The 144,179-nt window shown below is 39.8% G+C and overlaps 3 protein-coding genes across 3 annotated transcripts; 2 read left to right on the top strand and 1 right to left on the bottom strand.

Annotated features, from left to right (window-relative positions):
• Positions 1 to 13,335: 13,335 nt before the first annotated feature.
• Positions 13,336 to 25,512, bottom strand: LOC306945558 (albumin; the record flags this gene model as incomplete). Its single annotated transcript, XM_079534297.1, has 14 exons — positions 13,336 to 13,386; positions 14,408 to 14,540; positions 15,096 to 15,319; positions 15,849 to 15,987; positions 16,133 to 16,230; positions 17,056 to 17,188; positions 17,730 to 17,944; positions 18,844 to 18,973; positions 20,243 to 20,340; positions 21,049 to 21,181; positions 21,903 to 22,117; positions 23,005 to 23,137; positions 23,913 to 23,973; positions 25,428 to 25,512. The coding sequence occupies 14 exons, from the start codon at positions 25,510 to 25,512 to the stop codon at positions 13,336 to 13,338; spliced, it is 1,848 nt and encodes a 615-aa protein (XP_079390423.1).
• A 44,508-nt stretch (positions 25,513 to 70,020) lies between these two features.
• Positions 70,021 to 133,904, top strand: ANKRD17 (ankyrin repeat domain 17; the record flags this gene model as incomplete). The annotated part of the gene is made up of 34 exons (XM_079534530.1): positions 70,021 to 70,053; positions 90,270 to 90,423; positions 91,028 to 91,184; positions 93,012 to 93,159; positions 93,451 to 93,598; positions 94,748 to 94,981; positions 96,862 to 96,956; positions 101,472 to 101,709; positions 102,182 to 102,373; positions 102,760 to 102,869; positions 103,612 to 103,699; positions 104,614 to 104,741; positions 105,048 to 105,191; positions 105,693 to 105,795; positions 107,309 to 108,064; positions 114,476 to 114,624; positions 115,767 to 115,878; positions 116,062 to 116,207; positions 117,588 to 117,730; positions 118,440 to 118,653; positions 119,519 to 119,694; positions 120,475 to 120,637; positions 121,200 to 121,295; positions 122,250 to 122,366; positions 123,172 to 123,343; positions 124,130 to 124,577; positions 125,559 to 125,714; positions 125,827 to 125,976; positions 126,380 to 128,028; positions 129,729 to 129,926; positions 130,779 to 131,027; positions 132,390 to 132,565; positions 132,874 to 133,038; positions 133,845 to 133,904. 34 exons carry the CDS (start codon positions 70,021 to 70,023, stop codon positions 133,902 to 133,904), a joined length of 7,467 nt encoding a protein of 2,488 aa, XP_079390656.1.
• A 2,367-nt stretch (positions 133,905 to 136,271) lies between these two features.
• On the top strand, positions 136,272 to 141,327 carry COX18 (cytochrome c oxidase assembly factor COX18; the record flags this gene model as incomplete). The annotated part of the gene is made up of 6 exons (XM_079534995.1): positions 136,272 to 136,565; positions 137,124 to 137,224; positions 137,846 to 138,009; positions 139,080 to 139,192; positions 140,186 to 140,293; positions 141,100 to 141,327. 6 exons carry the CDS (start codon positions 136,272 to 136,274, stop codon positions 141,271 to 141,273), a joined length of 954 nt encoding a protein of 317 aa, XP_079391121.1. The 3' UTR covers positions 141,274 to 141,327.
• Between the last annotated feature and the right edge of the window lie 2,852 nt (positions 141,328 to 144,179).

Raw genomic sequence — 144,179 nt, 5'->3', positions numbered from 1 at the left:
CTAATTATTTCAGGAAGCCGCACTTGGCTGCTGAAGCGCTTAAACTCAGTGTCTCCTCTGCCCCTCACCATGTTTAGTGAAACAGTCAAATGCTTTTCACTTGTATTTGAAAATATTTGCTAGTATGAGGATGGCAATCTACAGTGAACATTCTCTTATCTGCAGAAGGGAAATGTACATATAGTATTTAACTAGAACAAATGAAAGAATTATGAGTTCTTGTTTTTCAACCTTGCTGACTGAATCAGTCTTAGACCTGTGGAGACGACAGCTGTTTCCAGGCCTTCTTACAAACTGTCTTGCAGTTTCAAGGGAGAGCTAAAAGCAGCTGACTGCTGCTAGGGTGTGTGGAGTTGTGAATTTCCATCAGCTGGTTGTGGCTGTGTGGGGGGGAGAAGCATTCTCAAGAGACTGCTAAAATTTCTAAGTATTTCTTATGCTGTAAAGTTTTTGGTCTTTATGTTGTCACAACCAAAGAGGGGACCTGGTTCTTCCTCATTGTTCCTCTTTGGTTTTTGTTAGCTTTAGAGAAAGGTTCCTGTGGTTTTGGTTGGTTCACGATACAATTGAGTCATTGATTAGCAATCCCTAATTAAGCTACTGAAAAGCAAGTGTGTTGAGACACTTAATTTTTGCTTTTACTAGTGAGAACAGAATTTGTGAATTTAACTTTCACTTGGGTTAGCTACTTCATGATTATATCAATTCTCAGTCTTGGAAGTCAACCTTGGTGCTTTCTGGTAATGTAAGTAATGCGTGTGAAGGATTAAATTATATTCTTGCATTAGGCACTTGGAGAGTAGTAGTCTTACAAAATCCTGAAAATTCATTCTGAAATGAATGATATCTATAGGAAGCTCATATACCTGGAAGAACTGAGCTTCTCAAGTAGTGAGATAGTTTGTCTTTACAAAATCCTAAATTGCTTTGATATTTGGAATTCTTTTCCTTGTAAATAATTTCCAGTAGTGAAGTGCTGTCTAGTGTTCATACTGAAACTTTCTAAATTCTTTTGAATTCATATTTTTAAAATTCATATTTTTAAAATGTAATGTCAAGAAAAGGAAGCTGACTAGGTTTTATCTGATTAAATTTTCTGGAATGGGTCTTGTTTGGATATTGAGCTTTACAGCCCGCAGAAAATAAGCTAAAGCAACAGTTATGAAATGGAATTTTTTATTCCCCTCACCACTTCATTTTCAGTGCTTGTGTCTGTTGTACATCCAAATCTGCAAAGGCCTTGTCTATTCTTTAGGTAATTAGTTTCTTGGCCCAGGGATCCTAGGTCTGTGTTTCAATCATGAAGTCTCCCCTACTCAAACTTATTGCTCCACTGAGTGGTAAGATTGCCATGTCCTGTGTTCAGTGAGGCTTTATATATTCTTTATCTCGTGTGCTATTTTATTTATTTCAAGAAAAGGGAAGAAAACATTAAAAACAATAATTAGAGAATGGAACTTGGCCACTCAAGTGGTCAACACCTGGCTGCTGTAATATTTCGCTGCCTTCTGTCAATGGCTACATCAAACAACATGAACAAATAAATACGTGCAAGTTCGTGTGTGTGTACGTGCATACACATTAAAAAAAAAAGTATCTATTTCTTCTAACTCTTCATCAAAGTTGAAAAAGTGAGGTGGTCACAAATTTCCCTTGGTAAACCTCATTGGTAGGGAGTTTAATTCTCTAATTTTAAGTAAAAAGAATCCAGATGGTGTAGACATTGGGTAACGTGTGAGGAAACAGCCTGTGTAGTCTACAGGGCATGTGATACTGTAAATGTTTTGATGAAGTTGTGGGTCTTTGTTGATCAAGAGATACACACGATGAGATGCAGCTTGGGCTCATTTATCTGCTGGGCATGTCTGTACACAACAGTAGCACAGTTGCTGTTAGGATAGTTAGTTGCAGCTGTTTTGCCCTACCAACAGTACATGATGACTTTTTGGAAACGGAGGATAATTCCTTGCTTCGAAGGGCAAGTATTTGTAATGGTTGGATTTAAAAAGGGTGAAAATATAGTTTTATACACACAGAACTGTAAACAAAGAAAAATGGGTTCACTTCTGTAGTTTTTTTTGTTTTTTTATTGAAAACCGTAATCCTTTTCCCTCCCCATCCTGTAGTAATGAGTTTGTGGTTGAACACATAGAATTTTCAGTTGAAAGTCAAAACCAATTCAGCTTTTAATCCATACTATTCTGTTAGTTAGCTGCAGATTCACTAAGGAAATGTGATCCCTAAAACATGTTTGAGTTTTTCCTGCAAACATTTAGCTCAAAACTTCACAGCAGTTTTCTATCCTTTCACTGTCTTGACGCACATGCATGAATAGCATTCAAAGTGGTCTGAACTGGCATTGCGTCAGCTCTTCTTGCTAAAGCATACTGAATTTACTTTGAGTACCATGGCACTATTGGCCAAACCCAAACTAATTCACATGAGAAAGCATGTTGCCACCTGAGGATTGCCAAAGAAGACAGGTTTCATAATTGTTTTTTAGGGTCTACTTTGAAGCTCACTGAAGAGGGTGAAAGGTTTTCCAGCAAGATGACTTGTGATGGCGTGACAGCTAACGCTCACTGCTGTATCTGTACCTCAAACATTAAGGCATCCATGGGTCACTTGGAACACGGAACTTTTTTACTTGTATATTCAGTACACCTTTTCTGTTGCACATAGCAAACTTGGAAGCAGAACAGGGAGGAAACCCAAGTTATTAACTTCATTGCTGCAAATGATTTAATAGATTATTTGGCAGTACTAAGAATTCTTATGATAAAGAATTACTTTTTTCAGTCCATGAATGTGGCTAATTGTATCAATCATTTTTGAACTTGTTTCTCCTGTATGACTTCCTGAGTTGAAATGTTTTGGCAAAAGTACATGTCATTTGCCTAGCTAAGAGGATTCTGTTCAAATTCCCTTAATTTTAGGGAATGAAAATATTCATACATAATATCTAGCTCTTCCACGTTTTTAGTCACACTTAGGTGTTTTGTGTGGTCCCTTTTCTAGATATGATTTGGCAGTTTCCCCTTGAGAAGCATTCACCCTGTGGGTGTATCAGCAAGTCAGCACAGGAGACAGGATAACCTTGCAGTGTGGGTGTAAGCATGCCCAAGCCACGCACACCTACTTCCTGCCATAAGTTGGCAAAGGTCTTTTCTGTCCTTTGGTTCTTTTGAGTCACTTGGCTGGGAATGAAACAACTTTCCTCACCGCTTTTCTTGGCAGTGCTTCTCTCTATGCCCTTTGTCTCTGAACTTGTGTGGACAGCACACATTTTGCTGTGTGTTGTCAGAGTGGTGTGTTGGTGGAAGGTGCACTGGGTGCTTCAGTGGTCCCGATGTTTGGAATCAATTGACATGTTTCAGGAGCACTTGTTTATGTGTCTGTCTGTACTGGAGTTCTCTTAGCATGTCTACACATGAGAAGGCTTACCTTTTCTTCTGTTTCTTTGACCCCAGAAAATTTTGTGGTGTACTTAAAAGCAAAACAAGAAGGAACAAAGCCCGTAAACAAGAAGACAAATTAATACATTCACAAGTATTATATATTCATCAGCTTCAGCTTTTCCCTTTTTTGCTGCAACACTGACAGGATGTTTAAGGAAGACTTGTTGCCTTCCAGTATAACTCTAAGCCATCCAATATCACGTGACTCCCAGAGTGATAGAACCACCTAGTTTTCTCAAAGAGGTTTAGTCAGTAGCTGTTATGGTCACCTCATTGTCCTAACACTTGTGATATTATTTTTACATGGTCAAGTATTTATCAGCAACCTATACTGGAGGGAATTATTTAATGAGCTTCTGAGGAGAGGTCTGGGTTTCATCCATATCGGGGGTGGTTCCCTCAGCTTCAGTTCTGTGAAGCTGTGCTGTTCTCCCAGGGATGCCGCAAGCAGCAAGAGGAAAAAACAACCATACTATCTTTGCTGCCTGCACTGTTCCTACTTTCTCCACACAGCAGATTATCAACCTTTTACTTGAATCTTTTAAGGTATAGGATTTCAAGTTTCTGTCTAAAATGACCTTTGATCAGCTCTGTGATACAGTGACTGAGTAGTGCTCTGCCAATTTTACTATTCCCTTAATTCTTCCCTTCCATGTCATACTAGGAACATGTCAACAATAAAATACACATTTTCTAGAGAATGCAAAAGAAATAATCAAGTAAATACATGATTTAACAATCACCTCAGAGAGCATCTCTTTAATAGCAATATTTTCTGATAGCAAAAAGGGGATAGAGAATTGATGCATCTGTTGAACTATATTGATCTATTTATTCGTGAGTTCAAGTTATGGTTCTACTTCACGGGGTAGTGTTGGTGTCAGTTTAGATTTATCAGTATAACCAAATGCTTGCTTTTCACTGCAGGACACTTCTTTCCACACTATAACCAGTTAATCTTACTGGATCTAACTTTGTTTTGTTAGAGGATCAGGTTGAGGAGAGGCTCTTTCACTTTTTCATACTGCAGCAAAGGTTTGGGGCTCAATTTGTTATTACACTAAGGAGGAGAGGAGAAGCAATTATTGCTAATGGGTGGATTGTGGTTGTCAGGGTAGGGAACAACAGCCCAGTGTTTAGTGTGAAAGATTTAGATGTGTGCTATTTCTGTTGAGAATGCTGACTATCTGTTTGTTAGCAGCACAAATGTTTTGTACTGGAAAGCAAAGCCTATATGCTAGCCAAGTATGAGAGCATAAGACAAACCTCCAACATCTGGAAGGGAAGAGGTGACGGTTTGATGGCTGGGCTAGATGATCCTACTGGCTTTTTCCAACCTTCATGATTCCATGATTCTGAGTAAGATATTCTTCAAGTTAACGTCCTGTTCTTTCACCACCTCCCCCCCATTCTTTCCTTGATTTCCTAAGCTCCTACTTTTAAATGTTTTCCACATTCCACAGAGACTGGCTACAGCTGACCACAACAGAGTACAAAGGGTGACATTTACAACTTGTCCTTGTCTTTATCTGGCACCTGTAGGCGTGATGGTCTAGCCAAGTGAAACACCGATGCTGAATGTCAAAACACACTATCTTAACAGCACACAGTCTCTGTTATCTTAATACAACATAAACTTTGGTTGCAGTGACCTGCTTACACAGCATTTTTGTCTATAGTGGGGAACTTGCTTGCAGGTAACAAAGCAAAAGGCAGTTCAGAGAAGGCAACAACTAATTCTTGTAGGCCGTTTTGCAAAAGACATTGCTCCCCAGATATTGAGTCTTGTGCAGCTCATTCTGGACCTACTAAAGTTTTAAGTTTTGGAGTATGAATTCTCTATCAACTCATCTCAGTGTGTGACTTTGCCTATCTGAGGTTCTTTTTCTGGTTGAGTCATCTTATTACTGTTTTGGTTGTTGGTTTTTTTTTGCTTTTGTTTTTAATATGGCATGGCATTTAGCTAGCATAGCGCTTTGCCAGAGAAGACCCATTAGTATCTGGCATAGTAGATAAAGCCAAGGCAGGATGTTCAAGGTATCTTACATAGCATTAGATGCCACATTCTAGGCAGCTAAATCATAGCTGTAGGTCCTGCAGCTCTGAAGGACGAGACAAACAGATCAGTATAGAATGCCCTAGACTTCTAGGCACTTCATATATTTGCATCTGCTAATGGCCCAAATTAATTGTGGAAGTCATTGTTCGAGTCTGTATGGTTTTCAGCCCCAAATGAGAATCAGCATTTCATATTTAATAAGATATTTCTAAACATATAAAGAAACATATAATACAAATGAAGATTGCCAAAGATTTCAAGTTTACAGTGGAGATCCTTGCTCACTTTTCTCCTCTCTGTGCCTTCTTAAATGCAAGGACTCTAGAGAGTTAATTTTCCTGAGAAAATAAAATAAAGGAAGGTAGAGAAAGGAAAAACCTAACAAAATACAGGTGTTTTTACTAAAATACTGAAAGCTGAAGGTATGCAAGCTGTTTCTGAAGAATGTACTTCTAAATTTTTCTGAATGAAAAATTAATCTTATTTGACAAAGGTGGGTAAAAGACTCCAAGGTCTGAAATGTCTAGGCAGCTTTTCCTAACTAAGTACCAATATTTCTTAAAAATATTCTATTTGGACTGACAAAATAGTACTAGTTCAGTGCAATGCGAACAATGTTCTTGCTCTTCTGGGCACAAGGTTTTGTTGTTCTGGTCTTCCGTTATCGGTACACTGAGCTCTGGACTTTAGTACTGTCAATTGAAAATTTCCCTGGGATTTTGAAAATCGCAAAAAACTGGTTTGTTTCAGGGTCAGCCTTACACTGCAGTCAGTCACTGCACTGTATGGTACGATTCATGAACTTTTCTTACTGATACCTCCTGTGCAAGAAAATTGTTGGGTATACAAGAACAGATGTAATGACAAGAAAGAACATTGGAATGATGGGGCCGTATAGGAAGGCTTATGCACAATTCTGTGAATTCAGTTTCTTGTCAAGTATGTATATGTATACAAATCTACAGCTTGTTTAACGTCAGGGAGAGACAGTTTTTCAGTGACTGCTATTTGTCAGTCTGGGCTGGCTGAAAATATAAACTTAATTTCAGTGGTATTCAGTTCATACTTGTGGCTTAGAACATTCTTACTGTCTCCTACTGGGTTGCAGTTTATGAACATGCCAGTGTAGCTCCATGTCCTTAAGGCCTTCCCTGGGTCCACTGAGCTCTCTGGTGACCCCCCTCACACACACACTGTGTGTATTTGTCTGGTAATATTCAAGCCCACCTCAATATATTTCTAATTCAGCTGTAGAAAATAATTGGTTAAGGTCAGCAAGTACTATCTGTAGACATTGACTTTTCTATTTACACATCACCCACATACCTGTTTCAGCCACTAGTGTCAAGTAAACTGACACATCCACTGTCTATTAGGAGAACCTGGGCTTTTCATTTTGTATTTCTTGAAAACGAAGCAACTAGATTAGACTCTTGTTCCATTTAATAGAAATTACCAACGTAAGATTTCAGTAAGAGAAAGGATTCGTTGGAAGCTTTCAATTTGTCCCTCTTGGAAATCAGTGTGTTCTAAAAGACAGACCTTTGTTTGCAGGGATGTGTGTCTAGATGTAAATTTGAACTACTTTATCTAGCAGTCATATAAAAATATATGACACATAAAATGGCATTATTAGAAATTCTTAGCTGAGGAGTTTCAGAGAAAAATGACTAGTAGAATAATATTTGTTGATATTGTTGATTTCTTTAACCTGTTAATTTTTTACTTCAGAGGGCGTTTTGGCTTAGAAACAGTGAATGTTACACTCAAAATAAGCTTTCTTACTTTTCGCTGTGATCTGTTTCATTCTGTTTCATTTTTTAAGAGATATCAGACTCTTTGAAGTAGTACTGTTTCCTCCTGTTAAGAAATAAATAGATAAAAAGCTAAAATAGATAAAGCGTTTAGTTCATATAGTATATTGTATATATTTTGGTTGAAAATAAGGCTATTTTACTTCATATTCATTATAAAATTATCCAAAAGAATCACCAGTTATTGACACAGTTGCAAATCTTCTAAGGTCAAAAAGGAGCAATGCCACTTCATGATTTTGTGTAGACCATGACAGGGGGCTTGGAAACAGAGAAGGTTGGAAGCAATAAAATATTTTACATGCTGTTATCAACAATCAATAGAATCGTAGAATCGTTAAGATTGGAAAAGACCTCTGAGATAATCCTGTCCTATGCCAAGCCATCCCCACCATGCCCACTGACCATGTCTTTTGACACTGCACCTCGAGTGCTGTGTTCAATTTTGGGCTCCTCACTACAGGAAAGACGTTGAGGCCCTGGAGCGTGTCCAGAGAAGAGCAGCGAAACTGGTGGGGTCTGGAGCACAAGTCTTATGAGGAGCAGCTGAGGGAGCTGGGATTGTTCAGTCTGGAGAAGAGGAGGCTCAGTAGAGGCCTCTACAACTTCCTGAAGGGAGGTTGTGGTGGAGAGGGATTTGGCCTCTTCTCCCGGGCAACAAGCAGGACACGGGGTAATGGCCGCAAGTTGTATCAGAGGAGGTTTAGATTAGACATAAGGAAGAACTTTTTCTCTCAGAGAGTGGTCAGGCACTGGAATGGCTGCCCAGGGAAGTGGTGGAGTCGCTGTCCCTGGCAGTGTTCAAGAGGCATCTGGATGACATGCTGTGTGATATGGTTTAGTGCTTGTGGTGGCAATGATGATGAGGGGACAGTTGGACTAGATGATCTTGCAGGTCGTTTCCAACCTTGTGATTCTATGATTCTGTGTCCCTCAGTGCCTCATCTCCATGTGTCTTGAGCACCTCCAGGGATGGTGACCACACCACTCCCCTGGGCAGCCTGTGCCAGTAATTCAGTTAATCACACAAATGTACATTTCCATTAGCCATGAATGACGCTTCTAAACTGCAGTCACTTTTGCTGAAAGGAAATGTGACAAAGTTACATACTGGGTTTATGATTTTGACCAGAGTACTTTGAAAGCAACTTGCAAATTCAGATTTTTGCTTTGCCCTGGTACATGGGTCCGTTAAGATCTGGCTTACAAATCTGCCTTTAAAATATAACTTGGTGTGACCTTTGAACTGTGTGTATTTTCACACTAGTACTAGTGACGCGTAGTTTTATGCTGGATGAAATCCAGTTTACTAGTCCTGGTTGCAGAAAAAACATTCTCAGGTCTTTGGAAAAAGACGAAGCATGAGTTAGTAACTATCAAAGAAAATAAATAAAGTCACTTAGCATTGATTACCTATATACTTATTCATATTTACCCAAAAAGTACATTCGAAGTAGAAAAGTCAAGCACTATCCTTAATAAGAGGTAACTAGGGCAAAAAGATTATAAAGATTTGTATCAAAGATATTAGTGGACCTGAAGATGTCAGTGGAATTTCTTGTGTACCATCAAAAGCACCTACACTTTGCACATTTTTGGTGTAATGCTGTCATAAATGTTTTCTGACATGTATATAAGAGCATGAAAACAGTAGGGTGATTAAAAGAAATTTTTTGAAAATTAGAAGTGTGCACTGGTCCAAAGCTACTGCCCATTGCAAAGCCTTGGATACACTCTACTGCATTTTTAATAGGGCTGAGTAATGCAAGATCAGCATCGTAAGCTGCTGTGGAGGGTTAGAAGAACATTCTTGCTTCTTGATCATTTATCTGTTTTCCTTGTCATGACCTTGATAAAAGTTTTCTCAAAAATCAATATGATTTAGAATGCTCAAGGGCAAGTTGAGGCATGCATTAAAGGACTTTCCAAATATTAAGGCTGGAGCCCACGGTCTTCCAAGAGAAACTCCAGAATCACAATACTAATGCTAGTTCTCAAACACTGAGACTGAATGCAGAGCAGCTGGGGCTAAGAGGAGGAGGGCATTCCATCAACCTCAGATGAACTGTGAGAAATCAAGCCCCAACAGGGAAATGCCTTGGCCAGATATGACAACATCTTATAGAGTGCCTTTAAAAGGTGAGTGCCAGTATGCAGTGTAATAAAAGACAGCTGTCAATTTATGATTTAGAGTGTGGTATAGGTGTGGACAGGAGGAAGTGGCTGAATAATTCAGAGATGAAGAAAATGAGGAGGTTTTGGGGAGCTGGGAGCCTGATGAATGCAAGGGACATGTGGTCAGCTGAAGGAATTAAAGACTGAAGGAGAAGGCAGAAGGAAATGGATATAGTCTTTTATCTTAGAACAGAAGGTGAAAGACTCTTTCTTCACCAGAAGAGTATAATTTCCAACTTCTGGATCTTCTTGTTTCTGAAATCTTTAGAAAACTTCTTGAAAATCATCTTTGTACTGCAATGGTAGGTTGTCTTAGCATGTGAAATTTAAACATTGTAAATAATTCAGAGAAGGTTTCTGTTAATTATTGTTAATGGATGATGATCTCTAAAGTTTTCCATGTAAAGAATGCACGTTTTTGCTATCAGGTTTTCTTGAAAGAAAACTTGATTTGAAGAAATAGTCATTATGAGTATTAGAGGTTGAATGGTCATAGCTTTACTAACCTTTATAGATGGTGTATGAAAAAGAGATGGGCTATAAAGAAGTGAAAGTAGTGAAATTAAGAATTAGCTTGTGTTTTACTGAGGTTTTACAGTACATCACAAGCTACAACTATGTATCACTTTACTATACTGTGCTATAACAGGAAGATTAAGCAAATAGGGCATAGGAACAGGAGCAGACAGCAAGATGTGTAATTCCCTAATTCCCTGTATTACTTGTTTCTGCAGAGGTCATGTTCTTTTAGATTCTTGTGTATTACCACAGTATTATGTTGTTTTCTGGTACTCCATTTCCTTGGGAAGGCTTTTTTTTTTTTTTTTTTTTTTTTTAAATAAATAAATAAATCTAGACAGACATAACAGACATTAGCCTCTCCAGGGCACATCAAGTATACATCAGCAAAACTGCATGAGAATTGTTACATTTTTTAAATTTCAAGAGGTGGATGTTCACAATGGTGCTCAGGCTGATACGGTGTAATATTGCGAACTCAGTGTCCGTAGACAAGGAGATAGGCCTTCCAAAACTCTGTTATGGCCTACATGTTGGTGTGTTTATTTGCTTTTGGTTTTTTTTGTTTGTTTTCTATTGAGTATTCAGGAATACTTGTGTAGTTTTCAAGGAGGAGGAATATCAGAGTAACAAGGCTTCTGAGATAACCTAACACAAAAAAAAAGGGTGTCTGACCACCCTTCAGAAAGGGTGGTCAGGCACTGGAATGGACTGCCCAGGGAGGTGGTGGAGTCACCGACACTGGGGGTGTTCAAGGAAAGGCTGGATGTTGTGTTGAGGAACGTGGTTTAGTGGGAGCTATTGGTAATAGGTGAACGGTTGGACTGGATGATCTTTTATGTCTTTTCCAACCTTGGTGATTCTGTGATTCTATGAAAATCTGCTGCATAAAAATGAGTCACAGATGTTGTGTTGAGAGTTACGATAATAGTTGGCCCTTCTGAAACTTGAAGTCATAGTTTGGTTCCAGAAACCTAAATGTGTTCCAGGTGATCAAGGAGGTTTCTCAACCTCTTTATGAGACACTTAGGCCATTGAAGAATATTTTTGCATCAGTCTGGTCTTAGAGCTGCATCTGTGCTTGATTTCTCTGCCTTCTACACTCAGACAGGGAAGAAGATAGACAAAAATACATCACTTCTGGGAAACCACAAAAGTGCAAAAGAATTATTATGTAAGCTCAGTTTCATTATATTCCACGAATAAAGGAAAATTACTCAGCATGGGAGCAAAAGCTGTTAAGAAATAATTTTTAAGCCACATCAACACATCTGTGTTACTCTATCTCTATAAACTGACAGATACTTTAACATACAGAAGAGAAATTGATGAATTCCCATAACTTGTCCTACTACAGGCAGAGGTCAACCCATCCTTTCATATATTTTTTTTTACGTGTTTAACTTTGTTATCTTGACACAGCTCTTTTCAGCATTGATAAACACACCTGGGAAATCACATATACAAATGCTGTATCTCTCTGGAGCCAGCAAAATTGCTGGAGCATTAACTAAAAAAAACATTCTTCATTACTAAATCTTATAGATTTATTAAGTTGCTTTGTTTTTGAAATGATTGTAGTAGCTGAAAAGACCTATTAGATATAGCTGTGAGCTAACCAGCACATATAAGAACAGGTTGTGATATGGTCAGAGTTTTGGCAAAGACTGGCAATCTATTGAGAAGTCTCTTGATAGTCTCATGGAGCTAGAGCTGATTTCTTTGCTTCAGAATCCTAGCTGGATTCTTTTTTGTACAAGCTTATCTTGGTCTAATTAACTACAGCTATGCTGTCCTAGAGCAGGCTCCTCTCAATTGCAGTGAAAGACTCAGATTTTTGGATGGTGAATTAGATAACAAGAATGGCCTTTATAATGACTGTGCTCCCTTACACCAGAGAATGATGAAGGGAAAAAGCACTTAACTGCTGCTGGTGAATGATTCTTGCTCAGATTTTCTATCCATCTCTTTAGATGTTTATGAATACCCTGAGGTCATATAAATTATTCAAAAACAATGCATAACTATGACTGATTCATTGAAAGTCCAAGCCTTTTAGTCATATCTAGATTCATGGATTCTTCCTTGTACATTTTCAACTCCATATCTCTGTTTCATGCTGAGTGTACTTCTGTGGTTCTGGAGAAGACTGCTGGTTCATGAACTAGAGTCACGAAATTTCAAGGCCAAGGTAACTGTCTGTACGCAATGCTTTATTATGTGAGGGATCAAAGCAAAAACAATCCCACCATCCCACATTTAAGTGTAGAAGATTTGGGGTTTTTTTTGGGGTATTTGTGGACTGAAACTAATTATGTGATAGAAAATCATGGTGCTTTAGTGACATGGAAGTTCTCTGTTAGGAACTTCCTGCAGTGAAGGACGTTATTTTGATTGTTGGCTTCTCAAAAGGCATCTCTAAAGTCAAAATCTGTTTTGAAAAGAATTGAAGGCATAAACAGAAGTGTCTAAAAGTAGCTAACTCTGCAGCTCTTTGCAAGCAAAGAGATGCTTGATATATATGCATTATTTTATTTTATTTTTTTCAAGTGAACACTGCTAACCATCTTAGAGTGAACTGTGCTTTTGAACATTGTCTTACTGTGTAATAACCACTGAAGTGAAAAGTAAAATGTTCCTGTAATTGAGTCAGAGAATTAAGGTCTACTAAATATCACACCAGCTTTCATACTATTAGATTTGTGTGATGTGAGTACTTTACAAGAGAAAACAATAGAACGCCTGTCCATATATACAGCTGTAGCAACCATCTTGTGTAAGGAGTACTGTCATTCTTTGCCTTTGGGCAGTTACCACCAGACTGAGACTAATGCAGATTTAAAAAGCTTTTATTTATTATTCTATTTTTATTTTTTTTTTTTTGCATGTAATAGAATTGAAAAGTTTCTGGAAAAGCATATTGTTTGACAAAACACTGAAGATTTACGAAACCATGATTCAATAACAAGGGAAAAAAGGTAATGGGCAGGAGAAGCATTTTATCTTTGTATTTTTCTCACTGGCAACCTAGATGGGATTTGGGGGGGAGAGAAGGGAAGAAAAGGAAGAAAAAAGAAGGGTTATTTTGTAAACCAGTAGCATTCTAGTAATATTTCAACTCCTCATATGCTATATAACAATAGATTGTAGGCCACCCACTGAAAAAGCATGATGGTGAAATGGAAGCTAGATACGTTTTTTTTGTTTGATTGTTTTGTTTTGTTTTGTTTTGTTCTGTTTTTTTAATTTGAAGCAGTTAAATAGGTGAAAGGATGGGGAGAAAGAGATAGATACTGTTACCTACCGTGTCTTAAACACCAATTCCTAACGTCGCTCTGCTCTGGACTATTAGGTTGGCACCCTAAAAAAAAGGAGGACCAACAGTTGTGAAAGAGAAACAAAGGCAGCATCATTGGTAGCATTTGGAGTGGAAACTTCTATGAACTTCAACCCAAGTCTGAGCTTTGGCTCAAAGGATAATTCTCATGATATTTTCTAGCCTCAGAAGCCGTGCACTCTTGTATGATGGATATTTTTCAATCTTGTGAAGGTAGAAAATACTCTTTTAGAGTGAATTACAAAGTAGTTTCTTTCAAGATCTAATATATTTGCCTATGCAATACTTTGGTTATAGGTGAAAAATAGTTGGTTCAATAAGTAGTTAAAGATACCAGTAGTACAGATCTGTTAATGCTTCCAGTGACAAAGATTGCTCTCTGGAAACTGACATTTATACTTCCTGCAAATGCTTTGAGCTTACTCAACAATATGGCTACAGATAGGCTTCTCCTGTAGTTACTACAGGGAAGAGTAAACAATGAATGAACAGCTGTGTTTGTGGTTCATGTAGCAGAAAAAAACGGAGTGATTGTTCATAGAACATAATCAGCTGGATTCCCCCTACCACTATGTCTGTTTTTTCTAGATATCTCTGATAACTGACCCAGATGCATTCTTCACTGGCAATCATTAGCGTTCTATCAGTGTCTGTTGCACAAAAGGCAGTTTACGCATGCTAGAGATATGGTTTAAACTCTACACAAACATAATTTTCAACTGTGGCTTGTAGGTAACATGCTCTTTCAAAGAAGTCTCTCAACAACCTTATCTAATCCAGAAGTTTGCTCTGCTTTAAGAGGAGGACTGGACTAAATTACTTCCAAACAACATTTCCAAATGAAATTATTCAAGGACTATAACCTGTGACCATTATCTGTTCTGTTAAGATGTATTCTAAGTTCTGCAGGCAAATTTATTGTGAGAGCATACAGACAACCAAACACTGTAGGCTGCAGAATCCCATACTGGATGGTTTCCTAATGAGTTTTCAGTTCCCTGTATACTTTTTTAATTTTTATTTTTTGAAAGGACAAAGGAAGTACCTCTTCTCCAAAGCATGTATTGATGTCTGACTGCTTGCAGCACTTGTCAACCATGGCAGTGAAACCATCAGCAATTGTCTTTATTTGTTCTTCTGTCATCTGGGGCTTGCGTTTAATGAGGTTGACAAGCAATCTGAAAATAAAACCACAATATACAGTTAATGCTGCCTGTTGACATTTTTATTTTTTTTTTAACTGGAGTTTTAAAAAATGTCATTCCATGCAAATATATCTCATTTAAGGGGCTTTTTGCCATGCCTAGGGTAGCTTGTGCCTGTTTTTTGTCTCCAAACTCTCAGTCTAACACCACCATCTGCTGCTTTTTCTTTTTCCTTTTTCCTTTTTTTTTTTTTTTTTTTCAAATACAGATGGGAAAGAACTTACTGGAATGATCTGTATACTGCCTTAACTAAGTACATCCTAAGACTTGCACTGGTAATGGGCTTACACAAAACTGGTCATCTAAGACCCTAATTTCATTTGAAGAAAATACCTTATTTTGCCTCTTCTCATCTACATGATGTTGTGCACTGACACAGTCAGTACAAACACACAGTTTCATCTGGTTTTCTTTACCACCAGTGAATTCCCAGTTAGGCAAAAAGTGAGTGTTTTTGCAGCATACTTGTGCCCCTGCTAACATGTTACACCTTAAAATATCTTCTACAAGGTATTTCCTTTAGCTTACTTCATCTGGCCTAATTCTCGTTCTTCAGCAGGAGCGCTGCACAGTTTTTCATCAAAGCTGAACATATCAGGATTAAATGGTGGAGGAACATATTTGGTATCTACTCCCATGGCAGTGAAACATGGTCTCCTGTTAGAATAGGACTCGCTGCAGCAGTGTGAAACGTTGTCATTTATCGGTGTGGTCTCCTGTTTCCTGCACATATCATTAATCACCATGCTCAGCTGAAAACGAAAGAAGTGCAAACATGTTAAGCATTCTATAATAATATAGAATTCTTCTGTGTGAAGAATTGTGTGATGTTTGTTTGTGTCAAAACAGGATGCCTAGAAGTGGAAGATCGCCAAACTAAACTCCCACTCAGAAATGGCATGGTCTTAAAGTCTGAAATGAAATGTGTGTTTCTTGAGTCAGGGATTTCTTAATCTGTAGTCTGGCCGTTTGGTTACAACTGTTAAGCACAGTTTTCTTTTAAGAGACTCTTCAGCTTTTCCAAACATGAGTTCCTACGGACTCAATCAACTGAATTTTGCTTTCCAAGTTCAGCTAAAATTTTCAAAGCTTCCAGTCTGAGGGAGCTATTTAGGTTCTCACATTCATTAAAAATGAGTGAGTTTTCAATTCTGTTACGTAGATAATTAGCTTCGGGGCTATGAAAATTAAGTGTCAGCTTACTACCTCACCAGAATTCAATGGTTTTGAGAACAGAAGAAATCTCAAAGAGAAATAAGGAAAATAAACAAGTGTACTCACATAACCCTCAGAACAAGCCATGCGTCTGTCTTCAGAAAGCTGGCAGCACTTAGTACCGATATCTGTCATTTTCTTTCCAATTTTAAGCAAGGCTTCAGTGGGTGCTTGAGGCATTTTCTTAGTGTAGCGGATCAGGATGCTGAAAAAGCACAACAGAATGACTATTCACTCACATCTGAAGAATGTTCTACTGAACTAGACCTGAAAAGTCTGAATACATACTCCCAATGCAGCCAGAATAATAATTGTTTACATGGAAGAAGTACTTATCAGAAAGTACTTACGACTTGAAGAAGTCTCGCTCGCCATGGGCACTGAGAAGATCACAGTTCTTCTTCACAACATCCTGCGTTTCTTTGATATGTTGGTCCAGTTGTTCTTTCTGTAAACAAGTATATGTTTATCAGTAACAGTAGAGAACATCCTGGTAACAATTGTACAGATAGCGTTTTCGGTCTCTTCTAAAGCTTGCTAGCTCTAAAATACCTGTTACGCAAAGTCAAAGTCCATTTGTTTTGAGTTCCTCTGGAGTAAGGGGCCTTGATTCACATAGGAGAATTCAGTTCTAACAGAAATGTAATTAAAATGGCAGGAAGATTTTTGAAATTTAATTATCCATTGGATCTGCTTCTTAGAGAATATTTGTCTCATCTCCTCTGTTAGGGATTTGTCGTCTATATTCTTAAAATCAAGTGACTATTTCTAAAATACAGGGCAATCAGCTGTGAGAGGGAACATCTTCTTTCTGTAGCTGGGCCAAAGCTCCCAGTGAATCAAATTCTGCTGTGATTTGCAGATGATTAAATTCAAGGTCAGGAGACCAAAACTTAGGATTTTCTATGTGAGCTGACCATGCAAGTTTCTATCATAATCAGTGACTAGCTACTCAGTATAAACAGGAGAACAGATTAATTTAGCTAACTAGCTATTAATTAACTTATTTAGGACAAGCAGTACCACTTTTGAGAGTCAGAGGCATCAGGAAATTGAGTGAAACTAGTCTGAAGTTTTGAGGGTGACCAGTGGAGTTCTGAGATCACTTTATAATGTTGTCATGGGATCTGGACTATTTGTGTCCCATCAGAATACTAGCTTCTCCTGGGGATTAGTCTCTCAAAATGCTTTCTGTCTGCTCTTTTATTAAATTGCTTCATTATAGGTATCATGCAAGCATTTTAATTACATGCAGACAAAACACTGCACTTACAGCATTTGCGTAGCACTCAGCAGGGTTGTCAGATTTGCAGCACTTTTCCAGGAGTGATTCAAATCCTTTGGCAACTCTTAGAATCAGCTGTGTGGAGAACTCAGGGTGTCTTCGTGCGTATTCATAAACAAATCTGAAAGACACATGAGCTGACAGCATTAGAGCTCCTGAATATCATGGTGCTTTCCACAAGTACAACATAGTAATCAACAATGACAGTCCCTCAGATGAGATCATGTAAGGTGAACACTTCCTTTTCATATAATGTTTTGGACCACTCTGTTGACTGCCAACAGGACAAATGTAAGAGGAATAGAATAGCTTTCCTAGGACAGAATGCTTCTTAAACAGATAATGCATGTGGACCTGAACAGAAACTCTGAATAAAGGAAAAGCAATGATCAGTTCAGCCTTGATAAGTAGTGCAGTGCTGAAGAGGAACAGTCACAAAGCATGAATGAGAAACTAGGATTGAAGTTACATCTGTCCCACTGGATTTCCATATGGTAATCGTAACCTCTTTTCTCCATGCACACTTGAAACACCCAAGAGGACAGGTTTTTGTTGTGTTGTTTTGTTTTTTTTTCCCTCATGGTGCAAAAGGTCCAGAAATGAGAACAAATAATTTAGAAGAATGTTCAGGTACAAGCATGTGTAAAGTTGGGACTACTTACTCTGACAAGAATGCATCATGGCCTGCTTCAAAACTTTTACACAATTCCTTATCTTGTATGTATTTTTCAGCTAATGAGGGAAGATCTGCAGGTTTCTCATCAAATTCTGCATCCATAATACACTGGCCTCGTTCAATAATAGACTTCTCACAGCAGCCTTTGATTTTACTTGAGAAAACATCTTGTTTAGAGCACATATTGTTCATGACCTCTGCCTGTAAAATTAAAACATAGCCTCAGGCAAGCTATGAAGTAATAAAGACATATTAATTCAACTCTTCTCTCTTTCAGACTCCTCTCTTTTCATTCAGGTTACTTATTTACTGCGCAGTTTCCTAAACAAATGCTGTCTCCATAGGAGACTAAATAATTGGAGGGACTGGCATTTTCCTGTGTATGTAGAACGTGTTGTTCTCAGGCGCGAGGGAGAATAAGGTTCCCTCTCTGATCTTAGAACCTTTGAGAAGACAATCTCTGGAAAGGCAGTGAAAGCCACTGAGACTGTCACAAGGGTGACTGACTGATCTCTTCAATCCTGTCACATGGGCAGGTCTGACAGAAGACAAAACATTAAAAGCTCTAGGATTTCATGGAGCCAGCCCAGGACACAAACTGGTTGTAGGTTTAAGAAATGTGTCTAATTTCCAGCTGGGCTGGCAGTATTTAGGTAACGCTACTACTGCAGTTTTGCAAATTCTCCTGATTGAGCTGTCCTGCAGAATTTGTTGCAATACAGGAAAGCTGGATTAATGGCAGTATACACATCAGAGCTGCGAAGAATTTCTGGCCTTTTTGCCTCTGATTTCTTTTGCTCTGTTTACAATGGAATTGGAGTAAATGTCATCAAACAAGTCCCATAGTAAATGTTTTTATTTTAACCAAATACCTGTGCTACCGTGTCTGCAACCAGTCCTTGTCCTCGTGATCATAAAGAGCTAGACTTAGAAGTGGTATAGAATCTGTTTCCATTAATAGCCATCCAGCTGTATTCTAGTGGCTGAGGAACCTTTTGGCAGTGTTGAATACAAGCTGCTTGGACTCCGAATAGCTGCTGAAATTTTCTTCCTATTGTTTTTCATGTATTTAAGTACTTTCTGAAGAATATTGAGCTTACCATGTCATCCATGCACTCCACCATGTCCCCTGCACAGCACTCTTTATCGATCTCCTTAGACTCATGTACAAGTTTAGAAACTTCTGAGAATGGAGCCTTGGGGTATTTTTGGCTTAGGCGAGCAAGTTTTCTAGATAGAAAAGATGAATACACTTGACTCAAAGCTCCACATTGAACAGGAAGTTGCAAATCACAAATATAATACTGTAGATCAGCAGTGCTCTCACCTAGATTTAATTGTCCAGAAAACAAGGCTTTGTAATTTGTACTTCTGATCTGATCTGTCTATGTAAGAATCGATCTCTGCTGTTTCCTATCTATTTTGAATGGCTGTAAAACATCTCTATATTACTAAGCAGAGACTTACAATCAACTGAACTTTTAAATAAAAGTTGGCTACATGTAGTCAAGGTTGTCCTAGAAAATTTTATCACAGAATTGCAGAAGTTGGAAGGGACCTCAAGAAGTGATTGAGTCCAACCTCCCTGCTAAAGCAGGTACTCTATAATAGGTCAAACAGGTAGGCGTCCAGCTGGCTCTTGAATATCTCCTCATAAGGAGATTTCACAACCTCTCAGCAACCTGTTCCTGTGCTCTGTCGCCTTCAGAGGTTCTTCTCCATGTTATTCATGTGGAACTTCCTATGTTCAAGTTTTAGGCTCTTACTCCTTGTTCTATTATTACACACCACTGAGAAGAGCCTGGCCTCATCAGTTTGCTTCCCACCTCCCTTTAGATAATTACAAACATTTTACATATCAGATTTTAGTATGTTGTCCACGGAGTTAAAGAAGTTCTCTGTAGTAAAGCAGGTGATTCATTTTTTAACTGCAAAAGTCTTTCTTAATCTTAAAAATGTGCTGTAGCCAAGAACTGTGATTCTGCCAAATTTGACTGCTCTCAGCTTAGTTTCTTATGTGCCTATTGCTAAAAGCTACAGACATCAGAACGGTTGTAAACTTGGCAAAAAATGTAGGTTAAACACACTGGAATCTCTGGTTCTGAGTGATACTTTCTCACATAACTCCACATCTTTTGTATTGATTCTAGGAACGATTTCATTTCTTTGTAATTTGTGTGGCTGACCTTTTTTTTACTACTTCTCACCATCCACTTGGAATACACAGGTTCTACTCTGCATCAACTCTTTATACAGAAACCTTATTTGAACTAGATTTTACTTCTAAAAGTTGAAAAAGAAATCACTGGAGGTGTAGACTGGAAAGACTGACTTTCTGACCTCAACAGTTCTCAGCCAAAGTAAGCAAGAAAGTACCATGACTACAATTTTCAAAGTAAGTATATAGAAGCAAAATATATATGCTGGTATTTTCCTTTTGAGTCATTGCAGACTTAAGTCAACAAGCCCTCTTTTTGTAAAACACTGATTGGAACTTACTGTGCTTGGAAAACTCTATCTCCGAACTTCTTGAAGATTCCACAAGAATATTGGTGCTTTATGCTTATTTTCTTGGCTTTTTCTCTCATGACATTTTCCTGTAGTAACAGGAGGCACAGTGTCACATTAGGCTGACATTTAATGGAATGAGAAAAAGGCAAATCTAAAAGTTCCATTTCAGAAACACAAAAGATTCTTGTCCAGTTAGCTCTTATAGAAAGCCAAGCAAACTGGGGATTCTTCAGGCAACTCTAACTATGCAGTCCAGCATCTAGCTTCACAGACATATTTACTATGTCTTAAGACATAATACAATTCACATAATCATAGAATCATAGAATGGTTTAAGTGGGAAGGGACCTTTAAGGTCACCTCGTTCTACCCCGCACCCCGCTATAGATCATGTGGAAGTCACTGGGGGGGAGTTTTGAGACAGACAAAGGGAAAATTTGACTCATGCTAAATATGAAATCTCGTCTACAGTTCTCTAAAAAGCAAAGCTATACGGAAGTAATCTGATCATAATCTTAGGGTTAACGTATGATTAACCCTTCTCTACAAGTACTTCATACAAAAATTTGCATAAGCAGGAACATTCAACCTGTTTCTCACTCTTTCTCTTTCAATTGCTTGTGCAAGGAATAAGGGAGGAATCTCTCATACAACTTTCTGTTGAGAGTAGAAATTGCATGCTGAGAGAGATCTGTTCTTCTCTAGATCCTCTTTGGTTAGCACGCCTTCTGTCTACACTTCACCTTTACGTAGCAGCTACTTTGCTTTCACACACAGTGAAAAATATGACCTACCTTGGTGTCCAGGCAAGCACCAACATCACTCTCTTGGCAACAGCTTTGAAGTGCATGTTCGTAATCAGCAGCCAAACTAAGGATTGTAGGGGCAAACATGTAGGGGTTTCTTCTTGCAACAGAATAGATGAAACTATAAGAAGAAGGAAAACATAAGTTATGTACTTCAGTGGCAACAGTAAATGGATTTGAATCTTTTATGGCTTCTATAACTTTTGTTTCTAGTTGAGAAATTTAATGTACTTTTCTATTGTACTCTTCTAGTATGTATAATGCCTACTAATGGTATATGCTGAGCTAAATCTCAGCATTTCCAAAGCAGGACTCCTTAACAGTGATGGAATTATGAAGTCCTTGTATCTTCAGCCACTTTGTTTGATGTATGTATGCTTGTTTTAAATGCATTGTCAAATATTTGAGAATTTTAATTTTGAGCATGAAAAATTAATATGTGGCCGTTTTCCCAGGATTTCATTGTTAATCTTTATTCTCTTTACTCTTATTTTTCTTCATACCCTTTCCAGTTAGAATAGAGGTAGTGGGAAACTGGAGCAAGTAAATTGTTACATGAATATTGGAAAAACTGAAGGTTTTTTAAAATTTATTTTTTGCAAAATATCCTCAAGGATTTATAAAATGTGATCCCTTAAAGCACATTTTGAATGGAAAAATCTGCTCAGCATAGACTGAAAAAAGTGTGATCAGAACTTTAGATATTTAATAATTGAGCAGCTGCTTTGTGCATGTAAATATTCAGTTGCATGTTTACAACTTTTTCATGCCCACACGCTCACTAGACCTTGGGGATCCTTTAGCTAAATACTTAAACAATGCAACAGCGGCATTTTTCTTACTATCCCAGAAATGGCCCTCTGTGGTCCTGGTATTCCTTGCATATCACATCAGAAGCTGGTCTTTGGTATGGCTGAATGAAGTCTGGTTGGGTAACTTTAAATGACAGGAAGCACTCATTTCTTTCAGGATCAGCTTTGCTACAGCAGTCGGCCATTTCACCATATGAGTCACGGAGCTTTTCCACTTGGCAGATTTCATCAAGGATAATGGAAGGCTATAAGGGAGATGGTGAGAGTCAGAATTGTTGCTAGAAAGATATTATGTAAAAAGTGTAAGGAACTGTCTATCTACCTGTAAGAGAAAGCCCAGATAAAAAAGTAAGTTTTTACCAGACAATATTTAAACCATAAACCAGAATAATCCATTGCTTTCAATACAATTTCACAAAATTTTGTTTTATGTAGTCCAGTATAAAAACAGTTAGAATGGTTTACTGAAAATATATTTATATTAGTTATAATTAAATAGTGCATGCAAGACAGTGGTCTATTTTTTCTTGTAATCTGACTAATGAATTCAGATTAATCGAAGCAGGGTTTGATGTTCTACTTGACAATCACCTTGGGAAGCCTTTAGGGAGAATTACTATAGTCATAATGTTTGATTTGAACATAGGAGTTGAGAAGGGCACTAGCACCTAACTTTCTAACTTTCTTCAGGGCCTGGCTGAACCTGCTAGGTATCTAAGGATCTTATGTACCTGTAGACATTTTTTTCAAAAAATGTTACCAGAGTGTGTTGAATTATCACAGATATCTTTTCAAGATACCTCATGTTAAAACCCTATGCTTTGGTTGCTATAATTCTTAGCATCACGTTTTGCAGTCAGCAAACAAATAACATGTATTTGTGGACAATGCAAAACTTCATGTACTGAAATCTGCTTTTTGGGCTCCAAAGTATTGCTCCATTAATTATTGTTGCACTTCTGAAGGACAGAACTTCATAACAAGTTCTTTGCTTCAGCACAAAAATCTGATTGGCATTGGCTGATGACAACAGGAACACCCAAAAGGATAAAGTATAGGTACCAGGGTGAGGATGACTTTGATAGCTGCATAGAATGAGGTGAAACACAGTACCAAAGGATTCACTGCCTACCAGTGACTTTGAGCATTCAGGAGCATCTTCATTGGCCGCACATTTTTGTGCCAGATCAACAACATCCTTCACAAGCTTTGACAGTCCATCATAAGAACACCTCTGGAGATACTGGGCAAATGTGATCAGGGCACTGAAACAGAAAGCATATTTTGCAATATGGAGATAAGAAATACAAATAACAAAATTATTTCTTCAAACAATTTCTTCAAACACTTAAACAGAGCAGCAAGAAGATCATAGTAATGGATCTTGTACTCTTGGTCTTCTCATTTCCTTTCTGTAAAATATTTTTGACCTTTACTCCCCAGTAATGAATGTTTTGAATAATAGATTGGTATAATCAAGGAAAAGACTGTGATTTTAATTTTCTGCCAATTTCATGCCAGTATACTTATACTGCTCTTTTTGCCATTGTTACAAGTGACGATGTGCAGGCTGTCTTCTTTTAAAAATGATTCTGTTCCTGCAAGAACTAGTTTGCCACTCATAACTTTTTGCCAGAACTTACCTATTTTACTATTCCCAAAATCTGTTTCAGAAGAAAACCATTGAATTGTTTCAGAATACCTGCCAGAAGTTTTGGGTTTGAGGTGTTCATTTGTTTGTTTTTGTTTTTTTGGTAATATAATAGTCCAGAGCATTTTCTCTCCATCCAAAGGTTACCAACACTGTCTTATTCACATCTATTTTCTTTATACATGAGGAACGCAAGTTTCCTAATAAGGTTTGCATGGGATGGTGTTCCCAGAGAACAAGAAAGTCATCATGACTTTTGCGGCTCATAAAACATCTGTAGGCTTTGTATGAGAAGACAATCAGTGTGTTTTAGTTTCCCTTTTTTATCCATGTCCAATATTAATAGAGATGGAAAACAATCAGAAAATGTAAGCTGATCATTCACTTACACTGCCTTAAATGTCTCTTCCTTCAAATCATTGTAGCGATGGGCAATTTCACTCTTGTGCTCTAGGGAAAAACAAAACAAAACCAATAAGCAGTGATGCTTACTGTCACAAGCAAGACCCCATTTTTAAAGAATAATTCTGTCCACTTCAGGCCAGGTTTTCACAAGTGTGCAGCATGAACACAGCTCTTGCTTTTCAGGGAGTAAGATCATTATTTGTCTGTTTGGAACAGACCAAACTAATGCTGAGCAGTAGTGAAGTTCCCATCTTTGGGTACAGTGTCCCATGTATCAAGGAATATCAATCTAAAGGTTTCTTCAGGCCATCTCAAATTCTTCGCTGTCTCAGATGACCATTTATCTGCAGATACCTACAGACTTTCGAGAGTAGTGCAAGTGTATAATTTTGGGGGTTTTAATACAATATTCACCTCTGTAATTATATTCATAAATCAAATATTCAAAATGGCTGCTGCAACTTAAGGATCAGCAAATATGCTTTGCATAACCAACAACATGAACGTGCCCACTCTACAAATAAAGGAATGCGGCATCAGCTGGATTAGAGTAAGCATTAATAGATTTTTCTTTCTTCAAACGGGGCAGATTCATACTCTTGTTTCACTTAAGGCATACCATCTGTGCTCATCCAAAAAGGAAAACAGGTGAGACCTTTCATTGGGTCCTGATGGTAATAAATATATCTTGTGGTTATACCTTGCTCACAGTAAGAAGGCTTTCCAAAAACAAACTGAGGCAGATGGCCACAGTAACGACTGAGCTACTAAAACAGGACAGTCATTTGTTCTAGAAATGCCATTCAGGAGCACTTAAAAAAACATGAGGAAGAATTCCTTTACCTGAACTAAAGGAAAATGTTTTCAAAAATGAAGAATTATCAGTAGACCTGATTTGATAATAAGGATTTCAGTGCTAAAAACTGTAATGTGCATCAGTTGCTGTTCACTGGTATTTTTAGCCAGTTCCTGAAAACTCAGTTTTGTTAAATTTGTATATTTTCATGTTTCAAACTAAAATTAAAAATACTAGTGAAAAATTTTCTAGGTCTGCCTACAGAAATTCTTGTTTGGCTAAGCCATAAAATTTAATAGCATGGGGAAAAACAACACAGTAGGTTTTTAGCTAGGCTTCCTTTCAGCCGAGACAGAGATCTAGATTTTTAAATTTTTGACCTATTTGCGTGAAAACCATTAACTGACACTGGTGAGGAACTCAGTTACATACTGTCATTCAAAAAGATCTGCACATCTACTTACTCGGTGCTGGAAAATAACAGGATGTGAATGATCAACATCTGATCATATAATTCACTTTGCAGCACAAAGAGACACATCACAAAACTTACTCTATTATGTAATTGTCCAGAGTGTTCTACATACCCCTCAAGATTTTTTCATACAGTTTATTTTCAAGCCAATCTTTTCATCAAATTGCATCAAAGTCATTAAGTCAGTATAACAAAGAAAATAAGGGCAATTAATTAGTGTTTTCGTACCTGTGTCACGAGCAACTCTTTGCAGATTCCTGGATGTTGCTGAACTGAAGAGGAAAATGAATGAAATTAATGTTACCCACTTCATGGCTGCAGATTATGATGCAGGCTAAATTATTCAAAATGCTAGGATGATTGAAGGGAAATCATTTTCTTATATACCTTCTACTGACTGCTTCTGTAAAATATTAACCGTAGAGCTGGCAACTGTAGATTTCCATTTGGCCTGAAGATTACAAAACTTGGAGTGTCCTTGCCAAAAATGAATTTGATATTATTTGTTTATTATGTTTTCCTCTGGACCTTTTTGTCCTGAAAAGGTCCTCAAAAGGACCTTCCAGCATCCAAACAGATAAAGTTTTGCGTAAATTTCCTTATCAAATTACAAACAAGGAGTTCAAGGTACCGCACTAAAATGTCATCGTCTAACCCTATAGCTGCGCTTCTTTTTTTTGCTACTATTTGTTCAAAAGCACAGCAGGTTTGTGTTGTACAGTAATAATTCACCCAGTTGGGGCTGAGTTTGCATACTCGCTCAAATTAGAGAATTTTAGTTTTAAATCCCCTTACAAAGATGAGATAGCAGCTTACTTAGGATAGTCTACATGCTGTCAATCCTTCAGGGACAGAGATAAATGTTTGAGAAGGGTATACTGTGCTCCTCACCTTGGAATGGTATAAGGAACACAAGTGAATCTAATCTTTAATTTTATACAAAAAATTATATATTGGTAAAATATAATGATCAGCACGAAGGTACAGATAAGCAGCATCTCCAATTTTAATTGACCTCTGAATTCTTAGAGAAGGTAAGAGTGTGAAAGCAACGTATCTGAATCTCACAATACATGTAGGACCAGGGTGGAACAATTTCATTCAGACAACAGAGCAGTATCAAGTAAACTGAAAAAGACGCTTTTATATTATGTAAGACCTCATCTCATCCCAAATTTCTCAACATGGGCTTAAGGAACATCCAAAAGGAAGGCTGCTCAACACCAAAAAAGATGATTTGAGCACTTGATTTGATAGCTTTCATTCTGGTTTCCTGAGGGTAGTGCTATTCATCAGGACACGAAAAAACTGCCAAACAGATATGTAAACATTTGCACGTTGCTGATACTTAATATTTTTTGTAATGAAGTCTCATTTACACTGACATAATTCCAAGAGTATTCTCTTTGTTATGCTCTGGTCTCCTTGTTATGAGGTTTATATTGATTAATCAGTAATTTAGAAGATCAGACACAGGTAGAACTGTGAAGTTTTCCCTATGTCCCTGGGAATGGTATAAAATGTAAAATACTTTTGCAGAATATTTAATGAAAGGCTTTGAAGAAATATGAAGTGTAAGACTGGATCCTTACTGAGTGCAAAGTGATACATTTCTGCAGGAGAAAATAATATAAACAGCCCATTTCAATACTTTTTTGTTTTTTTAACAGGGAGCTGGGGAAGAGCATAGAACAGAGCTGAACTATATATAATTTACAGTGAATAGTTTGAGCAGGAGAAACCAATAGCTGCCTGCTAACATTTCAGTCAGTCTCTAAGTTTCTTTGTTAGACCATCTTTAATACAGAATGTAGAGAAATATTTTTAGCTGTTGTTGGCAATTACTTTAGAGCTGAACAAATTTCCTCTGGAGGGTCAACTCCATGATCTTCCCAGGCACAGTGAGGCTCACCGGCCACTGGTTCCTGGAATCTTCCTTTCACCTTATCTTAAAAGTGAGAGTGATGCTTCCCTTTTTCCAGTCAGTGGGGACTTATCCTGACAGCCATGATTTTTTCAAATATGATGGAAACTGGCCTGGTTCCTTCAGGACCCTGGGATGCATGTTGTCCAGCCCATAGATTTTTACACATATGGCCTCATGAGGCTGTTTTGAACCTGCTCTCCTCTTGCAGTGGGAGGGATTTTGCTTTCCTGACCTCTGCCCAGAGGTTCAGGGACACAAGAGGCGTGGGAAGCCCAACTGCTAGTGAAGACTCAGGCAAAAAACTCACTGATTACTGCAGCCTTCTCCATGTCTGTTGAAGCCAGTTCTCCCTTCTCTTTTATGAGAGGAGGTACACTCTCCTTTGCCTGTCTTTTCTGTTCAGTGTACTGATAGAATTCCTTCTTGTTATTTTTCACATCCCTCATCAAGTTTAGTTTCATCTGTGCCTTGGCTTTCCTGATCCCTTCTCTGCATGTCCATCCGTATTTTCTTCCCAGGCTACCCAACCACACTTCCACTGCTCATACTTTCCTTTTTTTCCCCCCGTCTGACTTGCTCAGCCATGGTGGTATCCTGCATCCTCTGCTTGATTTATTCTGCTGGGGGATGGAGACCACTTGTGCTCTCAAAAGGGTATTCTAGAAAAGTTACCAGCTCTATTCTATTCCTATGCCCCTAAGAACAGCTTCCCAGGAGACCTCATCCAACAACTCCTTTAGCAGATATAAGTTCACTCTCCTGAAGTTCAGGGTAAACTGTGTTCTTCTATTTCATTCATTTTAATTTCAGTTAGACAGACATTTCACTGAGATAATATCATGCTATATGCTGAAGTCCCTTATTTTTGTCACTATCAAATGCAGCAAAGATATGATCTACAACAGTAGTTGTCCTGTCTATACATATGCTAAAAATGCTCTGGGTAGGTAGTATTCCCTTCTATGAACTTAAAATTTAAACACTTAGTAACTTCACATCAAATACAGTGTTGAAATGAATAGGCTTATTTAGTTTCTGGCAATGACTACTTGTTGTCCTTCCTTCTTTCCAAATTTTCTTTCCATCATCTCCTCTCATTTTTCTGATTTTACTGCTCCTGTCCCATACAACTTCAATGCTAATTGCATTAGTTCAGTAAAATGCTTTTCAAAATATATGTGAATATGAATATATGCTTCCAGTGCAGACAGCATTTGGGCAGGTAGATTAAGACAGAGACTGCAGAGCCTTAAAACTGTGTTAATGCAAGAATGTTGCAGAAGCGGAAACAAAACCCTACAAGATGTTTTAGCAGTTGTAAATCTTAATCTTCAGGATTCCCCATATGGGGACTACTGGAAGTTGAGGGGAAGAGGGAATTGCAGAACTTGAGCGGCTTCTCTCTAAGAGACTGCAAAGTGAATGGATTTCCAGACTGGCTATTCCAGGAGCTCTCCTGCTGCTGCCCTCTGCTCTAGCTTGCAAAGTGTCAGTGAAAAGAAGGGTGTTGCTTTTAATAAGTTTCTCTCATTGGTGGCTAGGTTTCAATGCACATGCTTATTCTCAGTGTGTAGTCAGAGGGCTCATCATCTGCCTCGCAACTCGCTGCTTCTGCTAGCTAGTAACCTGCTACCTCTGGGCAAGGTCTTGTACTTCCTACTCAAGTCTTTCAATCTATTTTTTTTTTCTTCACAATGCTGTATTATTCCAGCTGGGAGTTGAGTGAATAATTCAATTTTCAGTTTTCTGGAAGTTTTGCAAAAGCAAAAAAAATTATTTTATTTCTGATCTTGAATTTTTAAATTGAATGATGTGCCTAAGCATAAAATATTTTCAAGTAATTCTAGTAAGAAAAATGTCAATACAATGCATTTTACCGTTAAAAAGACTGGTCTGTTTTCCATGAATAACCACATAAAAATTGGATGACTCTACTTTTCTCTTTTCCAACTCTGCAACTAGGAATTAAAGTTGATCTTAAAGAGGATAGTAGTGGTTAGCAGAAAAGCAGCCCAGGCTTGTCAGCATGTCAGAAATTGGGATTATTTTCAGGTGGTTATAGCAAAAATCCCAGCCTCCTGGAGGATAATGGGAATTCTGTCAGTCCGAACCTTTTGGAACTGTGGGAACTGTGGTGTTTTACTCTATTAAAATCCAAGGAAAGAGTCTGTAATTGATTTTACTGACCATATTTTCTTGTAAAAGAACAAGACCTTGCTAAAATGTGCATCTTCTCTGTTAACCTGTAACCCTTCAGACTGGCTGAAAACTACTAGTGAAAACTAATAGTGAGAGGTTGAATGATGAATAAATAAGGTTAACCATACTTATCCAAGAGCTCAAGTAAAATGAATGGAAGGAGCTGCCTCAGCAATCCAGCAAGTATTTTCTGAACCAAAAAAGCCAGTGTAGAAATAGAAAATAACTGCTACATTACAAACATGAGCCTGATCAACCTGAGACTTGAACCTGTCTTTCCTTTCAAATCCTAAGAGAATATTCAGTGAGATATAAACAAATAATTAGGTGTATTGTTAATAATCCTAAAGTATAAATGTAAAATGCATCCAGACTGGAACACTGCATAGGTCATAGCAATGAAAAAATGTGGTAGTGACAAATCATCCTCTTGAAATGTTCAAAGGCTGTATCAAAGCAGTCTGATGAAAATGACAGCTAAAGACTGGAGACTAAAGTTTTTTCTGTTACAATGAAATTTAGCACACAAAGAATCAAAGAATCACAGAATGGCCAGGATTGAAAGGGAGCTCAAGGATCATGAATCTCTAACCCCCCCGCCACAGGCAGGGCCACCAGCCTCCCCATTTAATACCACACCAGGCTGCCCAAGGCCCCATCCACTCTGGCCTTGAACACCTCCAGGGACGGGGCATCCACAACCTCTCTGGGCAGCCTGTTCCAGCACCTCACCACTCTCTCTGTAAAGAACTGCCCCCTGACATCCAACCTAAGTCTTCCCTCCCTCAACTTCAAACCATTTCCCCTCGTCCTGCAGTTATCAACCCTTTCAAAGAGTTGATTCCCCTCCTGTTTGTAGGCTCCCTTTAGGTACTGAAAGGCTGCAATGAGGTCACCCTGCAGCCTTCTTTTCTCCAGGCTGAACAAGCCCAGCTCCCTCAGCCTGTCTTTGTTGGGGAGGTGCTCCAGTCCCATGATCATCTTCGTGGCTCTCCTCTGGACCCTCTCCAACAGCTCCCTGTCTTTTTTGTACTGGGGGCTCCAGACCTGGACACAGTACTCCAGATGGGGCCTCACAAGAGCAGAGTAGAGGGGGACAATCACCTCCCTGTCCCTGCTGGCCACCCCTCTTTTGATGGAGCCCAGGATACCATTTGCTTTCCAAGCTGCAAGGGCACACTGCTGGCTCATGTTCAGTTTTTCATCTATCAAGACCCCCAGGTCCTTCTCTGCAGGGCTGCTCTCAAGGACCGCTCCTTCCAGTCTGTATGGATGCCTGGGATTCCTCCAGCCCAAGTGCAAAACTTTGCACTTTGCCAGACAAAGGTCTGTTGCATCTTGAGAGCTACCTGGAATTTTCCCCTGCAGCATTGTGCAGCGTTAGCAAGAACAGTACTGTCCCCCTGGAGTTAATATGTAAGTTTGTAATACAGGGTCCATGTTTATTTCTAGATATCTTCTGTTGTCTGTCCTGTGCTTCATGCCAACATTTCATATTACTGCTGAAAAAGAGATTTGAACACCCATGCTGATGCTTGTTTAGCAGTATTAAGTATTATATTGAGCTTTTTGTTGCTCAATTCTTCCAGTATTGCTCCAAGTAAACTTCTAACAAAGCTGTCCTAGTATTACAGAAAGGAACATGTAAATTGCATTTTAAGATGTATGCATTTGCACATACATTAAGAGAACATGCACATTTTTATGTTAACTACAGCTAGCAACAGGTATTACTATGTAGGGGACTATGTGTTAGTGGTGTTCAGTTTAGGAGACATAAGGATAATTATTTGAAATTTAATTGATGTGGAACAGAGGACACGCCTCTTTACACTACATGGCATCATAGAAATATTTAAAGTGAACGGCTAGATACAAAATAGGTAACTTCATTAGGGATACCTACTTAAGCAACTCATGTCTGCATGTGGACAGGTTTCATTTTGTGCTATCAGCTATTTTATGCTGAATACAACATGATCAATAGGGATGAAGAGATGCCACGAACATCAGTAGTTCTTTTGGACATTCTGAACCATGAAGCTTAAAATAAAACCTTCATTGGGACTAATATTACTAGTAAAAACTACATATATCTAGACCATAATGTGCTAAAATTATATTTTTTGAGTAACAAATTTGATATATCATTGTAAGAACAACTGCTGGAGCACTTCTAGGACATAAGTCCTTAGCAAAGTGATTTTTCAAACCTCCTAATTCCCTCAGCTTTATTTATTTTTTCATTTGTTGGTTTTAATTTGTTGTTCAAGACCAGAAGTTTTTTGTGTGAATGAACATTGAGCTATAAGCCAAATCTCAAGATGTCCGTGTGCCAAAACTACATCTACTGTCAATAACCACAGCTGTTTCGGACTAGGTTTTCTTCCTTGCTTTTGTCTTTTAACCTCCATAGTAATAATACAAAGGCGAGCAGCCAACTCGCGTTTATTTTTCTTCTTTCTCAAAATGAAGAATAGCTTTTTCTCAAAGTGTATAGTATCACTTCAACCTATCAGCATGTTGTGGTGTGGTTATTTCAGAGGAAGAGGATCTGTGGATGTTGGTTGACAGCCGGCTGAACATGAGCCAGCAATGTGCCCAGGTGGCCAAGAAGGCCAAAAGCATCGTGCTTGTGTCAAAAATAGTGTAGTCAGCAGGAGCAGGGAGGTGATCATCCCTCAGCACTGGGCCCTGGTGAGGCTGCACCTCGAGTACTGCATTCAGTTTTGTGCCCCTCACTACAAGAAAAACATTGAGGCCCTGGAGCGTGTCCAGAGAAGGAGCTGTGAAGGATCTGGAGAATAAGTCTTACGAGGAGCGGCTGAGGGAGCTGGGGTTGTTCAGTCTGGAGAAGAGGAGGCTCGGGGAGACCCTATGACTCTTTACAGCTCTCAGAAAGGAGGTTGTTGCAAGGTGGAGGTCAGCCTCTTTTTCCAGGTAACAGTGATGGGATGAGAAGGAATGGCCTCAAATTGCACCAGGGGAAATTCATGTTGGATGTTTGGAAAAATTTCTTCTCAGAATGGTGATGCATTGGAATGGGCTGCTCAAGGAGTGGTAGTGTCACCGTGCCTGGAAGTGTCAAGAAACATGGAGATGTGGCACTGAGGGACATGCGTCAGCAGGTATAGAGGGGATGGGTCGACAATTGGACTGGATGATCATGGAAGTCTTCTTCACTTTTAATGATTTATGATAATACTGAAAAAGGTGTTGCTGTCTCCTTCTACCATTGCTGTGCTGATGGACATATAGCTTAGCAAGTTGTGTTTTTTTTTTCCATTGGGCAGTAACTCATTTTTAAAATAACTTTAATTATCAGTAAATTTCTCAATAAGTGTCTGTAGTCTGGGACATGGGATCAGCTACCAGTCTTTTCCTGCTCTGGTGCATTATGTTTGCTATTCTTATCACTGATGTTTGGCTCCCATGTAAAACAAGTCAAACAGCTGAAACAGATATATGCCTTTTATTTGTATAGAGATGGACTCATAGATACAAAGTGGGCAAGAATACCTGTCCAGCGAGCAAACATAAACACTGAATGGATTTGATTACTGTAGCAGAATAGGCAGAGACCTGCTAACAGTATTCCACATAGGGAATATATGTCCTATATTTTGGGCACATCTTTGTTTTCACATTAGGCCATTCATTCTGGGTGATCAGTCACTCACTTTCAGCTTTCAGAGTTATCTCTCATTAAAATAAGCGTGCTTGAATCAACAAGAATTACTATCCATAGACTAACTACACCTTCATAAGTCAAACACCTAATTCCAATAAGTTTAGTTTGCTATTGTGACTTATTAATGGCTTATATTTGTAGTCCTCTGCTGAAACAGATTCAAGAGCACAAATCTGCCAGCGCAAATCAACACCAGAACAGTTCTTACAAAACTGAACTTCATGCCAAAATTCAGGACACGGAAAAGAGTAGCCAGAATATTCAATATTCAGTGCTTTCTTCAAAGTGGCAGAAACAAGATAAGATACAGACCTCATTATTCCCACCTATATTTTCTAACATCAAGCACATCTCTAAAGCAGAGACTTCTCAGTTATGCTGAAAAGCATACCAACATTTTTTTTCATGTGTGTTTGAAAATATTTTGTGTGAGCACTGTTAGAGATGGTGTATGTTTTTCATATTACAATCTTATCCTTAAATTGAATAACCTGATGGCATAGTGTGACATTATATCATCCAAAGTCCATCTCAAGACAGGGATATTAATGCCTCCTCATTCCCCTAACTAAGTTAGCCCTTACTTTTTGCTTAGATGGTTTCCCAATTGCCTGTTAACAACACATTTACTACTGCAAAGTTGGAAAAATGTTCTTTCACACCATGCTAGCCCTGAAGGTCTTGAGAAGCCTTGTAAGCAGATTTGGGAGAAGTCAGTGCAAGCCTGTTTTCTGTCCTGTTGATCAGGTCTGAGTAGGCTCTAATCGTTCCAACATATATTTTCAAGAATGTATCTTCTCAATAATACATTTTTAGTAGTATATTGCTTTAGTAATAGTAATCACTATTACTTTATAGTAATAGTGATCATTCAGTGATCAGAGCAGGTTCTTATTCTTTCAAGTTCATGGTATATAGTTGCTTTAAATGATGCTTTCCCATAGAAAGAAAAACACATTTTTCTCAGCTTTCTCTTTATGATGTAGAACTACTGCATGAGAAATCAGCTCTGTGCAATTCTTAATATCTCAGTTTTAGCACTGTTATTTCATGCACGTCATGAAATGATGTGTGTGAGGTGCTTCAAAAAACCATTTTCTGATATTTATAGTAGTTTTTGAAAAGCTTCTTTCCTGATTATGCCGGTGGAGCTTATTACGGATAATTGCAAGATACTTTGGTTGTGTGTTCATTGCTCTATGGGTGTTAGTAAGATGAATGTGCAAGCTCCTGGTTGCCTTACATCTACAAGCAGTGGCCCAATCCCCACCTCTGTGATGTGTCTCACAGTTGTTTACTCATTCATATTGCTGAATATCATGGAATTTCAGAATGGGGAAGTTAATTCCTTCCTCTTGGCTTATTTTTTAGATGACCTGTGTCTCTTCTATGGCTCTGTTCTCAACTTCTGCAAGAAGCTGTGTGATTTATTTTTTTAACTGAGGTTTTATTTAATGTCTTTTAGATGGGATATCTTCTTTATTGGTTTTACTTGCTGGGAGAAAGCTGCATACAAGTTAGCAAGTATATCAAACATGGTGCAGCAGTCAGTCAGAAGTCACCATTTTCTTCCATCTTGCATTGTTCTATTGAACAGAAGAAGAGACTGACTTCATAAATTGCTGTATTTCTTGCTGTGCTGTTTTTACGTCCAAAATAGTCTCAGTTTTAACATTAATCTCTAAAGTGTTTGAGTCCTGTTAGTGAATCTCATTGACTACCCTGCTTTTAAACTGCTCTACATTCGATCCCTCGGACATTCTACCATCCCTATCAATTTGTCTCATGAAATTCAGAGATAAGTGATATAGCTGTTTTCCTTATCAAGTGACAGATACCAGTATCAGCCTTAGCATCAAATATGGGGATAGTTATGTTTTGCCTTTTGAGGTAAGATGTTATTGATGGTTGGCATTTTTAATTGGTTTCTTTATAACACATTAAATTGCCTGAATTTACCCAAATGAGTCAGCAGTATGCCCTAGCAGACATGAGGGCAAACTAGATTTTGGGATGCTTTGACAGTAAAAAAAAAAGTGATTCTCCTATTATATGTTGCCTCACCTTGAGGACTGTGTGAAGTTCTGGGCTCTACAATATCAAAAGGATGGTAAGATACTTCAGTGCATCCAGAGGAGGGCAGCAACAATAGTAGAAGGATAGGATATGAGGGAACGGCCTCAAGTTGTGCCAGGGGAGATTCGGATTAGATATGAAAAGAATTTCTTCTCAGAAAGAGCGGTGAGGCATTGGGACAGGTTGCCCAGTTCGGTTGCGTAGTCACCATCCGTGTGAGTCTTTAAAGAGAGGGTAGATATAGTATTTAGAGACATGGCTTAGTGGGTAATGTTGGTGGTAGGTGGATGGTTGGACTGGGTGATCTTAGAGATCTTTTCCAACCTTAATTATTTTATGACTCTATAGAAGGGCTGGATGGTGTATCCTACAGCAAGAAGCTGAGGATGTGTTGGTTAACTAGTCTGGACAAGAGAAAGCTCACAGGTGACGTTATTCTCTACAATTCCCTAATAAGAGGAAGTAGCGACAGAGGTCCTGCTCTCTTTGCCCTGGTATCCACTGACAGGATACACAAGAACAGCACAGAACTATGCCAGGAGAAGTTCACACTGCACTTTAAGAAAAAATTCTGTACTGTGAGAGTGGCCAAACACTGGAACAGGCTTCCTAGAAAGCTGACTGATGTTCCATGTCTGTCAATGTTCAAGAAGCATTTCAATAACCCCCTTAATATTCTGCTTTAATTAAGCAGTTATGATGTTGGACTTGATCTTTGTAAGGTTCTTTCCAAATTAACTGTTCTAATTTATAAATATGTAGCCTTCGGTGTTTTGTGAGAGCCATCAGTTAGCAAGTTCTGTGAATTTTAACAATTAAGTCTTTCTTCCCTGTCCTCCTGATTTTTTTTTTTTTTTTTTTTTTTTTTTTTTTTTTGGTGAATATTTGTAGGTAGTCTACAGAATAAATGAGGTATGGGCTTGATCAATTTATCCATTTCTATGTACAAGGTCCCTCAAAAATACTATAGTGATATATTTATATGAGTAAAAGTGCATATCTATTTACAAAATAAATACAGGAAAAAAATTATTCTCAGCACGGTGGTTTATGGTACTGAAAAACTGAAAAACTTTTTGCTTCAGGATTTTTTATAAATTTCTTAGATGCACTATCTGTAATTGTGGCAGTGGCATGACTGTTGTTTGTTTCACGATATAACCCTCAGTGGCAATCTTTTTTTCTTCCTCTTACATAATTCACCGGGGGCCTTTGGAATCCAGCACATTCACTTCTGCCCTAGAAACTACGTGGCACTCAGTGTTCAATTTCTATGCTGCTGCCTGAGCTCTTCAGCCTCTGTCATTCCAAATTTCATAACCCATGTATTTTTGCTCTTTTGTATCCCACTGATACACCAGCAGAACCTCATCTTCTCGTTGTCTGCTTGCATTCTTTAAGATGCCATTTGAAAACAGTCGGCAGAGCTGATGTATGTGGAAGTGCCAATAGCATACAGAGCATTGATTTTTTTTTTCCAACTATATTTTCATTTACGTACTTAATTTCCTAATGATTTTAATATATTTTTAGTATGTTTTCATTTTCTATAAACTGTGAATCTGTTCCACTTATGCTTACCTTTAGTTGTGAGCTACTTCACGTATGATCTTCACTTCACTACTTCACTTCACTTCACTTCACTTCACTTCACTTCACTTCACTTCACTTCACTTCACTTCACTTATGATCTTAACAGTTGTGCTCTACTTACTCTGAAAGTTCGTACTTGAGCCTCTATGGTTCGTCCTTTTCAGCAGTCTGTCTCTGTTGTGGCTATTCTTGTTTCCAGTAGTGAAAAAATTCCATTCCATCTCAAGGAAGTTGTTGATGGCACTGTGCCTGGAAAAGTCCAAATGCAGTTAACTACAGTGAGCGATGGTCTTTCGTGGTATAGAACCATTCAGTGAATGCAGTTCAGTAGAGAGCCAAAGCTGAAAGCTTTTGTTTGGCAAGTGATTGTTAGTATTTCTTCTCTATACTTGGTGTATTTCAGGTTTAGCAATGAAAGTGATACTGAAAACCTCTGAGAAATGGCAGGAAATGTTTGGGGTGTTTTTGTTTAGAATTCATTTAAAGTGTTTGTCTGTGACTTCCAATTTATAAAATTTGTGGCTACACAGATTTTTTTTTTTTTTTTTGTAAGTTTAAACAGATGTATTTTATAAAATCAGAAGAAAAGCATTTTCAAAATGAATGAATGATTCTGGAAGCCACTGTCTTTGCTCCCAACTTCAAACTCTTGAAGACATGAAAAAAAATACTTCATGTCTAAGGAGCTGTTGAACTGCCAAATTTCTGTGCTTGTATGAGGACTGCCCAAGTCTGCAGCTGACATACCGAAATTCCTGAGTTACTGCACCACTGAGTGCCTTTGCCCTTCAGCAGAGCAAACATTCTGACTTTTTCCTTTTTTTTTTTTTTTAATTTCACAGTAAACTTACAGTTTTCCCATTTTGGCCTTAAAAACTGCAGAGCTGATAAACGTTTTCTCTTTCGTGTCCATTTCCATAGAAATTTGTCTTAGTGCTGCCATTGTTCTCTGAACTTGTGCTGTTTATTTTTCTGTTAGGGTCTCTGGAATTTAAGCGTTTACTTGTTCCTTGGAAAGTTATAATTTTATCTTTTTGAGATGAATTGTAAGCATTCTTATTCTCTCCTCTGTTTCCTAGTAAGCAATTCCTAAATGTAACAACATTGAAAACTGAAAAAAAAGATATTTTAAAAGAAGCATTGGAGGAGCAATGGCAATTTCCTCCTCAGGTACCCCCTATTGCCTTAGCAATGTCTTCAGCTAAGAGTCAGGGCCTGAACAACAAGTACTTTAACAGGATAATAGAAGTTTACAGAACCCTTTGTAGGTCCTCTCCATTGGAGGAATGATTACTGCCCACAGGAGACAAATGGATTTGCAGAAAAGGATCCTTTCTGTCCCATATGTGCTAAACCAAACTCTACAACAGTTGTAACTGAGGACATTGCTTTTTTCAGCACTCGTATCAGAATGCAAGTTTTCAATTTCCTCAAAGCCAGTATCTGCATAGAGGTAGTGCTCACTCCCTGACATATCAGCATGAACTCTGAAGTTCTGAGAACAAAAGGTAAAGATGAACAGGAAGAAACAGGGTCTGGAGCTCCGCAGCCTGCCAAGCAAGCCTGCTACAGCTAGCACTAGGGTTGTTCTGTTTTTTCAAGTAGTGTGGTTAAAACATTTTGAAAGCTGATGTTTTCATCTACTCACTGATATAAGAAGATAATCTGTTCCTGAATATGAATTATTCTGTTATAATAAATTCATCCATCATCACAAACTTGACATGAAGCTTTGTGTCCCCACAGGTTAATCCAAAAACAGCAAAATATTTCAACATTTTTGTCTTAGCCCTAGAAGCAAAGTTCAATCAGCCAAACCTGAGCATGTATATTTCGTATTTCTGTATTTCAAAAAATCAATCACTTTCAACAGCTAAAAACTTCTGAAGCAGCATTCAAACAGACCACACTTACTAGGTGATCTCCAGCTTGCAGTTCCAGGTCCAGTACTGTATTAAATGTGAATTAAACCCTCACGGATATCACCAGCACATAATGATCTCTTAGAAGAGAATGGTTCTTTTTTTGTTTGTTTTCTCTACAGTAATGCTTGCAAACTCTGGCTAAAAGTTTTCAAAACAGAAAGATGGTGATATGGAGTACTTAATTTGAGAGACTTTAGGAAGGCATGATTTTAAAAGAGAGGTGCATCACTACATTCCAAGAGTCAAAGAATGTCATCTGAGATTAAAAAAAAATGTGATTAAGCTGAACATAGATCTGTATGGTTCACATGGTTCTCTTAAAAAAGTAGCAGATGGATTGGTCCAGATACTGATGTGGAAGAATTAAAAAGAGGTAACAGATATATCTGCTTTGCAAAGGCTGAATAGCTGGCTGGTTTTGTTTGTCAAATTTGAATGCTAACCTGAGAATCCTTCTCAAGTTCTGATAAGAAATATTAACAAACTCTTTGCACATGAAGCTTTTAGTGTTGTCTTTGGATCAATTAGCCAGCGGCTATACTCGCTAGGCCATTCCTCTACGCTGCCCTCCAGCCCCATGCTGAGTCCTTGACATTTGCTTTCTGTTCAAATGGCTACTATCAACAGTAGTTCAATATTGCTGATCAAGCATATTTATAATCTATCTACGGGTCTCAAAATATTTCATGAGATCGAAGTATAAGAATTAATTTATAATTAAATTATCTGGCTTCTAAGCCAGATAAAGTGAACTTATGTTTCTGACTTATCTCCGTGAGTATGGGAACTGCAAACAAAATAAGATCCATCTTGCCAAGCTTTGGGTGTCTCAAGGCACCTTAGCTAATCTGACTACAAAGAGACTCGTGACTTTTTATCCGAAAGAATCCTATCTTGTGTCCCTGATGGCAATAAGGTGATTCCCTGGCCCTTGCTTATAAACAGTTAGTCAAATTGCCTAATTTATGTGCTATATCGCCTCCTATGTCTAAAAAAGTATTTTCCATGCCAGCCTTCGCTGCCAGATTCCTGGCTCCCTGGGTAAGGAACTTGGAAGCTTTGCAAATTCTGTGTTGAAACAAATTTCTCACAAATCCTATTGGCAGAGTGGAGAGCCAAGTGATGAGACAAGGCCTAGGACTCAGCTCCTGGTGTAAGAACAGCAAGTCTGAGAATGTTGAGAGCCTAACAAAAACTTGAGTTTTATAACCTCCAATGTCCTGCTGCAGGATCAAGCATTGTATGCTCACTGTTGTCAGCATGGAAAGATCTTCAGTGTTTCCAGCCTTCTTCAAGGGAACCTGCATACTTTGTTGTGGCTGTTCGTTCCAGAACATTGATGCTCATGGCTCACTTGGCTGGATGCTCCATAGCTAGAAATCCTACAAGCCCAGGCCCTGCCTTCCTGCATGCCCCTCTGGGTTTGTTCAGCCCAGAGAAGAGGACACTGGGTGAGAACTCATGGATGCCTACAGCACCTCACAAAAGGAAGTGGAGGGGCAGACACTTAATTTAACCTCTCAAATATATGAAACAAACTTAAATCTAGAAACTTGAAAAGATTGAAAGTGTCACTAATCATTCCTTACATTATTGGCAAATGTACAGAGTTCAGTGTGTGTTAAAAAGACCAACCCTTGTGTTCCTTGCATTGTCTGTGAGAAAATGTGTGAAAAAAGGAAAACAGTATGAACAGAAGGTGGATACACGTGAGGAAGCAGAGCTTAGGTGAAAGTCCTGCATGTGGAAAATACAGGATCCGTCATTATCAGTGGTGCTTTTGCTTCTAGTCATCATGAATATTTAGGATGTTCAGTGTTATTCCCATTAATGCAAAATTAAGTCAGTTTCTGATTCTGCAGGTCCCGTTTTGTCTAACAGTGACAAATGCATAAAAAAATGGAGTCAATCTAGACTAAAGTAACGTGAATCAGACCTGCAAGACCGAACTACTTTCATGCAGTAGTTAGATGTGAACTAGAAGAGTTTCTGAAAAAGAGCCTCCATTAAAAACGTGATTACTTGAACTCAGTATAAAATCAGGAGAACAAAAAGATACCAGCTTGTCAATATATTTGCCTCAAAAAGGAAGGCATTGTTTTAAAGGAAATTTAAGAATTTTTTACTTCTTTAAGATCTACAGACACAGACTCTAAAAAAGATTTGTAGATGCCATGATTTTAGAACTATAAAGTTGGAAGCTGCTGGCTAGTAACCTTCACTGTTTTACTGATAAGATGTGTTTTTATCAGCTTCCATGGCATTTATTCATGAAACTTTGAACTGAATTTTCTGTTCCTTGGAAAAAACACAACGTTTTTGTACCATGTGGTGACAAACCGAAATTCCACTGACATTGACTCAAGTTATTTTAACTTACCACCCATAAAGAGAAAACTTCATAATCAAGCCGGTTATAGAATTCAACAAAAAACAATATAACGCTGGAACTAAAATTGTGTGGAGAAGCTGAAATTTGGAATAGGCTTCCAACTGAATTTCTATGTAGTGTATTTCTTTTAATCTTTTTTTCTTTTTTTTTTTCTCCAAAGGATAGGAAACTCAATTTATTTCATTTGTAGGCAATCTGTCTGCTTTGACTTCTGAAAGGAAAATCACTTGGGCAAGGACGGACTTAAATGACAGAAATCAGTGAATATTGTCTGTTGGGCACTGCTATTGCCTCAGTAGCTACCTGAGAACTCAGTAATGTTAGCAGGTCCTCAGCTGGATTTTGGAATATATTCAGCGTTAGCTTAATTCTGGTTATGGTGAAGTCAGTGCTAAAATTCACCTCCCATCACTGGAAACAAAGTTAGATAAAATAGTATGTTTCTGACAAGCGCTCTGCTTATTTATTCCAGACCAAAGAAACAGACTGCTGAAAAGACAAGGTGGAGATCTGCTGAATAATGAAACAATAAGCAATCTTTTTTTTTTTCTTTTTCTTTTTTCTTTTTTTCCTGAGAAAACTAACAGCTAAAATCACAGTTTTCAGGTCAAAAGTGGAATTGTATCCTGCCAACAGGTCTGTGCAGTTACGACTTTGTATCAGTGAATTTTCAAAGTCTGGAATTGCAGATATGCTTAACTGTGTGCTCTGTGTACAGCTCCACTGAAGACAACAATATATTCAAGGATAAGTTCCAGCAGAGACCTTGGTTAATGTGGGTTTCTTAGAAACTGTTTATTTTATTGCAAGTGGGATGCTGTCCTTCATACCAAAACGTTTAATTTACAAAAGTGCTGTGAGATAAATAACCTGGATATTTCTATATGGACTTTGGTAAGTCTCTGCAGCACTTTGAGGACTTATTCCACGCTCTTTGTCAAGTTAGCAGAACAGCAGGAAATATCCAAGTCACACATCAGAAAACTAATTAATTACCTCCTGCATATAAGGCCAAGCAACCTATCTGAAACTGCAGTGGAAGACTTGCACAGATGATCAACAGTAGTGGATGAAAAGCTCTGGCAAAAATGGGGAAAGCACAAATATGGACAGTAATAAGTTTGTCTCAGATTATATTAAGCTTATTCTAAAACTGGATTGAGCCTAATCCTATCATAAAAGAGAGCTCTAACAGAGAAAGTCACTGCGTGCTGAGCTGAACGGCTATCAGCATTTGATAAGCTCAAGTTCAGACACGCAGCAAGCCTTTTCAGCCCCCAGAGTCAGGAGAAGTATGCCACCTATTGGCAACAGAACTTTTGCACAGAAGCTGTGAACCCTCAACAATGAGAAAAACATAACACACACACCCAAAGCATCCTGCACCTCGGCAGTGATGTGGAGGAGCAACCTAGCAGACACAGAAGGTCTGCAGAGAGAGGTGAAGCACTCCTGGTAGCCCGTGGCTACAGAAAGCATGTGCCACCTACATCTCTCACCTTATCACAGCCTTTAAAGTTGCAGGAGTGAATGTTTTCCCACACTTAGTGGCAGATTGCACTTCATAGACCATGACAGTTAGTTCTGTTGCAAATTAATGTGGCACAGGGCACCCTGCTCAGGCTGCCTGTTTTCACCTAATTCTCTTCTTAATTATCTTAATTATATTAAATATCTTAATTATATTATAAAAAATAATGAGGCAACACCTGTGAGAATGAACCTTCAACAAGGATGCTGGGGAAAGTGCTGTGAGTTGTGGATGGTGCAGGGCTCAGTTGCTGAGGATGATGGTTCCAGTGTAAGCGGTAAATGGGGCACCAGAGAGATCCTTGGCTCTCTGCATGGCCACCAGCAGAATTCCTTCACACCTGCTTTGAGGCCGTCTGGCTCTTTATCACAAGTAAGTCAATTTGAGAAAATTCAGCTCCCTGCTCCCCAAGAGTAGTGCTGAGGGAAATGCAGAGGTATCCAATGGCAGTCTGAAGTCTTCCTGATGCAAGCTAAGGATACTTTTCCATTTAGATTACTGCAGGGTGTGCTAGCATGAGTCCACAACATGAGCCTTCTCACAAAAGTAAGTGACCTTCACATAATCCTATCACTAGTTTTGCTTTTTTTTTTTTTTCTTTTTTTTCTTTTTAAGTATTCTGATATTTTTGAACTAATTCCTTGTGCTGGGAATGGAGGTTTCAAGCAGCTGGGGTTGTCTTACACTTACACTCATCTCCCATGGAAAAGGCTGGCAGTCAATCTGTTCTGTTATAAACACAGTTCAGAGAAAGAAAGACATCAAATATTCAATTACTTTGCTTAAACTGCATTGTTACAACATCATATTTCCTCTCCTGGGTCCTCTCCTGGCTTCCAGGGTGCTAGGGCAATGCTCTATGGAAAGCAGCTCATCACATAACACGCCAGGAGCTTCTCCAAAAAAGCCAGAGTGTATGAGATCAAACTGTAAGTGCTGTTACTGCTGTGATTGAAAGCTAAGAATTTGTTACAGAGTTGTCTTTTTCCACCCCAAAACTAATTCTGAAATAGAGATGCAGTGCAGAGCTTGGATGTTGAGGAGACTGTGAGACTGGCAAGTCATCAGAGCAACTGAGATGCATGAATACCTCTCAAAAAACAGTCTGACAAGTGCTTGTTGGTATAAAGCTAAGCAAATAATACCCTTGGTTTGTTCAGCAAATAGTGAGTTCTTTGAATTGATGATTTAGACTTCCTCAGTGATGTGCAGTATAATTTCTGAGATTGCACACATTTCACTGAGGCGATTTCGTACCATATTAACCATCTGAGAGGGACACTTGGGAAGGTTTATGGAAGCCTTTTCCAATACATCTTCTGAGAAGTAGCTGCAATATAAAGAAACTTAAATTAATTCCTTCTGTGAATTTACATGAAAAGCATGTAAAGTTCCTGAAAGCATTCCTACTTCTTATTTATCTTCCCTCTCTTTGGAGATAGCTATTTTGAGACATTTAAGTTCAGCACATATGAAGTACTTATCCAAATTTTCTTGCCTCTCCTCACATCTGTAAATGAAAACTTTTAATTTTCTGGACAGTCCAAAGCTTTCCATTTTTTCAAACCCAAACACTTAAAGTAAGTTTTTACAGACCCACATATATGCAGCTCTGAGAAAGATCCTTCCTGAGGTGAAGCACAAAAATATGAGGTACCGCTCTCAAATGATGAAATAAGAGATTTCAATGCAAGACTGTATTGTTAAGGCAAGCTTTCTGAAAACAAACAAACAAACAAAAAGAAAACCACAGAAGCTGGTATTTTAGGACAATTACTCTGTATGCTGACTTTTACTCTCATGGCTGCAAGCACGTTTCTTACACAAATCTGGGATGACCTTATCTTTACTACTGTACTAAGAGTAATGCTTCTGAAGATTAAATCATAATAGCCATAAGTTCAGATATTAATCTGGGTACAAAATCTGCAGTGTAAGCTGCTGTGTCAGGACAGGGAAAAAGCCAAGCATTCAGCTATGAAGTTATGGTCTATCTCTGAATTTGATTTCTCAATATGTCTTTCTTCCAGCCATGAGGAGAAATTTTCTTTTTAAAGAGTTGCAATTTGGGGCTCAGACTTCTTCCTTGTGCTTAGAGTTCTCTGAATGTGAAGATGTCAAAACAGCTTAAAAAAAAAATTGGCAATTGTAGAGAATTGCTATATGAGCAGTTTAACAAAGAGACTAACGGTTGCTGCTTTAACAGTAGTAAACTAGACTTGCTGATTAATAAGGGTGTGCCATTTATTTGGTGTTCTTGTTGCAAAGTATTTGTGTAACACTTTTGAAAATACTTCTATCAGAAAAGTTTTTCATTGATCTTACATATATCTTTTTAAATTAAAGAAAGGCACTTTAAATAAAGAATGTGAAAAGCTCTTTAAGATAGTAGGTAACACTGATAAGGTGCAGCTCTTTAAAAATTATGAATAGATTTTTCCAGCTAGTAACAATCACCTGCCAACAGAGCGGTGTGCAGGAGTTGGAATTGGGATATGTAGAACTTACATACAAGTGATTTGCTGAATGCAAATAGGCTGAAGCAGATGTTTTAAATCTTACTGAACTTAAATGGAATTTAGGAGCTTTGCTAAACGTGGGTAGACCGTAGCAGTGTTTGAAGTTAAGTTTATGAATTTGTGTTCAAACATACTTCTGGAATGCAATGTTATTTACTAAGAAATAGTACCTTGTGCATAGTTGAAAATTACACAACTGAGAAAACAAACCAGATACTTGAGGCTGAGTCTGTGTATCCAAATTCATGACTGAGAATTAATAATCCACATTTACCTTTCAGCACACATGCAGTCTGCTCATTGCATCAATAGGTGAATGTGTATCATAATTTGCTGCAGTCCTCTTTTCAAGTACTTTCAAGTACTTCGTTTCTAGTGACACTTCCTCAGTTAGCAATATAACTGAACTATGTAGCTGAGTAAGAAAACAATAGAACTACAGGTGACAAAATGAAAATTTACCTCATTAGTATTTTTCCTCCCATGAATGTGAAATCCTCATTAAAATGAATGCTAATTCAGGAACACAAAGCTATTCAAGGCAATACTTACTCTTGTAACTAGTTTGCATGAAAGGCAATGGCATTGTAAATGTGTTTCATACACACACACACACACACACAAAATATCTGTGTTTTTACCTGCTGTAAATAAATGAAACAAAAAAGCATCTGCTTTATATATTCTGACGGTTAGAGAAACAAAATTAAAATGTATATGCTACAGAATGAAATGCTTTAATAAATTTTCTTTTCTCAGCTGGTGGGAACAGTAAGAATTTGTCAATAGTGGCCCTCGAGTCCAACTAGTTTTAGGTGTAGATGAATTAACCATATTCTAGCTCCACCTACTGTAGCAAACTAAAATGACAGGAAGCTTGATCTTTCCTCTTCTAAAAAACTATCTTTTTAAAACGTGTATCCAAATCTCTCCCTACAGTAGGAGAACAGAAATCAGCAATAAATTGTTGAAAGGAAATGAACTGATACAAATACAAAATGGCAGATAGCAGGAGGCAATAGTGCAAAATAAATAAGGTATGGAAAAAATTGTTTTGGAAAAAGAAAAAGGAGGCTCCACAGTATCCTAGGTAGCTGGACTCTTTGGGACAATCGGGGGCTTTTAGATTATTTTTGTGGTTATCGCTAGAACTCTGGGGGAAAAAAAATAGCTTTTATTCCATCTAAAGTAACTTTCTGAGGTAGCGAAGAGGTTTCTTAGGCTGCCTTCATTGAAACAAAGATCTACTAAAGTTTTCACGGAAACTCAGGCACAGAGATTGTTACCTCCTTTCTTGTCCAGAGATAAGCTAGCCTAGTAGTACAAATATTTTATATGAAGATAGAACAGTAACAGCTTGAACCTTGTTGTTCTGCATTCCAGCTGAAGGCTGTTTCCGTTAAGATTTCCTGAGCTGCACAAAGAGAAGCCATTTCAAGGCCTAATTTCAGAACTAATCAATTGTTTACTTAAAAAGTGGTTACTGTAGAAATTATCATTAAGGACTGGCAAGACTCAAAGTAAAACACAAAATATAAGAAGAAATATTTAACCTCCTCACTAATTCTTGTGTAGTCCATACACTGCACTAGCTAAAATGATTGTAATAATAAAAAAAACCACCCACATTACTTGTTCATACATACAGCTGGCAGTGGCTTGAAAACTCTCACTCATACCTTGAGGTTACAAACCCATAATACAAAACTGCAGAGTACACTGGGTGAATACAGCTGTGCCACTGAATGGCAATGATCCACTCGTGCAATCCTAGTAAATATTCCAGCTGTTCAGTTACTGCTTGTGAAAAAAAACCAGCATACTAGTATTTGGCAATTTTTGGTGACTGTACAAAAAGTTCCCAAATTCATTTGAACATTTATCTATACACAACTCTCTCTCTTGCCCCAACAACTAAAACAAACTCACATAAGGTGAATTTCCCGATAGATTTCAATCACTAGAAAAAAAAAAGCAAGGACTAGTTCAGAAAAAGAACCAAAGGAAAGAAGCTATAAGTGAGTTATGATACAGAAAAGGTGTTTTGATGGCTAAGAGGAACATGGGTAGTAGGGTTATATTTATACTGTGGGTAGATCTCATGTTCTGTCGCTTCAGTTCAGAACCCTTTTCAATTCAAATACTTGGGGAAATTTATACCACTCTATATCATAGAGTGTTTAATACAGAAAAGCATATTAGAAGTTGATCTACCTAAACATTCCCCCTCAAAAAGCCTTTCTCTGCACTGACCATATAAAGATTAGGCTTCTAGGTTAAGCACTGGTAACCCAACCTGTTGGTTTTTATTTTTTATAGCACTTGAAGAGAATCCGAAAGAGATCCAGAAGCTCATCAGATAAAACTTGCCCAAATTTGCCGTGGGATTTTTCCATTTTATACTCACATTTGAAAACATGTGAAGCAAATCAGAAACCAGAAATCTACTTTCAAAAATGATTTATCTTTTTAACAAAAATTAAGTTTCACAAGCTACTAATAAATTTTGAGGTCCCAACAGGTTAAGCAATTTCTTAAAGACTCAGAAATGACTAAATATATTACATAATGAATGTCCTTGCTTCATGCTTCAGAGCAATTACTACCTAATCAACCCTTTAGAATTTAAAATTTAACACATTGTTACAGACTAGTAGTACTGGGACAGTCCATAGCAGGGTATGAATTGGTGATGAGTCTGTAAAAGTCAGTGTGAGAAACACTGAAGTTCAAGCATTAAGTGAAAGATTGATTCACTGGAGGTTTTGCTCTCTGGGCTTGTTTTAAATTTCTCAATTAAAAACAAGTGGAAAGAGACAAAACTAGCACAATGTTGTACTAAGTGTTAACGACAATGAGCAGAATGTTAGTATCAGGATGTGAGATGGAAGATGAATAACTTTCAAGACACTAAAGCAGGATATATATATATATGTATGTATACTTAAAATGGACACTGATGTAGATAAGCATGGCAAACAGCAAAATCATCTGGCTTACCATGACAAGTGAAGGCAGAAGTCACTACTGAATGGGCCTTTGTATTGGGTGCATTTGAGTGTTAGCATTGATGTTGGTGCTTTACCTTCTGCATGTAGAGAGGTGCAGTCCCTTGATGAACACTGCTGCTGTGACTCCCAGCAGTTCTTCCAGGCTAACGCTGAACTTGTGTAAGTCAGAATCTGCCTAGACTTTCTTTACTCACAAAGTCACACCAGCTGAGAAGCTCACAGAAAGCGTTCTGGAATGGAGAAACACAGATATTGAAAAAAGTTAAAGTAATTGCCATGGCTGCATAAAAATAGTTCATAATCTTTCTTTCCCATGAATAACATACTACTGCTAAAACTGAGTTTTAAACAATCTGAAAATATATACCACAGAAAAAGGAATTATCTCAATATGGAGACATTTGTCGTCGTCTTCTTCCTTTCTTCCTCTGACTTGAATAGCAGTAATTGCATCATTGCTGAACAAACTCAATTTTGTGGTTTAAAATAATTAAGCATGCATGGTCTAATCTTTTTTCCTTTTTTCTTTTTTTTTTCTTTTTTGAGACAATGCTATGCACCAAGGAGGTGCAGCAACCTTGTCTTTTTGGTGCATATGTTGAAGAAATACAGCAATTTGGGGTTTGCAGTTCCCAGAAAGACATGAATAAAAATGCGGCAACACACACAGAAGTTACAACAGTTGCATCCCATTAAAGCTGTGAGCATTAGGGACATCCAAAGACATGAATTCACCAATCCTATAACTAATGAAAATGGCACGATTTGAGTTTTTCAGTATCTCATTTGAATAATCATCTCATCTGGAGATGTATAACTTCTGTGCTCCTCCCATGTTCCTCCTAGTCTCACAAATATTAAAACCAGAGGTAGTTGAGATGAAGTGATAAAAATGAGGAGGGTTGGTGTTAGGCTGACCGCATTCAGCTTCTTTAAAAGGTTGTTGTTCTTTAGCACTTACAGAAAATCGACCAAAGCAGTTGTATCACAAGAATAGAAAAGCTGCTACTGAAACTGGCTGGAGAGAGACCTGAGGAAAATGTAGCTTTGTGGCAACTGCAGTAGTTCTGAGTGGGGGGTTAAACATTTGGAAAGTCTTAACAAAACTAGAGAGAAAAAAAAAATTAACCTCTGCCAGAAAGAAAAGCATTTCAGTAACTCAGAAATGTCAATTCAGTGCACTATCAAAAAAGTTATCAAAGTTGAAGACAATATTCATTTTGTAATTGGAGTGCATTAAGAATGAGATGCTTTCTTTCACCTTTTTTCCCCTTATATGATTTAATTTCAGACATTCTGATCACCATTTAAACCCCCCTGGAGGGGAAAAATACATAAGAAGTAGGAGATGAGTGCGTACAGACCTTGTTTAGGAGTGCTGGAATGCACAGCACAGTGGGCTGAATTAGGAGACCCATGTATGAACCAGGAAGAAAAGGGTGCATACTTAAAATCAATGCAGAAGGGGAAGTAGAGGCAAAAACCAGATGTACAGTCTGAAGCTATGCATATTATGTACTTGCATGTGTTGTCAGGGTTACCAAGACTCTAAAACCAGTACTAACTTTGTCCAGTTCTTGCATCAGTTATAACTGCAAAGCAATATCTCTGCTTCCTGATTTTAACGATAATACATCTTTCAGTAGTTATAAACAAAACTGAAAGCACCTCCATGCTGATGCTTACACCACACAGTAGGTTTAGACACATGAGTTGTCCCACGGAACTTTTTAAAGAATCTCCCCCACACAAGACAGTCCTTGAAAGCATTCACTGAATGCAAACCTTGGGTTTTCCTGCTATTGACTTTTGACATTAGAGGCCAATAACTGAAAGAGATTTGAATACTGAAGTAGAGGTCACAAATGAAAGGGATAACAAAGGATGATTATTTTTCTAAAGATTTTCTGCAGCTCTATGCTAGCAACAAAAACAAATGTCTGAAGTTACTCAAACTCACACTCTCAGAAAAGGAAATGTGTTTGTTGGGCATTACTTTCCTGATTAGATCCTGTTAGATCTATTGTAAGCCATTGCCTCAAAGCCCAGTGAATGGCAAACACACCGTTGGGTTATGCACTCATGGAAACTGGGAGACAAGAAAAAATACCTTAATTATTTTGTCCTTCCTCATAAACAAGTCTTTATGATTATTATGGTATCTAAAAGAATGTTTTATTTGGGGGTTCTGAAATATAAAATGCTATTATGTAACTGATTGAAATTTCACGCCTTCCCAAAATGTTCTCTTGTTTAATCCACTATGATTCGTGCCTGACTTTTGTGAGCAGCTTCTCCCCATACAAAAAAAAAAAACAAACAACAAACCAACAGGTTACCAGCATGATGAATCTAACACTAGGCTTCTCCAAAGGCTACAAGTGCTTTTACTGCTGCTGCAGTCATACAAGGCTCAAACTAGCAGGGAGAGGAGGTAGAAACTCTGTTTTATAAAAATGGAGGAAAACAATTTGTTCTACTCTGCAAGATTAGAAGGAGCAACTCTTTGATCAGAGCAGAGGTTGCTATCATAAAAGAAACTGAACAAATAGCCTCTGATAGGCCATGCTGTTTGTGCCAGGAAGAGCAGCGCTTTGTAATTATTCAACCTTATCCAGGGCTCAATAATACAATACTGACTGATAAAATTACACGGTTGCCTCCATTAGCAAGAAACTAGGCTTGAGCCATCAAGCTTACCATTTTAAATGATTACTTTGGAATAATATATGAACTAAAATGCAGGTTTGTAACAGAACCAAACTGAGCACTGCTGCAGCCCTGTTTGACTGAGACCAGCTCAGCAGAGGACGCATCCCTCAGTGCCACTTCCTGACCTCACACTGCAGTGCTGAGAGACAGGGAGGGCAGCTCCCTGCTAACAGCTCAGATCTTGGTGCACTTGGACCATCTGCCAGGTGCTCAGACAGCCAAAGAGATTTAAGATGTGCTTTTCTTGTGTAAAATCTTCTGTTAAAGAAATCAGTTGCTTCTTAGATCAAACTATAAAGACCCAGTCAGGTCTCTTAAAAATAAGCACTGCGTTTTTCACACATACAACAGTAACGTCAGGAGATAGGACTGAGTTTACTTGTATTAGCCTACAATTCTTTTTGTTGTGACTACGACAAAACAGAATCCTTAACTTGTGCCTGTGTTCCACAACACAACAGTAAAAATCCACAGGTTCCACACGAGAGGACAGAACTGTTATTCTGACAGATCTGCCAATGTGTTTTGTTTTTGTGATTTTTGTACAGTCACAGCAGGAGGTAGGAGTGAGGTGGCTACATCAGTCTGCTTCTTTCTCCTGGATCACCCCCAAACTGCCATCTACAGAACTATTTATAAACCTGCTTTAACTCTGGGTCTCACATCTGAAAATTAGGAGTGACATCTGGAGCAGGGTGACTTGCAGATAATGCCGTAACTTCATAGTGCTGCGGAATGCATGAATGCAGTCTTGTTATTAAGAGCATAGATATTGGTGGGCTGTGGCCTGGGGGAAGCTCTGCAAGTGTGCTTTTATGCTAAACATCAGTTATTAGAGAATTCTGTAGAACAAATGCTCATTTCAGAAGTGCTGCAGACACAGCTGGCTCTAACTTTATCCAAATTAGACAAAAGACAGCACTTAAGATGAAGGAAATGAAATACAAGCTCCTGTAAAGCGTTGGCTTCTTCTCCCAGATAACAGGGAGGGGACAAAAGGGAACAGCCTTAAGTTGTGCCAGACGAGGTTCAGGCTGGGCGTTAGGAAAATAGAACTAAGCCCAAAACTTCGCTGGTTTACCAGCCATTGTCAGTGCACACACTCACGTGCTCCTGTGGTTAAAAAACACTTTCCTTGCTGATTTCCATCAAGTCTTAAAAAACATTGAGTAGCAGATCCCCATTCTTTTAAGGACCGGTGGCCTGCATTCGGGGGCCACGAGACTTTTGTTAATGCTGGGATTAACCCGCACCACGCAGCGGAAGCTACCATGTTTTCCAGAGGAAACAAGAAAACAGAGTACTCGAATTCACGTCCCACGTGCACCTCGGGGACGGGCAGGGGCCTGGCAGCAGGGCGCGGTGGCACAGCCGAAAGCACGCGGCCCTAAGCGCACGGTAAAAGCGGCACCGCGGCGTTGCCTGTTTTGTTAGTGACGCTGCGGGCTTCGCTGCACGGCAGAACCGGAGAGGCCGCCTCGGAACGCACAGCGTCCAGCTCGCGCGTACCGCGCGCTGCAGCTCGCTCGTCGTTTGAAGTACGCGTGGGGAAACTACCGAGGGCAAAAGGCGACGGGAACGCGAGCGGGACCGCCGGGCCGCCTCGCGCACCAACGGTAGCCGCCAACGGAAGGATCGAGGAGCGAGACCGCCGCGCCAGCGGGAGGGCGGGGCGAGCGCGGCCGCGAATCGAGGCGAAAGGGCGGAAACGGCCGGCCGGCGCCGGTGATGACGTTTGAAGCTCTTCCGGAGCCGGGGCGGTGAGCGCGGCGCGCACGGAAGGGATCGCGGCCAGGAGGGTTCCGCGACGGGGCGGGCGCGGGGGGGAGAGCGGCGCGGCGCGAGGCCGCGCGAGCCGGGCGGCGGCCGAGGCTGAAGCGGCGGCCGACGGGGGGCGGGCGGGCGCGGACGTTGCGGCGCCGGGAGCGGGCGGGCGGCCGGCGGCGACAAGTATCGCGAGAGGTGGCGCGGCGCCGGCGCTAGAGGTGACCGAGGCGGCGGCGGCCCCGGGTGCCTCCTCCTTCCTCACCGGGGCGGATCGGCGTGGGCGGCCATGGAGAAGACGGCGGAGGGAGGCGGCGGCGGCGGCGACGCTGGGAGCGCCACGGCGGGGCCCGGTCCCCCGGAGGGGCCGAACGGCGGGGCCGGCTCCTCGCCGCCGTCCTGCTCGGCCGAGGCGGCGGCGGCGGCGCCGCGGGGGCTGGTGCGGGTGTGCGACCTGCTGCTGAAGAAGAAGGCGCCGGGCAAGGCGAAGCGCGGCGGGCGGGCCGGCCGGCCGGCCAGCAGCAGCGAGAGCGGCGGCGGCGGCAGCGAGAGCAGCAACAACGGCAGCGAGGAGGAGGAGGAGGAGGAGGATGAGGAGGAAGAGGAAGAAGAAGAGGTCTCCGAGGTACGGCGGGCGGGGAGAAGGGCGCGCGGCCGGCCCCGGACCTCCGCTTTCATAACGGCTCCCGCGGGGCCCCGCCGCGAGGGCGGGAAGGGGGCAGCACCGCGCCGGCCTCGTGGCGGGCTGGAGCGGCGGCACGGCTCCGCTCGCGCCGGGGAAAGGCGCGGGGGCGGCCCGGCGTGTGCGGGGTGGGGGGAGCGGGAGCCCCGCGGCGCTACGCTTTGTGTCCGCGCCGTCCGAGTGGACGGGGGGAACCGGGGCATCGGGGGGGCGGGCGGCGAGGGGGCCCGGGGATGGATCGGCCCGAAGGCGTGCGGGTGGGTTCGCGGCCGGGGCGAAGGCTGCTCGAGAGCCCTGGGCATCTCGCTCCCGTCCGGAGGATTCTCCGAAGCCGTCGCCGTGTAAATGTAACGCTGAAAGGAGCTCGAGGAAGCGCTGACAACTCGCTGTCGCTTAATGTGGTCGTTTCAGGTAGGTATCGCTGGAAGAGGCGAATGAGGACCTGAGCCTCTCTGCCATTTGCATCGGTGGTCACGCAGAGCCGCTGGGCTGAGCAGCTTTGATTCTGTAACGTTTCAACTGAACGGTTGCTTTAGTGGTGCTGTTCTTTTGTTTAACATCCTTCTTTTGTTAGCATCTTCCAAGCAGCCCCACGTTTTTCAAGTTTTTCTTTGAACGTTTATTTCTAAGGTTTTTCTATCTTTTTTTTTAATGGTGTTTTCTTCCTTTGACTTAAGATTTAAAATGAGCAAGAAGAAAGGGATGCAAGTGTCTGATAGGACTAAAGAAGGACTTGGCTATGCTAGTGATGGCTTTGTCTAGGAGGAAAAAAAAGTACTTTTTTCCCATAGAAGTTGATATGAGAAAACATTTCATCCCCTTAGTAGCAGAAGGCCCCCACTGCCTGCAGTTCAGGCTCAATTAACAACTGATGAGGTTCAGTGTTTATTTGGTTTTCTTTTTTTTTTTTTTTTTTTTTTCTTGCAGTATCTGTTTTTAGGAAAGTGAGCATCAAGTTGGTCAAAGCTTTTGAAATGGGAGATTGGCAGCCGTAATCATGTACAGAAGTATTGCACTGAGATCCAGCAGTCCTACAGATGTTTGGCTGCTCTTTGACGGGGTCTGTTGGGTTTTGCATGAAGTGTGGGTATCTGGTGCCACAGGAGATGTGTTGGCTGATTGCTCAGCATTGAGATCAGCTGTATGGGACAGCAGTGTTCAAGAGTCTGTGTAAAAGGAAACTTACTGGCAAAACCGTGGGTTTGATTTGTATTTGTAGCCATTCACTGAAGTGGCTTCTTACACAGATGGCTTTCCAGAGACATTGTGGATGGCATGGCAAGAAAGGTGAAGATAACAGAAGTAGTAGTAGTAGTGTAGTCGTAGCTGACGTGAGCGTTTGCTTGCATGCTGTGCCTTATGTAGCCAGAGTACCTGTTTAATATGGATCAGGGTGGTGTACAGAGATGATAAAAGGAAATGATCGTTAAAATATCGTGAGGCAGCGGAACAGTACTTTTTTTTTTTTTAACGTAACTTCCAGACTTTGTAGGTACCAATAGCTGGGAAGTAGGTTTGGCGTCTGGAAGCTTCCCTGATTGTTTCATCCTAGTCCTGGTATGTAAGTAAATGAAGACTTTCCCAGGCTGAGTGGCTTGGCTTTAAATACTAAGCAAAGGCTAATAAACAAGCAGAGCATTTAAGTCCAGGTCCCATGAGGAGCTGTATGGCATCTGCTTAATTAATATTAATTCTTGGTCATTCAGATTAAAAAAAAAAAAAAAAAAACAAACAACAACAACCAAAGCCTGTTCTGGTTGGTTTTTTTTTTTTTTTCCTCCACTGACTTCAGGATGGAGTGAGGTAGCATAGAATATGCACAGCTGAAAACAGTTTTTAGGTATGTGAGCATGAGGGTGGCCTGGATAATGGAGCAGAGGATCTAGCTTCAAAGTACTTCCCAGCAGCTCCTGGGGAGGAAATGTGTTTTCAGCAAATGGGAGTTTTCCTTGTCTGAAACCACCTTGATGTTTAATTTTGACTTTTAATAGCTTTCTTTTTTTTTTTTTTCTTTTGGTTCTTAGAATTTTTTGGTAGGAGGCTTTTCATTTTATGTGTTTATTTCAGTTTAGGCTTAAATTGGTGCATGTAGTTTGTGTGGCTTTCAGCAGTAGGACTGCTGTCTTCTGACTGCTGGCAGTCTGGAAGGCACATGAAGTGAAACCAAATCAGTTTATGGGTTTGCTGTAAATGGAAACTATTGTGGAAGCACTGCATTTCTTGGTGTTCCCTCTCAACCATTCTGTTCATTAACTGTGTGAACTTGGGGCAGTTTCTTAGGCTTTTTTTTTTTTTTTTTTTTTTTTTTCTGCTGTTCCCATTGCTAATATGTTAAGGCTTCTCTAATCTCTGAGCTAAATTACTTGTTGGTTTCATTGTTAATGAGATGGGTTTGGAAAATGAGGAGTACAGTAGCAACAAGTGAAAGGAGGTATAACTGGAAACCTGGCAGACTCTAAATCACAAAAACCCCATGGGTGGAAAGACATTGTTTTGGCTCAGTTGTTGCTGTGCTAATGGGATGGAATAAAAAGTTATAATCAGATGTTTTCATCTCAGTCTGTTTCTAAACTCAGATCTCAGTGTGGAAGCATAGGGGCTGGATGTAGCTCTGGGAAAAGTTAAATTGAGATTTCATACCACCAGCTTAATGAAGTCCTATTACAGTGATGGTGGCAACCTCTAAGCTTGCTTTCTGAAATTACAGCAAAGTGGCGTTTGTCAAAAAAAACACTTTATGTAGCACGGTCCAGTATTGTCTGTAAGTGGCAAGTTGCCTTTTCCCTGTCCTCTGGTTTATAAAGAATGTCAGCTCTTTTCAGAGTGCAGGAAGAGAAGTCTTAAGATGAGAGGAAAGTAACAGGAGAAGTGACGCAGCAGAGGAGGTCAACTTGCATGCTTCCTGGCAGAATTCTGCCCTCACTCGATGAGTGATCACGTGTACAGCAAGCAAAATGATTCTGTCTTTAGAGAAGTAGCCTCACAGGCTTGTTTAAGGAGCTGTAGTGTTAAATAGGACTGTAGTGACTCCTTGATTGGGTGAAAACTCACAACAGGTCTGTGCAGTCGGGCAGAATTTGCACAGATGCAGTTACATGTGGAAAATGTCATGGCTGGATGTTGTTAAGTGTTTAATAGCGAGATGAAGGAACGTCTCTGGAGTCAGAATGATGTGAGGAGTATCACAGAAGACTGTGCTCTTAAGCCAAACATTACATCCTGACTTGGCTCAGTACAGTTTCCCCTTCCCTATTTAACATGATCTGTTGCTGATATGTGAATGCATGAAACACACATAGAAAAATGCTCATCGCGTTTCATGTGCTTTGGACCAAGTCCAAGGTCTGTCTTCTGAGCTGCTGTTAGATTTTAAGGATATGAGTCTAAAAACAATGGGGGAGGGGACAAACCAGGTGAGTGAAGGCTGACACGTGGTAAGGAGTTTGAATATTAAGATTGGTTGAGAACTTCTGTATTTGTTACCTTTTTAAATAAAAACACAGTTTAGCAGTTCCTCTGAACTCAGGTTTCAGGTAAAACGGGTAAATATGCAGGCAGGCATCGTCAAAGTTCTCACTTATGTACCAGTTTTGCTAAACATTTGTCTTCAGTAAATAATAAAATGCATTAGGGCATCACTTACTAAACCAAAGTTTAATTGTGTGATATAAAGTTAGTATATATGTTGATTTTTTGCCTTTGAACTTATACAGGATGTTTGTTCCTGCTGACACTGAAGTTCATAGAATCATAAAATGGCCTGGGTTGAAAAGGACCTCAAAGATCATCTGGTTTCAACGCCCCTGCTATGTGCAGGGTCACCATCCACTAGAGCAGGCTGCCCAGAGCCACATCCAGCCTGACCTTGATCATTTCTTTCTTTAATATCATACCCGTTTTGCAAGGGTGTCAGTTCAGCCTTCCCCTTGATCAAAGAATCTCATGATAAGCAGATGCAGATCGATTTTGGAGTTGTGTGTGGTTATTTCCTTCCCTTTTCCACCCCCCAGCAATAGGTCTAGTTTGATACAGCATTCTTGGATGGCTTCTACAAATCTACTTTATTAAACACCACCTTCAGTAATATTGGGTATGTCTGAAAGCGCTGCCCTACGCAAAGGATGTTTTTCAGAATTCTCAGCTGTTCATGGAGCATTCTTGTTTTTACCATGGCCTTGTAGCTTCTGTAAATATAAGCTCGCTCTTGTTTTCTCAGCTGCAATTGAATTAGTAATTGAACTAGTAAGAAGTAAATAAAACAACGAAACACCCCAGTTTGCTGCAGTTCCTTCATGCAAAGGAAGCTTCTCCAAATTGCTTATTTTAGCTTCAGATACGAAGTGCTAATCTGAAAATTTGAGCTTATTGGTGTGCCTTCAAGATTGTCACAGACACACAGTTACAGTACATCGAAGTGTCAGAGTAAGCTGTTTATTTCAAGCATAACATTTATTTCCTTAATCTTTATCCTGACTGTTTTAATACGACTCCTGGAATGAGAGGCTTTTGGCTTCTGCAGGGATGCGGAAGAGCCACTATGTCTGACTTGACTGCTGTTGGTTGTATTCTCTGTACCACTGTTACTCTGAAGATGAGTAGAATGAGGGATTCCTGAGAGTAGATTTTACTCAAAAATCCCTGAAGTATCAGGGCTGGTAGAGCTGTCGGTGGCTGAATCCCACAGTAGAGTCTCAGAGTAGTGCAATCTGCTGTAAGTAATCCCAGGAAGGAGTAGTTAACCATCCCTTCCATATTGTGTGACAGGGTAGGTTCCACTAAAATCAGTCTGAAAAATGGGAATTGTGTGTTGGTTGGTGTTGCCATTCCTTGCCAAGCAAACTTCAGCTGTTACTGACCTCACTGTGCAGAAGGTGTGTGGGATATGCCCCTTATCAAAGGAGTAAAGCTGGTAGATCTCATGTGCTTGTGCAGGGAATGAGAGCACTGTTCCAGGCTAAGGTCACAAGCAAGGTTTAGTGGTGCTTCTGTATGCCTGGGAAAGGTTCTAGGTGTGCTGAGTTAATGAATGATGTCTGGTTAGGGCTAGTGCATATTTAAATACATCTTAGGGGACTTCTGTCTAAATTGTTAGTGACAATCTGGGTTGAAAAAAATAAAAAAGCTCTGTGTGTAAAATGAGCACCGCAGGAGGTGGAGTTAGATGATGGTGGCACCAGGTGAGTTTGTTTATTCCCTCCAATACTTCTATGGGAAACAGAACTCCTGTCTGCTGACTGGATCCAAATGTGTTAACAGTTTAGTTCTTAGAGAATGGTTTGTGTGGATGAGAGCAGATCTCCTCCTTATCTGTCCACTCTGAAGTTCAACTAGATTAGATGCCTTTATTTTCTTCATCTCTGTTTTCAAAACAAAACTGTCAGTACCTATTTAAAATGAAGTTTATTTGGAAGCTTTATTTTGGTATTGGGAAATCAATGCTGCAGATCCTATATAGGTAAGGAGGTTCTCTTTTCCAGTGTAAAGGAAATAAGTCCTCACAACTTTGAATAAAGTAGAAAAAAGTCCACAGTTTGCATGTTTTTTGTTTTTAAGGCACTTGAGGCAGGACCCCTGGTTGCATTGGTAGGCAACTTGTTTGTTCCAACGTGATGATGTGCTTCTGGTTCTGGGATGCTACGGCACTTCAGGTGACTGTGCTGACACATCTTCTTGAAGGTGTGCTGCATCCGTAGAGTTTCTGCAGCTTTTTCTTGGCAATATTTTTATCCTCAAAAAAAGCTTTGATGTTTTAAAAGAAAAATGAATGTTTGGGTAGGGAAAGATTTAATGCTAGCGGATGGTTTGGGTAAGGATGCTTAACACAGCCTTACTGATGAATATGTTGGTGTTGAGGTGTGACTTCATGTGAGCCTAGTATAGTCTTTGTGTTATATTGACAGAAATATGCGAAGGGAAAAAAAAAAAAAGTGTATATGATTTACCATCATAAGGCAGCATTTCTATTCAGTTTTCACTAAGCAGTCAGCTGGAGAGTTTGTCTTGCTACTCTGAATGTTCGTCAGCCATGTCTTTCTACCCTGTACGTAATCAAATACTCATAGTTGTGTGAAGACTGAAGCCATGTACAGGTGTTTAACTGTCCCGGCACCTTATTTTCATATTAAGCAACCAGTGTATACCAGACTGAAAATCAGGCATGAGACCAAGCATGCCCTAAATATATCTCAGTTGGTGCTTGCACTGTTTTCTTCTAGGTCAAGTGTTGTAAGCACAATGATTATGTATGCATTACTCGAAGGTACTTTTGACAAATATAAATTACTGTTTTATGTACAGGTTCTTCTACTCTACAGTATTTTAACTAGACCCTCAAGTCCTAAAAGTAGATTGGCATATTCTAGAAAATGAGCTGAAATTAACCTTGGCTTTTTTTTCCTGCTTCATTCCAGTCTCTTAGCTTGAGTTGGTTGTAGTGTTAATCATCAGAGTGGGTAGCGTGTCCAAGTATGCAGCTGTTAAGATGCTAAAACACAGAGCTTGCAAGACATTTGGAGTGTTTAGTATGATGAAATGTTTGTAGTTTTGCGTCTGTTCTCCTTGAGTTCAACTTGTAAGAGTCAAAAAGTTAAGTGCCTATGTGTTAAGTTCACATCCTGATTATTTTGCTTTGGTTCAAATTAAAGGCATTTTACACAGTAACAAAACTTCACATTCCAGAGAGGTTGCCTTGGATTTGGGCTCGCGTTTCCCCTCTCCCCCAAATCCCAAAGCTCCTAAGCCTTTGCAAGGACAGCTTTGTGGAGTCCGCTTCAGCAGGCGGAGAACATCTGAATCCTCTCTGTGGCAGGGAGTGACTCAGAGATAAGAGGAGGAAGGTCATTTCTGTCCTCCCAGTTTTTCCCATACAAAAGAATAGAACGAAACAATTCATTTAGTGAGAAGCTGGAGGTCCGCAGTACTTCTGGTGTCTGTAAGGTATTCAGCGAGTCACATGTTTTCCCATACCTGAACTTTGCCATATATAAACTTCAGGCAGTTTTTCCCTTCTGTTCATCTTGTCCTGAAGTGTTTTGCCAGCAGAATATTCCTCCTCAGCTGGTTCTGCAGGTGTGAACTGTTCTCCTCCACGGAATGGTGAACAATGCTTTAATGAAGTTGAAAATGTGAACTCATGGCACGACTTAGCTTCTTTCTGAAGCGCTGGGTGTCAGCGTGGGCGCTCATCCCACTGAAGTCAGGGGAGTCAGGTTTGTGGGAAGATTGCAGTGAGCCAGCTGCTGGGGAGGAAGAAACAAAAGCAGCCATTGCTTCTCACAGCAGCTTGGGAAACAATCTTATTTAAAAACCTGAGCAGCAGAAAAAGCACACTCACAGCTGATGGGTCCTCGATCCAGTTTGTCAGGCAGAGGCTCGGGAGCTCGTGCTGACACAGCTAGGAGCCCGAAAGGAAGAGCCAGGAACTTGGATGGGGAGGAGGGCTGAGGACTGCCTCTTCTGGCAAAACTATTTATTTAAATGCCTGTCAAAGAAACACTTGCATTGTCTTTGAGGAGCGGAGCTGCTGAGAATGCTACAGATCTGTGAGAATTCTGGTATTAAAGGGCAAAGCAATCCTCCTCACGGTTCCTTTGGATTTGGTGTTTGAAAGTGGCTGACGGAGTCCTGGAAAGATAAATGGCATAAAATTTTTTTTTTTTTTTTCTTCCAGCTTTGAAACTTAAAAGCTTGAGATAAAATCAGCACTGACATATTTTTATTCTCTGGTGTTCCTTCCAGTTCTTTAAAGCAGTGTGTTAGGGGTAGATCAAAAGAGAGGATTGAAGTAGCGTTGCGTTAGAACATTGCTGCGTGTTTTAAGTGTAACCACTGCTGCTTTTGTATCGCTCGTCGGAATGCGGGAAGGAGGCGCTTTGTACGCCAACCAGCGTAAGGTGGACGCAAAGCAAGACTGGGATGGGTATGGTAACTGTGCTACAAATAACCAGCCTAATTTTAAGAAAGAGCACTTACTTTTAACTTAGAAGTCTGCTAGATAGATGAACATACGCCTTCTGTCCATCTCAGTCACTAACAGAAGTGAAAGCATAGCAGCACGCTGGTATTTTTGTGAAGCATCAACTCGATAAAAGACCGCAGTGATAAATACAGTAGCGAAGTTTAGCACATAGTTTGACGGATAAACATCGCAGAGGGCTTTTCTGAACCCTGCATGTGTGGGAAGCGGCTTTGCTTCTCAACTTGTGTATAAAATCACTCTAACTCTACTTGTGTCTTTGAGATGGTCTTTTATATAGATACACATACTGAAAAGTTGGGTTCTCAGACACCTTTATGACATAATACGGCATAATGGGATGAGTTGATCTAACATTTTACCTCTTTCTCTGACCTATAGCCAACTGTACATTTAAATGGCTTCAGTTTTGCCAGCTCTCATTGCAGCCAATCACTGGCCTGCAGTCTGTCCAAAATGTGCTACTGAGGGTATGAAGGGAAAAGGGGAAATAGCTGTGAGGAGTTCTGGTTGCTTTTCCTTTGGAGTCTAGAACCAAGCTGTTCTGTCAGCTCAGGACCTGCCTTGCTTGTGTTTGTGGGGTTGGATTTATCCTTTCCAGCTGCATGTTGGTGCAACAGCTCTGCTGAATGACAAGTTTGTTCTGCAAGTTAATAGAGATGCTAATTCCTTTTGTATTTTGGGACACTGCATGCTGCTCTGTCCCAGCTCTGCTTAGTTAAGTGAGTTTATGACCTAACCCTCAGTTTACTGGCAGGTATCTTTGCCTTCACCAACTTGATCGGTGTTACTGGCTTTGAAGATGCACGTGGAGCAGTACCATCTTGCAGGCACTTCCTTGAGTGAATTAGGCGTGAAATACGAGCAGTAGTACTCTCAAAAAACTGTATTTAAACTATTCCTGCATGTGAAACAAAAACATTTTGCAGGTGTTCTTAGTGGTGGTTTTCACTGTAATCCAGAGATGGGTGCACAGTCTTTCCAAGCCATAGGAATATCCTGTTAGTAGGAATAACTTGAGAAATGTGTGGTGCAGCATAAGCACAGTCTGGGAAGTATTTAGAGTGTTTTCTTTAGCATTTGTGATAGCAGGCAGTGGATGTTCTGTTTACCTCCAATAACTTCTACAACACTTGATTCAATGAGGTCCCAGTAAGACGTTTCCATTAGATTCTGTGTGAATGATTCAGTTTGAATGTGGGGGGAGAGTGAGATCTGTGCAAGAGAGCCTGTTTCTGATGGGTTGAAAGGGGACTTCATTGTGCACTGAATGTTTCTAGCTGAGTTAAAACCTGAAGGCTTTTCATTTTTTCTACTTTTAAAAACCTTCAGAGTTAGTCTTCAGCTGAAATCAGGCTCTTAATTATCAGTTCACCTTGTATTGAGAAAGGCAGGTGTTTGTGACTTCATTGTCCTGCATTTCTTTCACTGATCTGAGATAAACTGAATGGTTTTTTGTCTTCTAAAGACTTGAGAAATGGTTGTCAGGAGGCTCTGAAGTCCAATGAGCAAGTAACATTCAGCTAGAAGGATTTTAACCTGGCAGCCAGTTTGACTGTGCTGATGGCAAATGCACTGAGGTTCTGCTGTGAGGTTCTCAGGATTTCTTGACCTTTCGAGCCGCTTCAGATGAAATAAGTGAGCAGCTGCATTATAGTTAGCATAGGAGTTTCTCATTGTTCTTATTCAGTTTTTGTACTCCTTCAGCTTTTTTTTTTTTTTAATCAGTCTGCTGTTAAATTTCAGGCTTGATGTTCCACTTGATAAACTCAGTTCAATATCTGAACTTGAAGATGCCAGCCAAGCAACTGCCCTTCAGGAGCTTTCCAAAAGAAAGAAACTAAGTACAATATTATGGGTTCTGCTCATTTTCCTAAATTAGGTGGAGTGTGGGAATACGATAAAGGAAGTTGAACCTTGTCTAAATGTGGAACTGTTAGAAAATTTCTTTGGTTTACAGCTGAGAAAATGGAGACAGGAAGATTCTGATCCAGTGGATCTTGAATTTGAATTTTTTGGTGAAGCATGTCAGTGATAAGTTACTTAGATGATTATACTCCAGGAAAAATCATGGGCTTGTCTGCTTAGAAATGAGGGGGAAACTGGCATTGAAAGTAGATTGTTTTGTGTGAAGATTTGCTAACTGTCTGTATTTGTGCTTGAACTCTTAAGGAAATTCCAGTGGCTGCCCACTGTTATCTGTAAAAACTGCTTTATATTTTTGTCTTTTTTTTTGGTGGTGGTGGTGCTGGGGGGAATGAGACAAGACTAATTGACAACATCAACCAAGTACTGATGTGTTTCCATGAAGTTTAATGATTAAAGAACTGGAAATAAGGAACTAGTCTGCTACATGTTGTGTTCGGTCCTGTTCATGGTTATTGAGTTCTACATTATAGTTTGTCAAGGTCAAAATGTATCATGTCACAGCAATTATAAGAGAGCCTCTGTGTTTGGGAGTTTGTCTGAGTATGAACCAAGTGAGATGAAGGACCAACTTCTAAAGCAGACATTCTCCTATGTGTATATGAAATGGATTGCACAGACATGGGTATGTTAAAAGAGGATCATTTCAACCTTGCGCTCTGATCTTTCATATACTGATGTTAAGATATCTGGAGTTAGTACTTAGCATTGAAGAGGCACTAGTACTAATGTTGTTAGATTGTTCTATTATGTGAGAAATTTTTTTTGCTTAGAGGCTCTACAAATGCCATTGAAATTGAGCATAGCTTCCCTATTGCCATGACAAATGGGAAATATAATTTGAAGAATCTGTCCTGTTGCAAATGGGTGTCTTTTTTGAACACATTCGCTGTCTTAGTTGTGTTTAGCCCAAAAGCAGGCTTCATAGGTGAGTTGAAGGTTCTTGGACTAAAGACTTGTAACAGTATTATTACCTGGTAAAAAGTTGGACTGCTTGAAGGGGAGCACTTGAGAGGAAGTTCTACAGAAGACTCCCATTGGACAAACAAATCTGTCAGTAATGTTACACTACTGATGGAAAACACAAAATGCACTTTTAAATGTGTAATTTTCTCCTGGTTTCATAGCTTTGTGTCAATGCAATTTTAACTTGTATTGGGCATTTCCTCTGTAGCAAAATTGCAGGCTTCATTCTTAGGAGAGGAAAAGCTCACTGGACAAATATAAAGGAGGATAAAGCTGCAAGAATATGTCTTGACACAATTGCTTTTTAAGTTCTGACTTGGTTTGTCAAGGCAATACTAAGTATTAATAGAGGGTTTTTTATCCTTCTTCTTCCATGTTTAGATTTGCATTGCAGAATTGAAATCCAAAGTAATAGGGCTGATATAAGCACTTACTGGGGAAGAAGGTTCTCAGCTGGTCAGAAGGATTTGCATCACTGTCTGCAGTGCAGTATGCTGCTTACTTACTAGAATGTAAAACTCCATCAGACGTGGATTTGATTTAGGCAGGAACAAAGGCTGCTTTCAGAAATATTTTTCACAGGGTGCAACTACTTTCTTTCAGAAGCTGCTGATAGAATTTGAAAGTATTAACTTATGTGCATTGACTTGAGCACTGCAATTTTACTTTAGGCAGACTAGCTGCTGGCATCCCTTGTCTTAAAGTTCCTGGAAGAAGTGCTCTGAGCTTTTGCTTGGAGCTTGTATGTGCTGTTGGTCAATCCTGATAGTGCAGACAATACCAGGAGTGCGAGGAAAACAAACTTTTTTCGTTGGTGGCAATGATTGCCACTGACTCTTGAATGAGATATCTTATATGTAATTGTACTGCAATATGAATACTGAAATTCCTCAACAGTTCCTTAGAGGAGACAGTAATACCTATTTCAGAAAGGTTCTCTGCATACGGGGTCACCATGGTCCCTGATCACATCAGATCTTAGAGTTTATGCCAGCTGCCAAGTATATTTTCCTAACTTGCTGCTGCTTCTAAAGGAGATGAGATCTGAGGAGCAGGAGTGTCTGAAGGAAGTGGAGCAGCTTTACTCCATCAGACACGTCATAAACATCTTAATTTATTGTCATCCGTCAAACTTGTAAACATTTTTTCTTGTATGCAGTCTTTTAATTTGACATAAGGGGGGGATGTTTATCTGTACTCTGAAAGGTAGTTGAGTACAGGCATCTTTCAAAGATACTAGTTTCTTTGGAGATGTGGGAAAGTTAGGTCTCAGGAGTATACATTAAGACCTTTAAAGAATAGGACTTGATCTTTTCTAGCTCTGTATGCTTACCAAAAAGAGTAAAGCTAAATGTGCAGAAAACGTGAGGTTTGGAATTAAGGCCTTGGATGTCATCCTAGATGAAGTAAAGAATATACTGCACAGAAAATACAGTCTGTCTGGGGAGAAAGCTTAGTGTTTAAGCCCTAAAGAATATTGGATAGTCAAAAAAGGTGATTGTATGGTTGTTCCAGAAGCCAAAATAAGTGGTTCTGCTGTGAGAGTTAGCAGGGCTGAATTATGGCAGATGAGGATGAGCAGTGAAGATCATCTTGTGGTAGTAAAACTAAATGAATGTTTTGCCACAGTTTTGGGCAGAAGGGGCTGAAATTCCTAGAGAGAAACACTGAATTATAACAATGGGGAATAAATAGAAAACAAAAATGTAGATTATATCAAGTGAAGTCCTTCTTCCTCCCAAATAAAACTTAAAGGAAGGTTGATCTTAGGTTGAAATCGCTAAAGCGCTCACCTGAAGGATGTTGGTGAAGGGGAGAAAGGCAACAATATACTATGAAAAAAGAGAAAAAGCAGGTGAGAGTATTCAGAAGGTATCTTCAGAAGGTTCCTGAAGTTTGGGTTTGAACTGACATAACTTCATATAATCACTAAGCCCTGAGGATCAAGAGTAGGAGTCTGGTGAATCCATCTAGAGAGACAAATGTTTGAAGTAGGTTTAATTTTTTTGTGTGTGTGTGCGGGAATGAGAGGCCTGAAAAATGCACCAAGGGATTATCAATGCAAACTACTGTAAAGAAAGTCATGCTTCTTTGGCACACTCAGAAGTAGCAGTGGTGAAGAACACTGTTAGTGTCTTTGTGGCTGTCTAACAATAATATGATGGAATAATGAAACGTACGTGCATGGGTGGGGATTGAGTTGCTGAAGGTGGATAAATATTAGTGCAACTTCATCAGGTAGTGAGCTTGTGTGGTGTGGTGTATACACTCATGAGGGTCTGTTTGGGAAAGGTTCCTTTCTCACTTATTTGTAGAGGGTTTTGAAAAAGTATTTCTCCTATTAGAGCAGCTTGGCACAATCCAGCAAAGTGAACATGGATAGGAATAGGATCACTCAACTAAAAGTAAGAAACGGATAAAATTGGAAGATGGTGTTTGCAAGAGGAGGAGACTGTACATTAGGTGGTGGGTAACTGTAGTGTCTCAAACTAGTTTATTCATTAGGAGGTCTTCCAATTAAGGTAGGCTACTTGTCTCTCCCCCTCTGTTCAAAATTGTGATTTTTATTTTTTTTTTTCTTTCTTTGTTTTCCAGTAGTGAATGCAACTTGTGTTTCTACTGAATAAGATGTAAGCATCTGTGTGAGATGCAGTTTACACAACCAACTTTGAGCTCCGAGTCTGAAAATGCACAAAAATGGTGTTTATATGCTTTGGGACAGTTGGTGACCAGTACCGCTTGATCAGTTGTAAAGAGATAACAATGTGCTTTTGTGATATAAGAGTGGGAATTGTCTGATCGATTGTTTAAATGCTTACATTTCTGTGTGCCAGAGTCTGTCCGGGATCAATTGTTCAAATGCTTGTATTTCAGCATGACATAATCTGACTGGTGCCAGTTAAAAATTAGTGGTGGCATGCGTGATAGGAGGGAGACAAAATTTTGTTCTTGAAAGTTGTACACCAGTTCTTTAGTATTTGTAGTTTCACTCTGTACTTCACTGCATGTGAACTTAGTGTTCCTTCAAATGCTTGTACTCTCCTCTAGGTCAAATTATGTGCTTTACCCTTAGTTTTAGTTACCAGTGCTGTAGGGGGAACATAGCATAGAGTAAGCCAACATTGTTTTGTATTTGTCCCAGCCTTTGGTTTCACTGTGTATTGCTATCTCAAGACTCATTTTGATCTTCTGCACTTGAGCACAGCTTGAAATAGGATTTCTTTCCCAATTTTTTTTTTTTTTAAGCAATGCTATGATAAACTTGTCTGCTCAAGCTGTGCTTCCAGTGTTTACTTTTCCACCGTCTGCGTAGGGGAACATAAGGACTTTTCTCTGGTTTAGACTTACAGAGTGGGAGGAACTGTAATAAGACAGCATGATAGATGTGTGTGACTTGGACAGCACTATTAAGGTACCACTTCTGGGGAAGAAAGATTTTTTTAGCAATAGATGAGAATAGGCGAGGGTACTGACTAGATCATTCCCTCCTACCAGAAGAAAGTAAAGATGTTACATTTTTAACAGAAGCTGAGATGTTTTACACTCTCCTTTCCTAAAAACACTGGAGTGATTGATAGAGCTGGATTTGAAAGTGAAGAAGAAATGGATCTGTGTTCACCTTTGCATAACTTGAAGATGTGTTTCCTGACCTGTGAATTATGTGATTTTGGATTTTCAACAGAAGAAAAAATAATTCACATATGTAAATAACTTCCCCACCTCCGCCTCTCGTATCTTTCCTGCAAGAACAGAGTGGAAGGCTGTATCAAAGCCTTGGTTTTACTGAGGATCTCTTCGTGCTGCAAAGTTTCAAGTACTGAGAGTATGCAGTTTTGTGTGTGTGCATACATATATCCATACAGTACATAGTATTACATAATATTGGGAATATATAGTTTTCTGGAATTTGGTATTCCACACTGTAAACAAGTTTGATGTACTATGTGATGTGGAGGCTGCCATTTAATAAAAGCAGGCTTCTTGCAGGTGATGGGTACAGTGCTTGGCCTGGAGAGAGGAGAGGGTGTGGGAGCAGGAGTACTTTCCCCTATTGGCATTCACGGTGTGAAAGCAAATAAATGATGAACATAACTTGCTTTCAGTGGAAAGTCTGCTGGTGAGTTTTCTGTCTTTGTTGTTCCCAGTAGAGCTGGTGCTGTTCGTTTCTTACAGTGTAACAACTTGGGAAGCTTTGAGCTGTTCTGCTTATGTTTTTGTAAATGAAGTTCTGTTGTTGCAGATAACTGTTGTCTCCAAGTGGGCTGGAAGTGGCTCATCTCTTGAGGTGAACTTGTTTCTCTTGGAAAATCTTGCACTCATTGTATAAAAAGTGGGGAAGGTACTGCTTTTCCATCTCTTGTGGAGAACGGACACCTTTTTTTGTTCTCTGCTGCTCTCTTTCCATTTGAAAATGCTTTCAGCATTGTGATATGCATAATATCTTGATTTTAGCACTATGCTGTTCTGTGTTTTTTTTTCTGTGTGTGATATAAGGTGTCTGTTCGTTCTTTCCAGTGCTTGGAAAATGACTAACTGTTCTTTTGAGACATAACTGTTGTTATGTGGGAGGCTTGTGGGGCTCTTGTTTTAGTTTTGTAAAGGAATACTTCAAGTTGGAGAGGCTAGCTTTGTGATCCATCTAATGTTATGCACAACTGATAGGATGCCCGTCCTCGGGACTGGTTGCAGGGGCTGCTGAGGCTCTCAGATGCTGATTGAAGAGTACTAGAGAGGAGCCATGGAATTTCATCCCATGATTCTCGGTGTGGACAAGAGTTTCCTATGGAAAGGAGAATGGGATAGGTGCACATCTGTGTGTTTCGTGCCTTTGAAGCAGCTCACTTGTATTAATCTTCTTGGCTATCTAAGCTGAGTTTTTGCTGTTACACGTGCTTGTGCCCAACCACATTTAGGAGGTTGGCATGAAGGACAGTTTTGGCTGCAAAATTAATTGTGCTGGAGCTCACAGAAAATGTTGGTAAACTTGTTTTCCTCGGAGTGAGATTTCTAAGGGGGTTGTCATTTAATGTGACTACATCTTTTGTGTTGGTGGCTGGCTGAACAGCAGGCTGAAGGCTAATGAACCGGACTTGTGGCTTACCTCTTCTAGCGTAGTACTTCTGAATGGAAATTTAGCTGAAAAGGCAAAAGTGTGAGCAAGCGTTCAGTAAGGTACTGGATAGAATCATAGAGCCATAGAGTTTGCTTGGGTCGGAGGGGACCTCAAAGCCCACTCACCCCAACCCCGTGCCATGAGCTGGTTGTCCCCAGCAGCACGGCTGCCCAGGGCCCCATCCAGCCTGGTCTTGGGCCCTGCAGGATGGGGCACCACAGCTCCGGGCAGCTGTGCCAGCGCCTCACCGTCCTCTGAGTGAGGAAGTTCCTCCTAACGCGTAGCCGTGCTCGGTGCAGCGGGAGCGGAGCTGCTGCTGCCCATCGCTTGGGCTGGGCCTGTCGGTCGAGGCCTTGGGAGTGCTGGGAAGGTCAGATAAGTGTATTTTTATGACTTTTGTGGGCCCGTTGTACTTGTCCTGAGGGTTGCAGAGCCGATGGGAGGAACGCGAGCCGCCCCGCTCCGTCGCAGGACGTTGAGATTCGTTAGAAAACCCGAGGAAAGCGGTTGGTTCGGCGCGGATTTCTTCTCCGAGCCCTCCCGGCGCACCCGTGCGCCCATTGAGGTGCCGGGGATGAGCCGGAGGGCCCCGGGCCGCCCTCTCCCCCCCGAGCTCGGGTGGTAGGCGCCCGCCCCGCGCAGGGTGGAACGCTCCATTTCCTGTTCCGCGCTGACAGCGGGGGGGGGGGAGGGGGGAAGCGAGCGTGCTGCTGCCGGGCGGCCGGCGGCCCCTCCGTGTCCGTCAGCGCGGGGGGTGGCGGCGGCGGGCGGCGGGGCATGGCCGGGCTCTGAGGGCGGACAGAGGCGGCGGGCCGCGCGATGGAGGCCTACGTGCTGGAGGACATCCTGGAGGTAGGGCCGGGAGAGGGCCGCAGAACAAAGGGGTGGCGGCGGGCGAGCCCCGGGGAATACCCGGGGTGGTGGGGCGGGCCGGCGGCCGGGGCCGGGACCAGGCGTGGAGCCCCGCGGCCTTCCGTGGCGCCACCTCGGTCCTCGGGGCAGGCAGCACGGGCGCTGCAGCCGGGCCTCCTGCACGGCCCTGCTGTCGTTCGCAGGGCTCGCCGGCTCCCTGCAGTACTGCGGCTCCGGGACCGCAGGTGTCACATCCTCACCTGCAGCCCGCGTCACTCCTCCTGCATCGTCTGTACACTGGGCCTGTGTGGTTCCCGCATTTCCAGTCTTCTTGAGAGTGTATGGGCTGCTTTTAATGTTCCCTGTAGGTGCTGTGCTGTGAAATGAATGACATCTCTGCTTCTTGGGACTGAAAGTTCAAAATGTGATTTCAGTCACAGGAACAGAGCCTGGCCCAGATGACCTAAAGCAACGTGGCTGTTCCGAGTGACATGGCTCCTTGTTCCGCCTCATATCAGCAAGGAGCTGTCACAGTTCAAGGAAGCTTCTTTTTTGTCTTGGTGTTTCTGGTTTTACCAACAAAGGCACGATTTCATTGCCAGCTGACTTTCCAAAATATATGCATGTAGTCTTTACAGTCATGGGAAGCTCTTTGCTTGTTTTAGCTGCTGCCAAAATTTCAACAAAGCAGTGCTTTCAGCGATGCTTGTCTGGTAGGTTTATCCTGAATGGCCACATGCTCTTTGGCCTACAATTTTATGGCAGTAGAAACGCCTAGTGTGGTGTTAACAGTCCTAATGCTCATGTGGAAGTTAAACACAATTACATCCAGAATGTTAACGCAAATGCTCGGCACGTGCTTAAGAAATTGTTACCAATGCCTGGATGAGACACTTGTACCGGTATCTGTCTGTGTGGCTGGGTTTCTGTGGTGAGACCAAAAGTGAACTGGGCTCTCTGCCATCAGACAAACATGTCAGTATTTCATTTGCCTTAATGGATGTGGAAAGCTTTTTCTTTTTTCTTTTGAACTGTAAATTGTCATGTGCAGCTCCATCATATGTCAAGTTAATAAAAACGCTTGGGTTTCTTCCTTTTCTTTTTCTGGAAAAGCAATTAGCAAATTAATTGTGTATAGTTGTAATTTAGGTTTGTGTATGTGAATTGAACGCGTGCTTCTTGGAATAAGATGGATTTGGTGACTTCTGGTAACTGCATCACACATTCATTTCACATGTTCATTTGTTGGTCAACTCAGGCCATTCTATGATAGGATTTTATGACTCATTTCCATGTCATGAGGCAAACTGTATTTTGGGAGAATATCCTTAAGAATCAAGTCACTATTTAGTTTGTGTGACTCCAGATGAGCATTAACTCTGACTGCATGGCTGTTCGTGAATCTTAGTAATGCCATAGAGGCTGTTTCTTAATTTCTTAGTGCATCAGCGGATGAAATGCAGTTGTCCCCAGACTTACTACTGTTGAAACTTCTAAAAGCATGTTTAGGCTGTTTGCTTTATTTTTCTTTTTAGTGCTTTACTTTCTCCTGTGGAGCAATTACTGATACTCATTCAAAGACTACAGCGTGAAGGTGAAAAGAACTGCTGTTGCTTAGCAAAATCTAAGTCACATCTCATTTGTTGGACAGAGTTTTACTTAGTTAAATGTGAAGGGAGCTTTCCTTTTTTACAAGATGTTCAATAATTTTCTCACCTCTAGATTGGTTACAGCTTAACTAAAACAGTTCTTCAGTGAGTTTAATGCATCTGGGGACAGAAACTGTCTTTAGCCCAGAGAATGTCACTTAGTGTTTTGGCTGCTGCACTCGTGCCACCTTCAGTGAAGGTTGCATTCACTGCAGACCTTGGGCAGGCTTTCCTGCTCTGCTGAAGATGGTCAGTGTCCTGGCTGCATTACTTGTGTTTGGTATTAAAAGTACTGTAAAGGAATGCAGCTGAATAAAATTTAAATGCCATGGGGTTCATCTGCAGTTGGTTTTGTTTCTTTGGTTCTTCTGATACGTGCATCTTGGCAATACTTCCCTGTTAACGTGTGACTTAGCTGATGACAAAGCTTTTTTTTTGTGTGTGTGTGTGTGTGTCAGTATAACATTTCAGGTTTTAGCTTGTTTGTGCTAGTGGAGGAATGACTATGCTACGGGAGACCTAAATGTGGAATTCAAATAGAAGCATAAAGCAAGAATTGCTCTTTTGTCACTTTGAGTTATTCAACAGAAGCATTTTCTTTGTTGGGTGAAAAGAAGATAAGTTTCTTCCTGACAGACGAAGATACAGTCTGCATTGTAGTGTGCAGAAAAGCATGTTGGAAGCTTATGAAAGTGGAGGGGTGAATTTTTGTTTCCTGTGATATTTTAATATTTGTCAAGGGAAGGTGCCATATGTTCTGACCTTCAGATTCTTTAAAAGTTTCTGCGCTTGACTTAACAGAAATGGATGGATGTGCAGTGCCAGCCCGCTTGACAGTTCATTATTAATGTCCTTAATTAAGTGCATTTAGAACAACAAAAAAAATCCTTTAACTTATTTGTGTAAGGTAAATATTTGTCAACTTCATTGTTTTGAAACTAAAACTGATTATGATCAAAACATAATTTCTTAGTGTGACATGGAGAGTCTTTTCTACCTTCAGAAGACTTTTCCCTTTCTACTAGAGCAGTGATGAAGGGTATTTTGTTTTTGTTTTTCCAGCTCTGAAGATCTTACTTTGCTTGCTTTACACGTGGCTGATATGGTAGTCATGTTGGTGAGGGGCGGGATAATGTAAAACGATCATCCCCATCACATCTAGTACAGCTGTAGTGCAGGTAGTGGAGCCGTGGCTTCAGTAGTGACCAGAAGCTTGACATAAGTGGAGGCAACTCTGCTTGAGTACATAGGTGCTCGATGGAGTAGTGACGGGAGGAAAAGCAAATCGTTAACCATTAAATACAAGAATGACGTCTCATGCACATCCAGAGATCAGGGGGCTCTGCAATGCAATTTTTAACAGGTCTAGGCTTTTGGTATTTATAAGCCTTGCAGTCTTCTGTCTGAAAATTAGGTTGGGATTATACTCCAGTGCTGTTGTTTGGGGCATTAACTGGAATCTTTCCAGCTCTTAGGCTAGCATTCTTCTTGTTCTGTTTCTTTTAGTTTCTGTCATCTTGCCTGTTTAACTTCATTTATGTCTTCCCTTTCTTTTAAAAAGTTTTCCTATGTGAAGTCAATCTTGGCTATTAGTAACTGCAGTACTTCCTAGCTATTCACTGCAATTTTTCATGCATTTTCTGTCAGAGCAACTATTTTGTTGCGCTTTCAAGAGAGTTGTTACATTCCTGTAGTCTTGTTTTGCTTTTTAAATAGCATAGCATAACTAAGTTTGGGCCACAGGCGATGAATGTTGAAAGATTATGTTCCTGCCTGGATCCAAGGTGATGGTTCCTCTAAGGGTCAGTCTTCTGAAAATCTTTGAACTTGTGAAAGCAAGAGAGCCCCTGCTTAAATGCTGTGATGTCCCAGGCTCTCTCACACACATGTACACACATATGGGTTTATAAGTTGAGTGGAATATCATGGCAAGGCACCAAGAATGTAGCTATGCAGCATTAAGTACTGGAAGAGCTGGACTTCTGCCTGCTATAGTGCAGTGAAGATGTGCTGTTGTGTCATGCCTTGAGGTAGGGTTGAATTTTGTGTTGGGATGCATCTGCTGCAGAATCAGTATGACCTTGTTTTGTTAGTCACCTTTTGTCAATCAGGATTTAGTTGTTTGTGCTGTAGTTCACCTACAGTTTAAGAAAAGCAGATTGGTTGTGTTTCAGGGTATGGGACTGCCTTGTTCCCAGGAGAAATCGTGCCAAGTGAGCGAGTTCAGAAGGAAGCTAAAAATGGCTCATTTGAGGTATTTTTCATGGAGGAGGATTAGCCTGAAGTCAAGCTGCACCTGGTAATAGCAAGGCTGAGTTGTTCGGCCATCTTATAATCAGGTGGTGTTAGTTCCTCCAAATGCCCTATAGGGCAGGATGAGTAGGAACAATCTTAATGTGAGGTTCATGCGGCAGGGTGCTAGAACTTGCACCATGCCATTGTATAGCTAGGAGAATCGTGGAAGATTAGGGAAATATTAATGGAAAAATAACTTACTGCCCTTCTCTTGAATCTGCTGGAAAAGAGTGGTCCTGGAGTCATAGTGGGCTTGCTGGCCAAATTGCTTATAGAAATAGGTACATAGAAGATCAGTGAGTTGTGTAGTGAAAAACCCCTTGTGCTGCTGCCTTCTCATGTTTCCACGGAGCTGACAGAATGGTGTCAGTCTGACAGAACAGAAGTGATGGCAACCACCTAGGCCCTGCTAGCCCTTGTGCTTGCAGCTTCATGGAGGTGAGTGCAAACTGCAGTGAAGCTGCCTAGCTAATTCCTTTGGAGCTCTTTCTGTAGTGTTGTCTTGTGCTTTCAAGCAAAGCAGGAATCCTTTCCCTTGGAACTACTTTCTCCCAAATACTGCCTCATCTGAGCATTTGTCTATTGTTTGAGGCTCAAAACAGCTGTGTTTTGGAAGTCTTGCCTTGTATTACTTTTCCCCCATACCATTAATTTAGTAAGACTGGGTAGCAGGGCAAGGTGCTAATTTTCAGTGGCTTGAGCTGGGTTGTTTTTATTGGAAGCAAGAAAGAAAAGCTGGTGGATGTTTTTTTGTTGAATTTTCAGCTGTTTCTGCTCGGCTTGTAGGAAGAGATTACAAGCCTGATGGTGCAATTGAAAGCGATTGTTTCTCTGTTTTATTGTTTTACCATCTTCCAGTAACGGCTTGTTCTTTGTACAGTAATATGAAAACACAGTTATTACGTGTGAGGCTTTAAGGCAGTAGATGACTTCGTACCTGGACAGCTGCTGTTGAAAAGGTCAGCGTTGTTAAAGTCCTATGTCTGCCAGTGAGCAGGCTGCTAATTGAGAGCTTCAGTGGAGGCCTCGACTTGACTAGAAGGTGGAATTGGTCTGCAAAAGTCTCTTTTAAACCCAGCTGTTTTTTGCTAATCGCTTACTTGAAACTGGATATTTGATCCAAAGCAAGAAGAAAACTGAGGTGTTCTAGGTGAATGTATTTGTTGGTTGTTTTTTTTTTTTTTTTTTTTCTTGAGTCCCATCTTTAAACCTTTGTAGAAACACACCAGTTTTTCTCCTGACTAAGGTACTTTCCCCTTTTTTTCCTGCGCACATATAAAGTCTCTTCAGTTCTTCGCTGTGCTGGAATTTGCTAGCTCCGTTGGCTGACAGGAAGTCACATGCACCAAAGCTGTAACTCACACTCAAAACAACCTGTTACACTGCCTCAGCATCAAAATCATTTGAGAAGTATGACTTGTATAAATACTGATTTCTATCAGTTAGTGGCTGTTACTTTCTGTGCTGCGCAGTTCTTGCAGAATTTTGTCTGTCAATTCTCTTAATAGCAACATTCATGTTACTAGGTGACAGACTTAAACATCTGAAATGCTGTTTTAGGAATAAACATGTTGTTCCTGTCCCCCACTGTGGACAGGTTTGTAATCTGAAAAGCAACTTTGTACTGGCAGTTTTATTTGTGATATGAATATAGCTGGAAGTGATGAAAAGAAGGAGCAGAAACTTGATTCATGTTGCAGCATGTCCTACTGAGAAGCTGTTGTTGGAACTGTATTCGTATTAACATAGGAAAAATAAGCTAAAATGTCTTCAGGTGCAATTAGAACAGATGTGGTCAGAAGCAAAAAGAGTAGAAATCAAAATGGCAACAGTGACTTGAGGGAATTTCACGTGTGACTCTTCTGTCTGGGGTGCTGGAGGAAACGGTGGGAAGAAGGAGCTCCCCTGAAAGTTACAGTCCTTGTTCTACTCTTAAGCCTCAGTTTTTAGACCATCCCTTTTTCAGAAGAAGAAAAAAAAAAACTGATATATTTGGATTTGGTCAAGTAGTTATGTTTCTGTTGTGCTCCTTTGCAAGTTGATTAATTTACCAAATGTAAAACAAACAAAAAAACCAACCCTGTTCAGATCTGTTCAGTGTGGTGAGGCTTTCAGTTGAGTGTGCTAAATACAGCAAACCAAGCTGTCCTCTGTTTGTTAGATATGCTTAATAATGCCTTGTGTTGTGGGGGGAAAAAATCAGTGACTATCAAGCCTGTGAGAGAGAATTTTAATCAGGTGAGTTGAAGTTACTCAAAATAATTTCCGCTATGCTCAGTTCCCCAGGTGGTAACCATAAGAATTCTGATCAGACATTGGACTCGATGGTTTCCTATTGTAACTTTATCCTCTTGCATCTCACCAGAAGAGAAGAGTGGCAAATAAGGCCATACCAACTCCGTTTTTGAACAAAAGGCTCAACTGTAAATGCAGAAAAGTGGCTGCTTTTTTTTTTTTTTTTTTTTTTTTTTTTTTTTTTTTTTTTTTTTTTAAACCAATGGGAAGTAAAGTAAAGGAAATCAGCATCAGCATTTGATGCACTGGGGGGGGGGGGGGTTGGTCTGCATTTTTGTCTTGCAATGCAGTCAGTTGTTTCAGGACAGCTGCACTGCTTTTCCTCTATTTATAAGACAAAAATGCATACCAACTAACAAAACTGGAGCAACCTGAAGAAATGTCAAAGCTCTTGATGTTGTGAGTTCTATCTTCCCGAAATATGTTTGGTTATTTTCATAAAATTCTTTATGTGATAGTTTGTGGCTGCCCTTCCTCATATGAGATGTAGGGATGGAGACTTCAGCAGGTTAAGTCCAGGCAGAAAAGTAGATGTCTTCAATGGAACTCTGCTGTCTAGTTTCTTATCCCTGAAGGTGGTGTATTAAATAGGATGTGGACCACCCAATTTCTTGAGGCAGTGCACGCCAGCAAGTTTGTTATTGTCATTTTTGCAGGAAAAAAATTGGTGTAGCTTGTTTATACATTATTTAAATTGCTTAGGATGAGCCCTTTTCACTAATCTCAGCTGAAATAAAGCCTGTTCTTTAAGGGGCCGTTCTGTAGAACTATTTTCAGCGTTGCTGTGATGGTGTAGTTTTTAAGCAATAGCAGCCTGGTTTATCTCTTGACTGTTCTCTAGCTTGGAAATTGATGGAAGGAAATGGTACCTGAGCCTGCAGGTGCACATGGAGTAGCATTTGTGCTTTAACACTGAGGTGCTGGAAACAAAATGCAACTATTGGTTATGCCGTAATCTTTTTATGAATAGAGATCTGTTTGAGAGATTTGTCCTTCCAGTAAGTGTCTTCCTTCAGGTGCGCTTTTTCTTATTCCTGAGTATGTGTTGTCTTGTATTACTAATTCAATGTAAGGCAGCTTTCATTTAAGAGGCTGCCATCTATCATGAGGAAGCATGGCTTGTGGAGCATATATGCAGTTTGTTCTTGTTTTTACTTAAAGGGATAGAGACTGCAAGGAGAAGTTTTGTAGGTGTCTTGTACTTATGCAGTGCACCATAACTGCTTTAATCACTTCAGTCATGCTAAAGAAAAGCTGTGGTTAAGGTAGGCTACACGTTACTTTGCTTGAAAAAAATTGTTCTGGTGTTCTTGTACACTTTTAGATCCATGCCTTCCAGTACTTGAAAGCAGCATATAAACAGGAGGGCTGTTTACATGGATGGATGGTGATAGGAGAAGGGGGGATGGTTTTAACTGAGGCAGTGGAAGTTAAGGTTAGGTATTAGAAGGAAGTTTTTCATACAGAGGGTGGTGAAGCACTGGAACAGGTTGCCCAAGGAGGTTGTGGATGTCCCATCTCTGGGCATTCAAGACCAGGCTGGATGTGGCTCTGGGCAGCCTGGTCTTGTGGTTGGCGACCCTGCACACAGCAGGGGGGTTGAAACTAGATGATCATTGTGGTCCTTTTCAACCCAGGACATTCTGTTGCTGTGGGTAAGCACATGCATGCATGAGTTTCACTCATGCCAAAGGGAATTCTGAGTTTGACAGAGACAGAAGAGCTGTTTATGCACTTCTGTTCCTCTTCCACATGCCCTTGTTCCCTGCTGCTGCTTCATCTTTGCAGAGTGCTAATCTGAAGAATAACCAGTGGAAAGTACTTCTGGATGGCAATGATTTCTTGCCAATTTTGTTTGAGAAAACTGTTTCTGAAACAGAAACAACTGGTGTTAGGCAGTTCGGTTCACTTGTTCACCGTGTGTTATGTTCAGTAGCCACAGTGAGGGATAGAATCAACTTCTGTGACCTTCTTGTGTCTGTGGGCCCAGTGCCTGAAGTGCAGTTGTTGGAATGTGCACTCTGATAGACCTCTGGTTTCCCAAAACAAGTTCTTTTTCCCGTGTGAGGAACCTATTGTATCTATCCATTGTCATTGTAGCAGTGAGCCTGGGTGTGTGGATATGTACAGCCTCGGCCACGCATTTCTGCAGCTGTCAGAGGGTCTCATTGCACAACATGGAGTCGCTGCATGGGATGCTTAATGTTGGGAGAGAGTTTTATAGGGATGTAGCATTTAGTAGAGCAGGACATTAGGCAACAGGAATTCTGAGATTTAGTCCTAAGGGTAACTATGACTTATTGTGACATAGTAAGAACTGTTTAATTTCTGCTCTTGTAGTTTCTCTTGTTTTGTGATCTGATCAATCTGTATGTCTCAGTATCTGTGTGTGTGTGGAGAGGAAAGTATGTGGACAAGCACAGGTCACTTGTGTTCTCATTTTGTCGAGGCAAAATGCTGTTGCCTTAATGGCTTATTTGCGCATCAGGAATTTCAGGGAATGGAGGTGTTTCTGCATTGTACACTTCGGCCCACACCGCAGAGTTGTTGGTGTTATGTTTGGAGGTACTGTGGCATAAATGATCATGTGAACTGCCCTCTGTTTTGCATTATGATCAGAATCAAGAAATAAGCAGGAAGCAAATTACTTGACAACAGTTAAGGAACAGAAGGAGTAGCTCTTGGAGGGAATTGTACAACACCCGTGTAGTTGCTCTCACATGCAGGAAGGAGAGAAGGCAAGCTGACGAGGCTAATTGTAGAAAGTTGTGCCGACTGAGAAACGCTTTCTGGCAGATTTAGCACAGCACATCTACAGCACTTTCATCGCGGAGGCTGGGGAAGCCGGTGTTCTCCCTCTTCTGAACCTTGTGAGTGTGGTTTGCTGGCAGTGAAAACTCAGCAGGTAGATGGGTTAGTGGAGGCTTGCTTTCTGGAAGCTGTTTTGAATTGACATAAGATTACATTGTTAAAATTTTGTGTATCGAGAGTGGTCTCGTCTATGATTGATATGAATAAATGCCTGTCCTCTTTCTCCTCTGAATCTGGATAATTTGCTAAGTTCAGCAGCTTCCTTGGCATAGACTACAGAGGAGCTGTTTTGGGTCATCTGAGGCCTCGTTGCAAGAAATAAGTGTGTGCTCAAATCTGAGGGAAGTGCTCTTGGCTTTAAACTATGCTGTTAGGAAATGTGGGTGAAGGCCAGGCCCCGCAGTGCTGTTCCTACATACAGCTTCATTTCTGCTGGCTTTGTCTACATAAAAGTTATGATGTCGTGCTTCCATTGTTTAGCTGTGCTGATCTAAAATCCTTAGCAAAACAACTTCTTCAGTTGGAAATGAATGGGTGTGCACAGTTCTGGACTGAAACCACAGCAGAGAGCTTTGGGCTAGTAAAAGCACTTGTGAGAAGCTGGGCCACCTTTTGTTGTGGTAAGCTGCTCTTAACTCCCTTCTCAGAGGATTAGTTAAAGGTCTCGATCTGTTCTAACAAAGCCTGAGAGAGTGATAGAGAAATGGCTGCTTACCAAGCTGTGAAAAGCAAGCTCAAGATGCTTCTCCTTGAAGACTGCAGGTGACAGACATGCAGGTGACAAACATGCAGGTGAGCCCCCTGCAGTTAACTGGTGATAATAATAAATGGCGATTGAGATTTCAAGGTTGGCTCTGACAGAGGTAACGGAACCGAAACAATGCATTTATGCTTCTGGTAGCTTACAGTTTTTGTTTTCTCCTCTTCCTCAGGTGTCATTTTAAAAGAAGATGTGTGAAGGTTACAAACGAGTGGTGGTCTGATCTGTGTAGCAGGGAGATTTGTTTTGGGGTTTGAAATAAATGCTTGTGTTGAGGAGGCATCCATTTAGTCTAGCCTTGTGGTGTGCAATTAAGGCAAAAGGTGAGTCCAGTGGAGAAGAAATGACCAGCCTTTCCCACGGGATTTTCTGTTTCTTGCGAGCTCCCCTTCCTTAAACAAGGCTTAAGAAAATAATAATTTTCTTGAAAATAAGTGCCTTGAAAATCAGGTGGCAAGGAATGGGATGTAGCAGCATACTGCAGAGCTGCCTAGGCCTTTGTCAGTAAGGCAGCTGTTTGGAGATGTGTCACTATGAATTGAGGTGCTCTTCAGGTAGACGTCCAGAATCTCTTCAGAGCAGAGCCATCTTTATGTATTGGCAATTTTTATATAATGAATGACAAAACTGAAAGCACTTTCACGCAGCTAAGTTGTTCTGTGCTACTTATGTTCTCTATGTGTGTTTGACTGACTGATAGATCAGAGCTCGCTGTGTCAGGATTGTGGGTCAGTCTGAGTCCACGGTGGTGAGGGCGTGCTGGAAGCACAGGCTGATCTGTGGAAGTGGAGACCTTGAGCTGTCCTTTGGCACAGTGAGAGCTCCAGCAGGCTGATTATGTGCTGCAGAAGGTTTCTTTTACACTGCCTGTGACACAGCCTACCTGCCTGCAGAAATGGCTGGGTGGTCAGAGGCAGTGTAAACACGTCCTCTGAGCTTTTTACAGCTATAATGGCTAGGCTTGGGCTTGTGCAGCCCTATAAGTAACTTGTTAAGTAGCTTAAGTGATGCTTACATTTGAGAGAGAGTCTTAGTTGCTGTAGTTGTCAAACTATGGCATCAGGCTTTGGAGCAACAATTGGAGAGGGTTGCTACTGTAAGCCCAGGATATCATTTGCTTGGAAACGGTATCCTGGGCTCCATCAGAAGAGGGGTGGCCAGCAGGGACAGGGAGGTGATTGTCCCCCTCTACTCTGCTCTTGTGAGGCCCCATCTGGAGTACTGTGTCCAGGTCTGGAGCCCCCAGTACAAAAAAGACAGGGAGCTGTTGGAGAGGGTCCAGAGGAGAGCCACGAAGATGATCATGGGACTGGAGCACCTCCCCACCAAAGACAGGCTGAGGGAGCTGGGCTTGTTCAGCCTGGAGAAAAGAAGGCTGCAGGGTGACCTCATTGCAGCCTTTCAGCGCCTAAAGGGAGCCTACAAACAGGAGGGGAATCAACTCTTTGAAAGGGTTGATAACTGCAGGACGAGGGGAAATGGTTTGAAGTTGAGGGAGGGAAGACTTAGGTTGGATGTCAGGGGGCAGTTCTTTACAGAGAGAGTGGTGAGGTGCTGGAACAGGCTGCCCAGAGAGGTTGTGGATGCCCCGTCCCTGGAGGTGTTCAAGGCCAGAGTGGATGGGGCCTTGGGCAGCCTGGTGTGGTATTAAATGGGGAGGCTGGTGGCCCTGCCTGTGGCGGGGGGGTTGGGAGTTTATGATCCTTGAGCTCCCTTCCAATCCTGGCCATTGTGTGTGATAGGTTTGGTTGTTTATCGCCTCACTTTGTGGTTGTGTGCACCCTCTTCTTTGTTTCGGATTGATAGTTTATAGCTTGGGGAGATGTGATAGGTTACTTGCTATGGGCCACAAAAACTGACTCTGGTCAAGCTCTCTGTTGTAGTATTTCTCTGTTGATAGAGATGTTTTGCAGAAAACAGGTTCTATGGTGGTTTTGCAGCAGTAGGGGAGCAGCCTTTGTTGAAGATGTATTTATGTCAGTCCTTCTGTTTTAGGCTACAATGTTTCTGGTTTGTTCTGCAGATATGAGCAGTCTGTTAAGTGAATTTTGCTGGTATGCTGTTAGGGAAGCTTTGCTTGGTGAGTTCTTCACCAGCACAGGCCAAAAGAGGCGGTTGATATTAAATTTTTATGTTCAGCTTTGTGGGGTTCAGGGCAGGAGGAGGGATTGAATGTGTATACCTGTGTTCAAATGGAGAAGGAACTTGTCAGCTTTGTACTGCATTTAGGTGAGTTTTCTTTGAAGCCAGGTTTCCAGAAGTATGATGGCAGGCAGTTTTAGAGGAAGTTTTTTGCAGATGTTTTCTAATGCTATGAAATCATGACAGAGGCTTAACTTGCAGTCCTTGTGGCCTTTCCCCTCTCCCCACCCCCAAATAATTTAGCAGTGAATTTATTAAGATGATGAGTTGAGGTGGTGGTGTTTTCTGTTGGCATGAATTCTGTCTTGTATGCAGAATTGCAGCTGAGCAGCAGTTAACATATAAATTTGCTTAATGTGGAAGCATGCCAAATGTTTGGAAAGAACTGAAATGGAAAACAAAATATTAAACTAAAGGTCTCTTTTTCTTGGTAGTTCCACAGTAACAGCTTTCTTGTAGCTGTGTGTTCCAGTCTGCGTCTCTCTTTATTGTTGTTTGTCTGAGGATCAGCTACAGAGGAGGGGAGGGAGTTCTGCAAATACATCAGCACCTGTCTCGTCATCAGAAACACTGCAGTAATAATGCAGGTGTCCCTGCAGCAGAAACTCTGTTGGTGCCAGTCATGAGGACAATGTTATGCCATTTCAGCAGCATGGGCTGTTAATCTTGTCATTCCCTCCCCCTGCCCCTATACAGCAGCGGCGAGAGGACTGGAGTGTACAGTTGATGGAAACATAAAAGAAGACAATGAAGAGAGATTCCAGCTGCTAGACTTCAGATTTCTGCTGAAGAAGGTGTTTTGATTTCGGGAGGGTTGTGGCATGTTAGACAGGAGATCTAATCATCCATCCCAGATAAAGGGAAGCAGTCCTCATTTCACAGGAAAGAAATGCTGCTCTAAGGCTGGCAGTGCTGCTGTAGTAGTAGGGTAGGCTAAGGAAGGATCATACGACATGCTTCTGGTTCAGGATAGATACGAAGAAAAGCACAAAAACCTTGAGATGGAAATCAAGTGGTCAGGGTAGTCTGTTTCACTTGGCCTTTTCAGTAACAAGCACTTCGATTTTTATCTAAGAAAAATAGTATCTCTTGTAAATACCCGGTAGATCATCACTTCTACCTCAGAGCTGTGTCATCCGTGTTAAGTGGTGGTGATTTGTTTTGACAAAACGACAGCCTCTATCAAATGCTTGTTCTTAAGTTTTAATTGGAGCTTTTGTAGTGTGATGCAGTATTGATAGCGTAAGAGCGTTTTATTTTCAAATGGCTTCAGGCCTAAGCAGTAATTACACCTGAAAACATGGCCTGAGCTGAAAAGATAACACAATGCCTTAATGTTTAGTTTTATCAAGTCAAAATCCATGGCCACGATTTCATTTTGGGGGGTATGCTAAGTAGATTGCTTTGCCTTAGGGTTTCAAACCAGCGTAGGTTTTTTCAGTAAGTTTCCTTTCAGTTGGGATGGTTTAATGTATGTTGAAAGTGTAAGCCATGTTCTGAGGGCTGAAGGGCAGCAGGGTGAGGGGGAGGAGGTGTGTGCAGTTACTACTTTGCCATGGGCCACGTGAGGATCTGAAGAAAATTTCTAAGCTTTCACTGAGTTTGCAACTAAGATGCACAAAAAGTGCAGTGTGGACAGTGTGTGGGCATTATGGAATACATTAGGAATAATGAGTTTCTGCTGATAAAACTCCAGGGTATTTCTTCACATGCTTAATTGAAAGCTGGGTGTAAAGGTTTGGATAGCCCATTGAAGTTAAAAAGAGAATGGAATTCTGAATCATATCTAGCAGAGTTCTTGGATTGTTTGTTTGCGTGGTAAATTTTGGATGTGTAAGTAAGAAATTAACGCTACAGCTAGATGGCTGGATTTTGCCAGGTCTTAGTTGTATATTGCTATGCAATACATGCATATTCATTCACCTTTCTCCCTTATGAATCCTTTGACCACTGAATGCCTAAGATGCAAAACATGTCAAAAACACCTAGGAGTAATGTGCAAATAAAACGTCACGAATTATTAATCAAAATTGGTCTTTATTGTTGCATTAAGAGTATTGTTTCAATTCCTCTCACTCATATCAGCTGTAAGGTGATACTGTTGAAGGTGCTGGTCTGCATAAGACAGATTTGTAGGGCATATTCATAAGTGAGTGATAGAAAGTATTTCTGATTTTAAAGGGATACTTGCTAAAGTTGTATGAAGGACACATGTGGATGTGTGTGAACGTGTTTATTTTTTTTTTCCTATGCAATAACTTCGAATGATTTGACAGTAATCCCCAAGACTGTGGGCAGTGATCAACAGGTGCTCAATGGAGCTGTTCAGCAGCTAAAAATACTAAGGAGCCGTTTTTGATAAAAGCACAGGCAGAGAAGATCGTGGCAGGGCTCCTGATCCTGGACTGCAGAACTGTGTAAGCTTGTCATCTTGAGGAAAGTGTCTTCATGCTCGCTGTGTGTGCCCCTTTCTGCTTGGCCAGCCCTGCTTGTCAAACTTGCAGGAGGGAAAGGCTGTGGGTCCAGTTCTGACTGAGTAAAAGTCAGTGGCTGTAAAAAACAGTCTGTGGTCTTAGAAAGGTGAAGGACAGGGATAGAAATAATTAGCTCGCCACTGTTGGAGGTGTGGGAGCTAAAACTGTTCTGTAGCGAAAGCTGAGATTAACTTGGATCTGAGTTGCTGGAGTGCAGCGGGAAGCTGGTGGGTTAAGCTCTGCTGTTTTGCTGGGTGTTCCTCATGTGAATCAGGGCCATGCATTGAAGGAGCATCACTTTAGCTAAGAGCATAAAGATTCTGAAATTTCCTTGCTGGTAACTTCTCAAAGTGAGACAAAATTCTACTGACAGAGCTGGCAATGATTGTAGTTTCAGTCTGAAGGTGGCGTTGCGATACCTTGTGGGCCTGTAAATCTGTGTTAAATGTCATGTTATCTCTAAAACCTTCGTACTGCTCTCCAAAAATTTTAGAGCTGTGAAAGATCAATTTTTGCAGCTCTTGGAAATTGGCAGTTAGCCCTTAGGTAACTAAGAAATAATAAAAACAACCTCTCAGTTCAGGTCAGTTTCAGGTGCTGAGGTTTGCTGCATGGCAGTAGCAGCTGGCTGTTCTTTGTGTGCTGCGTTCTCCAGAGAGCCTTCATACTCCTTGTTCTCTGAGGAGCCATAGAGCCTCTGCATGTCAAACACCAAAGGCTCCACTGCCAAGGCAAAAATTTAGCAAATACCAAATCAGGAATCCATGCCTAATAGAAGACAAAAAGCATAGGAATGATCTGTCAGCAGTTGCAAAGTAAGTTGGCTTTTAAATTGTAAGGCTCTAGAAAATAGGGGCTACCTTCCACCCTCAAGGAGAAGTAAAATGCCCACAAAGTGAATATTTTGTCAGACAGGGTGTTTTGAGGCCTCTTGAAATACTTGTCTGGGCTAGTTGGGTTCATCCAAAACAGGTTTCAGTTGATGTTATTTATGAAGCTTGAATACTGAAGCTTAAAAACGTTTCATCCTATTATGTTAATGACTGCAGCTTGCTCGTTCACAGCTTTCTAAGTCTGTTGCTAGCACCCTGACTGCTAGACAGTGAAACTGGATTTCACTCTGCTACTTGAAACATGTTTTTGTATAAAATGTTTACTACTATTTTGAGCATGTCTGCATGTAACATAGGGGAATATTATATTGTGTGGTTTCAGACTGTTAGTGCTGTCTGAAAAAACGTTTAGGAGTGTGCATTTTTTTCCAACATGATTGTTCTAATGTTTGGCCTAAGCACAGCTTCATGCTTTTTAGTGTTTTGACTGGGTTGATAACTGTGTGCCTAAATGCATGCAGGCTGTAGCAACTGCTTGCTGCCTTCTATCTGCATCAGCTTTTGGATTGCAAATGTTACAGTAGCGTGATGCTGATTTTTGTAATTTATGTGTAGAATAGTGTTTTAAATGCTTGTTGTGTTAATTTCTTTCAAAATGCTGGAAAGCAGTAAGTACAGAGTACTTAAGGGTGTCCTTAGAGAGAAGGGCAGTGGAATGGAATCTGCAAAATGCACTTCTTGGGCCCTTAAAGGCTCATAGCTGCGTAACATGATGTAGGGCTGAGAAAATGACTGGTTAGAACTATTTTAATTCTTCTGGGTTGTCCTTGAGACAGCTGTGATCGAGGGGAAAGTCTGTAAAACAGTGATAAATGCAAGAGATGCTCTATAGACTACTGAGCAGAGCTATTCATGGCAGCCATGTAGTGATCAGATGGATAAATAATAGTCTTTTGATATTCAGCGCTAAGGACTTTAATAGGTGGTGCTTGTTGAGCTGTTTTCTACCACAGTTCATAAACAAAGTTTCAAGAATCTCTTTTGATGTCTACTGTTACAAGTTCACCATAGAGCATCCCAGTTTAGAGGTAGTGGCATTATGGGTTGGAAGTTAGAATACTGCAGGTGTTAGAGGTGCATGGAAACAGATGTGTAAGAGACCCTTTAAATGTACCAAGGCCACTAGTGTAACAAAAAGGCTTAGCTCTGATCTTGTGGGTCTTTCATTGCACTGCATCAAGCAAGATCAAAATTTCTTGGCAGTGAAGTTGTACAATCTGATCAGATTTCAACGGTGCTGTACTTGGATATGTGATACTGGTTTCTATGTGTTTATTTACATGAAGAATTCTCATACCAAGTTAGCCACGTGTGGCAGGCACTTCTGCTGAAAGTAAGTTTGAAGTTGCTGTCACCTTAGGCTTATAGTGTTAGTTTGGATATAATGTATTGACTTTGGTGGTAAGGTAAGACCATCAGCTTTCTATTTAGTTGATGTAGTTTTTGAGAACTTGGTTTGTTGTTGAGTACTGGATTTCTCTCAGCAGCATGGGCAATGAGTGACGTAGGTGAGATTGGTATTCCATCCTCCTTTCTACGTGGCTTGTCATGAAATTAGGAAGGTGTTAAAATGAGTCTTGGCTGCTGGTCAATTTTTTTGTAAAAAGCTCTGTTTGGAGGGAAGCTGCAGGATAAGTTTGTCATCTTTGTTGCAGCAGTATGAGGCCATATGGAGGCATGTCTTGACTCTGAAGATACTCACATAGGGGAAACAAGATGGGGTATCAATGCTGTGTATCCATAGCTGCTCTACATATGTATTATTTGCACAGGAGAGATGGTGAGGAACTGAATCATGTCTCCAGGGGATCTTCTATTGCACAGTGAAATCCATGTTCAGCATCTGGCAGTTTGCAGTCAAAATATGGAATTGCTGAAATACTTCACAGCTTTCTTGAGCATACGTGCACAAGAGTCCTGTGGATCAGCTTTTGTGTAGTTGAGATATCTGTATGTGTCAGATGGTAGAACAGTAGTAATAATGCTGTTTTTTTATGAAAGCTAAGCTGTTTCCCTGCTCATAAAATACACTTCCTGTAGAAATGTACACCTCTTGATTCTAGACTGGTAACAAAGAAATCCTGTGCTATCTTTCCTACTTAGTTCCTTTTTGTTTTCCTTGCTAACGGTCATTCCAAAACTAGAGGATGAATGAGTAGATAGAATTTGGAGTCTGCGTTTTGGAAAACAGAAGTGCCCAACTGTACACAGAGATGAGGGCTTGTGAAGGAGGCTTGGGAGTGTGTGGGCAGCCCTCAGCTTTGATATTGTGAAGCTTTGTCACCTGGAGGTAGAGATGATAAAAGCACAGTGTTGAAAGTTGCAGTTGAGTCTAGTATCTCAGTACTTGGAATACTAAGAAGGATTGCTTTCTGCTTACAAAAATAATAGTTGGAACATGTGCTGGGGTACTTGTAGTGTGGAACTTCTTTGAGGTTTGGATTAATATACCAGCTAACCGCAGTTCTTGGGCGCTTTTAAAATTTTGTTTTGTATTTAATGCATCAAAATGAGTCTGTGTAGTAAAGAAGCAGTCAAAACTTGGTGATTTCCACTGCCTCCCCCCCAGCATCTTTTTTGATTGGTATTAGCATCAACTTCCCTAGAAATCATTGTGGGCAAAGCGGAGATAAACAAGTACAGAACATGGGGTTTTACTGCTGGGTGAGAGGAGAAATCTTGTAAAAGGCTTTGTGCTGGGGGCTGTCCGAACAATTGGATTATGTCAGAGTATTGTGTGATCAGAGAAGTGCCGACTGAGCCCAGACTGATTGTTCTGATATGTGAGGTGGAGCATGCGTGTACTCTTCCACACATTTGTAGTTAAGGGAAATAATATACATCTGGAGACTGTTAAAGGAAGTGTCTGTTTACTCGGGCTGGTAAATGGGAATGCTTTCTTTAGTCTCTTCCATCTGCAGAGAAGGAGGTATTTTCTGGGGAAAAAAAAACCCCACCAAAAACGGTTTTCACCTACCAAAATGCAGATTTATTCACCACTACTAGAAAAATCTTTACCACTTTGTCGTCGTGCATTGGATGTGGTGTCATGTTGAACAGACTGAGAAACAAAACTGTAGAGCCAATGAAACTCTCTTTAAGAGGAAGGGCAGTTAGAGAGAGAGGTGTAACTGCTAGCCTACTGGAAAGTTCTGCAGCTCTTAGGTTGAAGATGAATCTGTTAGAAAAGAATATCCAGCTATATTTAATGTTGTGAAATAGTCTAAAATAAGATGTTAATACATTTCATTCCTTGAGGCATTACTCTGAAACAGTGTTTAAGTGAGAGCACATTATATGACTCTTATCCGAAATGTTTTACGGAATACATTTTCTCCTGGTGACTTGTGGTTTTAATGGTACTGTGTTGTTTGTAGGTAGATTGCTTTTTCTCACCTTTTTCCTAGTATGCTTTAGGTGAGGCTACTTGTTTTTATCACACAGTGCTCACATTATTAGGGAGAAGGAAAATGGGAAGATTTTTCCATTTGAAACGAACTGCACAAAAAACTCAATGTCAGGGGAAGAGATGTGAGTTTCATGAGAATGTTTTTGTATTTTGACTTACTGCTTAGCAAGTACTTGTATCATATTAGGAAGAACCATGACCTGCTAAATACTTTGCTCAGGTGAGGTTTATCAGTTAGTTGATGCAGGGGTGGTTTTGATTTCCATTTCTGATGTTGAGAGAGCCAAGAAGCCTTTCAGCTGCTCGGTAACCTGCATTTCCAGCAGTGCAGTCTGTCTCTTTCCTCCTGAATGGTGGGGCAGTTCCTTTCTCTTGCTGCAGCAGGCTTAGTCTTTAGGAAGAAGATAAATAGTAAGTCTGCAGATGAACTGGTCTAAAAATGGTCAAGTGGATGTGTGGAGTGCAGCTGGCAGTGATCGTGTAGGGGACCTGCCAAGGCTGCCAGAGGCTGGGGAGAAAACTAGAGGTTGCCTTCAGTTTGCAAGTTAGAATGCTGTACCGTGTGTATTTATTAATGGTATCCATTAGGTGATAAGGTAATTTTTGTAAGTAGTTCTCAGCCTAGCTTCCTAAACAAACAAGGTTTAGGAACAAACAAAACTTTGCATTCCTACAAAGTTTTGAATGTGCTGGGGAAATGAAGACAAGTTTTAGAAGGAAAAGCTGTGATGTAAGCTCTCTGCTTGTATGCAAGAAGAGATGGGAAGAGGAGGAGACCTTTCAGGAGTCCTAAGATGAGTTGGTTGTTCTTCTGGTTTGTCTGCACTTACGTTCGTAGGGCATTTATCTGCAGGAATCTGAACTCGTGATGCTCATGAGACTGCTTGTAAACTTTAGGGACAGACATAAATCTTTCTCAAGAATAAAATAATTTGTACTTTATCTTGATAAACTGTACTCCATATGGAAATACATTACTGCTGTGTTACAGATGGTAGCTGCTTTTACTGTAAGTTTGGAGTCTTTAATGAACCACAGGTAGTGTGGTTTATTTGCTGGACAGTCTTATGTCTAGGTAGATTATCTGATTGTGGAAGAAGTGGATTTTTGAGATGGTATAGAGCTTTGGAGAGGAATGGTGTTTCAGCATGAGCTTGGTAATCTAATGAACGGCTCTGTTGCTAGTTCATAAACTTCATAGTGTGTTTATGGATCTCTTAGAGGAACTTGTATATGATTTTCAAAAACCTCATTGCTTCCAATGGAGAAATAATACCATTTTGACTCATCTGAGGGTGGTTTGGTAAATAAAGTATTTAAAAAAAAAAAAACCAAAACCAAAAAAAAAAAAAAAAAAAAAAAAAAAAAAAAAAAACCAAGCAAACAAACAAACAAAAAACCCCTGCTGCATTGCAGTTACATTTTTTGATGTATTAATTAAAAGTTTATCAGTTACATTCTTCTCAGATTAGACCTGTTATTTTTCAGGTGGAATCATTTATCCTGGATCAGGATGATCTTGAAAACCCTATGTTGGAAACAGCTTCCAAATTGCTTTTGTCAAGTACTGCTGATGGTGCTGACCTGAGGACCGTAGATCCAGAAACCCAGGCAAGATTAGAAGCTTTACTTGAAGCTGCAGGTAAGTACTCGTGTCCCATGCAGGTTTAATCCCAATGCACTAACAAATGAGCCTATACTGGAACTGCTTTCATAAGTCTAATCCATATGAGGATGGTACAGATGCAGAATGCAAAGCAGTGTGAATGTGGCAATGTTGTGTAAGTCAGGGGTGACTGAGCAACTCATTAAAATGTTGTGAATTTTTGAAAATTAACTTCATGTGAATGTTGTGCTTCTAATAGGTTTCTTCTGAATTCGGATTTATAGATACCTCAGAAAAAAATTAACACCCAGCCTTAGACTTGCAGCTTTGTCTCAAAAACTATACTGTTCAGTGAGGCTTTGTTTTGTAATACGGATGTATGAAAAACATTAGTTGCATATAATGGCTAGTTGAAAAACAGTGTTTTAGATGGTTAGAGGGTTTAATTCACGTGCATCGTGTCTGAGTGCAGCTTATAATTTAATGCTGTAAACAGCTAATCCCTTCTGTTTTGGAAGCTGTAGTTCATTATGTTTGGAATGCTTCTGTCAAGGAATCTTGTAGGCTCAGTTTCAACTTCTTTTCATTTCCTCCTTTCCTGGCACGCATACCAACTTGTTGCAAATTGGCATCATGGAAGGAATAGGTAAACTATCGACTGCTGATGGTAAAGCATTCGCAGATCCTGAGGTGCTTCGCAGACTGACTTCTTCGGTCAGTTGCGCGTTGGATGAAGCTGCTGCTGCACTAACCCGGATGAGAGCAGAAAGCACAGCAAATGCAGGGCAGACGGACAAGTAAGCCATGCTTTATACTGTAGTTGTGTGCTGCTTAATGTGGGGCTTTTCCTTGTGTATTCCTGGCTGCAAAATGATGAAACTCCAAGTGGAACTTGTGCCGAGTTGTCAGCTGGGTAAGACCTTGAACAGACGTGTGGCCAAGCCTCTGCTTTTTGGGAGGCTCTCTGGTACTCAGTGGGTTCTGGGTTGCTGAACATTGGAGGGAGAAGTAAAAGATTACTCTCTTCTAGGTTCTATCTGTGTTTCGGTACAAAAGGATCAGATTGTTAGTAGGAATTACTGAATTCCCTTTCTCTAGTTGACAGTTTATTCTTTGTATACCAAGTGACTCAGAAGGAAACAGAGTACGCTGACCAGGACATTTAAAGAAGAGCAGAATAATTTGCTGTTGTGTCTGATGCTCTTCTTTGCATGCCCCTGTTACCAAAGTTGCTAAGACAGGGGATATGGGAAGTAGAAGAAAATATGGAAAATATGTTGAGCAGTATATTTTTAAGAAATATTTTTGCATATATAAAAACTTGGTCTGGTGGCACAGATGATACAGGAGTCCTGGTTATGAGAAGCAGTTATAATTTGGTCCATGCTAAACGAATAACCGTTTCAGATCTTGTGTGTTCTAAGAATTGTTGATGTTGAATAGTGAGGCTTGCAAAAATATTCAGTGAAATACCTTATTTTTTCATTCCCTTTATGGTTAATTTTGTTTTGATAGGACTTGTTAAATGGATAGGAGGTGAAAGGATGGTGGGTGAAATGAAGTTGCCCAAATTAAAAAGACTTGAATTTGTTATTACTGATACAGTTAGATGGAGAAGAGAGAGAAAATTTGTCAGGCTTGAATTTCTACTGTAAAAGTTTCTGCTTTGTAAGAATAAATGCATTGTATGCATTGTTTCAGAGTAATTGAAAATATGCATTCAGTAAACCCTTTTTTGACTGAAACAGAATTAGTGATAGCAGCAAAGAAGTGATGTGAGAACCAGAAATTCTCTTAGGGTTTACCGAACCAGGAGAACATTGCCAATTCTTGCTGGGTGGAATTAGAGCCATAACCAAACCATTGAATTGTTATAAAATTCCATAACTTCTGTCCTATGCTGCATGGCAGAAGTGAAGCCATTTTCTTAAGGGTGATTTGTTTTAGTTCAATAGTTACAGTGCTGGGAAAAGGTGTGAATAAGGCTGGTGATTTCTCTGTCCTCAAGCACCTGGAATAAGAGAAGATGCGACTTTGAGTGCTTCGAGATTTGGAATGGAATACTAGAAAATAGTACTCAGTTGGGTATTATTTTATTGAACTATTGTTCAAATCACATCTTTGAACCTTACTTTAGAAAATAAGTAGAACAAAACCTTTTCAAACTGGTGGTATGAAACGGGAATATACAGAGACTTATGCTATGTAGTGATTAGTAGTACAAATGAGCAGTGATTTGTTTCTAGTACTGTAGGAGTAGCCTTTCAGAAGGAAAAGTGATTGCAAAAAAGGCTTCATACTCTGATATAATGTCACGCTGAGTGCATGTGCTGAGGGCAAATCAGGCCCATGGTCGTGTCCTCTCTGAGCATGTTCTCTGTTTTTCCTGTCTGTGTTGCAGAACTTGGTAAGCACAGTGTCATTCTGCACTGCATGTTAAGTTATAAGATTGGAAAATAATAATATGATTAATGCCATCTTTAATTAACAGTTGACGCTTTTTAGATTGTGCTTTCTTTTTAGTTCACTGCATCCTTTTGGCATGTTAGACTTGTTATTCTGCACGTAGAGAAAGCGTTTCAAGTGTGGTCTGTTTTCACTTCCAATGCTTTCTATCTTACTAGCCGCAGCTTGGCAGAGGCTTGTTCAGAAGGAGATGTAAATGCTGTGCGGAAGTTGCTAATTGAAGGACGAAGTGTGAACGAGCACACAGAAGAAGGGGAAAGCCTCCTTTGTTTAGCCTGCTCAGCAGGATATTATGAGCTTGCACAGGTTGGTCCTTTTTTAACTGTTTTGTGCACCTTATAAAAAAAAACATGTAGGTGTTAAATTAATGCTTTTTTCTTATATAATTGAAGGTAGTGTTAAGATAGTGGAAAACATCAGTAAACTGACAGGTGAAGACTTGCACGCAGCTGCATGTTGCTGGTGCATTTTGTGCTTATTTTTCAAAGTTTCTAGCATGAAACTCTTTGTGAAGGTGTGAGGGTTGTGTAAGTTGTAACCGTCTTGACACTCAGCCTTGTCACTTCCCAAGGCTGTTGATCATCCTTCTGTTCACAGGTTCTTCTGGCAATGCATGCTAATGTAGAGGACCGAGGTATTAAAGGAGACATAACACCTTTAATGGCTGCTGCTAATGGCGGACATGTCAAAATTGTCAAGTTGCTGCTAGCTCATGGTGCTGATGTGAACGCGCAGTCATCAACAGGTAAATCGGTGTTGGAGGTTGTTGAAAACAACTGGAAAGCTGAGATTTGCTGCATACTAGAACTTGATTTGAAAAAATTGTCAGACATACTCAGTTGAGAGCCAACTTTTATGAACAGAATTCTTCCTTAATGTTTTACAACTTACTCTACTTATCCTTTTTTGGGTAGTTTTAAAATACAAGTTGGTTTTGGACATAAGTAATTGGATCAAGTTAGTGACTTTTAGATATGTGGGATTTGTGAATTGTTGTGGCACAGTATTTTAAGCACGGTTTGGAAGTTGATATACTCAAAATTATCTGACGGAAGGTCTGGTTAACTGAGAATACAGTAAACGTGAGAAGAGGGCCTTTTTTAGTGCCACCTTCTTGGCAGGTTGTGTTTTAGTAGCCTGTCTTTTGGAAATCCTTGTTGTGCAGCCTGCAGAAGCAGACAGAATAACTGATTACTAACCCTAAATAATGAGGAAAATTAGGGTGTGAGGTGACAGGTGTGTGGAGGCTTTTTTTAATTAAGCAGTCCCAAGTTCGTAATACTGCTCTGGCTTTTTTTTGAGAAGCCTTTCATAAGGGCGGATTCATGGACTGTTTTGTTCAGATAGTTTTTTTTTTTTGTGATTTTTCTTTTTTTTTTTTTTTTTTTTTTTTCATGGGGATTCTTTTCATCTCTTTGTGAAGCCTGTGGACCTTGTGAACTAGCCCTTCACAGGTGTTCTAGATCTGGTTTAGAAAGCAGTAGTTTATGTTGCTCCTTGCTTTGAGCTTTTCTTTTAGCCATCATAGTACATCCCTGCTGATTTAACAAGAAAGGTGATGAGGTTTTGTCATGCAAGTTGGGATTAACCAAGAAAGAGAAATGGAGAGAGAATTTTCAGTCACCAGGTACATTTAAATCTTCAGTTTGTCAACACTGAGTTACTTTGAGTAGTTACTTGCTTGTTTTCTCTTCATCCTTTCAAACAGTCTCTTGGTTTGAAACTTAAAAAAAAAAAAAAAAAAAAAAAAAAAAAAAAAAAAGCGCAACAAACTTGTTCTGGAAGGTAGTTAGCCCTATAAATGTGATCAGATGATTGAGATACAAGGTTTCCAATGTAGAAGTTCTGTCAGATTTAGAGTTCTGTCTTTAAAATCTTTCTCCTCTGGTTCTAGGCAATACAGCTCTTACCTATGCCTGTGCTGGAGGCTACGTTGATGTTGTGAAAGTACTGCTGGAATCGGGCGCTAGTATTGAGGACCATAACGAAAATGGTCACACTCCTCTAATGGAAGCAGGAAGTGCTGGTCATGTGGAAGTGGCCAGAGTGCTGTTAGAAAATGGCGCTGGCATAAACACACATTCCAATGAGTTTAAGGAGAGTGCACTTACCCTGGCTTGTTACAAAGGTATGGTACCAAGGCCTTTACTGAAGTGTGGAAAGTCTCTTCAAACGTGTATTTACTCTGCCTTGCTGTATATTATGAAATCTATTTTAAGGCTATAAATATACGCTTTCATATGTTTTTATATTGGTTGGAATGCTGCACAGCATGTATGTACCATAAGATGATGGTTCATATATAGAATAAGTATTTAAGATACAAAACTTTTTCTGAGTCCTTATGATAGTTAATTTTTTTTCTCAATTAAATGAATTGTGAAGCAAGAGGATATACTTTATCACGGAATGAGTATAATAAACTTTCTGTAATGTAACTTATTTTGCAAGATACTCTGCTTAGGTATGGAAATGTCAAATAGTTTAAAGGACTTTGCACTTTAAAATATACGGTATCTAGGACTTTGCCTTTTATCTGTCAGTGCTTAGGCAGTGGGACTTCCTTGCCTCCTTTGGAGTATTAAGTAGCTATCTTGCATCTCCTTGGGGAGAGCTGAAGTTGTTTTAAGACCAAATGTTTTCAAGTAGCCAGAGTAGTTGCTGCAATCGTCACTTAAGGTACATTTTATTATAACTATTAGAATGGCTCTTGGAATCCTAGAGGTACTTGCTGTAGCATCTCCATGGAAGATAATTGTAATTGTTCATTTACATTTGTTTTCTTCTGCTTTGATAAAATCCTTGTGCATTATTACCAAACACCTTCATAAGCCATGGTAGTTTATTTCTGTGGTAATTCTCAGAACAGAGGCTTTGTTTGAAAGAGAGGAGGGGACTTCAAACCATCTCCTGCCTAAAAATAGTGTATCTGAGCTCTCATTCATGAGCCATCTTGGAGAGCAGTTGTTTTCTTTTTTTAATTGTTAAAATCACTTTTGTGTTACACCAAACAGAAAAGAAGTGAAGATGTTCAAGGTTTTATGTTCTTCTCATCCGTACATCTTGTCTGTATCCCATGAATTTCTGTGTTGCTCTAAATGTCATTTTTAGGAAGTGAAGATATCCTGATTTTTTTTTTTCTTTTTTTCTGACATTGCTTGCTTCTTGTAGTATGACATGCCGTGCTTAGAACCAAGGATGTCACAAGCTTCTTCCAAGTAAAGGGGGAAGGGTGAAAAGTCAGTGTAGCCTCATAGTGGGCACTATCCTATGTTTGTTCAGTTATAAAGCAGGTGTTTTTTTTTTTTTTCCGACTTGATTTTATGTGCTTACTTCTTGGGTCAGTCATGGCTGTGTGGCAGAGTTAAGTGGGCTTGACATACCTACAGGACTTGGAAAGTGATAGTTGTGAATTAATGGAGTGGTAGATTGTAAATACTTGCAAACTGTGTTAAAAATTTTTTATGGCAGAAATATTCAGATAGATTCTACAAATGCTATGTGTGAAGGTCCATCCGTCTTGTATATTTTATTCCCTAAGGCTTGGTGTGACCTCAGGGACCATTCACAATGTAATTTATAAGCACAGTAACCCTAAATTCTTAGTGTTGACTGAGAAGAAGAAGAAAACTCCCTCCAAGCCAAACAAAACATCCTGATGTTCTTTAGTTGAAGAAGTTGGAAATTGTTAAGACATAATGAACTACTCTTGTTAATCTGATGTTTGCACTGCTCAGCTCTGTGACTTCAAGGAATGCATGTTGTAGATGCATCATTTTAGTCATGAAGTGAATCAGATGATATTTATAAAAATTGTTACTAGGTTTATGTGGACTTTGAATGTATAGATATGAACATATCTATATGTATATATCTATATCTATATATATGTATCTGTAGCATGGCCTTTTGTTGCCTTACTTATATTATTCTAGTACATTTTTGTGGTAGTTACAAAATGTACTTGACAAAAGTCGTTTCTATCTGTTAAGTAACTTCTCTGTACAGGTCATCTAGAAATGGTGAGATTCTTGCTGGAAGCTGGTGCAGACCAGGAACACAAGACAGATGAAATGCACACTGCTCTCATGGAGGCTTGCATGGTAAGAGATGCATGGATTTATTGGTGAGGCAGGTCTGTTGTTTTTTACTTCCAGGAGGTGAACGGAGCGATTCTTTCTGGCCTTTTTGAGGTACAGAACCTAACTTTGTGTTCTGGTTCTCTGGACATATTGATCCTTTAGCAGATGATAAAGGGGGAGGTAACTGGTTGAAATATGGTACATACTAAGATAGTAAAATGAAATTTCTTGTTTTGAAAACTAATGAAGTAGTTACATTTCTGAGACAGTGGGAGATGGTTATGAATTCATGGTTTCAATTATGAAGTTTACATTATGTCCAACTGCAGTTTAATTTTTTCAGAAGTAACAGAAGTCAACAAGTAAGGCTGCGCTGTGCTCATTGTCCTAGGGCAGCTTCATATAAACTACGTCTTCTGTTGTTACATCATTTACTTTTGACTGGTAATTATGGAAGCATGGTTTGATGAAGAGAGTTTTGTGAAGCTCAATTTAGAAAAACTCATTAATTCAAGTGTGGCTGTATGTAAATACTTGTTATTTATTTTAAAACCCCCCCCCTTTTTTTTTTTTTTAATTCTATCAGCTTCTGGGAGAGCAACTTGCAGTTTATAATGGGGTAATCCTTTCTACAGTGATCTCCAAATGAAGTAACGTAAAGCAGATTTGTATTGGCTGTTGAAATGCTGTTACAATATGCACTAAACATAAGAAATTAATAATAAAAAAAAACCCACCTGGCTGTTTGGAAGCATTTAACATAACTATGCCGTGTTTAAGGAGTTTGTAAGCAAAGTTCTTGTCTTCCCATACTGATGGTTAAGTTTAGGTGTGTGACTCAATTCTGTATGGTTCACCAGCCCCTTGCTCCCTGAAAACAGGATCAGAGGCTTTTTGGGGAGCAGCTAGTAAAACAGAAAAGGAAACTATTAAAAACCTTGATTAATAAGAGTACTTCTGTGTCTATTAATCTGAAGCAATCTATTTTCTGCTCTATTTTATAATTGTCTTTTTATTAATCTTGAAGACTCTTGACAGAAAATCAGATTTTTAGCGAATTTGTTGTAGTACAACACACGTGCTTGTGAAATTATCACCATTACAGATTATGCATGTGTACATTTTGGTGCTGAAATGTCATAATTGATGCCCAGTTTAAAATGATTCCAAGCTTTTGTGGTAGAGAAAAAAATTCTATATCAGTGTCTTAATGTGTGTTTGTGTGAGCTACAAGTAAGCTGAATAACTGGATTTCTAACATGTTTTTCTTGTGAACTTTGTGTACTTTCGTGTCTGTGCCTATGGAAGAGTGCCACAAACACTTCTTTAAACTTAGTTTAGTCCTTTTCCTGAAATTACAGCACTTATGAGTCTAAATTCACCCACAGCTATGCCTGTTTCAGGAAGATAATGGCTTCAAATAGGGTGATCATTAACTAACAGTGATAGTTCTCTAGAGGTCATTAGAAAGAAAGGCACACAGATTACCAAGTCTTCTGTTTCTTCTTACCCCAAGATATTAATAGGCTTGCCATTTAATTATGGCAGTGGGGAAAAAGCCTTGCTCTCCCTTATTTCTGCAGCAAACACTTCTGATAATTGACTGAGAGGTGATTGATGTTATCAGGACCTTCACTTATTTTTGAGAGAGGGAGCAACTTTCTGCGGCAGTTCTTTAAAGACATGGCAGTTTGAAATAAAGCAGAATTTTCTCATACAGGAGGCAAAAACACTGCTTTTCAATAACAGAAGAAAGCTACCCTCTCTAGGATGACACTGAATTTCAGTATGTGTTAGAGAATTACCTGTGGCATAGTGCTTATGTTACAAGCCATGAAACTGCATGGACCTTGTCATACAAGGCATTCAGGAAGACTTTTGTTCAACAGAATTTTTTTTTTTTTTGCAGACACAGGTAATTGTTTAATGCAAATGAGTTGCTGAGCAACATGAGTTGTCTCGTGGGAGCAAAAAGCAGGTTTGTCTACTTGGCACTTAGTAATACAGCATTTTCCAGTGAGTGCTGAGTACTGACTGCCTGCACCAGTTGGTCTTTAGAACATGCCTGGTGTACTTGTGCAGATTGATCAGACAACCTTTTGTGATCAAATAGCAGTTACAGGGTATTTTTCAGATATTTCAGAAGAACTGAACAGCACCTTCCCATTGCCACGTTTGGTAGAACACAGCTAAAATTTCCTTGAGTGACTAATCACCAGTAGTTATTTTTAAGGCTGCCTGGCCTACATAAGAAACTTTGAAGCGTATCCTTATGCTGCTGTTAGCTGTACTTTAGCTAAATCAGTTGGGAATGATTAGTGAGCTGTTTCGCCTGAGCCTGATGGTTAAGGCACATCTCAGTATTTCCCTGAGGAAAGATTCTTTACGGAGTCTTGGAGATTTTCCCTAAAATGGTGTTGTCATTTCATGTAGAAAAGTGAGTCCTAGTTTGTGTCCTAGATCTTCTTCTGGGAGAAAATCCTACGTGCTCCCCAGAAATCGTGAGGTTCAGACAGTGAAGTTTGAAGATGTCAGGTGCAATGATGCATTTAGTCTGAGAAAGAGTTCTTAAGGTTGTGGTTTGCAATTTGATGAGGATGACACTGGCTGCGGTTTGCTATCCCTTGGTGCAGACAGCGATGGCTTCAATTTGCTGTCTCTTATTAATTAATCTGAGATCAAGATATACTTAACTTGTTGAACAAGAATCTTGAGAGAGCTTTGTGTTCTTGGTAAGCTGCTGCTTTTCCGATGTCACCTCCTGTTGTTTGTCAGACTTTTCCCTCCGTAGCTGCTCCAAGTTTGAATGATCCCCATTTATGGGCCTCTTGAAGAAAGCCAGCTTGGAGAGTTTGTGTTGCTGTTGTGACCAAGTGCAGTGACCAAGCTGATCTTGCTCTGTTATCAAACTGCCATTCAAATCTATTTTTGTTGATATGCCACTGTGAGGACTCCAGAGCAAACCTACAGCTGAAAAGCTATTTCAGCAGGTTCTTCAATCTATGGCGTACAGAGAACATGACAAAGACTATATGCTCAAATGGTTTGCAAATTAAAACAAACAAACAAACAAATGTTGAGAGTACATTTTGGGAGTTTGACAGCATAGCAGCATCTAGAAATCTTTGCCTGTGGATAGTTATGGTTGAGGTCACTATTGTGATTTATGGGAAACCTCTGACAAATTGATTTGATTTCACTTGGAAGGGAGAAAGCAAGTCCTGACTGTGGTGTAAAACAGAGCAGTAAGTGCAGTAGTTCTATGGGAGCCAAGAGACAAGCAGTATAGTTCTGCACAGCTATGTAAGACAGTAAGGAAGCAAAATTGTTTAACTTAAAGTTTCCCAGCTTTAGCTGGGAACCCGTGAAGTAAATACTCTGAGATGCTAACAGTCCTCATGGAGGTGAAGGCAAACTGTTCCTCATTTTTGTAATGTAAATACTTTGTATGTAACAAATAATGTAAATGCGTGTTGAATCTCAGAATTTGCTTCTTTGCTGATTGTGGAGTCTTGACGTGGAGTGACTTCTTAGCAGTGTTAAGGCTTTGTAGTCTTTCAGAAGAGCGTTGCAACTTGTTCTCATGTCCAAGTGAGAAGTTTTTTGCTTGGAATTCTTTCAGTACTCCTTTATCACAGAATCACAGAATGGCCCAGGTTGGAAGGGACCTCAAGAGTCAGGAATCTCCAATCCCCTCCCCCCCACCAGCACATGCAGGGCCACCAGCCTCCACATTCAGTACTAGACCAGGCTGCCCAAGGCCCCATCCAATCTGGCCTTGAACACCTCCAGGGATGGGGCATCCACAACCTCTCTGGGCAGCCTGTTCCAGCACCTCACCACTCTTTCTGTAAAGAACTTCCCCCTGACATCCAACCTAAATCTCCCCTCCTTTATCTAATATAGCACTGTATTGTTAATAATAAATTTATTGAAAGAACATAAAAGGCTTTGTTGGCTTTTTTTCCTAAGATTTTTCATCCTTAGATAAGTTTGACAGTCCTCAGTTTTGTCTGAATTGTTCAATAAAGATGAATACTGAGTATTTCAGGGTTTCTGTTGTAGGATTCCAACTTGTGGAGGAGGCAAGCTTTCAAAATAACATCAGGCTTTGTCTCAGCTTGTGTTTCTTTGTTGCTGTTTTTTTCTTCCAGCTGAACTGAATTGAATTTGAGTCTTCTATGAAGTTCACAAGTTTGCTGTGCCACAAGCAGAGAAGTTTATGTGGTTCACAGTATTGCTGTTTTGTCTTTAGATTTTTATTTTTTTTTGGAAAGGGCGTATTCATTAAAACCAAGTTCTTCTACTGCCTGTTTAATAGACTTTTAGTCTTTATTGAAATATTTGAGAAAACTCAAAGTTTTGTTGTATTTTTGGACTTGCTTGTTCCTCTTCTGTTACTTCTGATGGAATTTGAGTTGGTGAGTTCTTTAAGGTTTGGAAAAGAGCAGCTTGGTGGTTTTCTTTGTGTCTTGATTTCTTGACCTCTGATTTTTTTTTAATTTTTATTTATTTTATTTTATTTTTAATTCTTAGGATGGCCATGTGGAAGTGGCAAGATTGCTGCTTGACAGTGGGGCTCAGGTGAACATGCCTGCTGATTCCTTTGAGTCTCCATTGACTTTGGCAGCTTGTGGAGGGCACGTTGAACTGGCAGCTTTGTTGATTGAACGTGGAGCTAACTTGGAAGAGGTAAACGATGAAGGATACACACCGCTAATGGAAGCAGCTAGAGAAGGCCACGAAGAGATGGTGGCACTACTGCTTGGCCAAGGTAGGTATTGGGATGTTTTCCATGGGCTGCAATTCAACAAGCATCTGTGTATCTTTTTTTCTTCAAATTATTACTAAACTTTGGTTATTTTTGTTCCTTGAACAATTTCTGAACAAGCCATCACCCCCATTTAAATAAATTGTCAGTTTAGCAAAATATTTTGTGTTATCTTGTTAAGTGGCCATTCTGAATTGGTCTTTACAACAGCTTTGAATTTTTAAAACAGGTGTGCTGTACTGAACAGTTGATATGAATAACTTGCACTCTGCAGGATGTCCTTGATGCATCTTCACAGCTTTTCAGTAACAAAACAAGCAAAACCAGATTTGATATACCATGATTTTAGAGGAATTATTTGGCTGTTGTAAAAACAAGATGCAATAAGCGAATGTCTTGTGCATCAAGAAATGTATTAGTCTGCTGATACTGTTTGCAGTAACTAGTGTTGGTATTTTTTGGTTTGTTTTTGAAGGAGCGAACATCAATGCTCAAACAGAAGAAACACAAGAAACTGCTCTAACTCTGGCTTGCTGTGGAGGTTTTTTGGAGGTTGCCGATTTTCTTATTAAAGCAGGGGCAGATATTGAGCTTGGTTGTTCAACACCTTTGATGGAGGCTGCTCAGGAGGGTCACTTGGAGTTGGTTAAATATTTATTAGCTGCAGGTATGGAATAATTCTGTTAACAATTTTTATAGACTCAGTGTATCCTTACAGGGAAAAAAAAAAATCTGTTTTCACATTCATTACGCTTTTGATTAGCAGCTTTATTAAGTTGGTTGCAAAGGCTTAACCTTAAATAACGTACTGATTGGAACCTAATTTAGTTTTAAAAGACTTGGTTGGTGTACCTTTCCTTGGAACTGAAGTCCTAGGTTTTTTCCTTTTAATTACCCTAGTGTATGGCTAAGTCATTAAGTAATTTCAAAGCTGTTGTAATTCAGGGGAAGAAGTTAGGTTTGTTACCTGATCTCATAAAAGATTATAAAGAGAATTGCATATCTTCTGTAACGAACTCCACAAAGCTTACATGCTTGTTAATACTGCTTTAGGGGCTAATGTGCATGCAACAACAGCAACGGGTGATACAGCACTGACATATGCGTGTGAAAATGGCCATACTGACGTAGCAGATGTCTTACTTCAGGCAGGTGCAGATCTGGTAAGTAATTTCCTTCTTAAAAAAAAATTATATAAAGGAAATACAGTGATTAATGTGTTTAATTTCATGTTCACTGCTTTTAAAACAACTTTTAAACCTTCTTTTAACTAAGTAAAAACTAGGGGTGGCGTTCTGATAGCTGTTAGGCTGTTCTGTTATCTGGGAATGCTTAGGTCACAAGGAGAACTTTGGCAGTTGTCTAAAGCATTTTCAAACCCTGGCAATTGCATGTGCAGGAAACCAGGAGATCCTTTTCTTTTTGTCATGTGCGGTGTAACTTAGAGTTGCCGAGCTGGTTATGCTTTAATACTTATATTTGAAATTTATTCTGTTCCCTAAGCAGTAGACAGTTGACAGTTTTCTTCTTCTAGTGAGATCTATTTGGTGGACTGTCAGTTCATTTTTTTGCAGTTGGGCCAGCTTGTACACCAGTAGGTTATCGAAAAGTAAAATTAAGCATGACAAAACACATTTTCTCAATTTATAGTAACCATTCTGTGCTTGAAAGCTTCTTATCCAGGAGTCTTAGACCTGTGCAATCGTGGGTAGATATTCTCCTCTGTCTACAAGATATACCATGTTGCAGTATTGTTAAAAAATTTAGCGCCTGTAGGCTGTCAAATACTAAACAGAAATCTTCCATACCTAGTGTTTTCCAATTCAAAAAGCGAAATTTAATTATATACTTCTGTGTGTCATGCTTCTGAATTTTGAATACCAAGTGTTTGTTAATTTGCTCTAGGAGCATGAATCAGAAGGTGGAAGAACTCCTCTCATGAAAGCTGCAAGGGCAGGTCATGTTTGCACTGTTCAGTTCTTGATTAGCAAAGGTAAGTATTGTGTGAAGGTTAACAGAGCTGCCCTAACTTAACGGCATATGTCAGTGCTAGTACCATGGATTTGATTCAAATACTGTACATATTTCAGTGATTCTCACATAGTAATCTCCTCTGGTTTCTGGTGAGATGAGTGGAAATTCAGCAAACTCTTAAAAATAGTTGCATTCCATTGTCTAATTCCTAATAACATAGCAGTGGGTTAAAAAAAAAATGCTGCTCCTGGTGCAGCTTTTGAGCCCATATTTTTTCAGAATTTAAATTTCAAGTCCTTGCTTGTTTCAACATTTCAGTTATCACTTGCTCTATGTTGTCACAGCTGTCAGCTGCAGCCTTATGTTACTGTTGAATGCGTAAAATTGGTACAGACTTCAGAACTGCTGTTTTCTTTCTCAGCACCAGTTTTTCCTCATACCTGGTGTTGGAGACCTAAGGCTTGCAGTACAGAAAGAAGCAGAGATGCAACTAGTCTGCTTTCTGATGACTAGTTAAAGTAATGCGTCAAGTCATTTGTAAAAAGAGGCATCACTGGAAAAAAAAACTGCTGACACGCTTAAAAGCCAGCAGGTTCTCCTACTGTGTAAAGTTTGATACATGTGAATGTATCAGAACAATGAGTTTGAGTGCTAATTGCAGGTAGTTTTGCTGTTGTTCTTGGAAGTACCTGTAGTAAGGGTCAAATTCTGAAGCTGTTACCTAATGAGATGTTAATTCAGTGACTGTCAATTTAAATGGACTTCTGATCAAAGTCTGGCTCAGCTTTAGTGTATCATTTTCAAGACCACAGCCAAAGAGAAAGCATTTTTCATTTTGTGTGGTTTTTTTTTGTTTTTTTTTTGTTTTTTTTTGTTTTTAATTTTTTTATTTTCCCCCATTCCTTAAATAATCTTTGTGCTCTCTTTTTCAAGGAGCAAATGTGAACAGGACCACTGCTAACAATGATCATACAGTGTTATCACTGGCCTGTGCTGGAGGTCATCTGGCGGTTGTAGAGTTACTGCTAGCTCATGGTGCTGATCCTACGCACAGATTGAAGGTTTGTCACTCCACTGCTTTATTTTATTCTGAGTGAGTGAACAGCTGTGTGATGCTTAGCTGCCTGCTGCTTTAAATCATAACACAGTTGTGAGGTCATAGTTGAATGAAAATAAATAAAATAAAATACTGATATATTTTTTTAAATTATTATTGGGTATTTTTTGTAGAGTTTTTAAGTTTAGTTGTGGACTTGCTGCAGTTGGAATATTTAAGTTTTTATGTATTTTGTTGGGTCTGTCAAAACATTTCAACATTGTCATGTTCTGATTATACTCTTTTCTAACACTGATCTTTGCCTCTTCAGGATGGATCAACTATGTTAATAGAGGCAGCGAAGGGTGGTCATACCAGTGTGGTTTGTTACCTTCTAGACTACCCAAACAACTTACTTTCTGCTCCTCCACCTGATGCTACTCAGCTGACCCCGCCATCCCACGATTTAAATAGGGTAAGAATTAAGGACTAGTGGTTTGATTTGTGGGACTCCGTATTTCTTCTTGCAACTTAGTCAAAGTTGAAACATTTGAAAGAGTCAGGTGTGTCATTTCTATGCTGCTGAACTGTAGGGAACACACTGAAAATCTGAGCTGTTGTAAAGATGAGGGTTCTCTGAGCATTCCTGTGTAGTCCTTCTGTTCTTATTTAAAAAAAAAAAAAAAAAAAGCCACTGAGGCTGTTATTTGTAGTCTGCTGTGCCTTGTATTTGCTTTATCGGAGTGTAGCATACAGAGATAAGTATTCTTACCCAAGTTATTTCCTAGGTTATGAATTTGAAGCATGTAGAAGCTAGATGATTTTGTTAACTCTTGAATTCAGCGTATTTAAACTGTCTTAAATGTTGTTAGTTACCACAAACATCTGCTTTTCTAACAGGTTTTGTTTACCTTCTGTTGAACTGTCACTAGATTGGAGTATGAGAAAAATAATCTATTAGTATCCAACATTTTAGGCTCCTCGTGTACCAGTGCAGGCGCTGCCCATGGTCGTCCCACCCCAGGAACCTGACAAACCCCCTGCTAATGTCGCCACAACCCTTCCCATCAGAAATAAAGGTCAGTTTTAGTTCTGGAGCTTATTTTCTGAATAGAAGATTTAGGTTGCACTTATAGCCGAGTAGTTCCTATGAAAAGTGTTAATGGATTCAGTCAAGGAGAAACTGTAAATTTTTTTTTAGGATTGCTTATATGCTAAATATCAACTCAGTCATCTAACCCTTACCACAAAGTGTCAAGAAATCTGCCTAAGTAAAAACATTAAAGCATATATTAATCTGGCATACCGGACTGAAACAGAATGTCACCCAGAAAGCTCTGTAAATTTTCTAGTCTAATTTGTAGACATTGTTAAGCTCCATATTGTAGTTGATTGGGTAACTTGTGTTTTCTTAAGATAGTAGTCTTGGAGTGGGTTGGACTAATGTGACTGAAGGCGGAATTTCTTATGCTATAAAATATTTAGTCTGATATGGCTCAGTCCTTCTAGGACTAAATTTGCATCTATTTTGAGGATCACCATTTTGAGAATATACACTTTCTGTACTTCAGAAGTCTCTTCCAAAACATTTTTTTTTTTTTTTTTTTTTTTTAAATCAAGGATCAGCAATAGTGCAAATACAGGCGTGCATGTTATAAAATTAATACTGTGTGTACACTTGTATTGTTCTGGAAATACAGCAAGGATCTCTGGAAGAAACTGGGCACCACCACTGGCTCAAATCCTGAGTTTTCATTTGCCTTTCACCCTTCAAAATTAACAGATTGTTCTTTCTTCAACTGGTATGGCAGACCATGTCAGCTGTATTACCGTGGACTTCTTCATAAAAGATGTATTGGATTAGTCCATCGCTCGTTCTTACAGGAAGGCTGAATTATTTGCCTTGCCTGGGCGCAGAGCTGAGTTTTGACACGTGCAAAATTGTGTCTGCTATGGATAACATGCAGTTGCTAAACGTACCCTGTTAGGTCATGTTAAATATAAATGACTATCCTAGGTTCTAGCACTGTTTGTCAACTGGGCAAAGCTGGATACCTGTAGCGAAAGGATTCAGTGTTCCTAGAAAGTATAATACTTCCTAAAATGTACCACACTGCTCAAAAAACTGGTAGCCTAGAAAAAAAGATGTTTTTGCATCACTTTTGCTGTGCTTCAGGGATGTAACGGTACATTTGTCTTAACACGATACCAATTCCAAAAGATCAAGTGAAGAGACAGCATGTTCTACCCTTTTGTTTTCATTTATCTCGTAGCACCACTTGATAACAGCGGCTCTTGAGGCAATCACTTCATTTGGCAAAAGTGTAACGGTAGTTGGATTAAATATGTCAGCATAGCAGAGGGGTTATTTGGAATGTATGTGCAGTAATCTGTACTGTTAATTTGCGATCTGACTGCTGTGTTAAAGTTGATAGTGAAAGATACAGTTTCCATTGAGGACTGTACAAGTACTTTCTGACCTTCTGTGGGTGCTGTGTCTCAGTGCATTTAGCATCCCAACAGTAGCTCTATAATGAGGATGCCATTCATATGCACTTCCATTGGTTCTGAGGGGGTTTCTTTTTCACACAGCTGCTTCTAAACAAAAGTCCAGCAGTCATTTGCCAGCAAACAACCAGGATGTACAGGGTTACATCACCAATCAGTCTCCAGAGAGCATTGTAGAAGAGGCTCAGGGCAAGTTGACAGAGCTGGAGCAGAGGATAAAAGAAGCCATAGAGAAGAATGCTCAGCTGCAGTCCTTGGAATTGGCACACGCTGACCAGCTCACCAAAGAGAAGATTGAGGAGCTGAACAAAACGAGAGAGGAACAAATTCAGAAGAAACAAAAGATTTTGGAGGAACTGCAGAAAGTGGAACGAGAGTTACAGCTGAAAACTCAGCAGCAGCTGAAAAAGCAATATCTAGAGGTAAAAGCGCAAAGAATTCAGCTCCAGCAGCAGCAGCAGCAACAGTCTTGCCAGCACCTGGGACTTCTGACTCCTGTTGGGGTAGGAGAACAACTCTCAGAGGGAGACTATGCACGATTACAGCAAGTGGATCCCGTCTTGCTTAAAGATGATCCTCAGCAAGCTGCTGCACAGACGGGTTTTGCACCAATTCAGCCTCTGGCGATGCCACAAGCTTTGCCTCTGGCAGCAGGTTCCTTACCTCCAGGGTCCATCGCAAATCTTACAGAACTGCAAGGTGTTATAGTTGGACAGCCAGTATTGGGCCAAGCACAACTAGCAGGGCTGGGGCAAGGAATACTGACAGAAACACAGCAAGGGTTAATGGTAGCCAGCCCTGCTCAGACGCTCAATGACACGCTGGATGACATCATGGCAGGTGGGTTTATATTGTTATGAGCAGGTATAATATTTGCTTAACCAGTTGAGGGTATGTCAGCTTTTTTTGTGTGTGCGTGTGTGTTTATGTATTCCTGCTAGCTCTACAGCAAAACCACTAGCCTGTTTCCTGTGTTTAGGATCTCAGAATTAGTTTTAACTTCTCAATTTGCAGCCTTGCCTTTCTTTTTATTGTGCTATACTGGTGCCCTTTTGTCAGGTTGGTATGTCGGAAGTTGCATTTTTAACATTTTGTAGTTTGGGAGGGGTGTGCTAAAGATTAACAGCTGTATTTCAGTCTGTAGCTTAGGAACAGCATCACAACAATACTGTTTGTTTGCACTCTAAGCTAGTAACTGAGAACTGTCTTGGAGCACTCGGAGCAGGCTTTGAGCTACAGCATCCCATCAAGCCTACAACTTGTAGTGAATGTAGGCCTGTCTGCTGAATGAAAGGTGCTTGGTTGGCCCAGAATAATGAACCATTAGGAAACGTTTACATTTACTTGGGGGAAAAAAAAAAAAGTAATTGTAATATATGTTTGCTGTTGGTGGTTTTTTGTTTTTTTTTTTTGGTTTTTTTTTTTGGTTTTTTTTTGTTTTTTTTTTGTTTGTTTTTTTTTTTTTTTTTTTTTTTTTTAAGTACATTCCTGAAAATTGCTGCTTCTCCAATTAAAAACAAATTGAGCCCTATCAAGTTTTTCTGAATTACTTCGGAGATTCCTTGGATGTGTTGAGTCAGTGCTCTAAGGCCTTAAAAATTAGTTGTTGAAAATAATAGGATTTCAGTACCATAGGGAACGTGAGCTTCTAGTGTTCATTCTCTTTATGTATGCTTTAGTTGGATGCTCCTGTTCATGTTAAATAGCTGAAATGCTCATTTTGAGTACCTGCCTAAATACAGACCGACTGTTAAGGAATATTTAAAAAATAATAAATACATCAACATTTCCCCTGATTAAAAACTCGTTGATGTTTTTGTGAAACAGATGAATGTTTGTTTTTAGAAGTGCTGTCTGTCTTGACAATTCTTCTCTGTAAGGAGACTGTAGGACTAAGGCTCTGTGCTGGGATATGATCTGGAGCATAGACAGGTCTCTAAGAACATGTTAGTCCAAAGGTGCAGAGGAGTGGAGATTTTCCTGCATGCACTGCAGTGTACTGAGTGGAGGGAGTGTGGTGCACAGTGAATAGTGGATTTGGTAATTATGTAAAAGACTACATGGTGATTGTTTGATATAATTGGAATGATGCTTTTCAAGTTGTGACTAAAATTAGACTTCTAATGAGTAACCCAATGTTCAGGCAGAGCCTCCTGAAAAATTACTGAAACTTATGGGAGCTACAGAGATTCTCTTCGGAAAACCTAATGTTAGAGTTTAAGCCTAGGTACAAAGATTGAAAGCTGTCAGTGAATAAATATCTGACAGGAGACATGAGAAGGTAGATAAAGCTACTTGCATTGTGATAATATGCACTGATGGTACTGGGATACCTACCACTACCAGCTACTTGAATCCATAGAATCAATCTCCATGTGGAGATTGTGAGCAGTATACTTTCTTTTAAGTGTAACATAGACTTTCATTTAGAATGCACTTGCTATGTGTTTAACTGCATATAACATTCTGAGGATCTCTGATTTTAGGTCAGGTGGCATATACCCAAATGCTTGTTCATGCTTTTTTCTGAAAGTCAGATACTTCCAATGTACATCTGAATGAATGTTTTTGTACTCTTTAGTCACAGTTCTTACTATGTGCAGGTACACGTGCAGTTGAGGATCATTTCTAAATTGTGTTCTGACAGGTATTTGTGGTAAGTCTGTTAGAAGTTGTACACATGCAGTTCCACCTCGAGTCTGTCAAATGGCTTATTTTAAAGTGAGCAGATACAGCCCTGGCTGTACAACTCTAGCAGCTTGATTTCACACATCAGATTTTAGTGTGGAGGTGAAATGGGCTCAATATAACACAAAATGTTTAGGGAGCAGCTACGTATTTTTTCTGTAGCCTTCTATAATGTTTCTGTGGGACCCCTGTGGAGTATTCCTGGAGGTACAAAGCCTTGTTTGCAGCACTGGGTGAATTCTGGAATAGGAATAGCACTGGAATAGGCTCCCCACGGAGGTGGTTGAGTCACCATCCCTGGATATGTTTAAAAACTGCCTGGATGTGGTGCTCAGGGACATGATCTAGCTGAGGGTTGTTATAGTTAGGTTGTGGTTGGACTCGATGGACTCTTTAAGGTCTCTTCCAACCTAAGCAATTCTGTGATTCTATGAATTCACACTGGTTACAAAGCAAGGCTGTCTTCTGATTGTAAACTTGATTGATGTACACTTGTAACTAGTGTTCATCTCTGTGCTTAATTATTTGCAAATTATTAGTTTAATTATCCAATTTTAAGTGCTTGTTTAAAGCAAGTCAGGTATGCAAATGCTGGTATTAGAGGCTGGGATAAAATAATGTTGCTGTAATAGTCAAGTGCTTAGTTGTTAGATCACCTCTAGAATGTTGAAGTGTGATTCCTTGTTGCTAGAGTAGGTCATTGATGTTGTTAGGGCTCTACAGGATCAGCCTGGGAACACAGAATATACTGACTTAAGAGTTCTAAGGGGTGGTTTTATGTTTTTAGTGTTTTTGTTGTTGTTTGTGGGTTGTTTTGTTTTTGTTTTATTTTGTTCTATGTTGTTTTATTTGGAAAGAAAGAAACAGGACAAGTTGAAAAAATGAATATTCAATTACAACTCCTGCTGGAACTGATGACAAGCAAAAGGTTTGCTCTTCGACTTCAGATGTCAGTACAAGTCATTTGCTTGCAGTGAGTTTGGCAAATAGAAGTATTTATTGACCATGAAAAAGGGTTAGTTAGGAAACTCTTCAATGAAAATGCAGCAAATGATGTGCAAAGAATTAAAGAAAATAATTCCTTGTTTTAATGATAAACTTTTGTTAAGGTACATGGTTGTTTTTCAAGAAGTGTAGTGCAAGGTGTTGCATCTGGGTTGTGACAATGCCTGCTATCAATACAAGCTGGGGGACAAAAGGACAGAGCACAGTCCTGCTGAAAAAGACTTGATGGTACAGATGAATAGGAAGCTGGACATGAGTCAGCAGTGTGCCGTCCATATCCTGAGCCACATCAAAAAAAGTGTGATCAGCAGGTCAAGGGAGGTGAGATCTCACCTGGAGCATCCAGATGTGGAGTCCTCACTACTGGAGAGACATAGACCTGTTGGAGTGCATCCAGCAGAGGGCCACAAAAAATGATCCGCCTACAAGAACAGGCTGAGAACTGGGGCTGTTCAGCGTGGACAGGAGAATGCTCCAGGGAGACCTGAGAGCTGCCTTTCAGAGGGCTGAGAAAGGGACAGACTCTTTGACAGGGTCTTTTGTGATAGTACAAGGGGAAGTGGTTTCAAACTAAAAGAGGGGAGATTTAGACTGGATACAAGGAAGAAGAGGTAGCTGAATCACAGGAACAGGTTGCCCAGAGAGATGGTATAAGCCCTGTCCCTGGAGACGTTCAGGGTCAGGCTGGATGGGGCTCTGAGCAAGCTGATGTAGCTGTAGGTGTCTTTGTCTTCGCCAGGGGCATTGGACTAGATGGTCTTTAGAGAGGTCCCTCCCAACTTAAACAACCGTGTATTCTATGATGTCCAGTAGCAAAACCTCACAAAAAAAAATTCAGGAGCCTTGAAACACTTGATATTTTACTTTCTGGAAGCTGCCTTCTGAGTTGAGTCAGTTATAACTACTGAAATTAACACACAGGAATCACATCAACTGTAAGTTGTGTCACGGTGTTAATAAGACTAGTAGCTGGTACTGTACTGAACTAAAGCACAGATACTCTTGAAATACTGTAGCTGCGACCTAGTTGCAAAGATGTGCTATCCCAGCCGTGTAGTAACTCATGTTACTCAAGCTGTAAAGTTGAAGTGTGGTGTTTCAGGTGAACTGGTTTAGCTGTTTATTAACTGCAAATTAAGCTCGTTGTCTGCTGTGTTTCATTGCTCAAGACTAGTATGAAAACCTTTTGGCTTACTGTGTCCAAACAAATACAGCAAGTTGTCAGTAAAGATTTGGTTCGTTGTCATTGGCACATTAATGAAAAATATGAACTCTGCATAGATGATGTTCTAAGAAGCACAATCTAAATTGTTATCCATAAAAAGTAGTGTCTTGTCTCAGTGGGTACTTTAGGGTTATGGATAGTGTTATTCGTGTTATTGCTGAAGCACATTTGAGATGGATTTAACATGAGAACTATAAGTCACCAGGCATATTGATGGACTCTTCCGTTATTCATAAAACATTTATATATGATTTGTATGATATGTGGAAAGAGATGTTGGCTTTTAAATACGTCTTTCCCCTATGGCTTCTTTCCGAGACTTTCCCAGTTAGCTTGATTTTTATTTTATTTATGTTTTTAAATATGAATGTTTAATAGTAACTGCTGTAATAAAGTGTGTGTTCCCCAGCCCCAGTATCAGGGCTCCTGCAGGAATCTTAGCAAATACCACGTGCTTCTGTAACAGGGTAAACTTCTTTCATGTGTGGATTATTTGATCATCATGCTTTTATGTTATATGATTTAAGCTAATTTAGTTAGTTTCCAGTTGATTTTACCATCTTTCTCTGGTCAGTTTGAACTGGATGGGAGTGCTGAGGATCACGATTTTTTTTTTCATCATTCCATTACTGTTTTACTATGATTGAGCTTTCTCCTTGAAGTTGGAGAAAGAAGGTAAACTTGCTATTTTTTTTTTCCTAATTTTTTCCTAAATTATTCATTATGACTGTGTGTGTGAAGATGGGAGCAGGAGTTCTAACACATTCTTGTCATTGTCTATGAAACAAATTGGTTGCTACATTATTAGGTTATATCTCTACAGCAAGAATAAGGAGTGAGATGAGGTCAAAGTAGACCTTCACAGGAAGTTATTAGATTACAGTCCCTTGTTCTGTACAGTGCAGAGCTCCTTTAAGCCGCGGCTTTTGACCTTGTGTATCATGTGTATTTTGGCTCAGCATCAGCATGTTCCTTTTAGTTCATACCTAGTGTGATTTTTCTTGTAAGATGAGAGCACTCTTGTAAGAGTTTTCTTGTAAGATGAGAGCTCTGATATTAAGATCAGCACAGCTTGTGACATGATCAAGTCTTAAGTTGTAGGTGAAGTATACATCGTATGCTCTAAGTTGATGTTTTTGTTTCCTTTCAGTGGCACTTATTGGCTTCTTTAATGGTATTTGTTATAGGAAGTCCAGAAATAAAAGCAAAAATGTACTAAAACCACTGCGTTGCAGAGAAGTAGTACACAGATTGGCACGTTGCAGTAAAACTTGCACGGCATCTGTTGAAAAAGTTACCCCTCCCAACTAAACGTAGGAGCTAAATAAGCATGGCTGGTAATGTGGGATGTGACCGATTATTAAACCTATTTGAACAATAAGTGTGACATCAGAAGTTGGGGAGAAAGGGATGTTATTTCAGTATTCCTTAAGATTACTCGGTGGAGTGTATTCAGTGAATGCTGACAATGTGGAAACCATATTTCTTTCATTTTGCAGCTAAAGGTCCTTTTGTGAACTTGACGGGCAAAACATATAACCCTTCACTTCCTCCTTTGCTGTTGGCATTTGATAAAGGCTTGTAAAAAAAAAAAAAAAAAAAAGAAGAAGAAAAATTGTGGAGGAAAAACATTAGATTACTTTGAAGAAAAACAAATAGAAAAACTGGAGTTTCTTTCCCCCAAATGCTGTTGTAGTGTCAAGTTCACTTGGTAGTTGTAACTATTATGCTGATGAAATGAATTTCAGGGACGTGTGACTTTGTGTCATGTCAATACTCTATCATCAACTGTAAGATGATATTACCTTCTGCTGCTTATCCTAATGTCTTTGACCAAAGTCTCTGCAAAATGGCTGTTAAGCTGCTTCTTCACTGATTTCAACAAATTCTTATATGTGAGCAACCTGATGCTAGCTCTGCTGCTTCTTTGTGATGTTTGGGGGGGGACTAGGGGAAAGTAGATGGACTTCTACATGAGTATCCTTAAACGGTTTTAAGAAAAAATGCATAGCTAATTGTTGCTTCAACTTGTTCTGCGGTCCAGCTTCTGAAGGTATGGAATTCCTGGTACAAATAATGAATGACTTGCAGGAAAAGTTTTGATATTTAAAAAAAAATATGTTTTTTTTTTTGTTTGTTTGTTTGTTTTCGGTGGGCATTTAGAGAACATGACAGTCTGATATGTACATATTTATTTGGCAATCTGATATAGTTATGAGGGTTCAAAAGGTGGATTAAATGTGTGGAAAAATGCACATTTCTGAATATTTGAAATATTTGAGGAGTTCTTACCCACTGTTGCTTTTACTGATTGTAATTATTCTGTTCAACAGCAGTGAGCGGAAGAGCATCTGCAATGTCAAACACTCCTACCCACAGCATTGCAACTTCTGTCTCCCAGCCTCAGACGCCAACTCCAAGTCCTATCATTTCTCCTTCAGCCATGCTACCGATTTACCCTGCTATAGATATTGATGCCCAGGTAAGCCTTCCACTGTCACTGCAGCACACATGTGAAGCTATTTTCTTTCTTTATTCTGAATAATTCATTTATAGGGAACAGCTCTGTTGTATAATGAGACTTGATTAGCCGATTGTAGAAAGCCTGTACAACTCTCGGGAAAGTTGCAGCCCAGTTTCTTCTGTGTTCTAGCTGAACAAAAGAGAAGAGCCTTGCATCACTAAACATTTGTATTTCTCATTTCTTCAATGAGTGAATATGAGCAACAGGGTAGAAAAAAATTTAATATTTTGGAGGCTGACTTCTGAAAACTAGGCTAAAAATCTCTTGCACAATTATTTTGCACAGTTGTGCTTTGAGTTGTTGGCCAGTGTCCCCCTTGCCTCCCCCCAGGCCTGACAGAAGTATGAAAGTATTGCAAAAACATCTTCAAAAATGATGTATTTCAAGAGTTCTCCCTCTCAATAATGAAAAGGCATATCTGTATTGAAAATCATTTTGAAAGCAACTGCTGTTTGTTGATTTGGGGCTATTAAGCCATCAAAGGAAAAAAAAAAAGTGTGTACTGCTTTTTTCTATTTTCTATTCTGTGTATTTCTATTTGCATAGTTCTAGACCATAGAAAAAGTAACCAAGATGATAGGGCTAAGTCACAAGCAGTGTGGAGATGAGTAAGTGTGAACTGTTGTAGACTGCAAGAGGAGATTATTGTGGACTGGGGAGAGAAATCTCTGGGAAACCAGTTCTAGTTAGTTCAGCTGCTTATGGAGATTGGCTTGGTTTCTGCTGTGACTGCAGATCAAACTCTTCCCATAACCTGATGTGTCTCATTGCTAACTGGTAGACAGCAATACATGTCAGTACTGAGTTTGGTTGCCAGCTACCCTCAATCATAATAGAGTAAAGCAAAACTAAAACTATGCTCACACAGAAATCTGCTCTTGAGGAATCTTTTTTTCAATATCTCAGCAGAGCAAACTAGAGGTAGAATTCTGTTTCTAATTTGAACATTAAAAAAAAAATGAGGTGATCAGTAAACAGGGCTTAAGTTTTGCATAGTTCTTATTTCATTATAGATGCAGTTGTTTTTGTGCTAGCGTGAACATGACAGAAGTTGTACTTGAAAAAGGAAGAATTTATATTTCTAATGATTTCTTTTTCAGACTGAGAGTAATCATGACACAGCATTGACACTTGCTTGTGCTGGTGGCCATGAAGAGCTAGTACAAACACTGCTAGAGAGAGGAGCCAATATTGAACATAGGGACAAGAAAGGTAGGTATCTCACCATGGCAATACAGACCCACTCTTGTCTTCCACTTTAACATAGTAAATAAATGTGCAGTGAGTATAGTTTTTGTGTGAAGCTTTTAGCTTGCTTTCTTGATGATTAAACGTAAGTTGCTTAATTTGAAGTTATGAATGTGGATTCTTCAAAAACATCCTTTTTCATTCTAGGATTTACTCCACTTATTTTGGCTGCTACAGCTGGCCATGTGGGTGTTGTTGAAATCTTACTTGATAATGGAGCTGATATTGAAGCCCAGTCGGAGAGAACAAAGGACACTCCCTTGTCCTTGGCTTGTTCAGGAGGGAGACAAGAGGTGATGTAAAACTATAAGTCTTCAAGAGCAGGTTGTAGGTTGTATATTGTCTTTATTTTACAGAACAGTTACAGTAACTTAATACACGGTGCTGTTTCAGATGATGTTTTAAAAAAAAAAAACAAAAAAAACACACTTAGAGATTAACATACTTGAAGCTACATATTGCAGTGTTTGATTTAAAAAAGATGTTGAATGGGCCAGAGGAATGTCAGCAGATACAAAGGAGTAGCTGCGAGTGACAATTATGTGTTCTTGATTCAGGAGGGAAGACCTTGTAGCTAGCTACCTCATACAGGAAAGATGAATTTAGAGTAATCTTTTTACAGATTTGAGATATTTGTCTCTCTCAAGTAGTGTTTCTTGGGGAAATACATCCTGTTTTTTTTTTTTTTTGAATGGCTTTTGCAAAAGGATTGGAAAAAAACTGGGCCTTAGGCAGTTGTGAAGATACTAGGGTATACTTTCCTGCTCCAGTTTAGTTCTGACAGCTTGTTTGTCCTGTGATTTCAAGGCAGAATGTTGTAATTGAAAAACTCTTGGCTTCAGCTGTGTATGATCAATCTAAATATGTTTTATGCTTGGAAGCCTGAAATTGAGCCAATTAGACATTACTGTTCTGGAGATAACTCAGTGAGTTTTCATCTTAGTGTTCATTTTGACTCATTTTGGCACAAAGTTCAGTTTCCTGACAAGACTTCTGCATTAACTTGCTTGCAGAAAATAAACTTCATGTACAATATACAATGCTGGGAATTACATGAATTGTAAATAAATCTATAAGGAAGGCATCATGTAAAAATTACTTTTTGTTGTTAATGTGATGCAAATGTTAATTTCTCTGGCTCCTGTGAGAGACTTGTGTACAGTCTACAACAATCTGATGTTGTGTTGTAAACAGCAAATGAAAGATAAAAGCATGAAACTTCTTGGTTGATCCTCAGCTTTGGTTTGAAGATGAGTTTTTAACTTGATAATGAACTGAATGTGACAGTGGGAAGACAAAAAGCAAGACTATTTTGTATGCTTCTTTTGAACTAAGTGTGGTTTTTTTTGTTGTTGTTGTCTTAAAAATGGCTGAAATAACCATAAAACTGGGATAAATTTATCTGTAATGCAGTTTGGTGTAAGTCTTTTAGACATGTCAGTGAGTGGTTGTAACTGATATTAAATGACTTTCACATAGGCTTTAGGATCATGATTTTAGTCTCAGCTTTCACAGAGGCCAAGAGTAGAGTGAAGGAAACGAACAAAATCACTGTCTTTACACTGGAAGATGTTAACAGTACGTTTAGGATTCTGAAAGCATTGAATAGATTTGTATCAGATAGACTTGTAAGTTTGAGAGAAAACCAGATTTTATTTCCTAAAATACTGCAGGTGGTGGAGTTGCTTCTAGCTCGAGGGGCAAACAAAGAGCACAGGAATGTTTCGGATTATACACCTTTAAGCCTTGCTGCTTCTGGTGGCTATGTGAACATTATCAAGATTCTGCTAAATGCTGGGGCAGAAATCAATTCCAGGCAAGTTCCCTTTTCACTTCTTTGTGGTATTCGCCCTTTTCCAAAAGGCTTTCTGGGCAACTAAATTGAATAAGTTGGCTTGTGCTTACATAATAAATAAATACCTGTGTAATTGTCTTGTTTGTCATAGACTTCAGGTAGGAAGGAAAGATTTTTGACTGTGCTTTTTCGGTGCTCGCTTAACTTCCGGCTCCTTCTGTATGTTTAGATAACTTCTGCCATGCGTCATATTATATCAGTCCTCTTTGATTAAAGGTTTAAAAAGCAAAGTATTTCTTTTTTCTCCAATTGGCCTGCTAGTTTGAAATTACTTCTGGGTTAAATAATAAAAAAAAAAAAAGTGTGCATGTTTGTTTCTTGCCAGTAATTTAAAGAAAGATTATGCTGTGTGTTTTCATCTATGTAACACCTCTTACATACATTGAGTAGTTCAAATATGCATTGCACAAGTCAAATAAAAAGTTAAAGCAGAAGTTCCTTGTAAGAGTTGTCTTTAAATTTACAGCAGTTAAAAATCTAACATGCCTACGATGCTTTGAAATAGGAATACTTGTCCAAAATTGCTGGCAAGAACTTTCTGTGGTTTCAATTGTAGTTGCTGAGTTGTTGACTTCCATTCTTGTTAAAAACTCTATTTTCTCTGTTTTTTGTTGAAGTCATCTCAGAAATGTGATTGCGATTTAAACTCCTTTATTGTTTCTTCTTTCAGAACTGGTAGCAAATTGGGCATTTCTCCCTTGATGTTGGCAGCCATGAATGGCCACACTGCTGCTGTGAAGTTATTACTGGACATGGGCTCTGATATAAACGCCCAGATAGAGACCAATAGGAATACAGCACTAACTCTGGCTTGTTTCCAAGGGAGAACTGAAGTGGTTAGCCTGCTCCTTGATAGAAAAGCAAATGTGGAACATAGAGCTAAGGTAAGAAGCAAATTGCTCTCCAAAAAAGAGATGCTTGCAAGTTATGACTTGTTATCATCTGATGGTTTTATTGCCCTTCTGTACGTGCCTCTTGGAAGTTAATTGGATGACCAAGGGTGGTGTCTGCTGCAGAGCAATTTCAAGTTTCTGATACTGTCTAGAAAATGTAAAAACAGTGGTTGTACTTCAGGAGCTAGCATTTATACAGATATACGAATCTTTGAAAGAAAAGCAATTCTTTTGAAGCTTTACTTGCTTTTCAAGTTAATGGATCGCTGTTCTTGTAAACTCCTGAAAATTAAGTATTTAACGAATTTAGAAAGTCACATTCTTAATATAGGTTGTACTTAAGGTCTGATCTCCTTGTCTAACTGCTTCTATCCATGGTGGTAACAGAGAACCGAAAGGAAGTGTGGGATTGTGAATGTCTGTCAGAAGTTCATGTGTCCCCCTTCACCTAGCCAGGCGCTTTCTGGATGTTGCTGTGTAGCATCTCTTAATGAAGATTAAAAACAAAAGTGTGGTGTTCTTTTTAGCAATACTTATGCTGATTGTCAACTGTATAAGGTTGTCTGTGCTATTTCTAAGATGCTGTGACATCAGCAGGCAAAGAACCTTCCTGTCTCTGTGCAGCAGCAGAACACCTATGCACTGCGTTGTGCCTCCTTTTCTGTGCAGGTGTACATTTTCTTTCCTTTGAAATATTGGTAGTTTTTTTTTTTTTTTACAAAACTGGTCAGGTAGGAGAGGCTGTATGGCAGAACTTGAAATCTGCTGCTGGAAGTAGAAATCAGTGGTTCTTAAGTGAACCCACCTCCCAGTTCTTTCACACGAATTGCTTGATTTTCCTGCATGTTTTTCGTAGACTGGTCTCACGCCATTAATGGAAGCTGCTTCTGGTGGATATGCAGAAGTAGGCAGAGTTCTGCTGGACAAAGGTGCAGATGTAAATGCTCCTCCGGTACCTTCCTCAAGAGACACAGCTTTAACCATTGCAGCAGACAAAGGGCACTACAAATTCTGTGAACTTCTTATTAGCAGGTACTGTATTTTTGTAAGTGCGCCGCTTAAAGAAAACAATCTCTAGTCTCTATGTTGTAATATACACTGCGTGATAGGGAATGGGAAGAGTTCTGTTAGACCATTAGTAATTATGTTTTCTGTTTAGATGAGAGTGTAAGTTGTGTTTGGTGTTCTAGTACTTGCTTTTACCTGTGTGGACTGCTAGATTTTTTCCTGTGTTATGAACTTGTGAATGTTTCATGTGAAACGTTTCACGTGAAGGTGATATTTCTTGTGGTTGCATCCCTGATGCCCTCAGTTTAACTGTCAGTGTTAAGTCCATTGAAAAGCAGATGTGCACAAAGCGCAAGTCTTAATGATTTCATCCGTTTGAGATTGCTGCGTGTACTTGGTGATGATAATTGTTTCTTGAACAGTTTTTGGATGAGTCTCTTTCCAAGTAGCGGCACTGGCTGTTGGCTTGCACTCGCAACTTTACCAGTTGTTCTCAGCAAGCTATTGAGGAGTACGAAGGGGTGGAAGTTAATGAGGTAATTAGCAATGCTTCAGACCCAGCTCACAAACAGTATGAGTCAGAGTATTAAAAATATGTTTAGTCTGAGTGTAGGCTTTTCACAGCATCAGAGAATCTAAAAATATTTCTGAAACTGAAGCTCTCTGTGAATGCATATGTTTTATGTAAAAATGAGTGCTGAATTAGCCTATTTTTTTTAAGCATTGCATGAGCTTTTGCAAGGCCTGTTGACATAAGTAACTAAAATCTTCTCCATTGTTTTGACTGAACGTTTGTTTTTGTAGAGGAGCTCACATTGATGTGCGTAATAAGAAGGGGAATACTCCACTGTGGCTGGCAGCAAACGGAGGGCATCTAGATGTTGTCCAGTTACTAGTTCAGGCCGGAGCAGATGTTGATGCTGCTGATAACAGGAAAATAACTCCTCTTATGGCAGCCTTCCGAAAGGTAGAATGTGAAGTTTACCTTTGGTTTTGATTAATGTTGTCTCAAGCATCCATATGTAGTAGGAATAAACAACATAACCGATAAGCTGCGTTTTTAAAGATGTGACTTACTTGTAGTACTTGGCATTGAATTTTCATTTTCAAAAATAGATGTGCATGTCACCTGCATGATGTGTTAAATTCTAATAGAAATTCTCTTTATGGTTGTTCTACTGAGTCTGATTTTCATGGATCTGAGAACAAAAAACTAATGTATTTCTATGGAGATGTGGAATATGCGACAGAAGTAGAAAAACGATTTTAAAAATGAATTGTTATGCAAGAGAGGATGAGCATTTTAAAAATCAACTTTGAGTTAGCCCAGCTTGACTTGAGATAATTGTGTGTAGTTCAAGTTCAGTAGTAATTAAAAGTTGTTTATGACTGTAAGAATATACAACTGTAAGTAGCCAAAGCCAGATGTTAGAAAACTGACAAAAGGAAAAGATAAAAGTATATGAAAATAAGACTATAAAGCCAGCATGAGAGCAGTACTTTAATTGCTTGTCTGTTCCTTCTTTCAGGGTCATGTAAAAGTGGTGCGCTACCTAGTAAAAGAAGTAAACCAGTTTCCATCAGATTCGGAATGTATGAGATACATAGCAACCATTACTGATAAGGTAAGATTGTAAGAGAACGCTTCAGAAGAAACAATACTGTGACTCAACTTTAGAGTAGATGTTTTAAATACTATTTTGTTGACATGCTGGATTTCAGCCAAATGATGAGTCCGTTTGGAAGTTTTCAGAAAAAAAAAATTTGAAAAAATGGGAGCAAACAGCCTGTGTAACTTCATAAACCTTCGTGGTACGACAATATTTCTTACTGTGCATGTCTGTTTTCAGGTGTTCTCCCTGTCATTGGTATGTATGTAATTGCCAGTGGCTGTGACCACTGGTCACTTGCATGATGAACACCCAGTGAAAGTAATTGCTGCTATGCAATTAATACAGGTCTATAATTATAATAATAGTAGAATGTTAAAATATTTCCCAGCTGCTTCAGGGAGAGAGGGGGGTGCTAAGTGTTGTTTTGTGAGGGCCTTTTAATTTGTGCAGTTCTTTCACCTTTCAGCCCATTTCTCCTTTAGTTTCATAAACACTTTGTCTTTACCAGGCATAGGTTATGAACTGTCTTTGTACCACTTTAAGCATGCTGAGATATTAATTACTGATTTCATGTTCTACCTGTTAATTGGACATCAGTTTGCAAAGGTGGGCATGAAAAGGAAATTTCAAGCTGCAGTGAAGGGTTGCATTGATAAAATTTGCACTTGGGATCAAGAATGGAAGGAGAATTTCATCTGTGATGGTGCCATGTCACTTACTACTCATGACTCAAAATCAGTAAATGAAACTCTTGCAGCTTATTTGCCAATGAGAGATTAACTTGGTGTAATTATGGATGTTTTGTAATAGTATTGCACTGGAAGTAATGGAAAATGTTCTTTGTTTTCCTCCATTAAGTCTTCTTTCCAAATAAAGAAATTAGTAAATCAGTAGCATAAGCTTGAGAGTGTAGTTTCCAAACATACACTTTTTAAAATGGAATGTTGATGTGCTTTGTTATTTTAGGAGATGCTGAAGAAGTGCCACTTATGTATGGAATCAATTGTTCAAGCCAAAGATAGACAGGCTGCTGAAGCCAACAAAAATGCAAGCATTCTTTTAGAGGAATTGGACTTGGAGAAGGCAAGTTAACGGTTTGGAGTTGGGAATATTTTTTTTTAATAAGGTTACAGTTTCACATTCCTTCAAGACCAGTAGATCTGTGAATGTCCATACTGGACTAGGAGTATGTGAAATCAATATAGTTGGAGCATCTAGTTGTCCAGGTTACCTTTGTACCTTCATTTCTGACTTTTACTAAGAGACACTGGGTTAAGATACTCTGATGTGACTATATTTCCTCTCTGTAAAATCCAAAAAAGGATTTTGAAGTACTTTTTGTTGTTGTTGTTGTTCAGTATACAATAGGTGAGCATTTTGCAGTCATGTTGGTATGCAATTGGAGGTCTAAATTTAAATCCCATTTCGTGTCTTAAATAAAACAAAATATGTGGATAATATTCCTTGAAACCATAGTGTTGTAGAAGAGATGTTATTTAAAAAAAAAAACAACTAAGTAGAAGTGTAGCGTCAAATTAGTGCATGTTTTATATCCAACCTAGCTAAAAACGTGGCACATCCTAACCTTTGAAAGAGAAATGAGTGTGTTGGGGCAGTACTGCTAAGTCAAACATGGTAGTCTTAGAATCCTGAAAACATGTACTGGAAAACTCATTTAAGATGGTGCCCTCTATTTCTGCATCAGCCTTCTGCTAACATGGGTAAACAATCTGTTTGGAAGAAGTAAATGTGAAAATATAGCTCAGAGAATTTAGCTGACTTTGTAAATGTGTTAGTCTAAAATGCAAGTTTTGCTTCTCAGGAAATGGAAAGGATTTGCCTTTTTTGAAATGCATGGAGCACATATTGTAATGTGTTTTAATTTTAGCTGCGGGAAGAAAGTAGGAGATTGGCTTTGGCTGCTAAAAGAGAGAAAAGAAAGGAAAAACGGAGGAAGAAAAAAGAAGAACAAAGAAGAAAATTGGAAGAAATTGAAGCAAAAAGTAAAGAGAATTTTGAACTTCAAGCTGCTCAGGAGAAAGAGAAGCTGAAAGCTGAAGGTGATTTCAGTCACTTGCCTTATTTGTGAAACGTGCCAATGAGTTTTTATTTCCAGTCTTCCTGTGGCTTTTCTTGTCAAAACTTGAGTATAGTTATCTTTGTGACCTGCTGAGCTTTTAGTGGTTTACCTTGTCTTATTATCACTTTTGCGTCTTGTTACGGCTAAGGATTGCTGACAGTAGGTTCGGTTCAGTGAGACTTCAGGTTAACTTCACCACAGGAAATGTTTTCGCATGTTTTTACTTCCAGGTCCTATAAAACTGAAAACCAATTTTTTTTGCTCACAAACAGAATGATAATCTTGATCCAGTAAAAAAAAAAACACCTGGCAACCACAAAATTCTAAATGTGTTGTCTTGTCTATCCAAATATTGGCTGTTCTGTATCTTGTGGTGTTGAACTGCATCTTCCTTGGTGTGCTAATGGTTTTCTCTGACTGTCAGGTTGTACTGATACACTTCATATACTTGTTATTCCATTAATTGCTTTTGTCTCTGTCTTTCCATGTCTGAATTTGGTTTCACTCTTAATGAATTTCTGCTGTGTTTATTCCAAGATCAGAATGAGATTCTAGATAAGTTAGAGTAAACAAGGCAAGAAGCTCAATGATATGATATGTTTAGTAGTTGTACAGATACCAGCTTTGTTAGAGATTCTGCTTGATTCTTGGAGTATTTTGAAGTTGTTTGTGCAACATTTAACTTGATAAATGTTATTTGGAGCACAAAACCTTACAAGGTTTCTTGAAGTAGCTAAATTAGTACTGTTTTTTATTCTTCCACCAGATGATCCAGAGGTCCCAATGGAGCCTCCCAGTGCTACCACTACAACCACCATAGGTATATCTGCAACTTGGACAACTTTAGCAGGTTCTCATGGGAAAAGGAATAATACCATCACCACAACAAGCTCCAAAAGGAAAAACAGGAAAAACAAAGTAGCCCCTGATAATGTTCAGATCATATTTGATGACCAGCTCCCAATTTCTTATAACCAACCAGAAAAAGTAAATGGTGAATCTAAGAGCAGCAGTACTAGTGAAAGTGGTGATAGTGACAACATGAGGATTTCTAGCTGTAGCGACGAAAGCAGCAATAGCAACAGCAGCCACAAAAGTGACAATCATTCTTCCACAGCCGCTACTAACACACAGAGCAACAAAAAGCAGCCATCGGTTCTTGTTACTTGTCCAAAGGATGAGAGGAAAGCAGTTACTGGCAAATCATCCATAAAGTAAGTTGCTGTAGCACCATGTGCCTATTTAAAGTGGTTGTTGCACTACATTTGGGATCTACACCATTACCTGTATAGACCTATGTATTTAAATCAGTTTTTAGGAAGTGGGTGAAGCCATAGTGGTGTGTGAGGAGTGTAATAAAGGTGTATAATAATTATTGAAATTTAACATGAACTAAGTAGTAGATTCTGAAGCAAGACTCATTGTCATGGATCTGAAATGTAGAGAATTGTTAGGTTATTCAAAAATGCAGACATTTCAATTCATGCCACCTCTTAGTGTAGTGCTTCTGAGCTTTGTGGTAGTTATTTTGCTTTGTGCTATCTTGCCCAAGGCTGCTCAGGGTTTCACTTAAAAAGTTTTGAGCTGGAGACAGTCTGGAAGTACTCTCCTGCCTTTTTAAGAGCTACAACTGTATTAGTATAATTTACAGAACTAATTAGAGAGCTTTGCTAGCTCTGGAATGCAAACCGGTTTGGATATACAAATCAGATATGCTCAAGATTTTTAACTGCTAGTGAGAAGTACTTATTCCCAGATATGGTGTACCATTTCATTCTCTGTGTGGGTATTGTGAGAACGCAAGGTCTTAACACGGAGAACTTGCTGTTCACTGCACCATGCTGTTTTGATGGAAGGTATCTTTAGTAGTAGGAATTTCTTCCTTGTCAATTCCAGCTCTTGGAATACAAATACCATTTTAGCCTTCATAAGCAGTTGCTGTTTTGTAGCGGGTGTTCTGCTGACACCACAGGTTAACACTTTACTGAAAGGTTTCTGGGGACCAGAGGTGTGATAATCACTTAATTTTAACTCCATGTTGTTATTAACGTGGCTTGTGCATTTTGATTTTTTTGTTTGTTTGATGTGCTAGAAGAGGAAATAGTTTGACAGGCTTCAGACTGGGTCTAGTGAAAGTCATTCTTGAGGTTTTCATTGTTAGTCTGCATTTTAATAGAAATTAATTTCTTTTAAAGGTTGTCTGAAGTGATCAGTGAAGTGACAAGTAATTCTTTGTCTACTTGCACAAAATCTGGTCCTTCCCCCCTTTCTTCTCCAAATGGAAAGCTTACCATTGCTAGCCCTAAACGTGGACAAAAAAGGGAAGAAGGATGGAAGGAAGTTGTAAGAAGGTAAGCTAAACTTTTCCCTAATTTCTTCCTTGCCTTCTTTTTGGCTAATCTGCCCCTTACTTCTTGCCATTTGAAGCATTTCTTAGCTAGTGTTGTTCCTTTTTTTCTATAGATCCAAGAAGGTTTCTGTTCCATCAACTGTCATTTCCAGAGTCATTGGCAGAGGAGGATGTAATATCAATGCCATACGTGAATGCACGGGAGCACACATAGACATTGACAAACAGAAGGACAAAACTGGAGATAGAATAATAACAATAAGGTAAGCTGACCATTATATTTGGTCATTCTTCTGAGGAACTTTTTTGTTGCGAAACTTGCTTATCTGTTTAGATAAATCTGTTCAACATGGATGGTTCCTTGACAGATGCAGATGCTGTTTCTGGACAGGGAAGACAAATAAGGTAGCAGAAACAGAGATGAACTATTTAGACAGTTCAGTTTTTAACTAGACGGCGTTCTTTGGGTTAGAGTACTCAATTTTAGTTTCTTAAATAGCGATCAGCAACAAAAAAAGAAAGGCAGCCTCTTTCCTCTTTTTTTTTTTTTTTTTTTTTTTTGCTATCAGCATGACAGAAAGGTTGCCTGGATCTTGTTCTTGAGGTACTTCATTGTGTATAGGTGTTTAAAATTCACTTTTCTTTTCCTCTCCTTCTGTTCTTCAGGGGTGGCACAGAATCAACAAGACAGGCCACACAGTTGATTAATGCTCTGATTAAGGATCCAGATAAAGAAATTGATGAACTTATTCCAAAGAACCGCTTGAAAAGTTCATCTGCAAACTCCAAAATAGGGTCATCAACACCTGCCGCCACTACAGCTGCTAACAGTTCTCTTGTGGGAATCAAAGTGACCACAGTAGCTGCTTCATCAACATCTCAAACTGCCTCTGCACTCACCGTGCCTGCAATTTCTTCAGCATCTAATCACAAAACCATTAAGAATCCAGTGAATAACGTGCGACCTGGTTTCCAAGTCTCTCTTCCATTAGCATATCCTCCTCCGCAGTTTGCACATGCTTTACTCGCTGCTCAGACTTTCCAGCAAATCCGTCCGCCTCGGTTGCCCATGACGCACTTTGGAGGTACTTTCCCACCAGCTCAGTCCACATGGGGTCCGTTTCCTGTTAGGCCATTGAGCCCTGCAAGAGCTACCAATTCGCCTAAACCTCACATGGTGCCTCGCCATAACAGTCAGAACAGCAGTGGTTCTCAGGTGAATTCAGCAAGTTCTTTGACAACTAGTCCAACAGCTACAACAAGTTCAGTGGCTTCTACTGTGCCTGGTTCTTCTGCAAACGGCAGTCCAAGTTCACCTTCAGTCAGAAGGCAGCTTTTTGTTACTGTTGTGAAGACGTCAAATGCCACGACGACCACGGTGACGACCACAGCAAGTAACACCAGCACAGCGGCTACGAATGCCACATATCCAATTTCTACTGCCAAAGAACACTACCCTGCATCTTCCCCATCATCGCCTTCTCCTCCGGCACAGCCAGCAGGCGTTTCTAGAAGCAGTCCTTCAGACTGTGCAGCAACCTCTCCAAATAAAGGTGCACCTTCATCTGATCAGGAAGTGGGTAGTCCGCCAGCAGTAGAAGCGAGCAGCTCGACCAGCACTAGGCAGCCCAGTACAGGTTCTGGGAGTTCTTCTGTGCACCCTGCTCATCAGCAGCCTCCGGGAGCTCCTCTGCAAGAAGCGAGACCCCCACTTCAGCAACCTCAGGTTCCTGCACCAGATCCTCGAATGGTTGTGCCTCCAAATTTAGCAGTGACAAGCTCATCTGCTCCTGTGGCAGGTCCAACAAATGCCCCAATGACCTATCCCATGTCTCAGACATCAATGGGGTCTTCTCAGCCTGCAGCTAAGATGGAAACCCCTGCCATCAGACCGCCTGTCCACGGAACTGGCAGCGTCCATAAGAATCCAGCTCCTGTGCAAAATTCTTCTGTTGCAGTCCTCAACGTTAATCATATCAAAAGACCCCCCAGCGTTCCTTCTTCAGTGCAGCTTCCTTCTACCTTAAGTACACAAAGTGCTTCTCAGAATTCAGCCCATCCAGCAAACAAGTCCATGGGTAACAATTTCAGTGCTACTTTACCATTTGGGCCCTTTAGCACATTGTTTGAAAACAATCCTACATCTGCTCATGCCTTCTGGGGTGGTTCTGTCGTTTCATCTCAGACAACTCCAGAGTCTATGCTATCAGGAAAGTCTTCATTTTTGCCAAATTCAGAGCCTTTACATCAGTCTGATACTTCCAAAGCCCCAGGTTTTAGGCCCCCGTTACAGAGGCCAGCTCCAAGTCCCTCAGGTAAGTCTGACTTGCTATGCATGGTCATTTTCTTCTAATAATTGCTGCATGTTTTTGTGTTGAAGGCTAAACTATTTTCTACCGCAGCTTTTGTGATCAGTCACAGTAATGTCTGCCCTGCAGTGAAAGCGTGCTCTAACACTATTATTCTTGTTTCTGTAAGTTTAGTAAGCTCATCCTTAAGTGACCCCTGTCAAATTCATACCTATTAGCAGCTGGTGAGCTTAATAGAAGTGAAGCTGTATTCTTTTTGCCATTCCACTGCATTACAGTAACTGAGATAACAAAGCACTTCACAGTTGCTTTCACTTCTGTACCACAAGCTAATACCTATTCCAGTTTTTGATAACTTGCTACTTGTTCTTAGACTACAGAAAAATGTATACCCTCTTCAAAGTGTTAGGATAAAAATATCTGTGTTCTAATGTGGACTTAATGAGAGGTGTATCTTAAATACTAAATTCAGGTAAAAAAAGAAAACTAATTATGAGGACTTGCTGAATAGCGTACAAAGATTTTTAGCCTTCAGCACATATAGAAGCAGAGGTTGTCACAGAACTTGTTCTGTAGCTCCCAGAAAGTACATATCAAGCAGTTCTTACCATCTGTGCTTGTTTTACTAGAATCTCTCTGTTGGCAATGCAGCTTAATTCATGAATCGAGAAATTACACAGCTAGTTTTCCAGACTCTGTAAATATCATGATGTTAAATAGTTGCTGAGGTGTGTTCTAACCACAGTTATACCATGATCTGCTCTGCACAGTTTCTGAAGCCTGCAGATGCAGTAGGTGAAGATGGAAGTGTCTACAGTGTCAGGAAGTGTCATGATAAGAAAGTAGCCCCTCAAAGCCTAAAGAACCTGTCTGAAAAAAGAAATTGGGCCTTCATAAAGGATGGTGCAAAGGAGGCTGATACTGAACTGATACTGAACTGTTTTATTCTTCTGCCACTTAGCTAGAGGAAGTCATTCACTAGTATGACTAAAAATAATTTTGAAATAGTTTTGTAAATAAGAATAATATTCAGGTATCACAGCAGTTGAACATTAAGCTTTCTTAATGCTGTTTGAATCTTAAAATTTTAGATTGAGTTTTCCATTTCTTCTTTGAAGAGAATATTAAGGGGTAAATAATGTCTATAATCTGGATACCTCAGCTAGAAAGGGCTCTTGCAGAATTGCTGCCACTTGGTCATTTTGTCATTCTTTTGCAAGCGGAAACGTATTCCTGAGTTTGAAAAACAACACTTCAATCTTAATGTATATAAAAGATGTGTATATATACATACTCTTGTTTTCTAGCAACACAAAATGTGTATGATAAACCTTCAAATTGTCAGTATTTTTTCAGCTTTCCCCTGTATAAAATCCTGGTTTCTAAACCTACGAAATTTAAGTTGCAGTAAAATGACTAGTTATCCTTCTGATGTTGTCTGTATCGGGATATGCATTCTGTTCCTTAATTTATTCCCTTTTAAGGTATCTGTATGATAACGTGAATCATTTGTGATGTATGTGCTGCAGAATTGCTGGCTGCATATTGTTACGACTTAGAAAGCATGGAGCTTAAGAATTTCAATTATCTTGAAAATAATATGAGAAAATCGTGACTGGTTGGATATAAGTTTTCCTTTTTCCCTTAAATGGGAGATCTTTTTATCTGGCAATAATGGGAGTTGCTTCTGCCAATTTCTCTTTTAGGTATTGTCAGTATGGATTCACCCTATGCTCCTGTAACACCTTCATCTACACACCTGGGTAACTTTGCCTCAAACCTTTCTGGAGGTCAGATATATGCACCTGGGGCACCTCTTGGTGGAGCACCTGCAGCTGCTAATTTTAACAGACAGCATTTTTCCCCACTTAGTTTATTGCCTCCATGTTCATCAGCATCAAATGGTGAGTTCTACTCAGCTGGAAGCAGTTGAGAAGCTATTGTATTTAAAAAAAAAACAAAAAAAAAAGGCAGCCTTGTGTTACCTGTCACTACTACTTATTAATAGCCTACCTATTTTAGGAAGGCTTTTTTAGCAGCTGTGATTTTTCTGATGCTATTGAAGTTGCTTATTCTTGTTGCCAATAGCCCTGGAATGCTAATGTATGTGATTATTTGAAGTGTAAGTAGTGTAAATTCTGTAATGATATTTTACTAAAGCCAGTTCTGCGGATAAGCTGATATTTTTGATGCTGTTAAAACAAAACTGTATAATGTGTTTCAAGGGAGGCTGCTTACGGCAAGGTCTGGTACCTTCTTCTGCCTATGCAGCAGAGTTCTTGGGCAGAAAAAAAATTCTATTGAATGCCAACTTATTCAGGGAACAAGTTAATCTGTTTTAGTAGAGAATATAAAAACAAAACAAAAAAAAAACAACAATCAGCATCTCAAGATTAAAAACAAAAAGCGAATTGCAGCTATGCTTTTGAATGTAATCCTCAAATCCTCTTTCGTTGATGTACAATAATGGTTAGTTTAAATTTTGAGCAGTCTGTTGCAGTGCATGTCTACTATCTGATAGGGCTAATGGGATAGGATAGTACTCGTTTCGTGTAAGAATTGAAATGGATGATGAATGTCTCTGTGATACGTTGGTAAAACTGTTAAAATTACATTGAACTATCTGCTGTATGAACATAGCACTAATAAGCTATCCATTTGCATTTTTGATTTATACTTTGCCGTTAAAGGATAGGTGTGTAGTGATGGGGTTGAGGGTCTGGCTGTTATTAAATATACTTATTGCTTTTCTGTAGAATCTCCTGCTCAGTCGGTGTCTTCTGGAGTAAGAACACAGTCTCCCACCCCCTCAGCAGTGTCCTTGGGATCAGAAAAATCCAGTAATGTTTCTCAGGACAGAAAAGTTCCTGTTCCGATTGGGACTGAACGGTCTGCACGTATTAGACAAACTGGAACTTCTACTCCATCTGTTATTGGGAGCAACTTAGCTGCTCCAGTGGGACATAGTGGTATCTGGTCCTTCGAAGGTATAGGTGGCAATCAAGGTATGTAATGTAAACAGAAATCCATGCGCTTCCAGTTTACACCAATCCTGTCTTTTTCTGTGCTTCCTTTGAAGCTGAAAAATGATGCAGAAGTGTGTCTCAAAGATGCTCTTTTTCTAAGGGAGTTGAGGAAGGATTTGTATTATTTGCTATGTAATCCATTTGCTCTATCAAGGTCACAGTAAATATTCTTGTTTTGAAACACCCTGGCTGTGAAGGCTTTTTACTCAGACAGACATAACAAAGGAGGTAAGACTGTGTGTTGTACAGGGATGAGTTGATAGGAGGATTCAATTTATTTAGGAAGAGGGGAAGATGAAAGTATGTGTTCCTTATTTTGTCCAGTCGCACTGTTTGCCTTTTACTGACATAAGTCTCTAGATTGTACTGCAGGCTCATGGAATTCAGTATTTCAGAATTTATTCAAAATTTACATTATATTGGGACAGGTTTTTTCAGCAAATAGAACTCTTAGCTGCAATTTGTGAGACTGCTTTGTGTTTTTTGTTGTGTTTTTTTTTTTTTTTATGTTATTGGATTATTTTTTCCCTTCATTATCTGCACTAAAATGGATTTGCTGTGAGATCATACTGGGTTACTCAGGCCTTTATTCAGTCTCATCTTGGAAACCTCCCTCCTAGGGTAAAAAACAAACTAACAAACTCTGAACAACCTGTTCCACTGTTTAACTGAGCAGTCAAAACATCTCTTAGGGTTTTGGTGGGGTGACAGTGAACGTTCCTCTCGTTTTTTCCCTAAGTGCATAATAGGGCTTATCCAGAGCTTTATTTCTTTAATGTTTGCCTCATCTGTGTAGTGATATGCTAGCCATCATTAAGACTTCTGGAATTGAACATTTTTACTTGCATCCTCAAATCGCAGCAGTTTCCCTTTGTCACTTTGCTTTTGTAATATTACTGTATTTTTACTTTGTGAGGTAACTTCAGTGCTTGGTTTTCAGCTTAGAATAGAATTGACTCTTACTGAGAATTAGTTTCAGAAATATTTCTAAGGCTTTGAAAAATACTGACTTGCTGGATGTCTGAGACATGTACTAATAGTGCTAAGTTGCCTCTAATGAATCCACGTGGTTACAACATAAGCAGACATATAGGTGGTCATTCTATGCTTTTGCTTATCATAAGAACTTCTGCCTGAGTTCATGGGGGAAAGAAATTTGTGAAAGAATGATAACAAAGTTCTGTGTTCTAAGTTGGAATGAAGTTCTGTGCAGGTGGATATGTGGGAACTATAAACTGAGCAAATGTCACTTGTATAAATGTTACAGTGTACAAATGTTAGTACTGGTAAGCATCATGAGTGGGTGTTAAGTATAATGTTGTTTCTGTGTTGGTCTGTTAGATAAAGTGGACTGGTGTCATAGTGGAATGGGGAGCCACATGATCCACAGGCCCATGTCTGATCCAGGTGTGTTTTCACACCAAGCCATGGAAAGAGACAGCACGGGAATCATAACGCCTTCTGGTACATTCCATCAGCCCGTTCCTGCAGGATACATGGACTTCCCAAAAGTTGGGGTAATGACCTTCTTGTTATTGATATGTGCTGTACCACTTGATTTTTTTCTACATCTGTGTGTCTTGCAGATAGAGAACATGAGATACTGCTTGCTGGGCATCTCAGCATCTGTGAGCAGTATTGCAGAATCCTAGATCTAGCAAAATATCATATGCCCATGATGTAATAAAGATTATTCCTAAATTAAGGCTGCTTCTTGCTACTTTAAGACAGAATGTCTTTTAATGTTGAGTCCCCTTTTGTATGTTTAATAGGAGTAGTGTTTGTGAATACATACTGATGCTTATTTTTTTTCCTCTCTCATAAGGGTATGCCTTTCTCTGTGTATGGGAATGCAATGATTCCTCCAGTAGCCCCCATCACAGATGGTACTGGGGGCCCAATATTTAATGGGCCTCATGCTGCTGACCCATCTTGGAACTCTCTAATAAAGATGGTTTCAAATTCCACAGAAAATAACGGGCCTCAGACGGTAATGTTTTTTATTCTTATGTTTGCAGTGTTGTTCTAGCTTAAGAAACCATGTGGTGAAGATGCAAGATCCTAGCTGTAGAAAGTTTAAAAAAATGTCTCTCCTTTTTGCTTGTTTCTTAAGGTTTTTTTGCTTATTCCTTTCTACCTCTCCCCACAGTACAGACATAAAGACAATCCGTAAACATTAGTTGTCTATCCAAAATTAATAGAAAAAATAGCATCAGTAAGTTAATGCAGTTTAAAGAAGTGTACTTGAGAATTAGGATGTTTGGTTCCAGCTGAGTCTATTCAATTGGAGTAGGCACCTGGTTAATTACTGCAGATGAGCTGCTTTGTGTTGTAGGCAAGACCTTATCGTTGGTAGTTCTTACACTAAATTCCATGTTTATTCTTAATTACACACTGATTTCTGTCATACTGACAGATACATGAGCAAAATACAGCCAACTGTTGGTCCTCAAGAAGTGGCTCTACTTTATTATACTTGAGTTTTCCTGGAGTTTATCTTACTGGTATGTTTTGGGAAAGAACAGTTGAAGGTGACAGATTCAATTTCTCAGTGTTCTGAACTTTTATGAGGTAAAGAGGAAGGATAGCCTTTCACTCTGAAAGCTGATGTCTCATCTGAACTGCAGCAGCAAAAAACATGATGAAAATAAATCCACGTAGCTTATTGGTGACTGCTGTGTTTTCTGATGTAGTTCAGTGTGGTGGAAAATAAGCACTGCAATGTAGTTTTGATTTCTGAAATACTACGAGTAGAAACTCTTTGTATGTGGTACTAAGTTAAGCTATCTCTTTCAGGTGTGGACTGGAACTTGGACACCTCATATGAACAGTGTGCATATGAACCAACTTGGCTGAGTGGGATCAACGTGCTAGACTTGAGATTCCTTTTTCCAGAGGAAAATAAAAATGGCAGAAACAGTTTATGTGCTCCCAGATCATTCTACTGATGTGCTTGACTGAAGTGTGTAGGCTTTTTGCAGAAGAACTTACTAACTGACCTTTTTCTGTGAACATTGTGACTGCCCATTCCCCACCATCATACGTTTCAACTTAGTTAGCCTTTATTCTTTCCTTTTTTTTTTTTTTTTTTTTTGACATAACTTTCTGTTGAAGCTGTTCTTTGGCTGGTTGGTTTTAGTACTGTAAACTGCTTCTGAGCAAACACAGAAATTTAGCAAAATTATGTAAACTTGATCCTGAAGTTTTAGAATGGCAAATAAATGTACAATTGTTTACATAACAAATGGCTAAGCAGAAAGTAAATTTCAATATGTCAGTATAGAGGCTCTACTTTATGTAGACTTAAATTAATGTGAGATATGTACCTTCATATTCAGAAATCTGGATGTTTCCTTCATACATTAAACTATTAATAAGCATAACTTTTCTACTTGTGTAATTTAAGTACAGTGTAAAAACTGGGCATTATCAGAGGGTTTTTTCAAATGTGTGTTGGATTTTTTTTGAGAAGGTATACATCAGTTGTAACCAGATATTAATTTTCTTGTGGAAAGCTTTTCAGACTAAAGTGCTTGAGAAAGCAGGAGTTCGGCACATTAAGAGTTGCCCGGTAAAGAAGGTAAATGTGTCACACTGCACCGTCTGTTGAAAACTTCTCATTGGGTTCATGCAGCTAGGTCTCTTCTTCTGTTCCTTGAGTGTTCTCAGAGTTTCTGTTCCTCCAGTTCCTTCTTTTGCCTGCAAAAGTCATTTCAAGAGATACATACTCTGTATGTGTTACTTCAAGAGCAAGAATATTAACTTGCTGTTGCAGTAGAGCTTCACTGATGAAAACTGGCTCCAAGTGAAGGCTTATTTCAGAATAAGTGGCTTTGTTGTAGTATAGTGTCTTGTTCTGAACTGGATTGTTGACCAGTTAAGGTTTGTCTTGAGAAGTCCAATGAATAATTCCTTACTGTCGCCTTCTTCACTTACAGAACGAACACCAATACCAGGAAACAAATTCCTTGGGTCCTGTATGGCAAGGCAGTGATATGCAAAGCTTGAGTCAAATTCCCGTACGGTTTGTGTATGTGTGGCTTAAAGTATATTTACAAGTTGAGTGTGGTTTTGTGCCAGATGGTGTCGTCCACCATGATCTGTTACTAGTTATTCTGTGTGGGTGATGGCTGAATGGAAACTTGTTCTTTCTCTTGCTCTGCGTCACTTGAATTCAACTCCCTGGAAGAAACACCAACTTAGTTATATGGCCTGCTTCTCAGGCAGTAATTTTTGAAGTGTTTTTTTTGCATTTGTTATGTTAATTGCTAGTTAGCCAGAGAGAAGAAAAATACTTTTCCAAAGAAACCTGCTGCCTTTTAAAAATTTTGCTGTTTCTGAGAAAAGAAAACCCAAGTTTTGCATGTACTGATGTCCCCATATGTGCCCTTACGTGATGTGCTAAGTAAGCAAGTTCATTTTTCCAGCTGTCTAATTACCTGACATACAGTGTCTAAAGAACAGGTTGTATCAAAATGGGTACCAAACTGTAGAATTGCTGTGAAAGATGATTGCAATTCCATTTTAGCACCTTATAATGAGTGAAGAATAGTGCCATTCAGGTCTTCTGTGTGACCTCAAGCCCTCTTTTAGAACCTTGTTTACTGCTTCAGCGCTAACTAGGATTCTTTGCATTCTTATTCTGAAATAATCCTTCTAACCAGTACCACTCACCACTTATTACAGCAATGTATTCCATGGGTCAAAAGAACAGAGTTTTAGGATGTGGTTTCTTAACGTGTTATTTTGTAGACTTGAAAATTCCAACTGTTGGCCGGGGAGCTCAGGCTCGATGCTACACCTGTGGCAAGGGGCTTGCTAAACAAAATTCTGGGGTCTGTGGAAGTCTGTACTAGGAGCATTTTCTTTCAGATACATTTTTTTTATATTTCAACTGTACTGCATTTTATTTGACCAATAAAAAAAGGAACATACTCTTTTGAGACCTGGCAGGTCTTTTTTTTTTTTTTTTTTTTTTCTTAAAGAACAAAACCACCGTTAACTAGTGGAACTGTGTAAACAGGGTTCAGGAAAGAGGTAAGTTGATAGAGTTGGCTACCCAGCGCACTTTCCAGCCGCTCGCAAGGAAGTAGGGCCAGCCCTCGCACAGCCATTTGCCCTTCCCTTGCCCGCACCCAACATGGCGCCGGCGAAGCGTCCTCTGGCGCATGCGCGAAGGCAGGAGCTGCGCGGCGGGAGCTGCGCGTGCCGTGACCGTGAGGCATGTGGCGGCTCGCGCGGTCGCTGAGGCAGAGCGGCTCGAGCTGGCAGTTGGGCGGTGCGGCCGTCGCTCGGTTGACGGTCGCCGCGGGGTCTCCGGCGCCGAGCGGGAGCCCCGGCGGTTGGTACGAGTGGCTGGCGCAGTCGGTCCCCGTGCACTGGGCGGAAGATGGGCTGGTGGCACTGCAAGCGGCCGCGGGGCTCCCGTGGTGGGCCGCCATCGTGTGCGGCGGCGCCCTGCTCCGCAGCGCCGTCACCTTGCCGCTGGCCGCGCACCAGGGCCGCATCCTGGCCAAGGTGGGTCCGCGCGCTGAGGGAACTGGGCTGCGCCGGCGGCAGCGTCTCGCTGCGTGACGGACGCTGCGCGTTTGTGCTTTTCTGTGCTCTTTCTTCGCTAGGTCCTTAGGGCTTATGGGGCGTGGATCACTGCTGCCAGAGCAAGAGTGTCATTTGGGGTTATTGAGTTGTGTATTCGTAGAGTCGCGTAATCGCAGGGTGATTTAGGTTGGAAGGACCTTAAAGCCCGCCCAGTTCCAGCCCCCTGCTGCGGCTCCGGCTGCCCCTCAGCTCCTCCGGGGACGGGGCACCCGCATCCTTTTTGGGCAGCCTGTGCCAGGACCTCGCTGTCCTCTGAGCAAAGCATTTCTTCCTGGTGTTTAACCTAATCTCCCCTCTTATACTTTAAAGCCCTTCCCGTGAGATAACGGTGGGAAAGGTCTGGCTGGTGGAGACAGGTGTGTTTCTCAGATGGTTCTTCAGTGACTAACTCAAAAGTGCTGCAGTTTAACTTTTTATGCGCTTGTTACATTTAACAGTTTGTCAGGTCATAAACATTATTTCCTTTTCTTTAGCTAGTTGGAAAATTTGCAGCCTGAGATTAAAAAGCTAGCTGAGCAGCTTCGCTATGAAGTTTCTGTTCGTGGAAAGCAACTGGGTTGGTCTGAAAAGGTTGCCAGGTAAGATGGTGATGATTGTGTATGCCTTACAAATTCATTCCAGGTGGAAGGTCCTCCTAACACTCTGCTTTTGCTAGAGACTTAGATTGTGTTAGTGCTTTTATGGCTTGTTTGCGTTGGATATATCTTAACAGGTAGAATCACAGTTTCAAAGCTCTGAATTTCTGATAGGTTTATGATTTCAGGGCCAAATCTGAGCATTTTTGTCTTAATGTCAGCAGTTTTCTTAGCTATCTAAAAGCATCAGATCATGGCTAGGGACTTAAAGCTTGAAAGGCTATGGTTTTGGCCCTTAATGTGTGATACTGTAAACCCATGCAGTAGCAGTGGATATTAGCTGGGCTACTGAAGGCTGTTTAACTGGCCAGTGATGTGTGTTGGGAAAGCGATAACCTTGGTCAGGCAAAAATCACCACAGAATATTGGACAAGTCACTGCTAGCAGCTAACGGTGATGTGAGAAGTTGCTTAGATGAGTGAGTAGGGCTATGAGTTGAGAAGAAAGGGGGTACGTGAATCATGTTGATATGCACAGCCTGTTCAATTGATAGTTCAGAATTTGAGAAGCCCTTGTATTGTAATATGGTGTTTGTTTTGTATTGTTTTCTGTCCTTTCTAAAAGATTCCACTTTAAGAAGAACCTGCAGAGGATTATTACAGAACTGTACATTCGAGACAACTGTCATCCATTCAAAGCTACTTTATTGGTGTGGGTACAGATTCCAGTGTGGGTCTGCGTGTCTCTTGCATTGCGCAACTGCAGTGTTGGTGCTTTGGACTCAGAAGGTGATCTGTTAGAATATATACTCTCAAAACAGTCGTGTGTCCTTTCATTTCTGTTTATACATGTCCTTATTTAGTTAAAGAATGCGGTCTCCCAAGTCTGATGTATGTGCTACTCTACTATTAAGTTTTTAAATGTAGCCCGACTTAATCATAGATAAATATTTAATAATATTGGATCTCAAAGGTTTTGATTAGGTGCTATGTTTGTGTTGTTGATCTAGAGCAGGCCACAGATTGTTTAAACAAGGAGCTTGCTTCTGGGCCACACCTGTGCTTTTCTCTGGTTGGCTGGTGATCACTGGATCCAGATCTGTATAAACACTTTGCTGATCTCAGCTTATATGCACTCGGTATTGATAATGGAGTTGTGAGCTGTAGGATGCCTGTTTTTAAAGAAGTATTAGGATCTGAGCACTGGGAACAATGTGAAACATTTTGTTACATCATACAGGCATTTAATTGTATTGTGGTCTACTGGAGACAGTTATTAGAAAAAAGACTCTGGATTTTTCTGCGCACAACATAGATTAGGAAGTAATGCTACCCATGTGACAGTATGTTTACTAATAATTGTATTTATTTCTTCTTAGTTTCATATAAAAAATAAATACAAGGTGAAAGTTAGAGGCTTTTAAGTAACAATTCTGGTATATTCTGATATTTTAGGACAAGTTACAGTTTGGTATTCTAAAAAAAGTGATGTTAAGCAAAATGTATTTGCTTCAGATCCACAGATAGTCACCATATGTTACTATACTGCTTGTTCTCCTTTTGGCTTCTGAAAAGGTTGTTCAGATTTGCCTGATTTTGATCACTAGCTGACCTGAATCAGTAGCTGTCACAAGCCAACCTGTGTTTCACTTATCTTCCTCCATTTTTTCCTAGTGTTCCTAGCAGAATCCTCAAGGTGGGCTTTCACATAGAAGATTTTTGTTTTAGTAAAATTTATTATATAGATAAGATGCTTCTAGAAACTTGGATAATTTCTCTGCAATACTTGGCACAATTCTGACAAATTTGAAGTAGAGGATAACCCTTAATTCCTTTTCTTCTTTACATTGTTGTTTCAGTTCAAGAACAGTTTTCAACAGGTGGAACACTGTGGTTTACAGACCTCACAGCACCAGATTCCACATGGATTATGCCAGTTTCACTTGGACTTTTGAATTTGCTGATAGTGGAGGTATGTTGGTGGAATAAATAGGACGATTCCGAAAGAATCCATATACATATTGTAGAATTCTAAGGCAGTGTTACCCACTTACAAAACACAGTAACATGATTGATACTGTGACTGCTTTACATATATTGATCAGAAGTGAAGATAGTCTAACGATGCTGCGTGCATGTGTCTGCGTTGTTTGGAGATTATTAATAATAACGTGACATGTCTGAGAAACTTTATTTGCTTTGTTTGAACCTCGGTGATGTTTAGTCTCAACTCTGAAGTTGCTCCTAAAAGTTGCTGCTCTAATGAGCTCCCTGCTTTTAAAGCATGAAGATGCGTCCCAGAAATACCTCATTAGTGCGGTGTGGTGAAATTTAATGATATTATTCTTAATATATTGTAGAATCCAGAACTTCAGAAGATAGTTGGGAGATGAGTAAACAAACACATTTTAAATAATAATTTTACTTTCCCACATATTTTTTTTAATGGAAAAGTTTTTATTAATCTTTGCTTTTAATCATTAATTTAATCATTAATCATCTGGATTTAATTACTTCTTCATTGTCGTCTGTGACAAGTGGACTAAAACTAAAAAGTCATTGGTGACTGTACACTTGATTCTGTTATCTCTCAGTTTTCCAGCCACTGTTTCTTCTCCTGTTCGTAGCCCCTTCTGGAAGAGCTGTGCTTAGGAACTAGCTGTTGGCAATTTTGGATGTGCCATCACAGCTTTTTTAATGCACTGCTTTGAGATTATTTGGAAGAGTGCTTTGCTAGCTTATGATTTATTTATTTTTTTTGCTACAGAGTATTAATAATATCGAATGTGAAACAAGGGAAAGATGTTACCAATGTGCTAACTGAACTGGATAATGAGAAAATGAACATAACGTGATCAGGAATACAGGCTTACAGGAGATTCTGCTGTTGCCTTTTTTTCTCATTTTAGTTGTTTCAAAAAGAACTTTCTTTTGTAACTGCGGGCTTCTCCCTTCTTCCCTTCAGATCTTTGCTTCACAAAAACTGGAAGCTTCCAGGTTCCAGAAGCTTGCTACAAATTTCTTTAGAGTGTTGTCAATAGTAATGGTCCCTATTGCTGCAACAGTCCCCTCGGTATGTATGGAGTCTTAATGCTGTGTTCTTTCACCCATGACTGTTGTGCCCCAATTTCATATGTTCATAGCGCTTAAAGGATGGCCCAAATGCCTGATCTGTTTAATAGATTTCTTATGATTTATGAGTATAAAATAGTCTCTGCAAAAAAAAAAAAAAAAAAAAAAAAATCTAGTAGTGTCCATTACATTGTGCCTTCTGTCTGAGTTTGTGCTTGAATTATTAACGCACTGGGCTATTTTTGTTCACTGATAAAGAATCTGCAGTTACTGTTTCTAAACATTATTTTCTCAAACAAGGGTTTGGAAAGAAATTCAGAAGGCTAGCATCCTTTTTGTGATTTCAGAAATGAGAGGCAGTGTTTATCTAAGGAAGTATAGCCGAAGCTTTGGTATGTACATGTTTGCTTCCTGTAAGAAGAGAACGCCTTATTTTTGTAGATTGGGAAATTTTCCACATCCTTCTTAAAACAGTTCTTATTTTTATCCGCTGTTTTACTTGGAATGCTTCTGCAGTGGTATAGAAAACAGTGCATATAGTTGTCTCATTGGGTTTATTTTGTCTGAAATGTAGGTGTTTGAGCGTGGTTAGTATGAATTAATTTATGAACTGTTGTCGAGCTGCAGTATAGATGACATTTTTCTCCCAGAATGGTTGGGAGCAGAAAATCATATGCTAAATACACTGCGCTCCATTTCAAATATAGGTTCGTTGTTTTTCTTATAACTGGGAACGTGGTTGTGGTTTGTGAAGAGCTGCCTAAATTACACCTAGGAAGGCTGAACTCGGTGTTTGTCTTGTTGCAGTCCATGGCGTTGTATTGGTTGTCCTCAAGCTTCATGGGACTCTCTCACAACCTGTTGCTTCGTTCTCCGACTGTTCGCCGACTGTGTTGCATACCGAGGACCAAATCTGACTCAGATACTCCTTACAGGGATATTGTGGCTGCCTTGAGTACCAAATACAGTTTTAAGAAATAACACGCTTTGAACTGTCGGAACAGCTATCCCACATAATTCGTGTGTGTCGTTGAGAAGTGGTATTTTGTTGAGATGCTCACTGTAAAGTGCTACAGCTGAAATTATATTTCTTTTCCAAATAAAACATTGATCATCTGGCTAAAAGGAATGATTCATCAACACAAATATATGTTTTGGGAAGTTTGGTTCTAAGGATGTTAGTTTTGCAATTTGAACAGTCCAGTAATGCAAGTTTGTCCCCTAAATTGTAAACAGTTATGAAGACAAATCTGTGACCCATCTAGGCTACTTTCTTGTAGCAAAGCTGGTTTGACCTATGGACTAGTGAACAAAATTTTGGGGTTGGGGAGAGGGTGGATGGACTTTGCAGTTACTGGCTCATTTCTTAATTGAGATATCATCAGTTGATATTCACGTGGTTCGTGTTGCAGTCTTTGTAAGAGTTCTCATACATGATTTCCTCAAACTGCAAAGTAAACTGGATCATTGTCCGTCTTTCTGCATTAGATTTGGAATTAGGAAGACAAGTTTGTTTCTGGTGAATCTCTATCGAGTGACAGCATTATGTTGGGTTTTTTTACGTGTCAGTGTAATTGTATGTAGGCACTTCTGTAGGGTTAAACTGTGTTTATGTGTAGCCTTGCTCTGCATACATTTTAAGTCAGCAGATGTGCATTGTGACAAAACTTATGTCCCGTTGCTCAAAAGTTTGTGCAAGTCTGATCTCCTTAAAGGTAATTTATCATCTTAGAGAAGCAGCAATTGGGGTAGAAATGCCGTATCATTCTCATACCGCAAAAACATGATGCGTGATGTAACTGTTAAAGTCAGTGCTCAGTAATATTTGGTAAGTGGAAGTTAGTTTTAAAGTAACTGTGGTTGTTTGTGTGTGTTTGTGGGGTTTTGTTTGTTGGTTTTGTTTACTGTTCTGTGTTGTGTTGGTTGGTTGGTTAGTTGATTGTTTTAAGAAAAAACTGTTCAGCATTGAGAAAAGAGAAAAGGCAAAGAGAGTACCGGGCTGGCAGCAGCCAACAATAAGAAATCAGTGGTCACGTGCCTTCATCAAGGCTCTGTGCTCCTTTGTTTTATTCCTCCTGTTGGTTTGTTTCTTGCGTCTTTGTTTCCCTCGTGGAGCAAAAGATGGGTTGAAGGATTCACCAAGACTTTGCCCTATAGACATGCAGGCATGGCTCTTCAAAATGTTTGTTTGAACTTAAGCATTAGTAGCTTTCAGTTCTACTGCAACACATGGGTGTATTTTCGCTAGGGACATTTGTGATGTTCCCTCCCATGCTTGCTTCAGGAGCATAAAAAGATTTTACATAAGTGTTATTTTCTAATTACATTTTATTTATCTTTACTGTTAATCAGTTTTACTGTTTCTTTATGAATAATGGTAATGTAATCCTCTGTAATTTTCTTAAGATATTTCTTTCCCTTTTGAGGTTTCAGTCAGAGGTTGTACTGTTGCTTGCAAACATGCATGCAATTCTTGTATACTGGAAAATGGATTTATTGTGACAGTGAGTAATTGCCTTTGCAAGATTTTGGCATTTTGAGTCATTTTAAATGTTGGAGAATTATTCATTTAACAAGTGTTGCTGTCAGATCTGGCTATATGCAAAAACAAAGACAGTGATGGTTGCTGTTAGTTTTTGCTTATAGATTTGTAGAAAGGGTGACTGTATTCTTCATGACCTCGAATAGCATAGCAGGATTTAGAGAGAGTATCTATGGCTCCTGCTAAAGCCAGAGGGAAGCTTTTCCTCATCTGAAATGGTAACGGGTTAAGACCTGATGGGCACAGCTGATAGTTTTCTTGTGCTGGGTGCCATTTAATTAAGGGTAGCGTAAGTAGGCCGTTCTTATTTCATAATACCTTTATAGTTGTTTCACCTTTGATTTCTGTGAAGGTAGTGAAGAGTGTGCGATTTCTCTCAGTGGCAGAGTGAGGTCATGTGGTAGGTTTAACAGTTGATAAATAAACAAGAAAAATAATAAACATTAATACAGATTTGAAAGAGTAAGCAGATGGTCTACAGGGTGTTTGATTAAAAGGGGACTGGTGTAGACAAATATATTTAAAGTAAGGATAGGAAAGGTCCGAAGTGGTTTTGAGGAAGAAGATAAGAATGTGGTGGGTTTTTTTGTTTTGTTTTTTCAGCATCGCACCTCAAGTTTACAAGATGCTGTGAGAGGAATTATTTTCCTTCTGGGATGCATAACAGAGAAAGTGCTAGTTTATTCAAGTGGAGCCTGAAGATAAATTTCACAGTGCCCTGAATGTTGTACATCTGCAGACATGTACATTTTCTGGGAGCAAATGAACTTTCCCACGTGCCTTTTTTGGCTGTCTAGGGACTGAGATGGCAAAACTCAATCTCCCAATGTAGCTCTATTTAGTAAAGTTCCTAACTGTAGTTGCAATTTACATATGCCTTCTGTATATATAAATTGAGAGTAAGCTTCTGTATTTGGGATGAAGAAAAAGCAAAAAGTGATTTTTTTTCAGAACATCGACAAAATATAAAGTATGGTTACAGGTTGATAACTCATGCAGGCAGCATCTTTCAGGAAAAAACAGTAAGGTTAAGGAAATCTTGTTTATTTCATAGTCAAACACACACAGAGGAACTGTTCTTCTTTGCCTGTTCCAGGCATCCAGAAATTTCATATTTCTGCAATACCACCTTTCTGTCTGTCAGAAATGCTAGCAGTTTTGGGTGAGGAGTATTTTGTTGCTCTCCTATAGAAATATGGGAGTTGTCTCTCCTATAGAAAGGAATACAGTGAGTAAAAGAAACAGATGGGGTTTTTTTGGTTGTTCTTGTTTGCTTGGTTTTATAGTATTTTCATTCCGTTTAGTCCTTGAATGCACAGGTACATGAACAATCCACCACAATATG

This window comes from Tetrao urogallus (assembly GCF_951394365.1).
Source record: "Tetrao urogallus genome assembly, chromosome: 4".
Lineage (NCBI taxonomy): Eukaryota > Metazoa > Chordata > Aves > Galliformes > Phasianidae > Tetrao > Tetrao urogallus.
Note: the sequence above shows the minus strand (reverse complement) of the source record. Positions and strands in the feature narration are given on the sequence as shown.